The sequence below is a fragment of the Loxodonta africana genome, chromosome 2 (genome assembly GCF_030014295.1).
Source record: "Loxodonta africana isolate mLoxAfr1 chromosome 2, mLoxAfr1.hap2, whole genome shotgun sequence".
NCBI lineage: Eukaryota > Metazoa > Chordata > Mammalia > Proboscidea > Elephantidae > Loxodonta > Loxodonta africana.
The window spans coordinates 78,477,187-78,621,365 of record NC_087343.1 but is presented as its reverse complement, the minus strand read 5'-3'; positions in this window follow the sequence as shown (position 1 = coordinate 78,621,365).

Below are 144,179 nucleotides of genomic sequence, written 5' to 3'. Positions count from 1 at the left end.
GAAGCTATATATATATATATATATATACATCTCTTAGAATAATGCCTTCCAAACTGCAACAATAATAATTATTATTAAATGTCAGCTGCCATCGAGTTGGCTCTCATCCCACGGCACAATGAAATGAAATGTCACCTGGTCCTGTGCCATTTCCATTTTGATTGGACCGTTGTGATCCATTAGGTTTTCAACAGCTGATTGGCAAGCCTTGGTGGAGAAGTGGTTAAGAGCTATAGCTGCTAACTGAAAGGCTGGCAGTTCAAATCCACCAAGTGCTCCTTGGAAACCCTATGGGGCAGTTCTACTCTGTCCTGTAGAGTCACTATGAATTGGAATTAACTTGACAGCAATGGGTTTGGGTTTTTTTTGGTTTGGATTTTCAGAAGTAGACTGCCAGGCCTTTCTTCTTAATCTATCTTAGTCCGGAAGATTTGCTGAAACCTGTTCAGCATCATAGCAAAACGCAAGTCTCCATTTATGGACAGGTAGTGGCTACATATGAGGTGCGTTGGCTGGGAATCAAACCCAAGTCTCCCGAACGAAGGCGATAATTCTGCTACTGAACTACCACTGCCCCATGAATTACTAAATATTAGATGTTTCTGATTATTTTGAATATATTCCATATCACCATTACTCTATCTGGTCAAACTGGTTGGAAAAAAAATAGTAGAGGTGACTAAGAGAGAAAAGTTTCAGAATGTGGCTACTCCCAGAGTAGATGATTTAAAATAATTAGATCTAAGAGCTGGGTGCAATCTTCTAAATTATCTGCTTTAGCCCTCTCTCTCTATGCAGGGAACAGAGTAGTCATGCAGAAATTAAGTAATGTGTGTAAACTCTTACAGCTAATTAGCAATGCTGTTAGTTCTAGCATTCAGTTTAATACATAAACTTCTTAATCTATTCAGTGTTTTCGAATGCAGCATTGTAATATTCACTTAAAGCTTTGTTTCTACTTCCTAACGCTAGGAATTTAGCTGAAGCATATGGTTGATAATGTACCATCACTTAGTATCTTTTTCTATTTCTTCTAAACGCCTTTTTTCCTGAACGCTTTTTAAAAAAAATTGTTGCTCTTCCTGCATAGGTAAAATGAGATGACCTTATTTCCACTAAGTTTTAAAGATACTCAGAAGAGTATTTGAATCTTCTTCCCTCTGTCCCCCATGACTCTACAGCTTTTCCCCCCAAGTCTTCCTTGTTTTGAAGAACTTGCAAGGTTCAAAGCCATTGCAAGCAAATTATCATTCAATTTAAAATTCTGGACTCATTGAAAGTATCTAAATTCCAAGATGGTCAGCAAAAGGTTAATAGAGCATAGAAAAAAATTCCAGCAGCCCACAAATCTAAGCGTAATTATGTATGAACATGAGGCTTTTATTACTGTCAAAATTAATCACTTTTCAACTTCCAGCTGTTAAAACCCTTCTGGCAGCTCTCCAAGCAATTCCCCTACAGTTACTTTTCCTTCAATTAAATTCTGGTGCAGTTCACAGGCTCCTGTTACATAAGCAGCAATTTAAAAATGGACTTTCCTAATTTTTTTTTTTTTTGCTTAAAACTGGAAAATGACAGAATATGAAGTTTGCTTCTCTTACTCTTTCAGTTCAACTTTTACTTAATCTTAAACCCTAAAAAACAAGCAATGTGGGATTAAAGTATTAGTGTTTATTATTTTAAAGTACTTTATATGTGTGAAGTGATTTGTAATAATTTTTATTAGCCGCTTCTCTCAACTGTCTTCTGAGGTACGTGAATGTTGTTACGTTTGCTCTCTACAATCCCACCAACTTTACCCTCAGGAAACTTTGCAGGAGATGTCATTTATAAATCTTCAGCACTGGGTTTAGTCACTAGGTTATGCTACTGCTTATTTCTAGGCCTGGTAGTTACCCACACCACTACTTTAACTGGGTTTACAGGTTGGTCATTGTGGGAATAATCTTGGAAGGAGAAGCCATCTGAGGTGTCTGAAGCTGCCCAGCTGCCTAGAAGTTCCAGTGATGGCCTATACCCACTGATTGCAGAAGCAGCTGTCAAGAGAAGAGTAGAGCTCTGAGGGGCAGAGACCTGTGGCAAAGTCTTGGCTACTGTGTTGCATATACATCCTTTATGAAATTCAGAAATGGTCCAAGTACAGTAATTTGGCTCATGAATGGAAATGAGTGTACATCTTTGCATTCACTTGGCACAGAACTGAATGCTTACACATGGGTATTGTGTTGGATGTACAAGTCTTTACACTTTTCATTCCTGGGCAAAAGAATAGCCCTCATATCCTTTCCCAGTGATGGACATGGGTGAATGAGGGTTGTGCCTTTGTTCTACCAAAAAAAAAAGAAAAAAAAAACAAAACACTGCCGCTGTGTTGATTTGGACGCATAGCGACTCTCTAGGACAGAGTAGAACTGCCTGATAGAGTTTCCAAGGAGCGCCTGGTGGATTCGAACTGCCAATCTCTTCATTAGCAGCTGTAGCACTTAACCACTACGCCACCAGGGTTTCCCTTTGTTCCACAGGGATCGGTAATTCTGATCCCTTCTTACCTCCACTGTGGTCTCGGGGCACTGACTCTACCACATCTGAGTTAGTTTAGCCAGTTTCAATTCCCTGGTTTCTCTCTCCCAATTTCCTCTTCTGCTGCCTGCCCTCTTTGATTCTGGTATAGAAAGCACCTTCCCTGGGCATTCCTGTAGATAGACTCTTTGCTCGTTGCTCCTCACCCACCTTGCTTCGTGCCGTTGCTATGTGTTAAAATGCTATAATGAACAGATGTCTCTGTTTTGCAGTCTCTTTGTAATTTCTGCCATCATACTCTGCTTTCATGCAAAATTAATGTAATTCCAGATGCTGATTCTTTCCTGAGCCTGTCTACCCGATAGTAGTAGCCGGTGAGATCTGAAACTGGCTATGAAAGGCCTTTGTGGCTGGGTTAAAAGAATATAGAAGACTTGTATGTCAAAAGAAAAGTAAGAATGCAGTCATCATTTTATAGTTCCTGTCCATTTTATCATGAATGTGCAGTATAGTGCTACCGTTATGTGGTTGAGAAGAGAGACTATAGATATAGGGGGGCTGTTCATTCCAGTAACATCGTCCGTACTCTAAAGTACTTGTCACTGAAAACGTGGGCTTTGTACTTGACTTTGTACTTTGGCCAGTAATGACTTAGGCTATTGAGCAAGATTCCTTATCCAAACAGAGGCCTTTTGGGCAGTGAGTCAGCCAGCCATTTGTGTGAATCTACTGTAGGATGAGTTCTCTTTGCCTGGTTTCTAGAATGCCTTAGTTAACAATGACTTGCTGTTCAAGTCACATCTATGCTCACATCCAACCCAGGAAATGGCTCAAGGCCTCAGTGCTTTGGCAGGAATATGGAGAAGGTATAGGTTCACCAAGAAGTCATAAGATTTGGTCTCTTTACCAAAGCTTGCATGCCAGTGAAAATTGTGTGTCAAACTCTGCATCCTCCTTATATTAGTTGGTTAGTTTGTTCTCAGTGTGACTGAGCTAATTTGCTTCATTCAGGGCGATTTAGATGAATCTTCCTAAGTCCTGACTTGATGGCCTAGAGATAGGACTAAAACCTGATCAACAATCAACACCCACGGAAGCAGCAGTCGAGAAATCAAAACATATATTGTGTTGAGCAAATTGGCTGTGAAAGACCTCTTTAAAGTTTTAAAAAGCAAAGATGTTGCTTTGACAACTAAGGTGCACCTGACCCAAGAAACCCAAGCCATGGTTATTTTCAGTCACCTAATATGCATGAAAAAGCTGAACAATGAAAGAGGAAGACAGAAGAAGAATAGATGCAATACAGCTGTGGTATTGGAGAAGAATGCTGACTATCCAGTGGACTGCCAGAAGAGAAAACAAATCAGTCAAGAAGAAATAAAACCAGAATGCTCCTTAGAAGTGAGGATGATCAGACTTGGGCTCACTTACTTTGGATACATCATCAGAAAAGAATGTTCGATAGAAAAGGACATCATATTTGGTAAAGTTGAGGGTCAGCGAAACCTCAATGAGATAGATTGACGCAATAACTGTAACGATGGACTCAAACTTATTCATGACGATGGGGATGGCACAGGACAGGACAACATTTTGTTCTGGTAAACATAAAGTTGCCATAAGTTGGAGCCGACTTGATGCCAACTAACAACAGCATGACTCTGAGAACTAGAGGCTAAGACTGTCCCGGTGGGAAGTTGCCAAGATATGTCTATGGCATGAGGGAGGTCACAGTGAGGGGTCCAAGGCCAGGAGGAACTGCTAATGAAGTTTTGCCATTTTGTTCAGTGTTTCTTATACTTCTTATTTATAGGATGTTTCTTAAAAACTACCACATGGCTTATGTAACACATGCACGAATCTGATTTTTCTTTGTAAATATTTGCACGTGTTGTCTGTGCCTGTGTCTTAGTTTGATATTCCATAGGTGGTTTGGCCAGATTTGGTGTTCCCTAGACCTTTAGATCTATGATTCTAGTTCCAAACATCTCACCAAATTCTATCCAGTGTAAATGAAAAACAAATATATATGTAATCAACAAGTTGGGGAGCAGGAGTTCTGTTTGGAGTTAGAGTCACTTTGCTGTTGGCAAAATGCAGCTACACTAATTTATATTGCTCTTATTCCATCTGCTTTCTGGTTTAAAATGTCCTGGATTGCCTCAGACTTTGTACATGCAATATTTTCCATTTACGAAATTTTCCTGCAGAATCCATTTTATTTTTTTCTGAGAACCTTTGAAAAATGATATTGGTTAGGTTAAAATTTCCAGAATCCAGTTTTATGTGATATGATTTGTGATCTTATAAATGGATGATAAACCTAAAGAAATAATCTAGGGAATGTTCTAGAGCTAAAATGTTTGTACCAAGGACTCAGGGAAAATTATGCTAACAAATGGATGTCTTGGGACATCTGGTCTTTGTAGAGGCAGAATCTACATCTTCTAAAGCAAATTCCTTCTGAGGCTGTCACCTTCCTACTACCACCCCTGGTTCCGCATAAATACGTGCTGCCTACATGCCTTCATTGTACTGCTTATTTTTTTTTTGGAACCATGGAAGCATGAGTGTTTATACATTTTTTCTTTACTACTCGATTATAGATTTCTTTACTACTTAATTAAGGATTGTTGTTGTCAGTTGTCTTCGAGTCAGCTCCAACTTGTGGTGACCTTACATATAACAGAACGAAGTGTTGCTTGGTCCTGCACCATCTCCATGATCATTGGTATGTTTCAGTCCATTGTTTCAGCTACTGTGTCAATCTGTCTTATTGAGGGTTTGCCTTGTTTTTGCTGATCCTCTACTTTATCAAACATGGTGTCATTTTCTAGCAATTGGTCTTCCCTGATGACGTGCCCAAAATAAGCAAGATAAAGTCTTGCCATCCTTGCCCAAGGAGCATTCTGGTTGTATTTCTTCTAGGAATGATTTATTTTTTCTTCTGGCAGTCACAGTACATTCGATATTCTTTGCCAACACCACAATTCTCAATTAAAGAATGGGGGTAAAAATGAGTGAAAATGTTGAAGATAACAGGGTAACAGCACTGCATTTTTCAAAACTGTTTGGTATCTTGACATGGCTTCACCGTCCAAGTTACAGAAGTCTATATGATTCTGAGCTTTGGAGTCGGGGGTAAAAGAGTGGGAGTCAAAAACCAGGGTTTGGCACTTCCCCTGTCTGTTCATTTGCTAGGAGTTACACTTATTCACTTCTGTTTACAGAGTTGGGGAGGAAGGTAGGGATGGAAATCACAGGGTATAGAGTTGAGTCAATTCCAGTCATATTGCCTGAGTTTTCAAGTGATAAATAGGATTGTTTTGAAGACAAATTGGCATGCTGTTTTCATGGTAATAAGCACTGTTTAGAAGACTAACAATTTGAAGCTGTTTTCTTAGTCTGGATGCATTAGAAAGGATTTTCTGTTTTACTACTTTGAGCATACCCAAATAGCAAGCCCATTACCATCTAGGTGATTCCAACTCATAGTTACCCTATAGGACAGAGTAGAACTGCCCTATAAAGTGTCCAAGGAGTGCCTGGTGGATTCAAATTGCCGGTGTTTTGGTTAGCAGCCATCCTACGAAACTTTCTGTAGTTAAAATTATAACAATATCACTTAAAATTTGAATTTGAATTCCACTTTCTAGTTTCCACATAATTTTCACAGACATTTTCTTATTTAATTCTTGAATAGTCCTGTAAGCAGACTTAATTGGAGCAGGTAGGAAAGATATGATCATTTTATTGATGTGGGCATGTAGATTAAGAGAAAAGTAATTTATCCAGGATCAGAAAGCAAGTTGTTGACAAAGTGAGGATGAGAGCTGAGGACTCCTGACTCCTAGTACAGTGCTCATTCTACTTGAGAAAACCTGTTGCCTTTGAGTCCATTCTGACTCGAAGTGACCAGTATGTATGGAAACCCTGGTGGCGTAGTGGTTAAGTGCTATGGCTGCTAATCAAAAGGTCGGCGGTTCAAATCCACCAGATGCTCCTTGGAAACTCTATGGAGCAGCTCTACTCTGTCCTGTAGGGTGCCTGCAGCTTGGAATTGACTCAACAGCAAACAGAAAGCAGTGTTTAATGATGATTATTGGTGCTCTTCATGAAAATGGTACTATTTGTGGTCCAGTCAAGAGGTACACTGTGCTTTCCTCAGTAGACACTCACATGTAGGTTGTTCTTCGGTTTGTGACTGAAGACAGCATCTCTTATAATGAGTTATTCCTAACTTGTCTTTTGGATTTTCTGGACTATCTGTAGCCTTTGCTAAAAAAGCCTACTTATATCCTACTTGTAGAGCCCCACCTGTCTGCCAGCTGCACTCAAGTCCCAGAGTTGCCCAGTTACTTCCAGTTGCTTGAAGCTGTGCTTCAGGGTGCTTGCATTGCTGACCTCCCAGTGTTGCACTTGTCCTGGCTGACACTTCATTCAAAACATGCCTGGTTACTGCTGTCTGTTCCTCCTCAGGGAGGTGTTCAGATACTGCTCCTCAATGGTAGGTTGGGTTCCTTATAGGAACTGTTGGTGCTGCTGTCTTATTGACTGACACTCTGAAAACTTGAGAGATGATACAGGTGAAACTAGTCAAGGGTGGCTGAGGAATATCTCAGCCTTACTGGCCTGTACAAACAGGGCGCTGACTCTGCTTTTGACTACAGTGAGGAGCTTGATGCTGGATTGATGCTACAACCATTCATAGGATGTGCTGGCTTCCTTGAAGGTACAAAGAGTTGAGGTTACCATTACTTTGTTTTTAGATAACCTGCAAACTTTATTCTTCCCTCCCGGTCAATTGCCAGAGTTTAATAAGAATGCTCTAGAATAGATACCCTTCTCTTTAAATTTGTGTCTATCACTCATTAATTTGCCATACAAAGCTCTTTAGAAAAAGCTCATCCTCCTGGCTTTGAGAAATGTGACCTGGTTCTTCGCTCAGTTAGAGGGTCACCTTTGTTCCCTCTGTGTATTTCTCTCTGTGTATTTCTTTAATACAAATCAAACCAAACCCCTTGCCCTTGAGTCGATTCTGACTTATAGGGACCCTATGTGTATTTCTTTAGCTCTGTTTAAACTTCTTTCAGAGGCTTTTCATATTTCTAGATACCTCCCCTTTCTCCTTATAGATTCAGAACTCTCCAGTTGCTCACAATTATTTGCTGTGCAGCCCCAGGGTCTCCCTTTGATAGCATCTCTGGGTCATTACTAGGCTTATTTCCCCCTTAAAATCCCCCTGGCTCCTTCTCTTGGCAGCCCTGCCCTTTCTATTTATGATCAACAATAACCCTCCCCTGCCCTTTTTAAAAACATAACCCATAAGCCCATTGCCGTTCTGACTCATAGTGACCCTAGAGACCCTTTAAAAACATAGTCATTAAAATTATCATCGTCACTACCACACCATGACCACTATCTCCTGTCCTGTGTTGAGCACCTACAATTTGCCAAACCCTGAGGGCACACAAAGAGATAAAAAGACTCTCTGCCCTGAGAGAGTTTATAATCTGATTGCAGGGATGTAAATGCTATTGATATGTAATGGATTCCTGCCTTCTAGAATAAAACACTTATGCATCCCTATGCAAGGGAAGATTGAAGGAAGGTGATGCCTTAGCCCAATGGTACTTTTAATAAGCCAGTGGGGAGATATTTGGATGAGGCAGTTACCCTTAAAATCACATCACATCGAGAGGTGTCTGCAAAGGCCTACTCTAAATGGGATTGCTGTTGTCCATGTCTGACTGCTCAGGTTTCATAACTCAGGTGAGGTCACTCAATGGACAGGTGCTTCTTAGCTCTACTGTGACCTTTTTCCCACTATTGACCCTGTACCTGTGATCATCACTAACAGTAAAGCCACGTGGGATCACCTTGAGGGTGGGCTTGTGAATTGCTGGGGAGATTCTCGGGTTGTCGCTGTAGCACACACAAAGTTACTCATGTTGCGCCCAGAGCACAGTGGAAGTGACTTACATGACTGTCAGACCACGGCTTCTGTCAGGCAGAGGCAGGATACAACAAGACACACAAAAGCAGGAGTCTGCCTTCTTCTGTCACATTTCCAGCTGGAAAATGAATTCGAGTCACACATTCCAAGTGTGCCTGGGAAGCACTGAAATATCCAAGCAGTAATCATCTAGGTATGCTAACTGCAGCTCGAAATAATTCTGGGGTTGCCAGTGCCATACGCTTTGTAGGCTTCCAATTAACTTTGCTCTGTTTTTCTTTTCTCCAAGGGACAATTACTGGGGAAATTCAGCGTTTCTAACCAACCCCCCTCCCCAGCTATTCAGGAAAGTTGCTATACACCTTTATAGCAACCTTATGTAATAGTACGACCCTTACAATAAACCACTATGCTCTTCAAAGGTAGATGATAGATGAATTTAGCTCTTGAAAAATGATTAAATACTTACAGATTTATGAATTACAGAATTTTAGTTAGTGCCTAAGGGTTGGAAGATACTGAAGAAGAGAAGGACCCTACATTCTCGGTTAACAAAGATATCCCTTGTCACAGTGTAATTATTGATATTTCCTATTTCATCTTGGTAGCATAGTGGTTAAGTGCTATGGCTGCAAACCAAAAGGTTGGCAGTTCAAATCTACCAGGCGCTCCTTGGAAACTCCATGGGGCAGTTCTACTCTGTCCTATCGGGTTGCTATGAGTCAGAATCCACTCAAAGGCAAGGAGTTTATTTCATCTTAAAAGTACTCCAGTTTGGTCCATGAATTCTATGGTCATCAAGCCTTAAAGATTATCCGGCGCAACTTTCAATTTCGTTCACATTTAATGCAGAAATTACCTCTCTGCTTTCTCTTCCTTCCAAACAGGCCTTTATCCGTTTGCTGTTTAACGCTCCCAATGATGAGGGCTCCCTACTTTGCAAAGAACTTCCAATTGTTAGGAAATTCTTCTTGGTTCTGTGTCAAAATCTTCCTTCCTCTAACCTGAACTCATTGATTCTAGTTTCTCCCTCTGGAACAATACAGAGCAAGCTTCCTCCCTCTTCCACAAAATAGTTTCCATTTTGGTATATCTGTAGTGTATTTTTCAAGCATTACTCATGCTTACTTAGACTTCTTATTTCCAGCATTTGAAACCTCAAGGAACTTGATCAGATTTTGGATTGCTACATCTTAAAGACAAAAGAAGAATTTTGCTAGGGTCTATCACAGAACTTCTAGGTAGAAACCATGCACATTTGTTAGGGGATTGTGGATGAAAGATAATGCAGGAGTTACCAACAAAGTAACAGTGATGATATCCTGCAGTGGTGATTTCATTATAACACTCATATTTTATGAATGCAGGTGAATGACTGATAATAACTCTAGAACTGTACAGGCAAGAAACAAGCATGACGTGAGGGAAAGAAGGCTCTCTTTAAAGACTATTATAAGTGAATGATAGAAGGGTGCACATGTTTTGTTTTTAATATTATTTTTTATGATTGTAAAAGACTTTAAAATTTACAATATCTGAAAAAATAAAAGAAGAAAAGAATTTATTGTAATCCCACCATGAGAGATGATATTCCCATTAATATTTTTGCTGTACATCCTTTCATTCTTTTAGGTGAATATACTTGATAAATAACTAATTTAACAAAATAAAGGTCATATTGATATAGTTTTCTCTACTACTTTTACATTAATATTATATAATAATCATTTTCCTAAGTCATCAAATCAACTTTAAACTTGGTTCTGAGGACATTGATGGTTTAGTGGTACAACTCTCACCTTTCATGTGGGAGACCCAGCTTTGATTCAAGGCCAAGAAACCTCATGTGCAGACAGCACTTGTCTGTCAGTGGAGGTTCACGTGTTGCTGTGATGCTGAACAGGTTTCAATGGAGCTTCTAGACTAAGACAGGCTAGGAAAAAAGGCCTGGAAACCTACTCCTGATAATCAGCCATTGAAAACCCTGTGCGTCACAATGGTCTCATCCACAATGGATTATGGAGATGGGGAAGGACCAGGTAGAAATTCGTTCCATTGTGCATAGGGTCGCCATGAGTTGGAGGCAACTCAATGGCAGCTAACAACCACAACAATAACAACAACAACAGCTTGGTTTTAATGGTTGCAAAGTACACAACAATATGCATTTTTAACTTTTCAATGATTCTTTTATTATTAGACACGTAGGTTGCTTTGAACTACTCCACTGCTGCAGGACATATCTGTAAATCCTTGCCAACCTCACTGATTATTTCCTTGGGATAGAGTCTAGAAATGGAGCTTCTAATTAGAGAATATAAACCTTTTTAATCCTCTTGATTTATAAATAGCAACTATAAGTTTGAACCAATTTATAGCCCCACAGCAATGTGAGAGAGAGTTAGGTTCAGCATCTCCTTCTCAATGCAGCATATTGCCATTATGGAAAGAAAGAGAAAACATAGCTAATATGTTATTAGAAAAGTTGTAGCTCAAAACGCGTGACTCAAAATGAGAAGAAACAGCTGCAAACATCCCTTAATAATCGGAACTTAGAATGTACAAAGTATGAATCTAGGAAAATTGGAAATCATCAAAATTGAAATGGAACGCAGAAACATTGATATACTAGGCATCAGTGAGTTGAAATGGGCTGGTATTGGCCATTTTGAATTGAACAATTATATAGGCTACTATGCTGGGGATGACAACTTGAAGAGGAATGGTGTTGCGTTCATCGTCAAAAAGAACATTTCAAGATCTATCCTGAAGTATAACACTGCCAGTGATAGGATAATATCCATATGCCTACAAGGAAGACCAGTTAATATGACTATTACTCAAATTTATGCACCAACCACTAAAGCCAAAGTTGAAGAAATTGAAGATTTTTTACCAGCTTCAGCAGTCTGAAATTGATTGAACATGCAGTCGGGATGCATTGATAATTACTGGTGATTGGAATGTGAAAGTTGGAAACAAAGAAGGATCGGTAGTTGGAAAATATGGCCTTGGTGATAGAAGCAATGCCGGAGATCGCATGATTGGCTTTTGGAAGACCAATGGGTTCTTCATTGCAAATACCTTTTTTTTTTTTTACCAACATAAACAGTGGCTATACACATAGACCCCACCAGGTGGAATACACAGGAATTGAATCAACTACATCTGTGGAAAGAAACAATGGAAAATTTCAATATCATCAGTCAGAACAAGGCCAGGGGCTGACTGTAGAGCAGACCATCAATTGCTCATATGCAAGTTCAAGTTGAAACTGAAGAAAATCAGAGCAAGTCCACGAGAGCCAAAATACGACCTCAAGTATATCCCCCTGAATTTAGAGACCATCTCAAGAGTAGATTTAATGCATTCAACACTAATGACCGAAGACCAGACGAGTTGTGGAATGACATCAAGGACATCGTACATGAAAAAAGCAAGAGGCCATTGGAAAGACAGCAGCTCGAATGTCGAGCAGCTAAAGCAAAAGGAAAAACTGATGACGTAAAAGAACTGAACAGAAGATTTCAAAGGGTGGTTCGAGAAGACAAAGTATTATAATGACATGTGCAAACAGCTGGAGATAGAAACCCAAAAGGGAAGAACAGACTCAGCGTTTCTCAGGCTGAAAGAACTGAAGAAAAAATTCAAGCCTCAAGTTGCAATAGTGAAGGATTCCATGGGGAAAATATTATATGATGCAGGAAGCGTCAAAAGAAGATGAAAGGAATACACAAAATCATTATACCAAAAAGAATTAGTCGACGTTCAACCATTTCAAAAGGTAGTGTAGGATCAGGAACCGATGGTATTGAAGGAAGAAGTCCAAGCTGCACTGAAGGTATTGGTGAAAAACAAGGCTCTGAGAATTGACAGAATATCAATTGACATGTTTCAACAAACAGATGGCAGCGCCGTAAGTGCTCACTCGTCTGTAACAAGAAATTTGGAAGACAGCTACCTGGCCAGCCGACTGAAAGAGATCCATATTTATGCCTATTCCCAAGAAAGATGATCCAACCGAATACAGAAATTATAGAACAGTATCATTCATACTACACGGAAGCAAAATTTTGCTGAAGATCATTCAAAAGTGGCTGTAGCAGTATATCGACAGAGAACTGCCAGAAATTCAGGCTGGATTCAGAAGAGAATGTGGAACCAGGAATATCACTGCTGATGTCAGATGAACCTGGCTGAAAGTAGAGAATAACAGAAGGATGTTTACCTGTGTTTTATCGACTATGCAAAGGCATTCAACTGTGTGGATCATAAGAAATTATGGATAATATTTCAAAGAATGGGAATTCCAGAACACTTAATTGTGCTCATGAAGAAACTGTACACAGATCAAGAGGCAGTTGTTCAGACAGGTCAAGGAGATACTGAGTGGTTTAAAGTCAGGAAAGGTGTGCATCAGGGTTGTATCCTTTCACCATACCTATTCAATCTGTATGCCAAGCAAATAATCCAAGAAACTGGACTATATGAAGAAGAACAGGGCACCCGGATTGGAGGAAGACTCATTAACAACCTGTGTTATGCAGATGATACCACCTTGCTTGCTGAAAGTGAAGAGAACTTGAAGCACTTACTAATGAAGATCAAAGACCACAGCCTTCAGTATGGATTACACCTCAACATAAAGAAAACAAAAATCCTCACAACTGGACCAATGAGCAACATGATGATAAACAGAGAAGAGATTGAAGTTGTCAAGGATTTAATTTTACTTGGATCCACAATCAACACCCATGGAAGCAGCAGTCAAAAAAATCAAAAGATGCATTGCACTGGGCAAATCTGCTGCAAAAGACCTCTTTAAAGAGTTGAAAAGCAAAGATGTCACCTTGAAGACTAAGGTGTGCCTGACCCAAGCCATGGTATTTTCAATCACATCATATGCATGTGAAAGCTGGACAATGAGTAAGGAAGACTGAAGAAGAATGGATGGCTTTGAATTGTGGTGTTGGCGAGGAATATTGAATATACCATGGACTGCCAAAAGAATAAACAAATCTGTCTTGGAAGAAGTATAACCTGAATGCTCCCTAGAAGCAAGGATGGCGAGACTGTGTCTTACATACTTTGGACATGCTGGTCAGGAAGGATCAGTCCTTGGAGAAGGACATCATGCTTGGTAAAGTAGAGGGTCAGCAAAAAAGAGGAAGACCTTCAATGAGATGGATTGACACAGTGGTTGCAACGGTGGGCTCATGCATAACAAGGATTGTAAGGATGGCACAGTACCGGGCAGTGTTTTGTTCTGTGGTACACAGGGTTGCTATGAGTTGGAACTGATTTGATGGGACCTAACAACAACAACATGAATCAGAATCGACTCGACAGCAATGGGTTTGGATTTTTTGGGTATAGGTATTCTATTGGTCCTATTTCTCTGGAGAACCGTGACTCATACAACCAGTACTGAAGCTAAGCACATTACATTTAGAATCTCCTTTAATATTCATAAAAACTCTCTGCATATCATTTTAAACCCCGTTTAGAGACAAAAAACCTGAGATACAGAGAAATTAAGCAGTTATTCTGTAGGGGAAATTCATAGCTATTGCTGCCAAAGTAGACCTGTGATCATTGCTTCTTTTCCTACTATATCCTGGATCCATCTTTGGCAACACCTATTATGTGTTGATTGAATTTCCTTTCTTTGCCCTCTACTTAGATCATTTTCTCTTTTGTCTTAAAAAACTAACAAACTCTTTGCCATCTCCTCTGTTTTTCTGCATTCTGAAAGAGCTTCTCGAGTTCATTCTACACGTTACCAATTTGATTTCCCAATGTCTCATTTACTGCCCTCAGTGCAGACTTCATTTCTCATATTGTAATTTCAGCCTCCTTATCTCACCCAGCTCCCTTTTCATCTGGGTTTATTGTCTTTGCATTTCATCATGTTGTCTTTTCATCTCATCGTGTTCTTTCAGTTCAGCATTTTGACTTTCTGTTCCTGTTTCAGAGAGGCCATATATTCTTAGATCCTATTGAAGATATGAAAACATTTCATAATATTTTCTTTTTTTACTTGGCTCAATCATTTTCAAAGGTGTGTCCGTCTTCTTGATGTCCAGGATATTGTTCCCTTTCTCTTGGGTTTTGGGACTTTTTCGTAGGCCCCTTGTTTAGTTTATTGTTTACTAATCCTGAAATTAGACAGATTCCCTCTGGATTCCGTTTTTGCCAACAGATTTTGTGGCTCTGTTGTACAGAAACGCAATCATCTCACCCCACAGCTTGATTTGCTGACACTCTGGGGATTCAGGAAATTTATAGCCCCAGCATGCACTGCTGTTGGATATTTATATAGTCTCTTTCCTTGTTTATATAGCTTTCATGTGTAGGCAACATCCAAGAGAATGCAAACCACTATGCTAGACCCTCTTAACTTCCTGCTCATTGTTTTTGAGAGTATCAGTCGATAGATGTCATAGAAAATTTGGGTGGGTTGGGGTATGTGCAAGGGTCTCTGAGTGGCACAAATAGTTTGTACTCAACTACTAACCTAAAGGTTAGAGATTTGAATCCACCCAGTGGTGCTGTGAAAGAAAGGCCTGGTGGTCTGCTTCTGCAAAGATTACAGCCAAGAAAGCCCTATGGGGCAGTTCTACTCTGTAACACATGAGGTTGCCATGAGTCAAAATTTACTTGATGGCAATAGGTTGGGGTGTATAGGTAGAGACTGAGGTTGGGGCAGGTGATTGGTATTTTTTTCTGGAAATATAGGAAGAAGCACTTGCACAACAGAGGGACACTCATCCGGTTCTCTGTTTGGCACTGACCCTGGGCCTTTGAGGAAGCGCAGATATTAGGGAGTGACCAGGTGCCACCTTAGTTTCTCTTGGTGGGTGGGCTTCTCTGTTTCAGAAGTGCAACTACAACTTGGCCACTCATCCTTCTATGCATCCATCTCCAAATTCTTTCTACATTTTGGCAATTGGTGGTCTTTCAGTTCTCTTTTTTTGTGTTATTTTTGAGCTTCATCATTTAGAATGTGTAGTCACATGTATGTTTAGTGAGAAACTGGGAGAAGTTGAGTCAGGCTGCTGGCTAGGTACCCTTTTAAACTGGAAGTTATTCACACTCCTAATTTTTGCTCAACATTATGCTTCCAGACACTGAATCTTGTCTTAATGAGTACTGAAGTTACCACCAGCATCAGAATCTTTCTTGAGCCCTCTTTCTTCACTTATCAATTGTCAGATCCTATACATTTTCCCTTTGCCATGTTTCTTGCCTGCGTCGTCCTCTTTCTGATCCCTCCCCTTCCCCTGTGGTTCAGGCCTTCATTATTTGTTAGTGTTCTGTGATTGCTACCTGCCTGGGCTTCCTGCCACCAGCCTCTCCTCTTTTCTATTCTTCATGTTACTATTAAGTACATTTCCCTTAAGGACTGCTTTGGGAGTATTTTCTGGCTCCCAAAAACTCCACAATGGCTCTTCTTTGTGATTCTGATAAATTCCAGACTTAGACTGACATTCTAGGTCCTCCATGGCCAGTGTCCAAACCTACCTTACCCATCTTAACCTCTTTACCCTTGTACCCTTTGCTTTTACTAAACTGGATTATTCTCTGTTTCCAATCATGTGCTATATTAACCTGCCTCCACACCTTGATTTATGTCATTCCTTCTGCTTGCATCTCCCTCTTTTTCATTTCTGTGTTGCAATCTCACCTGTCCTTTAGAACCCCATTAAAATGCAATCTTCTCAATGATGTCTGAATGCAGCCTCTTCTTTATCTGGGCACTGATAGATGGGTCATCTAATTAATAAATGGTGCTCTGTGTTGGGGTTTGTGCGTGTGTGTGTGTATATGACTTGCTATCTTCGTTTCTAGCTTGTAAACCTCTTGAAGTCCCTCTATCATATTCTGCATTGGTTATTTTATCTTGCTGAGTCTTAGTTTCCTGAATAATAAAATAAATATAATATTAGTGCTTAACTCCTAAATTTGTGGTATTGTTAAATGGGATAATCCATCTAGGGTACTGAGCAGAGAGCTTGACATACATTAGGTACTCAATAAATATTGGTAGAATCAATGAAATGAATGATTCTTCTGATTTTCTATCTGAGCTTATAATTTTACAAAAGTAAGACATTTTCTCACCCTAATATTTGTTAAACTCCTCAGGCTTCAGTGCCAGCTGCATTCTGTTTTTTTTTTTTTTTTTGGTACACTGCCAGAAAGTTTGGGGACAAAGAGGGAATGATCAAATGTAATGGCCATTAGTGAAAACCACAGGCACCGAACAGCTGGATAATGTGAAGCAACAAGTTCAGCTGAATCCCCAGAAATGCATCAATCATAGCATGATGGCAACTTTTGGGGAAAGCTAAGAGATGCTTGAATAGGAGCCAGAGTGTGGAAGAAAAAGATTCTTGGAGTCAGGTTTTCAAAACCAAAGTCTCCATCATGCCCAACACACTGTGGAAAGATGGCAAATGTGTGTGTAAAAAGACCTCTTCATTTGCCTTGGAATCCTTAGGAAATTGGAGAGTTTAGTTTGGTTTTATTTTTTTGCACATTGTAATAATAGAAATTACCTCAGGGATGGGGTCTGCCATTGCTTCATGAATGCAATTCTCTTCTCCCTCTGGGTATTGTACTACAAGACTCCTAGAGTGAATATTGCAAAAGCCACTAATAATGTTCCTTCTCAGGTAACATTTTATGGTATAAAGTATCTTGGCTTAATATCGTCTAAATATATTGAAGTGTAATGTGGTCAACAGGATAGCTTTATGACATACAATACTAGCGTATTTACTTCTGTCTTGGTTTCTGTGGTGTCAGAGGTCCAAAATGAGTCAAGATGACAAATCCTTACCTAACGCAACATAGAAGCCACCATGGCACTGTCCAGGATTTATAGCCTCTTGCTTTTGTCAGGAGAGAGAGCTTGGGGTATTGAAAAGGACGCAAGATGGTGGGTGAGTCAGGGTTCAGTCCTAATACCACTGAAAGCTGGAGTGAACAGGACTTGAGTCTAGCATTTAGCCACTGCAGTCTTATCTCTTAATTGCAGAGGAGTTGGACTACAGAGTCCTTAACGATCTTTTCAAGGATGGACTTTTCGGTCCTAAGATTTTTAGGTTTCTGAAATCAGCAGACTTTGCTTTTCATCTTGACTAAGTCCTTTTGAAGCTGAGAGATCTTAGATCAGTTGCTTAGCCACTCTGGGCTTCATTTTCTTTGTCAGCAAGATGAGGATATTGTATCAGTTTGAGTGTGTACCTGGTGTTAATTAAGCTGATCGACAGACATTTTAGGGACTCAAACTCTTTCTGTCAACTTCACCATCTTTAATCTGCATCTTCATATATGTTGCCTCGTCTTGCAAGATGACTCTGCTATCTCCAGGCATTAAGTCTCTATTCACAGCAGGATGTAGGGGGTAGAAATGGGAGGGGATAGCAAAATTTTAAAAAGGTATATGCATGGGGGAGGGTTCATGTTCCAGGGTTGCTTCCTTCTTTCCTCATAAAAGAAAAAAAAAAATTCCAAAAGCCCAGATGACTTTCTCTTATATTTTATTGGCAAGAACAGGGCCACAAGATGCTCAGTCTGTGAGGGAAACTGGCAACGTCTTTTTCAGCTTCTGAATTAGTGGTTAAGGGAGAGCTTTGGGATCAGCCAACAGTGTTTGCCACACTGTCCCAGAGGGCTGTCACGAGGGAAAAGAAAGTGGTCAATGCTCTTCAAGTGCTTAGGATAGAGCCTGACCCAGAGCAAGTACTTAATGACTGGTGGTTGTTTTTCTCTAAAGAGCCTATTTTTCTTCCCCTTGCATCTAATTAGACTTCACCATAGTAATTTTTTCCCTGATGCATTTGTCAGTTTGTCACACTGTTGGGGCTTCTGTGTTGCTGTGATGCTGGAAACTATGCCACTGGTATTCAAATACCAGCAGTGTTGCCCATGGTGGACAGGTTTCAGCTGAGCTTCCAAACTAAGACAGGCTAGGAAGAAGGACCTGGCAGTCTACTTCTGAAAGGAATTAACCACTGAAAGCCTTATGAATAGCAGCGGAACATTGTTTGATATAGTGATGGAGGATGAGTCCCTCAGGTTAGAAGGTACACAAAACACGACTACGGAAGAGCTGCCTCCTCAAAGTAGAGTCGAGCTTAATGACGTGGATGGAATCAAGCTTTCGGGACCTTCATTTGCTGATGTGGCATGACTCAAAATGAGAAGAAACAGCTGCAAACATCCATTCATAATCGGAACATGGAATGCACGAAGTATGAATCTAGGAATATTGGAAATTGTAAAAAATGAAATGGAATGCATAAACATTGATATTTTAGGCATTAGTGAGCTGAAATGGATTGGTATTTTTCATTGTGAATCAGACAGTCACCTGGTCTACTATGCCTGGAATGACACCTTGAAGAAGAAAGGCGTTGCATTCATCATTAAAAAGAACATTTCAAGATCTATCCTGAAGTACAATGCTGTCAGTGATAGGATAATATCCATATGCCTACAAGGAAGACCAGTTAATACAACTATAATTCAAACCAACCACTAAGGCCAAAGATGAAGAAACTGAAGATTTTTACCAACATCTGCAGCCTGAAATTGATTGAACATGCAATCAGGATGCACTAATAATTACTGGTGATTGAAAAGTGAAAGTTGAAAACTAAGAAGAAGGTTTGGTAGTTAGAAATTGTTGCCTTAGTGATAGGATGCTGGAGACTGCATAATTGAATTTTTTAAGACCAATGATTCTTCATTGCAAATACTTTTTTTCACCAACATAAATGGTGACTATACATACGGACCTCGCCAGATGGAATACACAGGAATAAAATCCACTAAGTTTGTGGAAAAAGACAGTGGAAAATCTCAATATCATCAGTCAGAGCAAGGCTAGGGGCTGACTGCCAATCAGACCATCAATTATTCATATGCAAGTTCAAGCTGAAACTGAAGAAAATTAGAACAAGGCAATGAGAGCCAAAGTACTACCTTGTGTATATCCCATCTGAATTTAGAGACCAATCTGATGTTTGAACACTAATGACCAAAAACCAAATGAGTTATGTAATGGCTTCAAGGACATCATACATGAAGAAAACAAGAGGTCATCAAAAAGACAGAAGAGAAAGAAAAGACCTAAATGGATGTCAGAAGAGACTCTGAAACTTGCTCTTGAATGTCGAGTAGCTAAAGCAAAAGGAAAAAATGATGAAGTAAAAGAGTTGGACAAAAGATTTCAAATGGCAGCTGGAGAAGACAAAGTAAAGTATTATGATGACGCGTGCAAAATATGGAGATAGAAAACCAAAAGGGAAGAACACACTTGGCATTTCTCGAGTTGAAAGAACTGAAGAAAAAATTCAAGTCTCAAGTTGCAATACTGCAGGATTCTTCGGGGGAAAATATTAAATGACGCAGGAAGCAGCAAAAGAAGGTGGAAGGAATACACAGAGTCACTATACCAAAAAGAATTGGTCAATGTTCAACCATTTCAGGGGATAACATATGATCAGGAAGTGATGGTACTGGAGAAAGAAGTCCAAGTTGCACTGAAGGGATTGACAATAAACAAGCCTCTAGGAATTGATGGAATACCAGCTGAGGTGTTTCAACAAATGGATGCACCGCTGGAAGCGCTCAATAGTCTATGCCAAGAAATTGGAAGACAGCTACTTGGCCAACCTACTGGAAGAGATCCATATTTATGCCTATTCCCAAGGAAGGTGATCCAACTGAATGCAGAAATTATTGAACGATATCATTAATATCACATGCAAGCAAAATTTTGCTCAAGATCATTCAAAAGTGGCTGCAGCAGTATATAGACAGGGAATTGACAGAAATTCAACCAGATTTAGAAGAGGACATGGAACAAGGAATATCATTGCTGATGTCAGATCCTGGCTGAAAGCAGAAAATACCAGAAAGACGTTTACCTGTGTTTTATTGACTATGCTAAGGCATTCGACTGTGTAGATTGTAACAAATTATGGATAACATTGCAGAGAATGGGAATTCTGAAACACTTAATTGTGCTCATGAGAAATCTGTATATGGATCAAGAGACAGTCATTTGAACAGAATAAGGGAATACTGCACGGTTTAAAGTCAGGAAAGGTGTGTGTCAGGGTTGTATCCTTTCACCATACCTATTCAATCTGTATGCTGAGCAAATAATCTGAGAAGCTGTACTATATGAAGAAGAAAGGGGCATCAGGATTGGAGGAAGACTCATTAACAACCTGCATTATGCAGATGACACAACCTTGCTTGCAGAAAGTGAAGAAGACTTGAAGCAGTTACTGATGAAGATCAAAGACCACAGCCTTCAGTATGGATTACACCTCAACATAAAGAAAACAAAAATCCTCACAACTGGATCAATAAGCAACATCATGATAAAAGGAGAAAAGATTATTGTTGTCAAGGATTTCATTTTACTTGGATCCACAATCAACACCCATGGAAAGCAGTAGTCAAGAAATCAAAAGACACTTCGCGTTGGGCAAATCTGCTGCAAGAGATCTCTTTAAAGCATTAAAAAGCAAAGATATCACCTTGAGGACTAAGGTGCGCCTGACCCAAGCCACTGTGTTTTCAGTCGCCTTATATGCATGGGAAAGCTAGACAATAGATAAGGAAGACTGAAGAAGAATTAACGCCTTTGAATTTTGGTGTTGGCGAAGAATATTGAATATACCATGGACTGCCAAAAGAAGGAACAAATCTGTCTGCGAAGAAGTACAACCAGAGTGCTCCTTGGAAGCAAAGATGGCGAGACTGTGTCTCACATACTTTGGACATGTTGTCAGGAGGGACCAGACCCTGGAGAAGGACATGTTGCTTGGTAAAGTAGAGGGTCAGTGAAAAAGAGAAAGACCTTCAACAAGATGGATTGACACAGTGGCTGTAACAATGGGCTCAACCATAGGAACAATCGTGAGGATGGTGCAGGACAGGGTAGTGTTTCGTTCTGTCGTGCATAAGATCGCTATGAGTTGGAACTGACTCGACGGCATGTAACAACAGCAAGCAACAACAGTAATCTTCAACAGTTTGTAATACGTAAATCTAGAATCACTGATATTTTGTTTCAAAAAGCTATTTGACCTCTTTCCTTTATAGCAATACATTGTTGTTGTTAGTTGCCATTGAGTCAGCTGTGACTCATGGCTCCCCCATGTACAACAGAACAAAATGCTGCCCATCCTGTGCCATCTTCATGATCACTGGTATGTTTGGGTCCATTGTTGTGGCCATCGTATCAGTCTATCTCACTGAAAGCTTCTGTTGTTTTTGCTGGCCCTCTGTTTTACCAAACATGATGTCCTTCTCCAGTGATCAATCCCTTCTGATGATGTATCCAAAATAAGTGAGTTGAAATCTTGGACAATATTGTGTGATCCATAGAGTTTTCACTGGCTAATTTTTGGAAATAGATTGCCAGGCCTTTCTTCCTAATCTGCTCACCATGGGTGAGTCTGTTGGTATTTGAAATACTGGTGGTATTTCCAGCATCACAGCAATATGCAAACCACCATAGTTCGACAAACTGACAGACAAGTAGTGGGTAGCAATCCATTGCTGTTATTGTGTGCTATCGAGTTGATTCCAACTCTTAGTGACCCTATAGGCTAGAATAGAACTGCCTCATATGGTTTCCTAGGAGGCAGATCACCATGTCTTTTCTTCTATGGGGCCACTGGGTGGGTTCAGACCACTGACCTTTTGGTTAGCAGCCAAGTGCTAAATCTTTGTGCCACCAGGACCCCAGCAGTACATTGCTCTTCTCTTTATGCTTTGCTCCTGCTAGCTTTAATTTATTGTCCAAGAGCATTCACATCTTAAATTTATGAAAGGAAAGCTGAGTACCAGGGAAGGGAGGCCGAGATTGTCCTGGACAAGATGTTTTGCTTGCCTGCAGCCCGCTTCTGAACACGGCCACAGAGAATCCCTTATGCATAGGAAGCTGTGCTTTGTGCAGTGCGCCCCTTCTTCTCTGGCTCTAGCAGTTGAGACCAGAGGATGGTGCCTGCCTTGGAGGCAGCGGGATTTCTGCACTATAAGAAAGCTCCATGCAGGCAATGAACAGAGTAATCAGCCCCTTGGTCTTTGTGTGTTTGAATGCAAGATTCTAGAATTGTACAGAGGCCAAGAGATGCATAGAGAGGAGGAAGTAAGCAGGAACAGAAGCTGAGAGTAGGCAAAAGCCATGAAATAGCTGGACAAGATCATTGCTGAAGCTGTAGAAATAGAACAGAGAGTAGTTGAGTTACCATAATGGGAGCCAGCCCCTGGTGTTGAGGGATAAGTAGACCAGATCCCTGGAGCTGCTGCTTTGCCCAGAGTGTTGCTAGTATTATCCTGTATCCTGAGGCATGTCCCAACTCTCCATGAGCCCCAGCTGGGCTCCACCATTCCTCACTCTTTCACTCCCCCTTTGTCCTTGTATCAGCCTGCCATTCTAGGGTAACTTGTGAAGGTCCCTGATGCTGGTAACTGCAAAGCCTGGCTCACAAAGGAATTCAAACAATTCTGTAGGTATCGGCCTAACCATGTGTTGTTCTGTTCATAACCAGAGTAAGAAAGAGGGGGAGTGCTATCCAGGCCTGTGCCATGGCCTCCCACTAACCAGGTGCCCTTTTGGGAATGCCCAATCTCACGATGGGCTTAAGAATTCCAATAGGAGGGTCTATGTGGGATTTGATTTTGTGCAAAGCATAGCCCCTCAGCAGTCTCCTGGCTTCTCGTTTGCTGGCCTGGGAGCCTCTTCAGGATGGAATTCAGGAGTCTGATTTGCCAACAGACACATTGGTCCATTTACATAATCCTCCCTATGCTGTTGCTTGTGTAATTCAATTATTTGATTGACTTTATATTGTATGATCCTAAAGAGGTGAAGAAACAACAGGTTTTTGGCTGTACCCTCTGGCCTGTTCTGTCTTGTTGGCTTTAAGGATTTCACGAAGCTTTGTATTGCTGCCAACTATCTCCCCGGGTGTTTTTCACAAGCAGCATCCTGCTTCCCACGTGTGTATCTCCAAGGAGGCATAGGAAGTGGGACGATCGTCCTAATCCTTCAGTTGCCGGCACGTGGGTGGGGTGTGCAGGTGGAGGGGGTTTGGGTGAAATATCCCTTCAATGGCTCCACATGCCTCAGAACTTCCTGAACTTTAGTGCGCAGGCTCTGTTATCTTCTCCTGTTTCCCCAGGGAGAGATGGTTGTGTCTGTTTGGTTGCAATGCTTACGTATGTCTGGCAGCTCTGATAAGAATTAACACAGCTTTACAGACCCCTTTCTCTGAAATCTTGGCCTGGCAGATTTCCTAGTACAGAATTGTTAAGCCACATTTCAACTTTCTTTCTAGGCCCGTTTCTTCTCCATTTATTAACTTGAAGGTTCTGCCATTTCTTATAGAACCCCTATCCCTCCGTTGTTTATTGTCGACACTTTTTGTTGTTCTTCCTTTTCTTTCAGCTTTAACCAAACTCATATAAGAGCTCTCTGACTTGTGAACACTCAGGTTATGAAAAGTTTCCCTCTCGGGACTGGGTGGCTTCGCCATGTTGGGAATGGAATGAAGGCCTTCCACTGAGACCCAGGAGGGGAAATCCTACCACACTCTGTTGTCCTGGTTCCTCCCCACTGGTGAGTAAGAGTTAATAGTGCTTGGGACGGTGGCCTATAGGCTGTGGAGGCTGGTTCCTGCCTGCCCAAACCAAACCCATTGCTGCTGAGCTGGTTCCGATTCATAGCGACCCTATAGGACAGAGTAGAACTGCATCATAGGGTTTCCAAGGCTGTAATCTTTACAGAAGCAGATTGTCACATCTTTCTCCCATGGAGCGGCTTGTGGGTTTGAACCATCAACCTTTTGGTTAGCAGCCAAGTGCTTTAACCACCGTACCACCTGGGCTCTTTCCTGCCTGCCTGCCACCTAGAGTTAAACCTAAATGTGTTGTCGCTTTGAAACAATGTTATTCATGATGGACAGAAAGCTGGCTTTAGCCTCCTTCCTCCAGAAGAAACAACTACAGTATCAGTGACATTAACTAGTTTCAGTCAAGTTGATTTTGACTCATGGTGACCCCATGTGTGTCAGAGTAGAACTGTACTCCGTAGGGTTTTCAGTGGTTGTTGTTTTGGAAGTAGGTCACCAGGCCTTTCTTTTGAAGCATCTCTGGATGGACTTGAACCTCCAACCTTTCAGTTATAGGTGAGCGCATTGACTGTTCACGCCACCCAGGGACTCCATAAGTTATATTAGTGAATTTTAACTCTGCCTGTGAATTAAGAGTCACTTGAGGGTGTTTTAAAAACCTTCCTGGGTCCCTCCAAAGGAGCCTGGGTAGTGCAAGTGGTTTGCAAACTGGCTGCTTACTTAAAGGCTGGCAGTTCGAATCCAGCTGCGGCTCTGTGTAAGGAAGACCTGGTGACCAGCTTCTGTAAAGACTGCAGCCAAGAAAACTCCATGGAGCTCAGCTCTACTGTGTAACACATGGGGTCGCCAGGACTCAGAAGCGACTCAACAGCAATGGGTTTGGCTTTGGTTTTGGGTCCCTCCACCAGAGATTCCGATTAGGTTGGCCTGAGCAGGGGCCCAGGCATAGGTATTTTTAAAATGTTTCCCAGGAAATTCTAATGTTCAAATAGGGTTGAGAGCCCTTAGGTTTTCATGGCAGGGTAGGACTAGGGTGAGGACTGGGGTTCCTGGGGTGCAGAATTTAAGGAGGTCCTCACTCTCAAGCTCGTGCAAGAGGGCCTTGTTTTGTGGGTTGTGTTAGGGACTTAGTTGCCATGTGATTCAATGTTTTGGGGAGAGATGAATTCTTGGTTTTAAACTAGCACACTGTAAACAAATTTCTAAGACATGGCCCATTTATCATTTGGGAATTTCTCTCTCCCTTTCTTCCTGCTTTTCTTCAAGTTGCTTTTCTTTTTAACTCCGCTCATCCCAGAATGTTTTCTTGTCTTGTCTGTCGCTTCATTTCTAGCACTTTCATCTTTTTCCTCCTCTCCCCTCTTCTTCTTTTTCTTCTTCTCCCTTTACTCCCTCTTTCCTCCGAGGCCAGGGTGTGTCACTTTTTCTTGTGAACTTTGGCCATTTCTGTTTGCTACATTCCCATCCCATTATTCTAGGCCTTTTCACTTGTTTTGGATCCCTTTCTGTTTTTCTCCTTCCTCCCCCCACTCCTTCCTCCCCAGCACACCCACTATCACCCAGCAGTCAGCCAAGGGGCTCTGGTTTAAAAAATACTCCCAGGATTCTCTTCGTTAACTGAGCGTTGGCTGCATCTGGCCCCTCCAGCTGCTTTTCATGAAGCACTGCTTGGGTCCTCGTCTTTGACACCAGAGTGTGGGGTGGGGGTGGTTAGGGAGGAGGAAATAAAGATTGGTAAGGATAGAAAGATTAAACTGTCATTCACTCTTCCCCCCCCTCCCGCTGAAGCTACTCTTAGGAGTGAAGATCAATGTCTGTGAAAGTTTTTAAAACTTTGATTCACGGCAGTGGCAGGAAGCACTTTTCCATCTTACCATCCCATCCCTGGCAGAAGAGCTGCCCCATCTAATCTTTGACTCTTCCTGCCCTCTGGGTTTTTGTGAAAAATAAACAATTCTATCATCTATTCCCTTACCCCCTCAGCAAAATTGGCAGTTAGGAATAAGCTGCTTTGCATCATACCACCCAAACGGGCCAGGTCCTCAGAGCTGGGCCAGCATCCTCTTTCTTGTGTGGGAGAGATTAGAGTAAGGAGAAAAACCCAGAGACCAGAAACAGTCGTTGGAACCACTGAAAGGTTCCCTTCCTGCCAGGTTTTGTCCAGACAAGCGGAAAATGTACTTGGGGATTTGTCCCAGGAGTACCCCACGAGAGTTTTGTGGGGGAGAAACGAGGGGCTTGTCCACAGCACTGCTCCCTGAACCATAGACGGTTGCTGTCACTCTGGAAGCTTGGCCTGCCCTCATCTGCTCTGTTCCCACCTGCATTCCAGGAGTGCAGGATGCAGGTGGACATGAGGTGGAGAGGCCAACTGCCCTGGTTGATAGGAGGCCCAGCTGCTGGCATCATGGCTCACACAAGTAACACAACTGGGTGTGTTCATGTATGGGACTCCTTGTTGCTAGACTTACCACTTAAACAAAAAACCAAACCCATTACCCTTGAGTCGATTCCAACTCATGGCGATCACATGTGTTACAGTGTAGAACTGCTCCATAGGGCTTTCTTGGCTGTAATACAGGTCACCAGGAGTTTCTTCTATGGTGCTGCTACATGGGTTTGACTTGCCAACTATCCACTTCTAGGTTAGTAGTTGAGCACAAACTGTGCCATGCAGGGACCTACTCCTTAGGTCATCCCATTTTAAGGTGGCATTAGCAGAGTGTCTGCAAAGAACCTGAACCTGCCCACAGCTTGCCTATGGGATGAGGACAGGAAAAGGGAAAGCAAGGCAGCATTAACTGTACCAGTCTCACTCTGTGGTGGTGCAAAAGAGAAAAATGAATTAGTGACCTTCTTGAGCAGGGTGGGAGTCTCTGGGTGGTGCAAATGCTTAAAGCAGTCAGCTGCTAACTGAAAATCTGGGGGTTTGAGTCCACCAAGAGGTGCCTCAGATGAAAGCTCTAATGATCTCTTTCTAAAAAAAAAATCGGCCAATGAAAACCCTATGGAGCATAGTTCTACCCTGACACACAAGTTTTGGAGTGACATACTGGTTTACTGGTTTTGAGCAGGGTGACCAAGAAAGGAATGGGCATATTTTGGCTGAAAGATACCCAGGCTCTGAAGGTAGGAGAAAAGAACACAAATAAAATGCAAATGCAATGTTAGGCAATCATAATAATGATTACATGTTGCATGTTACAGTCTTTTAAGCATTTTCATATATACCTTCTCATTTGAGCCTCAGGATAACCTTGTGAAAGAGGCACAGCAAACACTGATGTCCTCAGATCATAGGAATTCAGAGCGCTAAGTGACTTGCCAAAAGTTACACTGCTAGCACATTGCAGAGCTGAGTCCTGTCTTGGTTCATGCCCTGGCCTGTTCTGCTTAAATACCATGGTATTGAGCAGTCTAGAGATTGACCCAGAAGCTTTGGTGAGATCCACATTGGGTGTCATAAATGGAGTGACATAATGGGTAAAATAAATGGCTCCATGCCAACTTGCAAGGGTTAAGAGAGCCAAGACCCAACAAAAAGACAAATAATCCAATTAAAAAATGGGCAAAGGATATGAACAGATGCTTCACCAAAGAAGATATTCAGGCAGCTAATAGACGCATAAGGAAATGCTCCCGATCATTAGCCATTAGAGATATGCAAATCAAAACCACATTGAGATACCATCTCTCCCTGACGTTACTGGCATGAATCACAAAACAAAACAAAAAAACAGAAAATAACAAATGTTGGAGAGGTTGCAGGGAGATTTGAACTCTTACACACTGCTGGTGGGAATGTAAAATGGTACAACCACTATGGAAAACAATATGGCACTTCCTTAAAAAGCTAGAAATAGAAATACAACACAATCCAGCAATCCCACTCGTAAGAATATATCCTAGAGAAATAAGAGCCATCACATGAATAGACATATACACACCCACATTCATTGCAGCATTATTCACAACAGCAAAAAGATGGAAACAACCCAAATGCCCATTAGCAGATGAATGGATAAACAAATTGTGGTACATATACACAATGGAATAGTAGGCAATGATAAAGAGTAGTGATGAATCCTTGAAACATCTCACAACATGGATGAATCTGGAGGACATTATACTGAATGACATAAGTCAATCACAAAAGGACAAATATTGTATGAGACCACGATTATAACAATTCAAGAAAAGATTTACACACAGAAGGAAATGATCTTTGATGGTTATGAAAGAGGGGAGGGTTGGGGAAGGGAAATCACTAACTAGATAGTAGATAAGTGGTAACTTTGATGAAGGTAAAGACAGTACACAATATAGGGGAAGTCAGCACACCTTGACCCAGACAAAATCATGGAAGCTTCAGAGACACATCCAAACACCCTGAGGGAATGGGTTACCGGGCTGAGGGCTGAGGACCATGATTGCGGGTGTCATCTAGGTCAATTGGCATAACATAGCTCATAAAGAAAATGTTCTACATCCAACTTTGGTGAGTAGCATCTGGGGCCTTAGGAGCTTATGAACGGCCATCTAAGATACATCTACTGGTCCCACCCCATCTGGAGCAAAGGAGAACGAAGAAAACCAAAGACACAGGGAAATATTAGTCCAAAGTACTAATGGACCACAAGTACCACAGCCTCCACCAGCCTGAGCCCAGAACAACTAGATGGTGCCCGGCTACTACTACCAGCCGCTCTGGTAGAGATCACAATAGATGGTCCCAGAACAGAATGGAAGAAAAATATAGAATAAAATTCAAATCCACACACACACAAAAAAGACCAGACTTACTGATCTGACAGAAACCGGAGGAACCCCTGAGACTCTGCCTCTGGACATCCTGCCAACTCAGAACTGAAGCCCCTCCTGAAGTTCACCCTTCAGCCAAAGATTAGACAGGCCTATGAAACAAACAATAACACACATGAGGAACATGCTTCTTAGTTCAATCAAATATATGAGACCGAGTGGACAACACCTGCCCTACAACAAAGACGAGAGGGCAAGAAGGGACAGGAAATGGGAAGCTCAGGGTGGGGAAGGGGAGAGTGCTGACACATCATGGGGATTGCAGTCAATGTCAGAAAACAATTTGTGTATGAATTGTTGAGAAAAATAATTTGCTCTGTAAACTTTCTCCTAAAGCAAAATTAAAAAAAAAAAAAAAATAGAGCGAGCTGAGACCAGTCAAGACTGGAGCTCTGGAAGTAACAACCTAAAGGACTTGGCCTCCTGAGAGGGAGCAGTGACACAAAGTGCCCACTTCAGGGCCATCCAGTAAGCTCAAATTCAGCTTGGGCTGGAATAGATAGTGCAGGAGGGAGTGGCAGGGGTCTCCTCAGCGGTGTTTGTCAGGTAACGATCAGGTTGGCAGGGTGTCTGTTGGGGTCAGTGTGACAGTCACCAGGAATACAATCCAGTTGTGAAGGATCTCCATGGACTAGGGAAGGAAATCTGAATTTCCAAATGCCGATCTAGAATTTCACTGGACACGGAGTTGAGAATGGAAAACCAAAGCCTATGTTGAACAAACTAAGTCTTTCCCATGGAGCAGAATGGGGACATTATGACCAGTTGCCCTTGCAGCCATCCAGGGGCTGAGTCTGCCTTACTTACTAGAGAGCCCTCCTTTTTTGTAGATGTGACAGGTTGTAGTTTTCAAAGATGGCCGCAATAATATCTGCCATCCCACATGCTCTCTTACAATGTAAGCTTACCACTGCTCCCAGACAGAGGTGGAGTCTCTGCTCCCTCCCATTGCATCTCAGCATACTTGTGAATATGGCAGAAGCGATGCTATGTTACTTCCAAGACTAGGCCATAAAAAGGTGCTGCAGCTTCTGTCTTGCCCACTGGAATACTAGTGCTTGAGCCCTGAGCTGCCGCGTAAGCAGTCTATTGCCCTGAGGCCACCATGCTGCTGAGAAAGCCCAATCTAGTCCATGTGGGAGACCACGTGGAAAAGCCTTGAGACTGCATGCAGCCGCCAACTATGTCAGCCCCTGCCTGCTATTCGGGCTTCAGCCACTATCTGACTGCAACGGCATGAGAAAGCACAAGCTAGAACCTCTCAGCTGAGCCCTTCCCAGATTCCTGACCAACCCAAACATGATAAAAACATGATAGACAATAAAAATGATCATCGTGGTTTAAAAGCCACACTGTCTAGGGATGGTTTGTTTTGCAGCAATAATTGAAACAGTGGGGAACCAGGTCTCCTGGATTGGGTGGTGCTGAGCCCAGTGGGGCAGATGTGAGCAGCTGGGCTGCTTGGGGGTGGGTAACCTCTGGGTCAGGTCCTGGTGCTCATGCTGAGAAAGCCCCATCCAGCACAAATAACATATGTCTTGAGAGTAAGTGAAAACTCAGGGTGCAGTTGGTTGACATCAAGAAAGTCCTACATTGGTGGGGGGAGCAAAGCAGTGCAATGGCAAGTGGAATGTATTAGTTTTCAGAAATCGAGGCTTATTCAGCCTGGAGTGCAGGAACAGACTCTAGGTGAGATAATGTCCTCATGGGGTGTGGTAAGTATTAAATGAGGCAATGAGTCTGAGCAATCAGCATAGTGCCTAGACTGGCACATAGGAAATGCTAATGACATTCAAAAACAAAACAAAACAAAAAAAAGAAATCAACCCGTTACCGTAGAGTCAATTCCAAATCATAGCAACCCTATAGGACAGAGTAGAACTGCCCCATAGGGTTTCCAAGAAGCAGGTGGTAGAGTCAAACTGCCGACTTTTTGGTTAGCAACTGAGCTCTTAACCACTATGCCACCAGGCTCCTATTTTAGGCCATTATTATTCTACACCTTTTTTTCCCTCAGGTTATTGTTGTTGTCATTATTGTAGTTGTTACTACTTTGGTCTGCTAGTGTAGGCAAAGCCTTGGTTCTAACAGATCTGTTATTAAATCTTAAACAAAGTCTAAGTTGCTCATACACAAAGCCTGATCTTAAACACTAACAATTCAAAATTTACAGCTTCCCAATGACACTATTGGTTCATGCAACTCCCCAGGGAGGTAAACAAGCAGATATTCTTAATATCTCCAATATCCAGATGAAGCAACTCAATTTCCAGATGAAGGCCAGAAAATTCACTGATTCATCTAAAAATCTTATAACTAGTAAGTAGCTAAATCGGAACTTAATTGCTAGTCCTCTGATTTCAAATTACTCCTGTTTTCTCTGTGTCCTCCTGAGTGCTGAGGTATGAGGCCAAATTTCCTTAATTCCCTCCTGACCAGGACGAGGGATGTTGTCAGAGACCAGAGTGGAGTCTATAGACGGTGGCAGGTCAGGTGATCCCAGCTGTGCAGAAAGGAGCCCAGAGCGGCTGGGAACCTGGCAGGGTGTGACAGTGCTTTTGTACACCTCATTTCTTATAACAGGAAATGAAGGCATTCTAGGGGTGGGGACAATAGCTACTGTTAACCTAGAATGAGTGCTGTGATATAATAGCAATGACCTCTTGACTGTGGGGCCTCAGAGTAGCACCATGCTCTGAGTTGAAGGAAATAGTAAGGTTCATGAAAGTTAGAATACGTTTCTTTGAGTGTGAAACTGGTTCGGACATTCTCTTCCAAAGTCTTTGTGGAGTTTCTCTTAGCAGGGATTTGGTGTCTCTTCCCAGTGTACTGCTGACACATTACATACGTTATTCTTATCACACAATAGAGCCTAGTTTTAAAGCTGCCCATATGTGAACCATACTTTTACCCTTGCCCCTCCTCATATAGTGTTAAAACGTGGATGTGTGAAACACCCCTGCTTAACTGAAAATCCATGTCATATTAGTGCTTTGTGTCCGTTCTTCTGTAACTTGATGTAACTGGATGTCTCTGAATTTTGGCTAAGGCCCCAAAGCTGAGGACAATTGCAATAAGTGTCTCTGTATTCTAAAGAAAGAAGCCAAGGAGCTGCTGAAGAGTCCCTCCAGGGTTTATTAAGAGATAGCCAAACTGGCCCTTTGCCCTTCACCGCTGCCATCCCATGCCATCTATGTAAGCAGGAGCTATAGTCATTCTGAGTAGTCTTATAAGTTGAATTCTATCTGCCAAAAGCATATGTTGAAATCTTAACCTGTGAATGTGACCTCATTTGGAAATAGGGTCTTTGGAGATGTTATTAGTTAACATGAAGTCATACTGGAGTAGGGTGGACCCTAATCCAATATGACTGGTGTCCTTATAAGAAAAAGAGAAGAGACACAGACAGAGAGGGAAGACAGTCATGTGAAGACAAAGGCAGAGATTGCAGTGATGTATCTGTAAGCCAAGGAATGCCAAGGATTGCCAGGAACCACCAGAAGCTAGGAAAAAGCATGGAAGGGCCTTCCCCTAGACTCTTCGGAGAAAGCATGCCTTGCTGGCAGTTTGATCTCAGAGTTCTAGCCTCCAGAACTGTGAGACAATAAATTTCTATTGTTTTGAGCTGCCCAGTTTGTGATGCTTTGATTTGACAGCTCAAGGAAACTAACACAAGTAATGAGTTGCAGGCCTTTGAGGACAGGACTGTGGCATTTGCCCTCCCCATTCCAATGGCACCCCCTCAAGTCAGGTGAGAAGAACCAAGAAAAGCACTCTTCAGAACCGCTCTAAGGCATACCTCTGCCCTGGTCTTCACGTTTTAGGGAGACCCTTTTTGGATTGTCACATTTTATTTAACAGTACTTTTAGCTTGATTTATAACTTTTAAATACTTACAGGTATGGCATGTGGGCCTCCATTTGTACTCTTGTCCTAGGTCCTGCAACATTAGGGCTTGTCTACTACCCATGGGCACTGGGGGTGCCTGCAAGATGCGAGCTACAGGAGAGCAGAGGCACACTCAATGCCTCACAAGTTTACACGTATCCCTGAGAGCTTGGGGGCAAGTGTGAACCTAAAGACTGGAGCCTGCTTGTGACACTCTGAAGTCAGGAGGTTAGCTAGAGTAACCCACGGTAGCAGGGTAAGGAGACATGATGGCTGCAGGCAGCCTGCTTCTTTACTTTGGTGTGTCAAAGATATGAATTTCCCGTGGGCCAAATGGTTGCCTAAGTGCCTTGAAGAGACCCTGGGCAAAGGGGCAAGGGCAAAGGTGGAAGACTAGGACCAGGGACGGAGCTGGGGATGTTTACCACAGGTTTGCTAGAGAGTCCTTCAACCATATCATGGAACGGTGTCTAGAGGAAGTCTCCTGTATGGGATCATCAAAGAACTGAAGACATGAGTAGCATTTGAATGCTTGTGTCACAGAGAACATTCATAGTTGAGAGATTACTTCTAGGAGTACCTTTCAAGCAGAAAGACCTGAGCACCTCTCCTTTGCTCTGATCCAGAAAGACCCAGAAGTGGGGAGGAGGAGGAGCAAACTGTAAGAAAAAAGGAAAGAATGTTCTCACACCCTTGGCTGCTCCTGACCTAAGCTGAGTTAGGCCTCAGCTATGGGAAGAAGGAAGCTTTGAAATGGAGTGAGATGGAAATTTTGACATGGACACTTTTTTTGATACCTGAAAGCCTCTTAATTACCAAATGAGACTTGTTCTTATAAGTAGAAGTTACCCAGAAAACTATAGGGTAAAGACAAGATGTATTGGGGGTCGGCGGCGGTTGGGGAGGATCCAGTAGAGACTGTGATGAGAGAAGGATAAACCGATTTTCTTGTGTAGCCTGACAGGTTCAATAACCTGGTTACAGTCAAAGATTCCATGCTGAAATAGCCTAAAACCAAACTAGTTACCCTTCCCTTGCCCTTAAATCAGACTTGAGCATCCTTTTGCAAGGAAAATGGATGTTGATGTCATAACTGGTATATGATGCTGAACAGGTTTCAGTGGTGCTTCCAGAATAAAATGGACTAGGAAGAAAGGCCTGGCAATCTACTTTCAAAATTCAGCCAATGAAAATGCTAGGGATCAAAATGGTCCAATCTGCAACTGATCATGGAGGTGGCACAGGAATGGCCAGCATTTCATTCCATTGTGCATAGGGTTGCTAAGAATTGGGAGGCAAATTGGACAGCAACTAACAACAAGAACTTGGGTATGAGTCACTTGTCCTCTCTTTGTCCCATCTGTAAGAAGAGAATGATGAAACATACTCACGGAGTTAGGAAGATTATATTCAGTGAGAAGTGCATGTGAGTAGACGGTGAACAAATATTTGCTTTCCTCTCCTCTCTCTACCGGGCAGTGAACGTAATAATATGATTCAAGATGAGAAATGTGAAAACTCCCAGTTTTGCACATGAGTGTTGCCCATTATGCTGTCTCCCAGCCTTTCCTGCCTGGCTCCCTGGTCACTCCTGCACTGTTCTCAGCTTTATCCGAATGGTTGGTCCTGCCTTTTCTGCCAGATCGTCAGTGAAAACCTAGGCTCATACTAAAAAGGACAAAGGTTGCTGGCTCAGCCTCTTCCTTCAGCTCTTACATCTGGAGATGATGATCTCATAATGTTTGGGCAATTAATATGCCATTTCCTAATCAATGTATATTGATGCGTTATTCATTCCAGCAAGATGATTATTGTGCAGGCAAAGATCACCTCTGGCACCGACTCTTCTTCTGTTTTGTACATATTCTCAGTCCAAGCTTGAGAACAATGAGTTCATTGATTCCACCCAAGTTATTGGGAAGAATGGACTTTGCCAGACCATGGCTTGGTAAATGCCAACCTGAAAATTTATGAATCCCCATTTAGGAGTAGGCTGTGCCTTTGGGGCTGACAGTGGTCAGGAAGGGAATGTGTCTCTATTTTCCTCTTGGCATTAAAAGATGCACCTTCTCTGAGCAGAAGGATGGAATCTCGCTAAGGAAGGGCACAAATTAATTAAGTCAGCAACCAATGTGGCCACACCAAATTGCATGACTTAAGTTCCCTTTGCGTACTCTCTTCCTCACCACTCCACCCACCACTTCCCCCTTCTACCTCCCTGTTTTCAGAAGAAGATGGATGCCTCACTTAGGAAAGACACTGAAATGAAGAAAAAATGTAGGGCTCAAGGGAGCTCAGCCCCACAGGGTTGTCACAGGGAGGTGATGATATCAGAGTGGCCCGGGGGACCCAAGAGGAAGACTGAGATGTGAGGACAACTCCAGTGATGCTGTGGCCTTTCCACACCGTTATCTTCCTTGCCCTGTGATGTGAGGGTTACCAAGTGTTTTGGATTGAATTGTGTCCCCCCAAAATATGTTTTGAAATCCTGACCCCTATACCTGTAATGGAGTCCTGGTGGCATAGAGGTTAAGAGCTCAGGCTGCTAAGCAAAAGGTTGACAGTTCAAATCTACCAAACGCTCCTTGGAAAACTCTATGGGGCAGTTCTACTCTATCCTATAGGGTCGATAAGAGTTGGAATTGACTCCGCGGCAACAGGCATACCTGTAAATATGACGTTATTTAGAAATAGGGTTTTCTTTGTTAAGTAGGCCATACCTGAGTAGGGTGGGTTTTAAACCTAATCACTTTTGAGTTATAATAGAGCAGAATGGACACAGAGGCACACATGGGCAGAGTTAGATGCTGTGTAAGGATTGACTATAAGCTAAGGAATGCCAAGTAGCCAAGGAACACCAAACAGCCAAGGAACACCAAACAGCCAAGGAACACCAGGGATACCAAGAAGGAAGGGATCGATATGCCCAAGACCCTGAGTTGGGTTTTTAGCCTCTAGAATGGTGAGAAAATAAATTTCCGTTCTATGAAACCACCCACTCTTGGTATTCATGTTACAACAACACTAGGAAACTAAGACACCATGAATCTCTTAGTGGTATTGCAAGGCCCCTTATGAAGATACCTTAGTATTTTTTGGTCACTGCCAGAGATGAAACCTTAGGTTTTGGGATGTTTCTGACCATCTATTTCTGTTTAGCAATCCCACCTAGGAGATATCATCGAGCAAGTGCTCTTTTTGATGGTTAGAAGCAACAGGCCATGTTATCCTCAGCTCTATTAGCTTCGAAGAGTTGGAGGAAATCAGCTCCCCAGGGTGTTTAAACTGCCCCAATTCGGAAAGGATGTATGTTGGCTGCAGCTCAGTAGGAATCCTCTGGGAGCCAAAAGGCCTGAATGATAGTATTGTTGCCTTTGAATACCTTTGAGGAGCTGTCTGAAAGAAAAGAACAGATAAAGCTGAAATGTTAAATGTTTCCAACAAAAGCTATTACGGAGAATATCCTGACTCAGCACTTGTTGACAATTTTCAAGGCTTTTCACAGACAACATAAGGTTACTCTTTTTTTTTTTTTTAATGTGTGTGTGCGGTTTCTTGTTTAGTTTTTTTTTTTTTTTTTAAAACCTTATTGGTTTTCATTGATGAGATGGTTGTGAAATGCAGGGGTCGAGGCATTGCCAGGGAAAGCCGGATACCAGTCGGTGACCACTTGGTCTTGGTGCCAGAGAAAGCCTGAGGCTGTCTTCATTGTCATGGCCTCTGAAGTCTGACCCACCTTCATTGCAATACACAAGAACTGTTCTCCAGGCAGCTTCGGGTCTCAGGGAAACTTCCTACTGTGATGGAGCTCAGGCTTCGTAACCTGACTTGGCCTTTGTATTAAGTTTGACCCAAAGGGGGTCTCTGTGGGTGTCTTGAATGGTCTGATGTGAGGTGTAGCCTGAGGGAATGAGACTCACACAGGAAGACTGGAAAATAAATAGAATTTAGGACTCGCAGGTCCTGGAGAAGGAACTACAGTACGCCTGGACACATGGCCACGTGGGGGGTCCTACCCAGGTTCAAGACAACCACAAACTAGAACTGCAGGAGTGGGCTTAGGTATGGCAAGCAGGGTGGGGTCTCAGGGTTAGTGTGCACTGAAGTCTTATTGGCCAGTTGAAAAGTTTCCAGTGCATTAGTGCAGGAAAAAGGAGGAATTTTATCACAGGGAATCACATGGGACTTGGCCCAGAGGGGCAAGGAGGGACCAGGTTACAAGGTAGTTCCAGGTTTTTATCACAGGAAACATGGCTGGGAGGGCTAGTTAGAGACTATAACTGTTGATCAACTGTGTGACTAGGTAGGAAGAGCCATGTCAGAAATGGGGTAAAAGGGCAACTTACGAGGAATGAATGGATGCTGAGGAAACAAACTAAGTAGGCCACAAATTAGCCTTATGATATCTTGACTTAGAAACCCATTTTCTCTATCTCCCTGTTCATGGTTTCTCCTTTCTGTAACTTCTCTCCTTAACCTTCCAGTATGAATATTGGATCAGACCAAGCTCAGAAACCAGGCAGTGCTCAACTAAAAGCCTGGCCATTTAGTAGTTCTGTATCCCTAACTTCTTTGTACCCCTATTTCCTCATCTATAAAATAGGAATAATAATAATACCAACCTCAGAGATTAAAAGGAGCCCTGGTGGCAAAATGTTTAAGTGTTTGGCTGCTAACTGAAAGGCTGTCAGTTTGAACCCCGGCAGTGTATCCTTGGGAGAAAAGTCCTGATGATTTGCTCCCATAAAGATTGTTGTTGTTGTTAGGTGTCCTTGAGTTGGTCTGGACTCATAGCATCCCTGGGTACTACAGAATGAAACACTGCCCGGTCCTGCACCATGCTTACAATCATTGTTATGCTTGAGCCCATTGTTGTAGCCACTATGTCAATCCATCCCATTGAGGGTCTTGCTCTTTATCACTGACCCTCTACCTTACCAAGCATGATGTCCATCTCCAGGGACTGATACCTCCTGATAACATGTCCAAAGTATGTGAGATGTAGTCTAGCCATTGTTGTTTCTAAGGAGCATTCTGATCGTACTTTTTCCAAGACAGATTTTTTTGTTCTTTTGGCAGCTCATGGTATATTCAATATTCATCACCAACACCACAATTCAAAGGCATCAATTCTTCAGTCTTCCTTATTCATTATCCAGCTTTCGCATGCATATGAGGCAATAGAAAATACCATGGTTCTGGTCAGGTGCACCTTAGTCTTCAAGGTGACATCTTTGCTTTTCAACACTTTAAAGACGTCTTTTGCAGCAGATTTATCCAATGTGTCTTTCGATTTCTTGACTGCTGCTTCCATGGGTGTTGATTATGGATCCAAGTAAAATGAAATCCTTGACAACCTCAATCTTTTCTCTGTTCATCATGATGTTGCTCATTGGTCCAGTTGTGAAGATTTTTGTTTTCTGTATGTTGAGGTGTAATCCATACAGAAGACTTTAGTCTTTGCTCTTCATTAGTAAGTGTTTCAAGTCCTCTTCACTTTCAGCAAGCAAGGTTGTGTCATCTGCATAATGCAGGTTGTTAATGAGTATTCCTTCAATCCCGATGCCCTGTTCTTCTTCATATAGTCCAGCTTCTCAGATCGTTTGCTCAGCACACAGATTGAATAGGTATGGTGAAAGGATACAGCCCTGACACACACCCTTCCTGACTTTAAACCACGCAGTACCCCCTTGTTCTGTCCGAACAACTGCCTGTTGATCTATGTACAGGTTCCTCATGGCACAGTTAAGTGTTCTGAAATTCCCATTCTTCACAATGTTATCCATAATTTGTTATGATCCACACAGCCGAACGCCTTAGCATAGTCGATAAAACATAGGTAAACATCCTTCTGGTATTCTCTGCTTTCAGCCAGGATCCATCTGACATCAGCAATGATATCCCTGGTTCCACTTCCTCTTCGGAATCCCATCAGAATATCTGGCAGTTTCCTGTCGATTTACTGCTGCAGCTGCTTTTGAATGATCTTCAGCAAAATTTTTCTTGTGTAATATTAATGATATTGTTGGATAATTTCTGCATTTGGTTGGATCACCTTTCTTGGGAATAGGCATAAATATGGATCTCTTCCAGTCACTTGGCCAGGTAGATGTCTTCCAAATTTCTTGGCACAAATGATTGAGCACTTCAAGCACCGCATCCGTTTGTTGGAACATGTCAATTGGTATTACGTCAATTCCTGGAGCCTTGTTTTTCACCAATGCCTTCGGTGCAGCTTGGACTTCTTTCTTCAGTACCATCGGTTCCTGATCATATACTACCTCCTGAAATGGTTGAACATCGACCCACTGTTTTTAGTACAATGACTGTGTATTCCTTCCATCTTCTTTTGATGCTTCCTGCATCGTTTAATATCTTCCCCATGAAATCCTTTACTATTGCAGCTCCAGGCTTGAATTTTTTCTTCAGTACTTTCAGCTTGAGAAATGCTGAACATATTCTTCTCTTTTGGTTTTCTATCAGCAATTTGCACATGTCATTATAATACGTTACTTTGTCTTCTTGAGCTGCCCTTTGAAATCTTCAGTTCAGTTCTTTTATTTCATCATTTCTTCCTTTTGCTTTAGCTACTCGACGTTCAAGAGCAAATTTTAGAGTCTCCTTTGATAACCATTTTGGTCTTTTCTTTCTTTCCTGTCTTTTTAATGATCTCTTGCTTTCTTCGTGGATGATGTCCTTGATGTCATTCCAGAACTTATCTGGTCATAAAGATTAAAAAAAAAAAAGTGCCTAGAAATTCCTATAGTGCAGTTCTACTCTGTATCATGGGGAAGCTATGAGTTGAAATCCACTCTACGGCACCTAACAACGACAACATAGATTAAACGAATGACTAGGTGTAAAGCACCTAGGACAGTGCCTACCTGAAACGTCATAGATTCGAAATAACCATGCATAATCTAAGTATTCAGCCAGCAAGTAAATTGAGTATCTACTCCGGGCATACCCAGTGTGCTAGCACTGAAGGAACGGATTCCAAATTATTCTAAGACATTGTTCCTTTTCAACCTTATCACTCCTAAGAGTTTATAATCTAATTAAGGGCATAAAACATTTGCCTGAAACAGTCCACAGCACAAGGCATTGTGTGATTAAAGGATCATGGGATCATCATGCTGACTCAGTTGAGCAGCTCTCAACCCTGGATTGCACACAGAGTCCAGGACTGCTTTGGAAATATAAGAATGCCTGAGCCCTTGCCCCAGACCAATTCAACAGAATGAACCTTGAGTGAGCTAGCAAGCATCTCTGTCCCTTGATTTCCTCATCTGCAAAATTAGGACAATAATTATATCTACCTCAAAGGGTTATTGTGAGAAGGGAATGTGTTCATGCATGTAAAGCACTTGGAACAGTGCCTGGCACATGGTTAACACTCAATAAATGGGAACGCTTATTGGCGAATAACTAAACATGTATTGTCATGTCCCAATGCCCAGTAGTCTCACTCCAACTTTCAAGCATGTTTGTTGATTTCTGTTCCTTTGAAAAACTCTAGGAATAACTTTCTTCCTGTCCCTCTTGTGCACAGGCCATGGCAGTTCTGGAGTGCTTAGGACCAGCTGGGCAGGGCAGGAAGGTTCCTCGTTGGGCAGGAAGACTCTGTTCCTACATTGTCAACTCCGTGAACAAGATTTGAAGATGCTTCTTAGCAAATTGCAGTCAATAACTCCAAAATAAGTGCTGAGAAAATCAGGTAGGTATTAGTTGGCTGAGCTCATAGAGGGAAAGCACCTGGGTGTGTTTGGCAGATTCAGGAGGAAGAGTGGTCCCAGAGCTAAAACGCTTGAGATAGTAATGACAGCAGCCTCCAGGAAGTGCTGCAATGGGCTGAGCTTTCTTCACTGGGATGGACATGGATTATTTTATTTAATCCTGACAACCACCAGAGTCCCTGGGTGGTACAAGTGGTTAATGTGATGAGCTACTAACTGAAAGGTTGGCAGTTGGAGTCCACCCAGAGGTGCCTCGGAAGAAAGGCCTGGTGATCTACTTCTGAAAAATCAACTGTTAGAAACCCTATGGAGCATAATTTTACTCTGACACACATGGGGTAGCTATGAGTCAGAACTGACTGGGCAGCAACTGGTTTCTGTTCAGAAGCATCACCCTGTGAGATAGTTGCTATTATCATCCCCATGGTATTGATGAAGAACGAAGGCACAGAGAGGTTAAGTAACTTGTCTGAGGTCTCGTGTCTAGAAGGTGGTAGAGAAACTATTTGAATCCAGGTTATCTGTCTCTCGATCTTTCTCTCAACCACGGCGTCACAATCTCTGTACCCATGTGAGTACCCCTGTGGCTGAATCCGTGGACAGGTCACTTCAGGGTCCACCACTTCCCTTCACCCTCTCCCATTTTCTTGTTTTCCCTCTTCTTTTGTCTTTTTCCTTTTTTTCACTTGCTATGCCTCTCTTATCTCTCTGTACCATGTCTGAAGCAGTGGGTTGAGGGGTTCAGACCCATACCTGGGCTCAGAATCTGTTCCTGCCACTCACCAGGTATGCAATGCTTGAGGTTTTCAGCATCTCTCAGCTTCAGCTTCCTTATCCTTATAAATCAGAAAATAGAAACTCCTTTTACATGTGTCTGTTTTGACCCTTAAATGGCAGGCCGAGAAGTACTTTTATCACAGTGGAAGGTGCTCCATAAATGTCAGTTGTGGTCACTTAGGTAGCTTAACTCTGGTGGTCACATTTGGGGCCAAAAGGTGCTCTCGGTGGCAGAGTCTTAGAGCATATCTCAGGGGCAAGGCAGTGTCATCTCTGCCAAGGTGACGGGGAGGGGGCTGAGCCTTTGGAAGCTTGGCCTTGATAGGCTTCTAGCATCTTTTTTTTCTCAAGGACTTCAAAGGCCCTGGCCAGCACAGCCTGTGCACACATGCTCTGAAAAAAAAAAAACACAGCAACAATAGCTATTTGGGCCGACATGTAAGGCCCTTATCTTCCACCACCATTGGCTTGTGCCAATACCATCAATTGTTCCATTGTCTGCTTTGGTAACTTGGAAGCTGTTTGTGCTGAGAATGTATGATAACCATTTTGGTTGGAACTAATGTCCCTTGTGAGGTGAGGAGCGGAAAAAAGGAAAACAACATGACATAGACAAGGGACAGGCCATTCTCTAAACTTTGTCAGAGAGGGACTGTGTTGTTTTTTTTTTAAAGCAAGTAACTAGAAAGAGCACATTGTTTGAGCTCCTTCTTTTTTCTTTTTTCTCTGGGCTCACATTTCCAAGAGCTTGAGTTTTCAAAACTGAAACAAGAAAGCATATTAATCTTAAATGTCTCCCATTAATCACCAAGGGTAGCCTAGTGGCGAGAGACAGATGACTCACTTCCACAGTTTATTTCTTGGTAATGGTGGGTCAAGGTTTGCCCTTACATTTCCCCTCCTGTCTAGCTAATGGGGAAAGCTTCCCCTTAGGAAGTGCCCATCCTGGACCAATTTTTCAAGGGAAAATTGCAGACAGAAATAGCCATTGACATGAACATATTTCTCTTAGGGAAATATGGTGAACAGTATAGCATGGTGGCAATGAGCAGAGATTCTCCCTTTGAGATTTGTTGTAGGATTAAATTAGAGAATTAAATAAAGCGCATAATTCAGTGTGTGACATAGTAAGTAGGTCTGTAGTAGTGAGTAATTTACTGTGCATAAAGCAAAGTGTACTTTACCTTTGCTGCTGTCTTATTCGATCCTGTTTTATGTGATAGGTACTACTACTACCTCTCCACCCCCCATTTACAGATAGAGAAGGCAAGACGCTAAGTGATTTGCCTGAGGTCACACAGCTAGTAAGAGATAGAACCAGGATTTGAACACATGTCATTGGATCCTAGAGCACACGTTTTCAACTTCTAAAACCAGCTGCCATCAAGTTGATTCCGAGCCACGGAGACTCCATGGGTGTGAGAGTAGACTGTGCTCCGTAGAGTTTTTAAGGGCTGATTTTTTGGAAGTAGATCACCAGGCCTTTCTTCCAAGGAGTCTCTGTGTAGACTTGAACCCCCAGCCTTTTGGTTAGGAGCTGCGCATGTTAACTGTTTGTACCACCCAGGAACTCCTCCCAGTCTCAACTGTGGATATTGTCAGTTGCCACTGAGTTGGCTCTGACTCATGGCGACCCCACGTACAGCAGAATAAAATGTTGCCCAATTCTGCGCCATCTGCACAATTGTTGACGTGTTCAAGTCTGTTTTGGGGCCACTGTGTATTTTGAGTGCCTTCCAACCTAGGGGGCTCATCTTCCAGCATTATATCATACAGTATTCTGTTGTGATCCATACAGTTTTCATTGCCTAATTTTTGGAAGTAGATCACCAGGCCTTTCTCCTAGCCTGTTTTAGTCTAGAAGCTCAGCTGAAACCTGTCCACTGTGGGTGACCCTGCTGGTATTTGAAATATTGGTAGCATAACTTCTGTTATCATAGTGACATGTAAGCCACCACAACATGACAAACTGACAAATGAGTGGTGGTATGTACATACTACCCTCTCAATAAATGATAACTATTACTACCAAACAGTCGAAACAAGCTTCCTTATAGGAATAGAGCCCAGAACTTTGTTACAATATGTCATTGTGGAGTGATTGGCCACCTTCTGCTTCAGTGACCGCTGGGATCTCGGCAAGCAAACTGACGGTGATTGAACATGAAGTGATGAGTCCGGTTACTCCATTGCTTTTGCTGACAAATGCCCAAATTCCTCTCTAAAAACTTAGAATTCCACCGCATTACTAGGCAAGAGTACAGGGGTTGCTTTTAGCCCACCAGGCAGCATTCCAGGAATTGAGATGCTCTTTAAAGGATCTTAAAGGGATGCTGTTTCTGGCCCTGGCAAATTTTGTCTCATCAATGCCAGACAGGCCAGTCCACCAGCTGCAGACGGTCTATCCTGGCTGGACTCCCCATCCATCCTGTGTCCTGGCAGAGCCACCTCGGACATCTAGCAGAAGCCAGGAAGATACAGAGGACATGGTGTAGGTTCTGCAGAGGGGCTATTCCAGATGTGGATGCCTTGGAGGTTTGAGGTGGGGGGCTTCAGGAGTCTGTGGAGGGAGCTGGTGCTGAGGGACTGCTTCAAACTCTGGGAATACGTTGAAAAAATTTTAAAGGCAAGTTCATTTTCATAGGGTTGAAGAAAGCCCTGTCACCTAAGAAAATTGCAGAGATGCAAGCCTGCCGTTTCTGTAAAATATCTGCATTCCCAATGGCAGAATCTAGAAAAACCTCATAGGGTTGGAGTGGCCCAACGTGGTGACTCCTAAGCCCGGCTTTGGTCACCCTACAAGCAGTCCTGTCTTCACACAGTTGCATGTGGGTGAGGCCGGAGCAGAGATCATGTTCAGGAACACCTTAATGATGTCAGGATGCTTTTCATTGCTCATTTATCACTTAACAGCTCAGATTTGTAATGTGCTACCCGCATTCTCCCTTTAGCACAGACAATGCGTTCTTTCAACAGTGTACGGCTCAGTGGGAAGAGCTCTGCTGAAAGCTGAGCAGTGATGCCTGCAGCCTGCCCCTTTGGGAAGGGGGGCGGGTGGGGGCAGGTGGGGACCAGATGACTGGCTGCAGCCAGGCTGGGGGATGAGCACATGGAACAGCCGCTTCTGGTTCCACTTACTCATTGCTCTGTGGTGAAAGGTGTCATATAAATGCTAAATAGAACAGAGAGAGATGGGGCCTATCAATTTGCATTTTGTCTAATGTGAGCAGATGCAGATAGAAAAGCAGCTTAGCCACGGCTGTTCACCTGCCCACGAGGCCTGATGGTTCCCTTCTTTTCAATGCAACCCACGTCAGTTCTGCTCCAGCGCAGCAGCAGACGTGCTGGGGGGTACCAAAGGGGCAAATGCCCCCTGTCCTTAGTGGGTTGACAAAACTTGTTGGGAGATGAGTTTAACCGCAGGAACCATCTGAGGACAATACAAGCCAGCATATGGTTAAGTGGTAAATTGAGGTGAACGGAATGCTGGAAGAGGTCATAGAAGAGGGAGCCGTGCTGTCTGGACAGGCAAGGAAGGCTTTTTAGGAGAGATAGGATTGTATTTGACCTATCAATGAGCCCTGGCAGCACAGCGATTAAGAGTTCGGCAGCTAACCAAAAGCTTAGCAGTTCAAATCCACCAGCCACTCCTTGTAAACCCTATGGGGCAGTTCTCTGTCCTATAGGGTCCTATGAGTCAGAATCAGCTTGATGGCAATGGGTTTGTTTGTGTTTGTATGAAAGCTGGCCGGGGGTAGAGAGGTGGAGACGGTGAGAAAGGATAATTGAAGCTCTTTGCAGGACCTTCATACCTGCTGTTCTTCTGCCAACAGTCTCTCCTTCTCCCTTTGGATATCTGGGCCGTCTTCATCTGTATCAGTTTCCTTTTTCTGTTAACAGTTTGCAACACTTAGGGACTGCATTAGTTTCCTAGTGCTGCTGTAACAAAGCACCACAAACTGAGTGGCTTAAAACAACAGAAATTCATTCTTTCACAGATCTGGAGGCCACCTCATGACTCCTATGCTGTCGAGTCACTTCCAACTGGTAGCAATCCCATGTGTTACAGAGTAGAACCCCATGGCGTTACTGAGCCCCATAGGGTTTTCTTGGCTGTAATCTTTTTTGAAGAAGATCACCAGGCCTTTTTTCCTTAGCACCACCGGATGAGTTCATACTGTCAACCTTTCAGTTAGTAGTTGAGCACTAACTGTTTGTGCCACCAAGGGACATTTCTGGAGACTCAAGCTATCAGCAGGGCCTTTCTCCCTCTGAAGCCTCTAGGGGAGAATCCTTTCCTTCCTCTTCTAGCTTCTGGTAACCTCAGGTGTTGCTTGATTTCTGGAAGCATAACTCCAACCTCTGCCTCCATCTTCACATGGCTGTCTTTCCTGTGCCTGGGTCTCCGTGGCTCTTCTCCCTTTCTTATAAGGACATCAGTCCTATAGGATTAAGGTCCCACCCTATTCCAGTATGACCGCATCTTAATTAATTGCATCTGCAACAACCCTATTTCTAAGTAAAGTCATGTTCTGAGGTTCTGGGAAGGACAAGAATTTTGGGGGGACACTATCCAACCCAGTACCTCAACTTTAAGGACTTGACTTAAATGTCATACTTCCAAGAGGTTTTCCATTACTGTGCTGCCTAAGTAGCAGCCTTTTCCACAGCGTTATTCTATATTAGAGTATCTTATTTTTTTTTCCTTAACACAATGAATGGGTAATTAGATATTTGCTTGTTGTTGTCTCCCCATTGGACTATAACCACCACACAAGCAGGGACCCTGTACATCTGCTTCATTCTCTATTCTATCCATAGACAAGCACAATGCCTGGAGCCTAAGAGGTGCTCAGTAAATACTTGTTGAATGAATGAGTGACATTTGAGGACAGCCTGATTTAACAAGTGTTTTTGTTGGCCAATTGACTCTATGCTCTTGTTTTATCTTCTGGGAAGAAAATCTACAGATTCCATAGATGTAGCATGAAGCTGGATGTGTTTCAGGAGGAGGAGCTACAGATTTCATTCAAACAAAAGACCGCAACAAAGCAAGGAAACCAGAGCAATTGCTGTAAGCATGCCAGTCAAGTCAGCATGTTCAGAAATGGAATAAAAAAGAAATAAAAAATTTATGAACAAGTATACTGGGGCCTTACATAAACATGACCAGCTATTGTGCATAATACAATGCAAGGCATTTTAGTTTTGGACCTTGTCCAAGGTGTTTTATTATTGGATGAAGTAGGAGAATCTTGTTAAAACACAGTTCCCCCTAAAACATCATCTTCAGGCATAGACCCAGAGGCCAATGTTACTGGGAGGTCCTAATATGGTTATAAGTAAGGGGGTGAACTTTTCAATTCATCTTCTGTTCAACTTCTTGCTTTGAAAGAAAGAGTAGCCTGGATTAGTCTGCTTTTAAAAACGATTGATGATTGGGTTTGGTACAGACCATAAGACCCGTGTCAGCTCTAATGGAGGAGAAAAAAGATTTGAAAAAACAAGTAAATATCTTCAGTATACAGCTGATTGTCTTTTTATTCAAATTTAATCTTAGAAATACATATTTTAACTACAGAAATTAGAGGCTGAAAATCAGACATACCCTCTAATTGCTTTGAATGAATAAAATTGGTCTCCCATCACCTATGAAGAATGCATTTCATTTAGGAAAAGATGGGGAGGACAAGACAGTACAATATAGAGACTCTGAGTTCCTTATTTTGGCTCTATGCAAATCAGTACCTTGCCATTTCTTATGCAACCTCGCCAGCTGAGCCAGAAAGTCAACATGTATTTAGAAATGGTTCTCCCCTACTCTCCTATGACTCAAAATGAACAGAAACAGCAGCAAACGTCCATTAATAATTGGAACATGGAAAGTGCAAAATATGACTCTAGGAAAATTGGAAGTCATCAAAAATTAAATGGAATGCATAAAGATCAATATCCTAGGCTAATGAGTTGAAATGGACTGGTATTGGTCATTTTGAATCAGACAATCATAGGGTCTCCTATGCTGGGAATGACAAATTAAAGAGGAATGGCATCACACTCATCATCAAAAAGAACATTTCAGATCTATCCTGAAGTACAGCAGTATTAGTGATAGGATAACATCCATACACCTACAAGGAAGATCAGTTAATACGACTATTACTCAAATTTACACAGCAAACACTAACATCAAAGTTGAAAAACCTGAAGATTTTTACCAACTTATGCAATCTGAAATCGATGAAACATGCAGTCAAGATGCATTGATAATTACTGATGATTGGAATGCAAAAGCTGGAAACGAAGAAGAAAGATCAGAAGTTGGATATTACTATTTGGTGATAGAAACAATGCTGGAGATCACATGATAGGATTTTGCAAGACCAATTGCAAATAACTTTTTTCAACAACATAAACAGCAACTATACACGTAGATCTCACCAGGCGGAATACACAGGAATCAAATCAGCTACATCTGTGGAAAGAGATGATGAAGAAGCTCAATATCGTCAGTCAGAACAAGGCTAGGGGCTGACTGCAGAACAGACCATCGATTGCTCATATGCAAGTTCAAGTTAAAGCTGCAGAAAATTAAAACAAGTCCACAGCACCCAGGATACAACCTTGAGTATGTCCCATCTGAATTTAGAGACCATCTCAAGAAAAGATCTGATGCATTGAACACAAATGACTGAAGACCAGATGAGTTGTGGGATGACATTAAGGACATCATACAGGAAGAAATAAAAAGGTCATTAAAAACACAGGAAAGAAAGAAAAGACCAAAATGGATGTTAGAAGAGACTGTGAAACTTGCTCTTGGACATAGAATAGCTAAAGCAAATGGAAGAAATGATAAAGTAAAAGAGACGAATTGAAGATTTCAAAGGGCAGCTTGAGAAGAAAAAATAAAGAATTTTAATGAAATGTGCAAAGACCTGGAGATAGAAAAACAAAAAGGAAGAAAATGCTTGGAATTTCTCAAGTTGAAAGAACTGGAGAAAAAATTCAAGCCTATAGTTGCAATATTGCAGGTTTCAGTGGGCAAAATATTAAACAATGCAGGAAGCATCAAAAGCAGATGGAAGGAATACACAGAGTCACTATAGCAGGAAGAACTGGTCAGTGCTCAACCGTTTCAGGAGGTAGCATACGATTAAGTACTGATGGTATTGAAGGAAGAAGTCAAAGCTGCAGGGAAGGCATTGGTGAAAAACAAGATTCCAGGAATTGTCAAAATACCAATTGAGATATTTCAACAAATGGATACAACATCAGAAGTGCTTACTCATCTCTGCCAAGAAATTTGGGAGACAGCTACCTGACCAACTGACTGGAAGAGATCCATATTTGTGCCCATTCCAAAGAAAGGTGATACAACCGAATGTGGAAATTATCAAACAATATCATTAATGTCATACACAAGTAAAATTTTGCTGAAGATAATTTAAAAACATTGCAGCAGTACATCAAGAGGGAACTGCCAGAAATTCAAGCTGAATTGAGAAGATGTTGTGGAAAGAGGGATATCACTGGTGATACCAGATGTATCTTGGCTAAAAGCAGAGAATACCAGAAAATGTTTACCTGTGTTTTATTGACTATGCAAAGGCATTGGACTGCGGAAATCATAACAAATAATGAATAACATTGCAAAGAATAGGAATTCCGGAACACTTAATTGTGCTCATGAGGAACCTGTACATAGACCGAGAGACAGCAGTTCAAACAGAATAAGGGGATAGATACTACTTGGTTTAAAATCAAGAAAGGTGTGTGTCAGGGCTGTAACCTTTCACCATACTTATTTAATCTGTATGCTGAATATATAATCCAAGAAGCTGGACTTTATGAAGAAGAACATGACATCAGGGTTGGAGGAAGACTCATTGACAACCTGGGATATGCAGATGATATAACCTTGCTTGCAGAAAGTGAAGAGGACTGGAAGCACTTACTGATGAAGATCAAAGATCACAGCCTTCAGTATGGATTAGACCTCAACATAAAGAAAACAAAATCCTCACAACTGTATCAATAAGCAACATTCTGATAAGTGGAGAAAATACTGAAGTTGTCAAGGACTTCATTTTACTTGGGTCCACAATCAACATCCATGGAAGCAGCAGTCAAGAAATCAAATGATGTATTTATTGCATTGGGCAAATCTACTGCAAAAGACCTCTTTAAAGTGTTAAAAAGCTAATATGTCACTTTGAGGACGAAAGTGCAACTGATCCAAGCTATGGCATTTTCAATCACCTCATATGTATGTGAAAGCTAGACAATGAGTAAGGAAGATCAAAGAAGAATTGATGCCTTTGAGTAATGGTGTCAGAGAAGAATATTGAATATAACATGGGATATGAGAAGAACGAACAAATCTGTCTTGAAAAAAGTATAGCCATAATGCTCCTTAGAATCAAGGATGGCAAGACTTTGCCTCATGTACTTTGTACATGTTATCAGGAGGGACCAGTCCCTGGAGAAGGACATCATGTTGGGTAAGGTAGAGAGGGTCAGCAAAAAAGAGGAAGTCCTTCAATGAGACAAATTGACACAGTGGCTGCAACAATGGGCTCAAGCACACCAACGATTATGAGGATGGCGCAGGACTGGGCAATGTTTCATTTTGTTGTACATAAGGTCCTTATGAGTTGGAACCAATTTAACAGCACCTAATAACAACTTTTTTTTTTTTTTTTAATAACAATAACAAATCCCCCAGTCCATGCCAGCTGGTAAAGTCAAATTGTCTGTGGAAAAATACATGCTAATATTGAAATAGTCTTTTGATTGGACTGGGCATAGTCTTGAAGCTGCCATGCAAAAACTTCATCTGCAGTTTTAAAATGTTAGGTACTTTTACGAGTTACAGAATATGAAAAATAAAGCTGGTGGTTTGGGTTTAAAAGTGTGTTTGAGAGGCCTGCCTATGATCTTTTCCTTAACATTGACCGAGAATAATGACTTACATTCCTAACCACCATGGTTGGGCTGGGGTGATGTTCATAAGTAGGGTTTCATGAAATAGCAGTTCCTGGACTGCCACCCCGCCCCCACCGCCGTGTGCTATTTCCTGCCCCCCAGGCTGAATTAGGCTTCTCAGGCAGAGGAGTGATACAGCTCCAGGCAAGCTCTGGATTGCTGTGAGGAACCTTCTTTTCTACCCTTCTCTTTTATTTCAGGGAGTTGTGTGCAGGACACGTACAATCCTTACATTCTCCGCCTACACTGTGTATAATTGTGCTGGAGGGGGGATTACCCCAGAGCCAGGCTCCTGACTATGAGTGCATACTGACAACCAAATTCTGCGAAGGACTGTAAAGTACAGATTTTTATTTAGTTTGGGTACAGTCATTTGCAAAAAAAAGTTATTTTAAAATTTGCTTTGTTCCCTAAGCTTTGGAACAGACTTTCTTTTTCTCCCCAGTCTTCTTTATATACATGTAATATCAAAACTAAGCCACTTGGTCAACCTAATTAAATAAAAATGATGATGATGAATAATGTGCTGTCATTGAGATTTACTCCCAAAGATGCCAGAGAATGGGAATCACCAGTGCGGTGTTTGTACAGATGCAGAATCCAAGACTCATTCCTTCTTACTCACTACCTGTGGAATTTATTCTTTCTTTTACTGCAGAGGAATAGACTTCAAACAGCATGATTCCTCAGTAGCGGAAGTAATATCTCTTCAGCTGAAACCAAAGACACCATGTGCCTTCTACCCTACCTTCCTGAAGAACTGTCAGGCTCTTACCAAACCTTTAGGCTTGTATTTGGCATCAGGACAATGGGAATTACATGAGTAAGTTGAGGATATTTGGCTCAGACATACATTATTTTTTCAAGCTGTAGATTTAAACTGAAAGAGAACTGAGAATGGAGAAATAGATCAGTGAAATAGCATAGAAGACACCAAATGTATCAGTACATATATGGAACTTGGTTACATATGCTAGAAGTAGTATTAGAAATCAGTAGGGAAAAGACAAATTATTCAAATAACGGTGTTGGAAGAATTTCCTTGTAGAAAAAAATTCAGTCAGATTCCTTCCTCATACTACAGACAAAAATAAATTGCTGGTAGCTTAAAAGACTAAATTAAAAAAACAAAATTATACAAGAGAATTTTTTTATTACCTCAAGAATAAGTAGGCTTTCTTTAAAGTAACAATAAGTATTACAGAAAATACTTACAGATTTCACTATATTGTACTTAAAATGTATTGTTATATGTCAAATCATGACAGTGGACATGGGAGACAGGATGTGGGGGTTCAGAATTTGCACTGGATATAATAGGGAAAGAACTGATATCTAAAGTATATTGATGCTTCCCTTCTTCGTCACTAACAGAGCTCTGATTTTATTCTGGGTGGTAATACACCTAGATAAAAAGAGATATTTCCCAACCTCCTATTTAAAAGAAAAACTATTGCCATGGAGGCGATTCCGACTTACAGGGACCCTACAGGACAGAGTAGAACTGCCCCACAGTGTTTCCAAGGAGCAGCTGGTGGATTTAAACTGCTGACCTTTTTGGTTAGCAGCCAAACGCTTAACCACTGTGCCACCAAGGTGCCTATAAGTAGGAATCATTGATTGGGCTTCCAGAAATCTTCAAGAAGTCTACCTCAGCTGAGAAAGGTCTTCTTTTTGCCTTTCCTTTTACCCCCTTTTTCTCTCTTGCAAGCAGAGATGATGATTGGAATTCCAACAGCCATATTGGACCATGAGGTGATCTTGAAGATGGAAGCCATGTGCAAAATGTGGCAGAGAAGAAAGATAAAGAGCCTGGGTCCCTGATGACTGTGGAATTACCATTAAAGCCTTGGGCCATCCACCTCAGGACTTCTTTTATGTGAGGGAAGATAAATCCATATATTAATTATCTAAGTCACTTACTTAGGCTACTGTTACATGCAGCTGAGCCTAATCCAAATCCTAACCCAAAATAACATTTTTTTTTTTCATTCTGCAGATGCTTATTCTGCTCCTATGTGTTTTGAATCGGTAAATTAGTAAAGAGGGAAATAATGGTAACACCACCTGACTCTCCACTTGCTATGGAAGGAACAGAAGCATTCAATTACTCTCCCCTTCCACACTCACCTGTCTTGTTGCTGTACAGGCTCTCCAGGCCATACCTCCAGAGGATACAAAGCTCAGGAAAGGCTCTGCTGTGTCCTAAGCCCACAGCCCTGGGCTGTCCTTCGCTCCCATCATCCAGCCATGCTTGTTGGTGAGTGGGGAGGAGCCCTGCCCCCAGCAGCCTGAGAATGGCCAGTGTTGTGCTTGTGCCTGGCCATATGTGATAGCCAGACAACAAAAGGAGACCTAGTAGCACTTCCCAGAAGTGGAGAGGACAAGAGAGAACAAGATTACCAGTTTGTTTTTGCCAAAACTTGCATTTATTATGTGACCTAAAGCTCTCTGTGGGCTGATTTTGGTAACTGCAATATGTACTCTGTAGGGAAAATACTACACCCATTATAAATGGAGACTAATCAATACTAACCAGTAAGCAAGACCTCAGCCAAACTCTGGCCATATGGAGAGCTGGATTATCATTTTTCAGTGTAGCAGGGAAGAGAAAGAGAGATACAAGATGTTTCCCGCAAGACTTAGTAATAAAGAAGACATAAAAAGAATCCATCAGCCCTTTGGAGCTATGTGTAATATGCACAGTCCCAAATGAGAAATTCTCTGGAACTTAATGTGATAGCTCCAGCAATCTCACCCAAGACACAGATGTTGTTAAAGAAGCAGGTTAAAGAAGGAATTGAAAAAAGAAGAGGATGAGAGAGAGACAGAGAGAGAGGGAGAAACCCAAAAACTCTGTGATGAAAATTTCTCTATCTCCTAGACTCAAATGGAGGCCCTTTTTTGGCATTAGGCTGATGTTCCAAAAGTGAAAGAATTCACGAAAGACCCCAGGAGAGGCGGGCTTGTTTAACTAAGGCAGTGGGACGCTCAGAATGTCCTTGCCGCATTCATATTGTACATAAAATCAGCTACTCCTGAGTTGGTTCCCACTCCTGGTGACACCATATGTGTCAGAGCAGAACTGTACTCTGTGGGGTTTTCAATGACTGATTTTTCAGAAGTAGATCACCGTATATTTCTTCTGAGGCACCTCTGGGTGGACTCGAACTGCCAACCTTTCTGTTAGCAGCTGAGCATATTAACTGTTTACACCATCCAGGGACACCTGTTTTATAGTCAGGGTGTTCTACACCATCTACTATGGCTGCCGCAGAATCTGCTGCGCTCACCTTCGGGCGCTAACTTGAGCTGTGATTCCTGGGTAGCCTCATCTGGGTTTTAACGCAGACTGCCACATATGAGCAGTGAGCCACTGGATAAGTTACAATTTCTTTCAGTCTTCTTTTTCTCATTTCCAAGTATTGGGATGATTATCCTTCTCTTGAAAAGTTATTGGGAAGAATGAAAGAACCAGTGTGAGTGAAAATGCTTGGTGGAGGTCTTGGCATAGAGCAGGGCCTCAATAAATGGGACTTCTGCCAGGCATCTTCCTTCTTTCTTACTTGAATCGGGTATTATTGGAGATTCCCCTGGGCCACCCACTGGGATTATCCCTGGGCCTTGGGTCATAGGTAGAGAATAACAGGCAGAGGGAGTACCAGCAATGTTGTTGTTCGGTAATATCAAGCAGATTTCTACTCATAGCAACCCCATGTGATAGAGTAGAACTGCTTTTTAGAGTTTTCTAGGCTGTAATCTTTATAGGAACAGATTCCCAGGTCTTTCTTTTGCAGAATAAGGGGGTGTAAATCTATAAAGAATGTAAAAACAATTATAAAATCAACTAAAATGTGATCTGCTTTTTATTATCACTAAGTGCCTCCGATTCTAAACAATTGATAAAATACTCTTCCCTGAAAGAAATCTTTAATGGTCTAAATTCTAAACAATAGCTGTGGTTACTATTTAGTTTCAATGTGAAGCTTCAAATTAGCACGTATTTATTATTTACTGTTTAATTAACATTATATTTTATATGGAAGTTAATTCAGTTACCTAGTTGACTGCTCTCACACACGCGGACAACACTATGTGCTTTTATTTCATGAGTAAGTTCATAACTCTGTTTGTGCCTTTAGCCTCTACCTTACTACATAATTTTGTGTTTAAACAGGAGATTTGAAACAGGCAATGATATCAAAAGATAAAGAAACAGAACTTGAATTACCTCATTTCTGTCATTCAATGTGACTAAGCTGAATTTTTATTTGTGTTTAGGTTTTAAAACACTGAAATAAAACTGCAGGGTATAATATTTTTATTAAAAGCAAATTAGTTCATACATAGAATATCTTACTGAATTTGACTTACATCTTTAAAATTGAAATTTATTCTTTTTTAAAAATTATAGTTATTTGTTTTAAAACTAAAGAATTAATCTAGAAAATAAAATATTATCTCACTTGTAGGATTTAATAGTTGCCTGAACTCTACTCTGTACAGACATTTTGGTTTCATTAAAATTTAGTTAGTAGTTGCTGGACAATTCTTTGCATAAAATATTGCATCAGATTGTAAAGAAAGAATTGAAGTTCAAACTGTAAGGTTCAAGCCGTAAGGGTATAAAAGTCTTGGATAAGTAGTTGCGTTTTTTTTCCTTTTATGTACATAAAATAAATTCGTCTTTCTTTTTTTCTTTTTTACTGGCAAGATTATATATACAAACTATAATACAGGAAAATTTTCACTGTCTGTGGAATTTTCACTGACGTTTTTTGGCCATATTATTTCAAGATTATCGCTGGAAGTAATTTTGTTGAGTAAAGGAGGGGTATTAAAAAATGACCTGCACTGGGTGTTAAATATGAGAGATGGGCCACTGATAATATTCTCCCCTCCTGAGCACCCAGTGCCCAAGGTGTGTGTGGGGCCAAAAGCAGCTCCCAGTTGCATGAGAAAACTTTTTTTTTTCTGCCCAGGGCATTGGTTTTTCACAGTCCTGTGGCTTTAATCTTAATAGCAGCACCAGTAGTCAAAACAAATAGCTTCTCCAGGCATCGGGCAGATATTTCCATCATTTTCTCTCCCAAATGGCCCCAACTCAGACTTCCTTCAGTCTAGTTCTGATGATCCAACAGTCCCACCTTCAAATCCACCCACTCCACGAACGGTGCAGGCAGGCGTGGCCATGTCTTGACCCTTTCTCCATGAAGTTCACAGATTTTTCCCTGCTGTACCATGCAGGGCTTTTTCTAATGCCCTTTTGACACCAAATTAAACTTTAATTTTGGCAGAGGAGGTTCCAGTGCCCTTTTGACACCAAATTAAACTTTAATTCTGGCAGAGGAGGCAGCTAGGGTGGGCTGAACAGCTCTACTGCACCATCAATGAGATGGTCTGGGACTTAATTATGCTGTAACTTTTTTGCTGCTTGGAGCTCATTAGTTCCCCTCCCCCCAGTCCCTTCCTTTTAAAGCTGTTTAGTTATTTCCAGCTGAAGCTGCTCATCATCCAGAAGAGTCCCCTAGGACCCAACTGCTTACCAGACAATAACTGGAGCTCATTCTGCTCCTGCTGTAAAAGCTCACCTTGGCTGATATGGTTCTTTTGATGATAGCAGGCTGGATTTGCATACAGACAGGGCAGTGCCTTCTGCCCCAGCCTGGCTGGGCCCAGCCAGGCCAGAGGTAAATGCACAGCTCAGTGAGTCCTGGGCAGGCAGCCCCCAATCTATCTCTCCCGCTGTCACAAATTTACATCAAACCTGGTTTCTTTTTAAAGGACATATTTACAGCCCATTAGTAGAGCGAGTGAGAGCAAGGTGATTGGTGGCAAGGATGCAATCCATCACAGTAATTAAATGGGGGTTAGTACAGTACTAATCTAGAGAGGTGCAAGCGTTCTATTCTGACATCTTAACTTAACGAACAAAGGTAAGGGAAGTGTCTGTCTACTGCCTTCCATTGTCTCCCTCAGTGTCTCCCTCCTTAGCTCTTTCTCCACATCTATTTTTCTCTGTGCTGTCTCTCTTTGTATCTCTTCTTCTCTGTGTATCCCTGTCTCCCTTTGTGTTTCCGGTGAATTTCTTTCTTATTCTACAAAACTCTTCTTCCTCAATTTAATACTACAATATCTAATGTTGGTGGTGGTGGAGTGTGCTGACAAATTGATTCCAACCATGGTGACCCCATATGTTACAGGGTAGAACTGCTCCATAGGGTTTTCTTGGCTGGAATCTTAATGAAAACAGATTGCTAGGCCTATCTTCCACAGTGCCATTGAGTGGATTTGAACCACCAACCTTTAGGTTAACAGTCAAGTGCAAACCGATTGTGCCACCTAGGGACTTTCAACACCTAATAACTTAAGTAAATTCTTCCAGAAATTAAAACAAAAAGCAAAACAAAATAACATAGCCTTCACTCCACTGGCCTTATATTAAGCACTTCGCCCTTTATTTTAGGCATCCTGCCAGCTCCAGAGTACTGCACTGGGCTATGCTGTTAGATTTTTTGTCAAGATCTCAGAGTAGTCCTGGTATTGCCTCCCATCTCTCCTGCTGTCTGCTTTGGTTCAGCTTCTTTGGTTCATGGGAAAAAAGGTAAGCCACTCAGCTGATTAGGTATTTCCCCCTCAAAGAGACCTTGAGCTTTCCCATAAAATGCTGATCTCTGGTATTTTCAAAAGGAGCAGCCAAAAGCAAATACCCAAGCTCTGAGCATGTAATTTTTACCTGTACAATGAAGCATACCATAGACCTTTGAGCTGATGTGCTGAGGCGCCAGGGATATCGGACTCATTTCACACAGCCTCAGGAAGCAGCTGCCCGGGGAGGGGCCAGCAGCTGTGTAAGACACAGAGCAGCAGTGCATACCAGTTTAGGATGGGAAAGAAAGGAGAAGACCATATCCAATTGCAGCCATGGGGTGGGGTGGGGGTGGGGGGACTGAAATAGGCAGGATGTAATTATCCTTGATGCAACTCTCTGCCTCCCAGCTTCAAGGGAATTTATGAGTTCCTCCTTATTTAAAGAAATAAAAAATTGTATACCGTCATAATACCTGCAAATGCTCGCTTCCAGAAACAGCCTTAAAAATTGCCTCTGTGGGAGAGATGATATGAGGAGGGAGAATACAAATACTACAAACCACATTTCTGAGGGCCTGGCTCCAGGCAAGACAAAACAAGAATTTATGGTCATCAAAAAAATATCGGATCATCAATTTATTTTCCATGGACATATATTTTATGCTACAGTAGTCATAGTATACCAAAGGAAGGCTATTTTTTTTTTTTTTCATCTTTCCACCAAAGGAGCAGGTTTTACATTGATGAGTGGAGTTTACAAGATACTATGGAGTCAATTCTGACTCATGACAACCCCATGTGTATCACAGTAGAACTGCACTCCATAGGGTTTTTAATGGTTGATTTTTCAGAAGTAGATCATCAGTCCTTTTTTCTGGGGCCCCTCTGGGTGGACTCAAACTTCCAACCTTTGGTTAACAGCTGAGTGTGTTCACCATTTACACCACCCAGGGACCTACCTAATAAATGACTACATAAAGGATCTTTATGTCCATTGAAACGAACTCTTGAATCAGAAAGATGATGTCTGCATTTTCAATAACTTTCTTAACTATTGGTTTTTATGTTTGGACTATTTCTGTACCTTTTTTTTTTCTTTAAATTATCAGCAATCATTAAAAATCATTACAATCGTTTTTAAAATCCTTTAAAAGTCATTCAATATAGCATACAAATAAAAGAGTACATAAAACATAAAAGTACATAAAACATAAAAACAGTATAACAAATAATGAAAACCAAGTAACCACATTGCATTTCAAGGGACAGAAAAATCTCCGCACCCTAGGATCCCCCATATTACTTTCCCCCAAATGGACGCTCCTCCCCTAGAGAAGACCTCTACTCTGACTTGTTTGATAAGCACTTTCCTTCACCTTGTTATTTCCCTACCTATATATACCTAAAACTTTAGTTTTGCCTGCTTTTGAACCTTATGTAAAGAAAATCGTGTTGTATATACTATTTTGTTTCTTCGCCTCATTCACTCTACGTTATTTAGAAGCCTCATCAATGTTAACTGTATAATGGAAGTTTATTCATTTTCCTTGTCATGCAGTATCTCCTTGTATGAATATACCACAATTTATTTACCCATTCCACTGCTATGAACAATTTTGTCTATGTCTTTGGATGCACACGTCTCTCTAGGGTTTTTACCTACAAATGAAATTGCCGGATCACAAGTGATGTGTATCTTCAGCTTGATTAGATAATGCCAAATTGCTTTTCGAAATGGTTATATTAATACACACTCCCACCAGCGGCGTATCTGTACCTTCCCAGAGATGCTTTTTGAGAAATCAGCATATTTCATTGTATTTTATAATATTGAAATTTAAGTGAATATGGGTAGGTTTTCCTGTTTAGCAGATCTGGGCTGAACGCATTGGGGGGCCATCTTCAACGGCATAGCCATTAGCCTCAGGGTCGCTATGAGCCAGAATGGTCTCGATGGCAACTGGTTTGGTTTCAGGTTTTCTTGGCAGTTGGTCGATCATGCAAGCATCACATATCTAGTTCACTGGGTCTTTAAAAAGAACTTCAAGATTCCCAGAAAGTGGTGATGTTGATTTTGTTTCATGCTAATACAGCACTGGACTTTTAAAGTACTGAGGTATTCTCTGAATTTGCAGATGCTTTAGTTGCCTGTCTGACATCCAGTTCTTCTTCCTCCCTTGCCAACAGAACCCTGATTTTGTTTGGGGTGGAGGAGTTAAATGTGCCCAGCCCTAGTCATGGGTCATGTTTGGCCTAAGTCAGTCAAAATAATTCTGTTCCAGCTCTCCCACCTTCCTTCCCCTTTTGGAGTGAGGCATGTCACCTGGTCTCGTGACTTAGTTTTGGCCAATGAGACACGAGCAGAAGTCTGGGGAGCAGGCAGATGTAGCTGTGACCCTCCCCTTCCCCATCACTTCTTCTTGCCCTGAATGCTGGAATTATGTCTGTTGCTTAGAAACCATCTTGAGGTTGATAATTCAAAAGAAATTTAGAGCCTTTACAATGATGAACGGCTGAACCAACTTCAGTAGCACTTTTCTTCAGACTTCTTAAGTGAGAAAATAAGTGCTTGTTTCTCTAAACTGGTTGGTCAAGTTTTTTGTTTTGTAGCCAAATACATTCTTAACTGATACACTAGAGGAAACTCAGAGTATCTTAGTGTAGAAATTTGTAATTTATTATTTAAAAAAATATTTTTATTGTGTTTTAGGTGAAAGTTTACAGAGCAAATTAGTAAAGTGTTCCATGACGTTGGCTGCGTTCCCCACAATGTGTCAGCACTCTCCCCATTTCTGCCCTGCAGTACCCATTTCTTCTGTTCTCTTTTTTTTTTTTCTACCACTTCCTGTCTTCTCATCTTTGCTTTTGGGCAAATATTGTCTTTTGACTTCATGTAATTGATTGTTTTAAGGAACAGGTTCCTCTTGAGTGTTATGGTTTATTTTACGGGCCTGTCTATTGTTTGGCTGAAAGGTGATCTCCAGGAATGGCTTCAGTTCCAGGTCAGAAGGGTGCCTTAGGACCATAGTCTCGAGGGAGAAATTTGTAATTTAAAGTCAAATAGACTTGGAAATACCGCCTTTGAATGATTCAGGCCTGAACATATGGTGGTGGTGGGGGGAGGGGTAGTGTTTGCCTTTTATTCTGTGTCCATTTTTTTCTTTATATCACTTATTTATTTGAGCATTTACTATGTACTGGGCATTGAATTAGGTGCTAGAGATTGATAAGACAGTGTTCCTGTTTTCAAGGGGTTATAGATTATTGGAGAGATAGACACAAAAGTAATAACAATATCAGTGTGATAAGTGAACAATAGAGCAATGTCCAAAATACACTGGTAGCAGAAGAGGGAATGATTCACTTTGCTTGAGGTTGGCAATGGTTTGGGAGGGGTATAATGACACAGGGAGGAAGTGAGTTATGATTTAATTATAATATTTAATCTCAAACTCTTGAAGTATCAGTAGGAGTGTTGAGGTATCAGTAGGAGTAGTATAGAGAACCTAAAAGGAAAGAACAGTCCAGGCAGAGGGAACAGGGTGTGGAAACACACAGATGTATGAAACCACATGATATGTTGGCAGAGTCACAGTCCAGTGTATTGGAGTATGGCGTTCTAAACGGAGTTCTCAATAATAACGGGCAATAGGTGCCATTGTGCACATTTATAATATGCAGTGATAGATGCATTTTGAATATTACCTTCACAGCACCGACCACAGAGTCCAATCCTAATGGGACCAAGACCAGTCTTAGGCAGTCTTGTTAGGGACCAGCTAAATCATAAATGACAAATAGCTTTCTTCTAGTAGTTAGGGCTGATATATTGGTAAGTATGTGCCTAGACTACTACATTTTGAAGGATTTGAGGCCGTATCTGGTATCAACAAGAAAGTGATGATTGCTAGTGATTTCTGGGTAGGTGTGGTGATAGGGACCCACATGCCGTGGATTTGCCACCATTGATCTTAATGCCTGTCTCTGCAGTAGCTCAGTTCAGCTTGTGCTGTTTCACACGTTCACTTTGTCACATGAACAATGCTGTTGTAATCACCAAAGTTGCCATCATAAACTGCATCTGCCATCTGTGTGCCTGGGAGGAACAGGTACTGGGGCAAACAAAATTTAAACTCCCCTGGCTTTCAAATGACAGAAAGGTGAGGTACTGAATGTCAAGGTCTTATTTGAAGAATGATGAAGCAAGGAGCTTGGTGTGCTATCCTTAGAGCAACCATATTCTTTATAGATAAGAATGAAGAATAATTTATGTTTTGATTCTCTCTCTCTTAAATCAAAATGATCTCAAAATTCTGTCCTATAAGCTGAAATGGTACAATGTGTTTACAGCAGGCTGGTTTGATTTTCAACTCTGAAAGTATCAATTTTCTGGTATTTAAAACAGAAATTAAGTCTTCTATATTAGAGCAAGACTTTGCTCAGGTGGCCTGGGTTGTGGGATGGAGATATATATATATATATACACATATACATATTTTGGAGAGAAATAGGTCTAGGTGCTATATTAATATAATCATCGGATTATCAGGGTGCTTATAGAAGACAAAGTTGTGTGTCCTTGTTAAATGGCCATTTTTTGACTAGTGCTGCAGCAGCCAGACCATATGGGCAGACTATACTCATGGGATGTCACATATTAAACCTAAAGGGCCTTTGACTCAATAAATAGAGATGAGAAACTAGATACTCTCCGACACCATATGATCACATCTAGGAGAAGCTCCTCTGTGTTCATGGTGGAAAAAAGACCACAGGACATTTTAACAGAGATGGAGGTCATAAAGTCCAGGAGAAACATTCTTTGTTGTGTAGACTTGGCTTCTTTTTCCTCCCTGAGCATCAGTTTCCTTATCTTTGAAATGAGAAAAATAATGTACATCACACAGTTGCTAAATGGATCTAAGCAAATGAGATTTTGTGTGAGAAAGTGGTCTTTAAATTATACAGTGCTATATTAAGTATTGGCTTAGTCACTTTGAGGACTAAGGTGCACCTGACCCAAGCTGTGGTATTTTCAATCACCTCATATGCATGTGAAAGCTAGACAATGAATGAGGAAGACCGAAGAAGAATTGATGCCTTTGAATTATGCTTTTGGTGTAGAATATTGAATATACTATGGACTGCTGGAAGAATGAACAAATCTGTCTTGGAAGAAGTACAGACAGAAGGCTCCTTAGAAGGAGGATAATGAGACTTTGTCTTATGTACTCTGGACCTGTTATCAAGGAGGGACCAGTCCTTGGGGAAGGACACCATGCTTGGTAAAGTAGAGGGTCACTGAAAAAGAGGAAGACCCTCAGTGACATGGATTGACACAGTGGCTGCAACAATGGACTCAAACAAAGCGACAACTGTGAGGATGGCTCAGGACCAGGCAGTGTTTGGTTCTGTTGTACGTAGGGTCGCTATGAGTTGGAAATCCACTCAAAGGCAATGGGTTTGGTTTTTTGGGTTTAGAGACAATTCAAATAGTGTGTCAGTACAAAGGCATTGTAGAAATAAAAGACTTAGAGCATTTTCAAAACAAGCAAGTGGTCAATTCAATAAAAATGGGAGATGAACCCTGAGATTTTCCAAAATGGAAGCATCAGTGTCAATGGAGTTGTGAACAGGTTAGCAGTAATAATTCAGCCAATCAGTCCATGTGGCATTTTATATTCAATAGGCATTTTTGATTGTAAGAAAGTGATACTGACTTAGGTTACAATGAAGAAATAGAGATTCATTGAAGGATATATATGTAGGTGAAATCTCTACCACACCTCCTGGGAAATTACGAACAGCTAAATCTCACGGAGAATGGAATGCACAGCAGGAACTGGGAGATTATGTAGATAAAAAGTAACTCTAGGAACTGGATTACCTTGTTGCCCTAGAGCGGCAGTAGTTTTCTAATTTTCTACTGTTCATGCCTCTACACAACCAGGCGTCTCATCTTTTCTTTACGTCACTCAGTTTCTGCTTTCTAGTACTCTGGACTATTCTTAGCTTCTGCCTACCCGTGGGTTCTCCTGTCTTGTGTCTTCTGTTGCTCTAGGTTTCCACTGAATGTTTCTCAGCTTCTGCTTCCCTTCTACCTTCTAACTTATGAAGCTCCCGTTGTGATTCTCATTCAGACTCTTCAAGAGAGAGGATCTGAGTGGTTTCGTTTATTCCCATTGCCCTTGTTGAATGTGGCTTATTTGTCAGGCCAGCTCAGAGACTGGCTGCTCTTAGGTAAGGCTCCCATACCTGGACCTGTGGTCGGGGAGGTAGAGTCAAATGATACGAACACAGTGAGTTATGCTAAGGAATTCTTAGCTTCAGCGTATAGGCTGTAGGTGGCAACCCCTTGGCGGGGTGCCTACTGGTGTACAAATACTCTGAGTCTTCCCTGTCCCGAGAAGGTGTTTGGAGTTCGGTGACATTTGGCTTACTTTCCATTAATTAGGTCAGTAGGAGTAATGGCCTGTATAAGGCACTTCCTGTAAAAGTAAATTACACAAACACCCTAAGTACGCTAATGACAATAATGATGATGGCAAAGAAGGAGAGGAAGAAGACAAATTTAGGCTTTTTGGAACGTCTTTTTATTTTATTGTGCTTTAGGTGAAAGTTTACAGCACAAATTAGTTTCTCATTCAAAAATTTATGCACAGATTGTTTTGTGACATTGGTTGCATTCGCTGGGTTGTGTTGGCACTCTCTCCCTTTGCCTTTGCACCCCGGGTTCGCCTTGTCCATTCATCCTTTTCTGTCTTCTCGTCTTTGCTTTTGGGGAGGTGTTGCCCATTTGGTCTTGTATACTTGATTGAACTAAGAAGCATGTTCCTCATATGTTATTGTTTGTTTTATAGGCCTGTCTAATAGCATGTCTTGTTTTTAAGATACTATGAAAAAAAAATGAAAAGAGACTTATAAATGCACACTATAAAGAGTCAGAAATATTACTCATAGCCAAAACTGAGCACTGTTTTAGGCTCTAGTTATTTTACCTAAAAGTAAACAAAACAGAACAAACCTGTTGCCACCGAGTGACTCCGACTCCTAGCAGCCTCATGTGTATCGGAGTGTAACTGTGCTCCGTAGGGCTTTCAGTGGCTGAGTTTTCAGAAGCAGATCACCAGGACCTTCTTCTGAGGCACCCCTTGGTGGACTTGAATCTCCGACGTTTTAGTTAGCAGCCAAGAACCTTAACCATTTGCCCCACCCAGGGACTCTGTAGCTTCCTCGGCATGATTAAGAAGCTCTGATTTTTGGAATAGAAGGAAAGCTTTAAGTAACCCTCTTTGTTTGGCAACAGCCTTCGTCAAGGAGCCCTGGTTTTGCAATGGTTAAGTGCTCTACTGCTAACAGGAGGGTTGGATATTTAATCCCACCCCACAGCTCAGCAGGAGAAAAGACCTGGCAATCTGCTTCTGTAAAGATTACAGCGTAGAAAACCTATAGGGAAGATCTACTCTGCCATACTGGGTCTGTATGAGTCAAAAATTGACAGCAAGTGGTAACAACCCCTTGATCTTCCAACCAAATACGCAAATCCACTGCCATCGAGTCGATTCCAGCTTTCCTGCAAGATGGCTGAAGGGTTTGAACTGCTGATCTTTTGGTTAGGAGCCAAGCACTTTAACAACTGCACTACCAGGGCTCCTCCCTTCATTTTAGAAAAGTAGAAATGAGGCTTTCTGAGGCCGAGTGGCTTGTGGAAGCCTACAAGGCCTCTGTTCTGCCTGTAGCCTCAGAGTAGTGATTTCAAGTGAGCAGAGTCTGCCACAGAATCTCTTACTCTGTTCTTACTCTGCCTTTCACTTGAGCACTTGTGGAGATGGAAATCTTGAAGTCTTGGAGAATTACCCTTTCCGTTCAGGGTAGCTGGGCTAGAATTCTTGCCAATTTTCCCCTTATAAAACAGAAATTTGCTTTCTCCGTCAAAGGAGGTGTATTTTCTAAGATTTGTCTTCAGCTCTTGGGTGTTCATATGCCATCTCACTGCATCCTATGGTAACCCTGGTGGCATAGTGGTGAAGTGCTACAGCTGCTAACCAAGAGTTCATCAGTTCGAATCTGCCAGGTGCTCCTTGGAAACTGTGGGGCAGTTCTACTCCATCCTATAGGGTCGCTATGAGTTGCAATCGACTCTACGGCAGTGGGTTTGGTTTTGGGTTTTTATGCCCATCTTCAATTTATTCACCTCAGAGTTGTCACACAAAGGGGCTAGAATGAGAAGCCACCTTGGTTTCCAGGCAGTGGCCACTACAGCAAAAACAAACAAACAAAAAAAAAAACAACAAAATATCACCGCCAACTTCATTAACCTTCCAACTTTATCCCACCCTGGGTGAATCTTTCCACAAGTTTTATGTTCCGCCAATAGCCAAAAATACATAGTCACTAGATTTTTCTTTTTAATTCCATGTACTGCGGTGGTTGCTGAAGTTCTCATTGTTCTAAAATAATAAACAAAATAATCACAATATACTTTAGGTACCTACTGTGTTTTAACTGTGTAGCCTGGAGCAAGTTACTTTGTCTCTTTACTTTCTCATCTGAGCACTGGGGTATTTATTTTCTTAGCGCTGTCTTAACAAGAAATGATGAATAAATGTCCCCTATTAAAAAAAATTATTTTTTTAATTAAAAATTAAAAAAAAATTTTTTTAATTAATATTATACACCTTTTTATTTAGTAGTCACAAGAACTTTATGAGGAATGAAGTTCAGAGAAGTCAATGAATTTCCTCAAGTTCTGGAGGGTGTCAAGTGGTGAAGTTATGATTAAAAAAAATCCACAAAAATAGTTGCAGTTGAGTCTATTCAGACTCATTCATAGTGGCCCCGTGTGTATCAGAGTAGAGCTGTGCTCCACAGGGTTTTCGATGGCTGATTTTTTTGGAAGTAGATAGCTGGATGTTTCTTTCAAGGCACCTCTGGGTAGACTCAAACCTCTAACCTTTCTGTTAGCAGCTGAGCACCTTAACCCTTTGCACTACTCAAGGACTTTGAAGTTAGGATGGGGAGCTAATTTTATGACTTCTATTAGGTGGTCCTTTTGCTCCATCAGAGCTACCCACAACAGCCCTAACCCTTGGGAGACAGTTCTGGAGCAGGCCTTAGCTCTGGAAATTTTTTTCCTTGCTTGTCTCTTCTTTCAAAGCGGGGTGGGCACAGTGGGCAGTGGGAACCCCCTGTGTACATTCTGGATCTGAGTCTCCTCACCCTGGATTCAGAAGCCCCAGAGAATGGGGTTCTGCAGTCCTTACCTTAATTCCTCTTTCCTACTAGGCATCTTGTGGGCCTCTTCAATGCCCACCACTGCTCTCTCCTGACAGGCGACAGGACGTTAAGGTCTGGAGGCTTTTGAGGAGAGCTTTGACCCTCTTCCATCCCCCTTGGTGGTTTAGATTGTTTAACACTTCTTGAGGGGCCTTAAGTACTTTATACCACAGAATCTAGACTCCTTATCTTGGCAAATCAACATAATGCTCTCCAAGTTTCGCTTTTCTCACGTTAGGGTGGCTCATGTGCATGGAATTCGTCAGTGAGATTTATCGAGGATCCCAAATAAAACTTGACAGATTGTATTTCTTAGGTGATGAAAAAGATGGCCTTTGGCAGTGAAAGGCCACACTCTTGGCCACCTCTTCTGAAACAGTCTTGTTGACTAAAGTTCTGAGAAGTCCAAAGAATGGCTCGAGCAGGATTTTATTGGCATGCATAAATAGACAAATTGGCTGCTCCTTGTCTTTTTGACAGATGTGGTAGTGGAGCCGGCTCCAAGAGCCTGCCAGAGGCAAATCTAACTGCTCTTGGTACTTCAGGAGAGGGAAATGAAAACTTGAATGAAAAGAAAATTAGAACTCAGCTAAAAGCAGGAGGTCTTTGGAACAGGGTTTTTATGTAGGTCATCAAAAAGTATATACCTTTAGGAGATGTGCATCATAACAGCCTTAAGAGGAGAGTGGAGATGAAGTGGGGAGAGGAGTGTCTGTGTCCAGAAATCTGCCCAAATGCATACACGACCACATGCACACCTCATACAAGTGTGTCTCCCAAGACTTTAGCCTCCAGGTTACTATGCAATCACTGTATTTGTTGGCTTGCTTATCTCACTCAACTAATGATTTATAGTATTTTCTCTATTTTCCCAGAGTCTGTTGTTGAATAACAGGTTGGGAAAAGTTCTACCGATTGACCTAACTATCAGTCAGCTCTTAAGCTTTCTAGACAGTATAGGGTTTGTAGCAAAGAAGCAAAGGCCTCCACCCTTGACCCTGAAAAACAAACCAAACTCATTGCCGTCGAGTCATTTCTGACTCGTGACAACCCCAAATGTCACAGAGTAGAACTGCTTGCTCCATTGGGCTTCCTTGGCTGGAATCTTTCTGGAAGCAGATGCCAGGACTTTCTTCCATGGCATCTGTGGGTGGGTTCAAACAGTAGCAGAGTTCAAACTGTTTGCTCCACCCAGGGACCTCCCTTGACACTAGGCAGTCCCTTATTTATTTATTTCTGCCAGGAAGCCTAGGCTTAATATTCTTTATCCTGGATATCCTTATGAATATTTGTTGAATTCTAATTTATACTGAATACAATTCAGTAGACTGAGGCTTTCCAAGTGACAGGCTTCCTGAGAAAGGTGTGAGTATGTATGTGTGAGTGTGTTACGGAAAACTCAGCTTGTCTCATAGTCAAAAGCCCTCTTGAGATCTCTGAGGTCAATCCAAGGAATAAAATAGATCGGTTACCTCCTATCTGATGGGTTTTATCAAAATGTGATAAAACATGGTAATGAAAAATGGTGGGCTAAGTTCGTTATAGTTCTATCGAGGAGCACTGGACAGGTAAGCCAGGCCATAAGTCATTTGCCCTGTGACAGTTTTTATTACTTTGTTTTAGTGCAGTTTTGAGGAACAAGGGAAATTGCCCTAGACAACAGATGTGGGAGACTTTTTTTCTTTTCTTTCTCCCCGTCTTGTGGACAGGCCTCAGGCTCCAGCCCAGTGACTCATTGTTGTGGTATTATATACCTCAAGATTAAGTGTGTGCTGCAGAAAGTGTGGGGCAGGATTTATCAGTGCAAGTTCTTCCTTTGAAGTAGCAGGGCAGGCTACTTTGCTGATGGTTTCTGGAACTCAGCCAAGTTCCAATATGCTGTGAAAATTGCCGTCTTAGGTTTTCTTGGCACATGAGCACATTTGCACTTGATTCTCAGACCTCCACTGCTTCCTGATGTTTTTGAGGCAGTGTTCTTGGGAAATATGGCCTGGGGCCAAATTGTAACCCTGTAACCCTGTCTGTTTGTGCCCCTTCCAGTGTCCCATCCAACATGGTTTTGATGGCTCCGGATACAGATGAACACCAAATTGAATAAGAATATCCTTGAGTTTGAAAAAGTGCAGGCTTGCTCTGAGTTGCTTTTAAGCATTTATGTATAAACTTCTCTGTAACCCACATCTCCTGCTGCCCTGCCCCCACTAACAAATTGTTGATACTCAAGGCTTTTTACTGCAACGATGATTTCCACAACAAGTCTTTGCATTTCCAGCTTGAAACTAAAGAAATATGTATTGGAGAAAAATCAGGGTGATGCCGTTATAATTCTACCAGTAAATTAAAAATCCATCCTTCTCTAGTGAAAAATCCACCACCTATTTGCCTGTGTCTTCCTCTTCCCACCTCTACTCATCATCATACTGTTATTAATTTTGAGAACCAAGGACATAAAAAGGTAATTATGTTAGATTCCCAGACACCCTTCCAGAGGTTAACATGTCAGCCATGTTTCTCATCACCCAGCTATATGTAATAAATGGCTTCCTTGTAAATGCAGATTTCCCAACAGACTCTCCATTTCAGCTTCCCTCTAGCCTGGGAACCAGGCTCTGTCCTTCCTGATTTGAAACTTGGCAACCTGCTTTGGAGAACCCATACCAAACTTCACTGGGCATCTCTCTCTCTCTCTCTCTCTCTCTCTCGAGTTTTTGAATGGGCAGACCCACTCACCTTGATAAAGGCAACTTGATATGACTGGACCTGAATCTTACAGAGGAATCAGAAAGGCTTCAGATTCATGTTAATGGTCTCCTGGTTGAAAACATGACTGAATGTCATTGTGGGTTGGGTCCCTTGGGCAGCAGTCTCTGTGACGAAGATTATCATGAAGGGAGTGCTGTTGGGATTAACACCCATGAAAGAGAGGAAAGAAGCAGGATTAGGAAGAGGGAGAAGTTGAGTTGTGATACAGTCCCAACAAAGGCCTCAGCTGACCCCATGGGAAGCTCTAGAGCTGAAATGGCCCTTTAGGGTTGGACCATGGAGGTTGAGCCTTTATTCCCCTCCTCTACGTTGATTAGTCAGTGGGTATGGGTTCTGCCTGGGAAGAAGTATGGCCTTGGGTAAGGCAGCTTTCTTCAACCAAGACAATTTCCGAAGAGGGTTGACCATTGGGGGTAATCTTTTGGCAGCAATCCCAGTGACTGGGGGAATAAGACCTTCATTCCTAAGGGAGGATCTGAGTGGCACATCACAGCATCTACCATGAATGCATGCTATAATGGGTTGGTTGACTTAAGGATGGCTTGTCAAATTTCATGGCTTTCAAAATGGAGCTGGGCTTCGTATTCTGTGGTAATCTGTGTGTTCTCTTTTTCTCACTTACTTCTTAGATGAAGCAGATTTCTCCCAGCCTTTTGAGCTTGCCCTGGGTGTGAGGCGAGGTGTTGGAGTTGTGTCAATCGGTAACTAGACAGGAAAACAGAAACCACTCTGGATGTTTTAAATAGAGGGGATTAATAGAGAAAAAAGGTGACAAAGGTACTGGAAGGCCTGGAAGGCCATAGAGAGAGGGAAACATTACCCAGGGATCAGGAAAGTGCAAGACCACATCCTCTGCCCACATCCTCTGTCGAGCTGCTGAAGATGCTGCCACTATCCCTGCTGCTACCACTGCTGCTCTTGGATTTACGCTGTTCTCTCTGAGCAGGAACTCCAGAGACCACACTTTGAAGCTGGTGAAAACAGAGCTCATACTGCTAGCACTTACAGTCACCCAGGATGCTGCTGGAGCTGGTAGTTGCTGGTCCTGGTATTACTGCTATTGGTGGCATGCTGGCACTACCAGTAATAGAAAAAATAAAAAAGCTTCTTCTTCCTCCTACCTTTCAGTCTCCCTTTTGGCAAGAGAATCTGGGGAATGTGGTCTGTAGGCCCCCCAGTGCCCTGCAATATAGAAGAGAGCATGGAAGAATCGTATGGAGGTATGGATCTGAGACCATAGTCTCTCTCAGACTAGCCTCTTGCTGTGCCTCTGGTCAATGGGCCACCCTGAAAAGGAGGTCACATGGCGATGGCCAGGAGGCCCTTCCCAAGTCCATCTGAGGAGCAGTGCACCACTCTGGAATTTGACTGGACTTCCACTGCCGTCTGCTTCCAACTCCACATCCCTCCACTCCGAGGAGAACAGAACCATCCCAAACTGTCTTGTGCCAAGGCCAACCTGGTTAAAAGAAGCTTTGTTTCTAGAGGAGATATTAATTATGATCTTGTTGTAGAAACCAGGTTTACTAGATCTCAGCCAATATTCTCTCAATCACTCTGTGGCACAGCTACAGCCCCTCATCCTGTTTCCTTTCCTTCCAGTACCCCAGAGCAATGCTGGGTCACCACCAAGATGCAATGGACACTGGTCACAAAAGGGCCAACTAGTTCAACTAAACTACCCAGTCACTTCAGTCAAATACCTGGTAAAGCTGATATTTTCAATCGAATTTGTGGTTATTGGATTGAATTGACCAAATAGACAAAATTTATTTATCTTGGACATTGATAAAACAATATCATCTACAAACACCTTGTATTTATAATACCTATTAACTTTTCAAAGTGACGTTACATCATTTTCTTCATTCTTTCAGCAGCCATATGACATGCCTTAAATTGCTCTTCTTCAATTACCCTTTTATTCCTTTGTTGTTGTTTGGTGCTGTCGAGTTGATTCCAACTTATAGCAACCCTACATACAACAGAATGAAACACTGTCCAATCCTGGGCCATCCTCACAATCATTGTCATGCTTGAGCCCATTATTGCAGCCTTTGTGTCAGTTCATCTCGTTGAGGGTCTTCCTCTTTTTTGCTGACCCTCTACTATACTAAGCATGATGTCCTTCTCTAGGGACTGATCCCTCCTGACAATATGTCCAAAGTATGCGAGACAAAGTCTTGCCATCCTTGCTTCTAATGAGCATTCTGACTCATTCCTTTAGTGTTTATTGGTGGGTTTGACCTAGGTGGTATAAACATTTTGCTTTAAACTAGCAACCTAAAGGTTGGTAGTTAGAACTCACCCAGTTGTGCTGTGGAAAAAAGGGCTGGCGATCTGCTTCTGTAAAGATTCCAGCCAAAAAAAAAAAAAACCTCTATGGAGCAGTTCTACTCTGAAACACAATATGGCTGCCACTCGTCAGAATCAACTCGATGGCAATGGGTTTTTGTTGTTGTTTTTTTATGTACAGCGGAGGGAATAAAAAGAAGAGGAAAAAAATTCCCTTACTGGGAAGGATATTTTGTAATCGAATTTTACAAATATAGTAACTGAAGTATAGGAAGGAAATTGGTTAGCAAGGGTCAGCCAAGACTTCTGATTGACAACCCTAAGCCATTCCAATAAACAACCCCTTTGTTACTGAATACTCAGGTGACACTTTCAGAAGGATTCTACTCTAAGATTTAAGTTGATGGCTGTTATTATCCTGAATGTCATCTGATTGTAGGTTGATAGGTGTTTAGTCTAAGAGTATTTTAAAGCATCTTCATTTGTCCTCCAGGAAGGTGACTGAGCAGGCTTGGTCCTTTCCATATTGCTTAGATCGCTAGATACAAAATAAAAGATATTGTATTCCTTCTGCCTAAGCATGTGGTTGGTGTAATTTTTCCACAGACAGCTGGATCCAACAGCCTGTGCGTGGTGATTCAGCATGAGTGCGGACAAAATGACAGGCGATAAAGGCTGTTGGAAAAGGCACCGGGGACTTTACTAGGCACTGCTTCTAGAGCCGGATAATCAGATTATCTGGCCAACCCAAAGGTATTGCCAAGTCTTACAGAACAAATTCTTCTCACCTGGGAATTTTACTCTCTGACCAGATATTCATTTTGCTTCTAAATTTAAGACTTGGTGAAAATTTTATCAAATCAACACTGCAGTTAGGAATTGTAGCCACCTAGCAATTTCTTCAAATCATGGAATATTTCTGATTATTTTCCCCTGATCATACTTTTGATCTCAAACAATAAGCTGAGCCCACCCCTTCTTCCTTTGAGCTATCACAGTACTCAACACAAGCATTAATGTCACCACGGTTTCCTTAGTGATGTGCAGGCTACCAAGAGGAGAGTGTGGTCACAAGAGGTAAAGAATGACAAGGACAAAGGAGCCTTGGTATTCCTTGTGTGTAGGGTGCCACCGCAATCTCCCTGCCTCACACAGGGAAGGTTGGGGTGGTTGCTCTTCAGCAATAAAAGCTTCTTTTGGCTCACTTAAGATTTGTGAACTGTGTCCTATGCATCAGGCATTTTAGCATCTTCACACCTAGAAAAGACAGCTAATTTTTGCTGATGCATCTGGAATGTTCTTCTAAGATATCCAAGAAGGCAAGGCTGTTTTGTGGTGCCACAGTTGTATACGGGCTTAATTTGAAACGATTAGTTTCATTAGCCTTGATATTCTAGTTATATCTCTGCATTTCACCATGAGACACTTTCACTGCTCAAACAAACTGGCTCAGAAAATAACTGTCATGTTCTTGCACAGGGAATATACAGAACAAAGGGCTATTGTGCCAGGGCTGGAAGGATTGTTTTTTGATTGCTTCTCATTCTCCTCTGTGTTTTTGACAGAAGCCAACCCCTAATGTTCAGTAAGGCTCTAAGGAATTGTAAGCTATTTCATACAGCCCTGCCAGTATGTGGGCTCATCTGGGCAGATTTCTGACTAGTAACCTGTTCTGTCAGGACTTAAGGACAATGTCCATTTAGGTTCTTCTTATACTACTAGAGAATCTGTTGCATACTTCTCTGAGGTTCTTTCCTGGATTAAAAAACAAACAAGCGAAAAAAACAACCCATTGTTGTTGAGTCAATTTTGACTCATGGTGACACCATATGTTGCAGAGTAGAACTGCTCCATAGGGCTTTCTCGGCTTTACAGAAACAGAGTGCCAGGCCTTTCTTCTACTGTGCCTCTGGATGGATGCGAACCACCAATTTTTAGGTTAGTGGATGAGTGCAAGCCATTTGAGTAACCCAGAGACCTCTTGAGACCCCTAATTCTTGCCACAAGTTCCATTCCGTGCAGTGAGAGAGCCATCAGGAGATTTGACGTCATAACATTCCCCCTTTATCTCATAAATCAGAGTAACTTGGCAACTATGTAACATTTTATGTTTGCAAGGTGCTGGGGTTTTATAGGATGGTTAATCTTTACATGGCCCTGGGCTGCTAGGGAGCCTCAATTAGCCCCACTTTGAAATAAGGAAAATATGATTTGAAAAAAGGAAGTAATTTCTTGGAATTTCCCTACTCCTGATTGAGTCTTGATACTGAATTTCAGAATGATTGATTGTCTTAAGCTCATGTAAATCATTTTTCAAGACTGAAAAGAGGCTCCTGGGAAAGTATGTGGCAGTGAAGGAGAACTGAGGTGGCTCCTTGGAATGGGCCTAGGTGGGGTCTCCAAGGAGATGCCCATTTCTCTAGGAGGATCAGCATGTTGTATCTCTGTGACCCCCAGGTACTACTCTGATGTTTGGGCTCTGCTTCCAGGTCAGTGATCCATGGTGTTTATTAAACACCTGTGTGCTCAGTAATGTGGTGGAAACAATACACAATGGCAGACATGGCTCTTGGTCTTTAAAAATGTTTATAGTCTTGTTGGAGAGAGAAGATGGACATGAATAAGTAACTAAGGAACAGTGTCAGATAGCATTTAAGCCTGTGCTAAGTGTTGGTGGGTCAGGGTTTCCTTGCTTGACATCAGAGTGGAGAAATGGCAGAGAACACCAAGCATCAGCGTAGTCAGGGAAAGCTTCTAGTAGGAAGAGAAGCTTAAATTACGGAAAAGAGAAAGGAGGTCTAATAGGTCCTTGATATTTGTGAGCACCCAGATACACAAATACCATTTCATTTCTCCCATAAACTACAGTCAAACACAAAGAAAAATTTTGTATCTGCAACAATAAGCAGAGAACTTCAAGACCACACTGAAATGCAGATGTTGGCAGGCTACCCCTAGCTAAGTGACTCACTCCTCTGTCCAGAATCATGAGAGATAGTTCAGGCCATGAACTTTCCAGCTTGCTCTCAAATAGATGAAATCAGAGATCTACTCTATTTCAAGATGGGGAGATTTAGCAGGAAGCACAGACGTGAGATTGAGGGGAGCCTGATCTGGCTAGAGATGAAAGCACAAGTAAGAAAACAACAGAAAGCAAGGTTTGCTGGTAAGAATGGTAGCCTATTTGTAAAGGTTAGACATAATGTAGCAAATAAGAGGGCATTTCTATATTTTATTGGGCAGGCTGGTGACATGGGAGAAGAGGTCTTTCAGAAATACTTGAGTAGAAGTGGCATGCTGAAACGATAGGAGGGGAAGAGAAAATAGAGTCAGGGTGGAGAGAGAGAATGTAGATTGTATAAGATGACAGAGACAGCAAGAGCAAAAAAGAAAAGGCAAACCAGCAAGATTTTGCAAATTATAGGCCTCACTGACAAAGAGTACAGAGACTATGAGGAAGAAGAGGAAGATAAAGGAGGAGGAAAGGAAAAGGTGGCCTTAGTAATATCCTGCAGTTTCTCAAATGTTCCATCTTCTAAAGTGGTTTTTCCACCTGCATACATGATGTTTCATGTGCAACACACTTTCATGGTCCCATGGTTGCATTTTGAGGGTGTGCAATTACATTTATTAGCTGTGATTCTCTCTCTTTATCTGCCATTTAGGAAAACATATCGTGAATATACAGGCTTTTGAATGACTCTGTAATCATGAGAATATTGAGTTGGCTCTAATTTGTCTTTTGTAAAGGAACTCATTCACACACTTTGGTATGCTGAGTAACAATTTATTTGTGACACTCCCCATAAGCTATTGAGGCATTTTAGCCAGTCATGACACCATAGTTGAGAACCACTCCTCATTGAATTGAGTCTTCAATTCCAAATAGATTCTTCATACACACCCAGTGAACACAACACATTTCCCCCGAATCAGTGATGCAAAAAGGAAGGGAAAAAAACAAAAGGACAACAGAGAGTCCACGCTGTAACAAGGTTTCACTCCCTCCAGTATTATTTTTCTAGTGCTGCCGTAAGAAATTACCACAAACAAACTAGGTGGCTTAAAATCACAGAAATTTATTCCCTCGCAGTTCTAGAGGCTATAAGTCTGAAATGAAGGTGCTGGTAGTTTGGTATGGTTGGTTTCTTCTAGAGGCTCTGAGGGAGAATCTGTTCCACGCCTCTTCCCTAGCTTCTGGTGGCTGCCGGCAATCTTAGGTATTCCTTGGTTTGTAGACGCATCACTCCAACCTCTGCCCTCACCTTCTCACCATCTTCTCTTCTGTGTGTCTTTCTTTTCTTCTTCTGTGTCTTATAAGGACATGTGTCATTGGGTTTAGGACCTAGTGGCTATTCCAAGATGATATCACTTTGAAATCCTTAACTTAATTACATCTGCAAAGACTCTTTTTCCAAATAAGGTCACAGTTACAGGATCTGGGTGGACATATATTTTTTATGGGTTGGGGTACCATTCAGCTCAGTATACCTCCCAAGTGGTTTTATCAGAGACACTTAGAAGCAATGTCCTTCTTCATCTACAGAATCTCTGAAGCCCAAGATTTGGGACCCAAGCCAGAAGCAGCATCACTCTTCTCTTATGAGGATATTTAGTGATTTTTTGGGGGGTCCAACTTGGTCGTGCTGCAACATCTGGACAGAAAACGTTATGGCAAGTAGAGGTGTTTTTTTTTTGTCTTTTCACCTGAGGTTTCATTTACTCATCAGGGTTGGTTCAGTTTAAGGAAACTTCATTTTTTAAGCCAGGAGTTTCCATCTCAAAATCTACCAAAAGCTTGAGTGCTTTATCCATAGTCAACGACCCCTTAGGTGATTACAAAGGAGTAGTTTTTGTTGTTCTTGTTTTCCCTCTCCGGCTCTAGTCTGAGGTCTTTTCAATAAAAGACTCGAGAATGCATTTGGAAACTCTAGGATAAGCATTCGAAAGCAGGAGAGGGGCATGAGGTGATGACATTCCTGGGAAGCTCTTCTCCTCTCGTCCAATCTCAGAGGCACCTGCAGAACAGAGGAACATCAGAGATTCTGCTCCAGCCTGCCTCTGAGCCCCCTGTGCTGTCTCCTATGCAGTCTAGCATGGCTAATCCAGCTTTGCAGATGGCCTTCCTGGTAGAGGCCACCTCACTGGCTATCTGACTCACAGCTCTTGTTCAGATTGCTTTTCTGAGGGCTGCTTGAAATTTTTCTCAACACTTTTTCTTTTTCCAACTTCTACCCTTGCTGTCATGAATTGAATTATGTCCCCCGCAAAATGTGTGTATCAGTTTGGCTGGGCCATGATTTCCAGTATTGTGTGATTGTCCTCCATTTTGTGATTGTAATTTTAGGTTATTGAGGATTAGGATGGGGTTGTAACGCCCTTACCCAGGTCACATTCCTGATCCAATGTAATGGGGGTTTCCCTGGGGTGTGGCCTGTACCACCTTTTATCTCTCAGGAGATAAAAAGGAAAGCAAAGCAAGCAGAAAGTTGGGGACTTCATGCCACCAAGAAAGAGCCACCGGAAGGAGACCACGTCCTTTGGACCCAGGGTTCCTGTGCAGAGAAGATCCTAGTCCAGGGGAAGATTGACGAGAAGGACTTTCCTCCAGAGCTGACAGAGAGAGAAAGACTTCTCCTAGAGCTGATGCCCTGAATTTGGACTTCTAGCCTTCTAGACTGTGAGAAAATAAATTTCGCTTTGTTATAGCCATCCACTTTTGGTATTTCTGTTATAGCAGCACTAGATGGTTAAGACAATTGCTTTGGGAAACTGTTGCTGAGAGTAATAGTAAACACACTAAACTATCACTACCCTGGAGAAATAGTATGGAGGAGTGGTCAAAAAGGAGTCCTTGTAGTATAATGGCTAAGCGCTTGGCTGCTAACAGAAAGATTGGTGGTTCAAACCAACCTGTGGCTCTACAGGACAAAAGACCTGGTGCTCTTCTATTTATATTATATATTATATTCAGTCTAGAAAACCCTATGGGGCAGTTCTACTCTGTCCTACAGGATTGCTATCAGTTGAAATCAACTCGACAGCACACAACAAAAATAATGGTTAAAAGGGTGGGTTCTGGGGTCAGATTGCTGGTGTTCAAATCCTGGGTCCCTCCCTTACTAGTTGTGTGACATTGGACAAGCCACTAACCCTCAGGACCATGGGGTTTTGCATCTATAAAATGAGGAAGAGTGATATTGCTCCCTCATAGAGCTGCTGTGAGCATTATGTCAATTAAAACACAGGAAGCACTTGGAAGAGTGCCTGCATATAGCATGTGCTGTGTAAACATTAATTATCATTGCCCTTCTGGGTCTTGACTTCCATTTCCTCTGCCCAAAGCACACAGGGGAAGGTACAAAACTCAACTCTTTAATCTATACTTAACTCACGCTTTGGATCTCTTCAGATTCTGTTGGGGCAAAGTCTTAAGGTTTATTTGCTCTTAAAACACTCAAGTATCGATTGCCTGACTGTGAAATGGCCTCTGGTTCCCAGGCTCTTGAGTTATTTTTTTCCCGTTTTCCCCTCCTCCCCCTTCTTTTTCTTCTTTTGTTCTCATACCAGAAGATGTTGCAACCTTCCCCTGGTCACCCTCCCCATCCTGAGGAAACAGAGGTTTAGCTCCTAGGCATACGCTGAAGCCTGAGTAAAGAAATGGCTTCCACTATGAATGGATAGACGTAACAAATCTGTGTATTCATAAATAATCATAAAGAACAATTGGCTGGGCTAAGTGTCAACTTATTATAAACCAATTAACCTGGAAATGCTTTCCTTTGTTTGAATATTGTAGAAATTATTTTAAATTTATTCTTTTTAAATTCATGTTTTTATTTATTTTTCCTCTCTGACTGCCTTTTTGATTTGCAAGTTGGGCACTTTACATATAATATGCATATGTGAAAAAAGAAATTTAAGTCCTTATACAGACCTAATAACCAAGGTGAATGCTTCAGGGAATCCTTTGAAAGTCCCCAGAGAAATCTTCCTAGAGCAGGGTTTGAAGGCAGCAAGGTGATGGTGTAGCAGATGGTGTGGTTGTGAGGACAGGCATGGAGGGCATGGTGAGTGGGAAGGTACCAGAGACACAAGGGAAAGCACATTGTTCCAGCCCAAGCTGAAGCCAAAGGCAGCCACAGTGTCCTGAGGAGGTCTGGCCAGGGAAGGAGACTGATAGCTCTTTTTGAGGACACTTCAGGAAGCAGCACTACCTCTGACATTACCTTTCAGAACCTCCAGAACTTTTCTTGCCTCTCCCTGCACTGCCTCTCCAACCCCCACCACCGTACCAGGGTCTTTCAGGCACCGGCTTCCTTACTATCACCTTACAGGATTTCTCTGAGGTCCCACTATTCTCTGTGCCCCACATGAGTATCAGCACTGTGAGGAGCTCTACTTGGCCAACAGGTACCTCACTCACTGCCCACAGATCTGGTGCCATGGCAACCATCCTCACAAACATACACAGATGGCCAGATAAGGCCCGGGGACAAGGGCTCTCACAGTGCTGTAACATGACCTCACCACACTGGAGGACACTGTAGGCCACTACTTCCATGCCTTGGTGTCCGGTTCATATGGGGACCCCAATGAGGAGGAGTGTTTGTCCTGTAAAGCCAAGGGCAGGTTAAACATGGTACCAGAGAACAATGGGATGCCACCTCCCCACCTTGCTGCTAAAGAAGAAAAGAGAGATGGGAATGTTCTTTGGGTTTTTCCAGGCTGGGCTAGTCGAAGCTTTCCAGTGAGTCAGCCTTCTGGTTGCAGACCAGGAGTCCTGCCTGGGAAACAAGCCATTCTGTAGTCCTATGAGAATTGTTCCTTTCTACAAAATGGTGGCTGTGTTGCCAGTTTAACTAGGACATAAAGGACACACACATTTGCACAATCTTGTTTAAAGTAGGACAGGCTGGGCTTTGTTCTTATTATTGATTGGCAATAAATTTAATTCTGCTCTGCAGTTGGCCAGAGAGGTTCTCTTCCATTGCTCCTAGCTCCTTCCCTTTGCCTGGGTTTTTAAGAACCCAGGACAAAAGGTCCCGTATTTGTAGCCTCAGAATGCAAGGTGGTACTTGAAGAACAAGATCCATCCAATGTGTCTTCCTGAAGCTTCATTCCTAAGTACATAAATGATATAAAATGTTTTTATATTAAAATATGTAGACTTATTATGGGTAAAAATGAAAGATTTCTATAAGTTTTATGATAAGAAGAAGAAATTCATTTACTAAAGGCCTTTATGCCAACCCTTCAAGTAATGTGCTGAACCCTTCTGTCCTTGAGAGATTTTTTTTTGTCCTTGAGAGATTTTGATGGAAAAGTTTAAGAGGTGCCCCTTGTGACATAGTGATATTTGCTCTTGACTCTATAGCTGCTCTTGTAAGGGCAGTGATTTCCTGTGGACCACATGCCGAGCAGAATTGGGAGACAGGGATTTGGAGAATCAGATTCTAATCTGATAAAATATCACATGCATAGTTTTCTAGCTGTAGCCAGTCCCAGCACAGTGGCCAGTGTTGATCTGCTGCAATAAGAGAAGTACATGTAAGATAGAAATGGTGATGGAGTCAGGCTTCCTTCACTCTGAGAGTCAATATTCTTCAGTATTCCGTATTCCAATTCTTTGTACTAACCAGCATATATAAGTTTACAAATAATAGTCACCCATTATGATTATATCCTCTCCTGAATATAATTATACTATAACTAGCGCCTTCCAAAATGTGGCAAAAAATTATTTTGATCATTTCTCCCAAGAAGGCAAATAGGAACCTATGCACTGTATAACAAATTGCTGGTGACACTGGGTGGTTCCCCATTATGGTTTGAATTGTGTCCTCCAAAAAGATATGTTGAATTCCTAACCCCTGTACCAGTGAATGTGAACTTGCTTGGGGAAATCAGCTTTTTCTTTTATCAGTTAATTCAAAGGAGGCCATACTAGAGTGGGTCCTGTCATAATTCCTTCTGAGTTATATCTTATAAAAAGGAGTCACACACAGGAGGAATATAGACACCATGTGGGAAACATAGAAGCAGATACACCTGTAAGCAGTAAAAGAGTCACAATGATCACTGGCAGCCACCAGAAACTAGGATAGAGACCCACAGAAGGAATCAACATGACCAAGACCCCAATTTGATATTTAGCCTCCAGAATTGTGAGAAAATAAATTTCTGTTCTTTAAAGTCCCCTATTTTGTTTTGGTAGCCCAAGGAAACTAAGACAGCCATCCGTATTAAACAGCGATGATTGAAGTTCAGTTGCTGATTTTCACACACAGAGGACAGCTCATTATAAGACAGTTTGTTATTTCACAGAGTTGACGGTGCCTTCTGAGTCACCTCACACCTCCTGAATCACAAATACACAGGCCTAAAGTGCAGAGACCTCTATTTGCTTTTGTGTAGCTCATGTTTAGCTGACATTATACAAACAATTACCAACGGGCTCCATGCTTTTGTGTTACTTTTTAGGGTGGCCTTTATATCAAATGGCCCACTAATGTCTGAATCTAAAGTATGCTGCAGGCACAAGGCCCAGCCTGGTTGTGAGGAGGAAAGGGAACTCCTGTGTCCTTCGGTTCCCAGTGCCTGGTAGGAGTGGCAGGCACTTTATTCACAAGCTGGGCAAATGCTGACACAGTCATCTTTTCTATGCATGGGAATATTGCAGACATGTTTATGTTGATAGAGATCACATGCACTGTGGCAGCTCCTTCCTTGTTCTGATGGGTTAGCCAAGCTACTGTCCTGGGGAGGTGGCTCTGGGATAGTGGAAAGATTGCAGATTGGGGTTCAAATTTTTGTATCACTTACTAGTTCATTTGACCTTGGGCAAGAAACTTAATTTCTTGGAGTATCGGTTTGTACAATGGGGAGATATACCTACCTCAAAAGGTGATTCTTGGCCTTAAATGAGATGATGTATGTACATGCCTTATGCACAGAGCCTGGCACATGTTGTTGTTGTTAGCTGTCCTCAAGTTGGACCCCAACTCATAGTGACCCCATGTACCATGGAACGCAACACTACCCGGTCCTGCACCATCCCCATGATCTGTTGCAGATTTGACTATTGTGATCTGTAGGGTTTTCACTGGCTGAATTTTGGAAGTAGACCACCAGGTCCTTTTTCCGAGTCTGTCTTAGTCTGAAAACACCTCTGAAACCTGTTAAGCATCATAGCAACACTCAAGCCTCCACTAAGAGACCATGGTGGCTGTACATGAGGTGAATTGGTTGGAAATCAAACTGGGTCTCCCACATGGAGGGTGGAAATGCTACCACTGAACCACTACTATTCTCTGGCACATAGTAGTTGCTCATTGAACAACAGGTGAATCAGAAGCTCTCAAACCTCCATAATAGGTAGTTGCAAAGATGATAACAATACTCTCTCCCTCCCTAGACAGATAAACAAAAAACCCCAAACTGAAAATTCTAGTCAAGCAGAAGGTTAATTCCAGCACATTCTGAAGAGAGGAGAGAGCATCTACACGGACGACACATGACTAGTCACTCCTTTTGTGCTAACCCAATGAGATGCAAGGATGAGCCATTGGCTCTGTGTAATTTAGGCTCCCAGAGAATACAGGCATCTTCAAGTTGGTAAATAAGCTCAAGTGAATTTAATATGCTGTATGAAAAGAGTATAATACCAGTTTATCTTTTAGAGAAGACAAGCTGCTGCCTTGGTAACATCAGTAACGAGGCCATTACCATCTAAGAGCGCTTCCCTCCTGAGTTCTGACAGAGCTATGGGCCACACAGCCGGGATGCATCTGTAAATCATGATCTCCCTGTTTAGCAATCTTGGCTACTCCCTCAGTCATTCATTGCTGTCTTGGTGGAAGGAAGAGGCAGAAAAGAAGAGGACCAAAGGAGGATAATGGGACCCTCGGCTCACTGCTGTATTTTATAAAACCATTATCCTTCTTTATTACCATGATAGTACCCCATTTCTGCACAATATTTTGTACTCAATTACTTCCTGGAGACATCACCAGAGACTAATGTGTTTTGTGTGCATACTGAATAACCTTGGGATGTTTTTTGTGTTGTTATTTGTTTAGATCATATTTTTGTAGGCAGCAATAACACATGAGTTGTTCACTTGGGGCATGGAATAGCTGTACTGAAACCCCTCATTCTTTATTTGATTTGATACATTCTTTCTTATCACAAACTTCATTGACAATGGGGATTGAAAGCTGAGAGTCTTACTCTGACTCTGGCATAGGCACGTTTTTGTGTGTTGGGTGAGTTATTTATTCACCTTCAAGTTTTGAGTTTTTTAGACGATAATAGGGACAGTGAGACTTCAACTTGCTTGCTTTGAACACATCATCAGGAAAGACCAATTGCTGGAAAAAGGTGTAATGTTTGGTAAGGAGTAGATCAGTGAAAACCAGGGAAACCCTCAATGAGATTGATACAATTGCCAAGACAATGGATCCAAATATGTCAATGATCATGAAGATGGCACGGGACCAAGCAACATTTCATTCTGTTATACATAAGGTCTCCATAAGTTGGAGCCAACTGGATGGCAACTAATGACAACAGATGAGAAATGATCATGGGTGAGATGGGAGTCTTTGAGATCCCCTTATGTGAAGTCACAGGGCTGTGTAAAACATGGCAATAAGGACCCAAGTACCAAGGCCCCTGATCAGTTTAGATGACATGTGGTCATTTTAGTCCTTACTTGGTTTCACTGCCTCATAGTATAGGGTTTTATATGTTTGATAAATTCTTGTTAGACAGCTGCCAATTCTGATCCTGAAACCAAAAGCGCATGTGCAAAGAAGAGGACCAGGGCGCAGTTACAGGGCTCGCCTTCTGTCCGGAGGGCAGTGGTACTGACTGTGAAGACAGGGCATTTATCCGTGCCCCTCTGCTACAGTCTTGAGCTGATGGACATCAGAGGTTTGTACAGAGGCCAATAACTACACTGCTAACAATTCTCTGGTAATAAATGGTCTTTTGGTTTTGTTTCTTGTTCGGTTGCTAAAGTCAAGATTTTGATACAGTTCTTGAAGGATTAATCAGTGCCTGAAATTCTCAGCCAGTCCATTCTTCCCAGTCACCCTAATCTTGCTGGTTATGCTTTTCCTCTATATCAGTATGAGTTAGAAAGCAAGCAGACTTTTTTCCCCCTCTGAGATTCTGTCAGTATTGTTCTGTGTTCTATTAAGGTACCGGGTTTGATTTCAGAGGAATTGTTTCATCCTATGAGCAATTAGTACCTTTTTAAAATTCAGACATCTTTCAGACCCTGTCCTGCAGACCCTTCGAAATGCTTGTGTCAGAATGGTTTTATCAGTCCTAGATCGTGTTTTGCCAGCTGCTCAGGCCAGCCACAGAGAGAAAACACTTAGGCATATGGTTCCAATGGCTGAATTTTTATCTGAGAAAAAAATCTATGTGAAAAGTCCTCAGAATTTAAAAAGCAAATCAGTGCATATGATGTCAGAATATTTACTGTTTCTCTCCTGGGGACATTTTTTTTGGCATCGGGTCTGATCTTATAGGTGTGTCTAATTGTTCTAAAGGCACAGCTGTGTGAATTTGATTTGTCTTCAGGAAAAAAAAAAAAAATGCCGTATCTCCTAACTTCAGGGAGCAATCTCGAACTTCTCTCTTGATTCTCACCTTCGAATTTCTATGAAGCCCATGGACTTTAAACTCTTTTGGCGGCTAAGTAGAAAGCATCATTTTCCCTTCGGCCTCAAAGGCAGACTTTTGGTATCTTTGAACTTATCCAGAAGAACAAGGACCTTTCAGAATTGGCCTCATCCTTGGACTTTTAAGCGTGTTCATAACTTAGAGAAAAAAGGGGGAGGGGGGAAAGAGAGTGAAGAAAGGAAATCTTTGCTTTTTTTTTTTCCCTTTGTGGGTACTTGTGTGACCCCTTCCTTCAGGCCTTTGCGGGGGTGTTGTCATGAAAGATAGTTTTGCCTCAGACAGCAATTCTGTTGAGACACAACAGACTTGTTTTCCTGGAGCTGAAATAAGTATTTCAACATTGATGTTTAAGGCGCCCTCTGAGCCTGATCTCGGGGAAGCTGGAAGCTACTATTTTTAGTTGGGAAAAATATCAACAAAAGATGAAGAGAGTCAGTTGTGACCAAGACTCTACTGTTTCTTCAATTCTATACTCAAGGTTAATAACGTCAAAGATACTCACTAGGCAATGGGTATATCCCCCTGGGCAATGTTCTGACATGATCCAGGGCTCAAGTAAATTCAACTCAGCTGCCAAAATCCAGGGAGGGTAGATGCTTCAGTGAAGAACTTTCATACTGAGAACTACCTTTTTAAGTCAGTAGACTATGGCCCCTCTCCATTACCCCGTTATTTTCCCCTGTGGTAAGCGTTCAAGGTGTATGAGACTGTAGTAGTTCTCTGCTTGTTGCAATGGTCTTCTCTGAGGCTGGCAACTTTTTCCACAGCTGCCTGGCCCCGCTGGGCTGCTTCTAGAAAAGGCCTTGCTTCCTGCTTTGGAGATTGTCCCAAAGACACTGCTCTCTCAGGTGCCTCAGCTCCCAAACGTCCTTTAACCGGCTGAGTCTAACTGCTGTTAAAGCACTTGAGAAGCATAACCCATTCTCAGTGATCAGCACTCACAGAAGAGAGCAATGGCATAAAAGAAAAACCAAACCCAGATAGGAGTCAATTTCCCAAACATTGCCTTTGAAAGGCTGTGTTTCACTTTGGCAGGGAATTATCTTTTCTAACATCAGCTGGACTTTCGGTTAGCAGCCCTGGCTCTTAACCACTATGTTGCCAGGGTTTCCCTTTTTTTTCCTAAGCATCAGCATCAATACCAGCTAAGCAGGTCTTTCTTGTACTTTATACTAGATGTTCAAAGCAAACCAAACCCACTGCTGTCGAGTTGATTCTGACTCATAGTGACCCTATAGGACAGGGTAGAACTGCCCCATAGTTTCCAAGGAGACCTGGTGGATTCAAACTGCCAACCTATTGGTTAGCAGCTGAACTCTTAACCACTACTTACTAGATATTATTGTTATTATTTAATTTTTTACAGTTCACAGGCGCCAAAGAAGGCCTTTATAAAGGTTTCTCTCTCGAGGGTACTGTGTGAGTTACGAGAGACAGAAATCTCAACTCAAAAAGGCTTACACAGAAAAGGGAATTTATTTTTTAAAAACAAAATTGATTTTTTATTTTAAATTATTTTGCAATAACTTTAGATTTACAGAAAAGTTGAAAAAATAGAAAAGAGAGTTCCTGTATAGGGAATTTATTGATGGGAGATGGTTAAGGTTTCAAGAATGGCTAGTTTTCAGGGCTCAGATGATGAAATCACAACTGGTGTTGTGTTTGTATTTTGATTTGTCTTCCTTTTGGTTAGCTTAAAAGTCTTAGGCTTCAGATGACTGCAAGATAGCTCTTAGCTTCAAATCCAACAAGAGTGCAAGAATCCAGCAAGAAGAGTGGCTGTCTTCCTCACAAACACTTCAGCAAAAATCTCAGAGTATCTCATTGGCCCTGATAGGGACATATGCCCTTCTGAAGCCAGTTATCAGCAAAAGTAATAGTCTCTTTGACTGTCCTGAAGCGCATGTTACAATGAGTTTGGGGTAGAATTGCCTCCCCTGGAACTATGTGAACTGAAAATAGGAGATAGGTGGATTCCCAAATGGAAGTTGGGGCCCATTTCCACAAGAAGGGGAAGTGGAAGCTCCATGTAACAAAACAAAGAACACACACCTCCACTTAGGCACAAATCCATCTAAGAAACCATACATTCTGAAATAGTGCCAACTTCATGGCAGACACGGGACTAAGCCTGGGGGAAAGGGGAGGAGACGGAGATAGGTTCAAAGATGAATAAGACAGAATCTTTGCCATTGAGAAACTCTGTGTGTTAAGTTTTACTTAGGACCAGAAGAGCAACTCACGGTTCAGGAGCTAACATACCCTTCCTGTGTCCATGGCAACAGCCACCGGTTTAGGAGCACCATCATGATCTCTTCCCAAATACACTGTTGATTTCACCTTTGGGGGTTGCCTTCTGTTCTTGTGTAACTCCCAGGAAACTCCTCGAAGTTGACTGTATTTAGCTGACTGTTAAGAAGACATCAGTAATGGATCTTTCCTGCTGAGCTGGGCATGACTTCAGAGCTCCCCCTATCACTGCACTCCAGGCAGCCACTAAAATTAGCAGATATGGGCACATAAGATGGTACTTATTTTGGAGGTAAGCACTTCCGAACTCATCTGGACAAGAAGTTAACAGAATCCATCCCCATACCTTTGGTCCAGCTTCCACCTTGACCAATACCTGATCAATCTTGTCTTACCTCTCCTCCCCTCACCACTTATTTTCTTTGGTGAAAGGGGGTGTGGTGTGCTGATTGACTTTTGCTGTGTCTCACTGAAGTCAACCCTATTCTTACTAGCACAGAGTATCGTGTTTAATGTAGATTAGGGATGGAATTGATGGCTCTGAGATCGGAAGAAGAAAAGAAAAAAACATTGTTTTTCTTTGGAATTTTTAGGGTACCAGTTGCCTCCTGGGAATCCCTCTGCTGAGGGTGGGCAGACAGCAGCCCAGCCTTCTCCATTAGCCCAGGCAGGAATCCTGTTTGGCATTTTAATTCTGACAGTCACTAAAATCTGAACTGAAGTGTGGAAAATGAGCAGGAAAGAGTCACTCTGGTCTCTGCAGGAGGCAGGAGGCAGAGTTAATTGACCTCTGCTCTTCCTGTTTTCATCTTCCTCCATCAGAGGTGTCCAAAGCCATAAAGAGAGAAATCTGTTCACAGGAGGTCACCAACAGGAACCCATGACAGTGAAATCTTTAGCAGAGCAGCAGAGACCTGGGCCTGTGGCACAAGTAAGTTTTAACTTACACTTCTTGAGACTTTTTGTGCTCCAGAATGATTAAGAGAGAAGAAATTTATTAATAGGTCATCTTCACTTGCAATGTCTCTTTTTTTTACCTTTTACTGAAGCATGATATACATGCAGAAAAGTGGTACATATCAAAAGTGTATAGCTTAATGCATTTCCAAACTGATCACCGTGTGTAATTAGCACCCAGGTCAGGAAACAGAGCAGTACCTGCACCCAGATATGTCCCTTGTGTCTATTCCTTCATTTGGGTAACTATTATCATGTCCTTTTACAGCACGGATTACTTGTTGTTGTTGTTAGATGCTGTTGAGCCAGTGCCAACTCATATCAGCCCTACGTACAACAAAAAGAAACATTGCCCAGTCCTGCACCATCCTCACAATTGTTGCTATGTTTGAATCCATTGTTGCAGCCACTGTGTCAATCCATCTCTTCAAGAGTCTTCCTCTTCTTTGCTGATCCTCTACCTTACCAAACATGATGTCCTTCTTCAGGGAGTGGTCCCTTCTGGTAACATGTTCAAAGTATGTGTAACGAAGTCTCGCCATCCTTGTTTCCAAGGAGACTCTGGCTGTACTCTTCCAAGACAGACTTGTTTGTTCTTCTGGTAGTCCATGACTGGTATATTCAATATGCAATGCTTTTTGCAATAAAATGGCAGTGGAGATAGTTCTTAGAGAAAATTCTTTCTTTTCAGGCCCTTGCCCTTCTTGCCATACTCCAAATATCCTCTGAAAAATAAGTGAACAATTCTAGTGGTGTGGGAAGCTCCCAGGTAAGAAGCAACAACCACTGGTTAGGAGCACCACCATGAACTTTTCCCAAATCCACTGCTGATTTCACCTTTGGCAATTGCCTTCTGTTCTTGTGTAACTCCCAGGAAACTCCTTGAAGTTGACTGCATTTAACTGACTATTAAGAATGTGTTATCAATGCTTTGCAGCAATCTAGCAGGACATTCTAGAATTGAGTTCTCCATGAACATCCATAAATGATGAGAGAGGAGGAGACTGCTGAGGCTAGGGGGGCTTTGCTTCCAAACAGCCCAGGTCCTCCATCAGCTCATGCACAGCCAGCTCCTGTGAAGCTTGGGTTCCTGCTCACAAGAGAAACATGGGCTTTGGACCCAGTTCAGGGTCCCAAGAAATGGTCAGGAAGGAGTAAAGGGGAAGAGCAGGGCTTTGTTGTCAAACAGTCCCTGGCTTTAGTTGTGTCTTGGCCTTGTGTAATTTTTTCTGTGTTTGTGTTTCTGTATCTATAAACTTGAGACAATAGAGTTGTTGTTAGGTGCTGTCCAGCTGGTTGTGACTCATAGTGACCCTCTGTACAACATAACAAAATGCTGCCCGGTCCTGTGACAACCTCACCATCGTTGTTATTCTCGAGCTCATTGTTGCAGCCACTGTGTCAGTTCCTCTCGTTGAGGTTCTTCCTCTTTTTTGCTGGCCCTCCACCTCACAAAACTGATGTCCTTCTCCAGGGACTGATCCCTCCTCATAACATGTCCAAAGTTGTGAGATGTACTCTCACCATCCTTGCCTCTAAGGAGCATTCTGGGTGTACTTCTTCCAAGATAGATTCGTTCGTTCTTTTGGTCGTCCATGGTATATTCAATATTCTTCGGCAGCGTCACAATTCAAAGATGTCAGTTCTTCTTTGATCTTCCTTATTCATTGTCCTGCTTTCACATGCATATGATGTGATTGAAAACACCATGGCTTGGGTTAGATGAACCTTAGTCTTCAAGGTGCTGCCTTTGCTTTTCAACATTTTAAAAAGGTCTTTTGCTGCATATTTGCCCAATGCAATGTGTCATTAGATTTCTTGACTGTTGCTTCCATGGATGTTGATTGTGGACCCAAGTAAAATGAAATCCTTGACAATTTCAATCTTTTCTCCATTTATCAAAATGTTGTTTATTGGTCCAGTTGTGAGAATTTTTATTTTCTTAATCCATACTGAAGACTGTGGGCTTTGACCTTCATCAGTAAGTCCTTTAAGTCCTCTTCACTTTCAGCAAGCAAAGTGGTATCATCTACATATCAAAGGTTTTTAATGAGTCTTTCTCCAATCCTGATGCCCTGTTCTTCTTCGTATAGTCCATCTTCTTAGATTATTTGTTCAGCATACAGATTGTGGTGAAACTCAAAGGTGATGAAGCAGGTGAACTGTCAGACAAAGAACTTGGCCCATGGTAAATGCTTAACAAGTGCATGCTCTTACTATTTTATGGGCTGTGTCTTAGTCATCCAGTGCTGCTGTAACAGAAATACCACAAGTGGATGGCTTTAATAAAAAGAAATGTATTCTCTCACAGTCTAGTAGGCTCCAAATCCAAATTCAGGGCATCAGCTTCAGAGGAAAGCTTTCTTTGTTGGCTCTGAGGCAAGTCCTTGTCATCAGTCTTCCCCTGGTTGAGGAGTTTCTCAACTCAGGGACCCTGGGTCCAAAGATGCACTATTCTCCTAGCTCTCGTTTCTTGGTGCCATGTGGTCTCCATGTCTCTCTGCTCACTTTTCACTTTATATCTCAAAAGAGATTGGCTCACAACACAACCCAATCTTGTAGATTGAATCCTGCCTCATTAGCATAACTGCTGATAATCCCATCTCATCAACATCATAGAAATAGGATTTACAACACATAGGAAAATCACATCAGAAGACCAACTGGTAGACAGTCACACAATACTGGTAATCATGGAACAGCCAAGTTGACAGATATTTTAGGGGGACACAATCCAATCCATGACACGCTGTTTCCCCCCAAAAAGAACAAGGGCATTTTAAGTTGGAGGGATGTGTGGCATTGGCTAGTTTTTGAAAACTTGAAACAACTGACCAGGACTTAGAGAATTTCGATCCATATAAGCCTCTTGGTTATATCTTCAAAGGCAAGCTGGCATTTTATGGCACTGATAGCTTACTCTACAGGGAACTGTAGGACAATGGAAGGCTTCACCCTGCCATGGATCTGCATTTTGTGGGTAGGAGACCCCCCCACCACCCAAGCGTAAAAAGAGTTTTGGCAGAAGTTATGAGGAAGAAAGTAATCATCTTAAAGTTCACCATGAGATAAGTATAAACTGGATTGTTATTCCCCTCACACCATTTTTGATGGAAATGGACCCCTTTCCAATACCTCTTTAACCACAGACTAGTGGAAGCTGAAGTGCCTTTTGGGTACAAAAACTAGATCTACTATGGTTCTCTAATAATTTCTATGGCTGTCATATTGGTGCTTCACCTCATCTTCATCCTGTCACCCTCCTCTTCCTCTTCCCATAGAGACTTCACCAGCTCCTCCTCAACTGCTGAGCTGTGTCTCTGCTCCAACTCGCCACTATGATGCATGAGGCAAACTTGGTCAACGCTCTATTTTACCTTACACTCTGTGTCTATATGAACCATTTTCTAGGATAAGAGCCTTGAGTCCACCATTTACTAGTTGTAAAAAGTTTGGGAGGATTCTTGAAATCTTTAACATCAATTTTCTCCTCTATAAAGTGCAGCTATTAACGGTATCTCACTAACAGGGCCATTGTGAAAAATAAATGAAATAATGCACATAAGAAGCTTTGGACATGTTATAAAAAAAAAATTTTTTTTTTGGACCAATTCCTGGAGAAGGACATCATACTGGGTAAAGGAAAGGGTCAGTGAAAAAGAGGAAGACCTCAATGATATGGATTGACTCAAGATTGACTCAGAGGCTGCAATAATGGGCTCAAACATACCTACTACTGTGAGGATGGCCCAGGACCCAGCAGCATTTCATTCTGTTACATATAGGGTTGCTACAAGTCGGAACGAACTTGACAGCACCTAACCATAACAGCAAAAACATGGGTGGCTTAACGCAGAGCCTGGTACATAGTGAGCACTCAAGAAATACAAGCTGCTGCTCTTGTAATTTTTGTCGTCATCATTGTCATCATCATCAGCAACATCGTCACCAATTTCTGAGGCACAGAAGACATACAAAATCAACAATCTTCCTCACTCATGTCTCCCTGGTGTAGTCTTATCCCCTGACATGCTTTAAATGTGAATTTTTTGATTTAAAATCTTCAAGTCATGCAGCTACCTAATGTTTACAGCTGCCTGGGCCTCCTTTAAGTCTGCCCAACTACCTCGCTATTTTTATAGTCAATCTGCAACTGAACATCCAGATGAAAAATGAAAAGCTCAAATATCCAGATATTTAGTTCATGCAGTACCAAATACTTAAGTAATTGTAAATATCAAAAGCTTTGACTGAAATTTCTAGTCTGCATTTGGATATCTGCTATCAGAAGACACAGCTTTATCCTGGACAAAGGCTGGGAAGAAACAAGTCACTTTGATGTGGTTGGTCACAACAAGCAATTGGCCACAGCTTATTGATATAGCAATGAAGATATATTGTTGAATCAAAACAATTTTTAAAAAATTGCTTTAAGAAAAAAGGGCATAACACACATCCCTATTAGGTGAAGGATGGGATGAAAATTAGGAATGGGGTGAGGATATCTCTTGTACACATTACAGTTTACAGTTTCATGAATTTTTAAAATTAAGGTATAATTAACATTCCAAAAAATTCACCAATTTTTAAGTTTACAATTCAATGAGTTTTCCAGCATATATACCATCACCACATCAAGATACGGAATATTTCCATCCTCCAAGAAAGATCCCTCATGCCACTTTGAGGTCAGTCCCCATCCCTCGCCTTCCAATCCCTTTCAACCACTGATCTGCTTTCTATCACTTTAATTTTACCTTTTCTAGAATTTTATATAAATGGAATCATACAATCTGCAGTCTTTTGTGTCTTTTTTTCACTTAGTATAATTCTTTTGAGATTCCTCCATGTTGTTGCAGGTAGCAGTAGTTCATTCTTTTTTTTTATTATTGAGTAAACAGTATTTCGTAATACCACAATTTGTTTATCCATTCACCAGTTGATGGATATCTGAGTTGTGTCCATTTTTTTGGCTCTTATGAATAATACTGCTATGAGCATTCACTAGTTTTTGCATGGACATATGTACTTATTTCACTTGAATAAGTACTCAGGAGTGGGGTTGCAAGGTTGTATAGTAAGTCTATGTTTAACTTCATAAGAAACTGCCAAACTGTTTTCCTGAGTTGCAGTACCAATCTATATTGCCACCAGCAAAATATGAGAGTTCTAACTTACATTCTCACCAACAATTTTTCTGGTCTATCTTCTTTATTTTAGCTATCCTAATGGGTTTGTCACTGTATCTCACTGTGATTGTAATTTGCATTTCCTCAATGACTAGGTAAGGAGCCCTGATTGCAAAATGGTTAAGTGCTTAGCTGCTAACAGAAAGGTGGGCAGTTCAAACCTACCAGATACTCCAAGGGAGAAAAGACCTGGCGATGTGCTCCGGAAAGATTAAAATCCGTTGATGTCAAGTCGATTCTGATTGGGAAATCCCATCGGGAAGTTCTACTTTGCTCTATAGGGTCGCTGAGAGTCAGAATCGACTGGGCAGCACACAACAACAACTATGTTATTAAGCATCTTTTCATGTTCTTACAGGCCATTTATACATCTTCTTTGATGAAGTGTATTTTCAAATCTTTTGTCCATGTTTAAAAAATTGGATTGTCTTAATTTGTAATGTTTGACTTGCTTACATGCTTGTTATGTGCTTTCTCAGGCATTTGTTTTGCAATTATTTTTCCTAGCCTGTGGCTTGCCTTCTAATGTTCTTAGCTGTCTTTTGAAGAGAAGTTTTTAATTTTAATGAAGTTCATTATCAATTTTCTTGGTGCTTTATGCTTTTCGTACCTTGACTAAGAAATCTGGATACTCCAAGGTCATAAAGATTTTCTTTTATGTGTTCTTGTAGAATTTTATATTGTTTTAGCTCTTGCATTAGATCTGTGATCCACTTTGAGTTAATTATTTTATCGTGAATAAGGTAAAGGTCAAAGTTTTTGCACGTGATTATCCAGTTCTTTCGAGTACCATTTGCTGAAGACTTTTTTTTTTTTATCTTTGAATTATCTGTGACATACTTGGTAATTTTTAAAGAGGTAAAAGTTTCCTTTTTCTCAGTTATATCAAAATGTCTTGCTTAAAAGAACCTATCAAATTGTTGGGGACTGTTTTTAAAAATTAGAAAGCCATTGAAAATTTACTCCAATATCTATATACAAGGATGATTACTACAACATTGTTTACAATAGCAAAAGCTGGAGCAGTCTAAATATCCATCAATAGGAGACAAGTTAAATAATGGTATATGGAGTTCTGGTAGTGCAGTTGTTAAGATCTTGGCTGCTAACCTAAAGGTTAGCAGTTCAAAACCACCAGCCACTCCTTGGAAACCCTATGGGGAAGTTCTACTCTGTCCTGTAGGGTCAATATGAGTCAGAATTGACTCTATGGCAACAGGTTTGGTTTTTGGTTTTATATTCATATAGTATACTTGTTGTTGTTAAGTGCTGTCAGTTGGTTCCGACTCATAGCGACACTATGTACAACAGAATGAAACACTGCCCGGTCCTGCACCATTCTCATGATCCTTGTTTTGCTTGAGTCTAATGTTGCAGCCACTGTGTCAGTTCATCTTGTTGAGAATCTTCCTCTTTTTCACTGACCCTCTGCTTTACCAAGCATGATGTCCTTCTCCAGGAACTAATCCCTCCTGATAACGTGTCCAAAGTATGTCAGACATAGTCTCGCCATTCTTGCTTCCAAGCAAGACTTGGACTGTGTTTCTTCCAAGACAGATTTGTTTGTTCTTTTGGCAGTCCATGGTATATTCAACATTCTTTCCCAACACCACAATTCAAATGTGTCAGTTCCTCTTCAGTCTTCCTTATTCATTGTCCAGTTTTCACATGCATATGAGATGATTAAAAACACCATGGCTTGGATCAGCCTCACTTTGGTCTTCAAGGTAACATCTTTGCTTTTCAACACTTCGAAGAGGTCTTTTGCAGCAGACTTGCCCGATGCAATGTATCTTTTGATTTCTTGACTGCTGCTTCCATGGGTGTTGATTGTGGATCTGAGCAAAATGAAATCCTTGACAACTTCAATCTTTTCTCTGTTTATCATGATGTTGCTTATTGGCCCAGTTGTGAGGATTCTTGTTTCCTTTTTGTTGAGGTGATCCATATTGAAGGCTGTTGTCTTTGATCTTCATCAGTAAGTGCTTCAAATCCCCTTCACTTTCAGGCAAGCAAGGTTATTAATGACTCTTCATCCAATCCTGATGCTGCGTTCTTCTTCACATAGTTCAGCTTCTCAGGTTATCTGCTCAGCATACAGGTTGAATATGTATGGTGAAAGGATACAACCCTGACACACACCTTTCCTAACTTTAAACCTCACAGTGTCCCCTTGTTCATTTCAAACAACTGCCTCTTGATCCATGTGCAAGTTCCTCATGAACATAAACAAGCATTCTGGAATTCCCATTTTTCACAATGTTATCCATAATTTGTTATGATCCACACAGTTGAATGCCTTTGCAAAGTCAATAAAACATAGATAAACATCTTTGTGGTATTCTCTGCTTTCAGCCAGGATCCATCTGACATCAGCAATGGTATCCTTTCTTCCACATCCTCTTCTGAATCCTGCTTAAATTTCTCGAAGGTCCCTGTTGATATACTGCTGCAGCTGCTTTTGAATGATCTTTAGCAAAATTTTACTTATGTGTGATATTTATGAGATTGTTTCATAATTTCTGCATTCGGTTGGATCACCTTTCTTGGAAATAGGCATAAATTGTATCTCTTTCAGTCGGTTGGCCTGGTAGCTGTCTTCCAAATTTCTTGGCATAGATGAGCGAGCACTTCTAGCATGGCATCCATTTGTTGAAACATCTTAATTGATATTCCATCAATCCCTGGAGCCTTGTTTTTCACCAATGCCTTCAGTGCAGCTTGGACTTCTTCCTTCAGTACCATCAGTACTTAATCATATGCTGCTTCCTGAAATGGTTGAGCATCGACCAATTCTTCTTGGTACAGTGACTGTGTATTCCTTCCATCTGCTTTTGATGCTTCCTGCATCGTTTAATATTTTGCCCATTGAATCCTTCAATATTGCAAGTCAGGGCTTGAATATTTTCTTTAGTTCTTTCAACTTGAGAAATGCTGAATGCGTTCTTTCCTTTTGTTTTTCTAACTCCAGGTCTTTGCACATGTCATTACAATATTTTACTTTGTCTTCTGGAGTTGCCCTTTGAAATCTTCTGTTTAGCTCTTTTATTTCATCATTTCTTCTGTTTGCTTTGCTATTTGATGTTCAAGAGCAAGTTTCAGAGTCTCTTCTGATATCCATGTTGGTCTTTTCTTTCTTTCCTGTCTTTTTCATTATCTCTTTCTTTCTTCATGGATGATGTCCTTGATGTCATTCCACAACTGTCTGGTCCTTGGTCATTAGTGTTCAATGTGTCATATGTATTCTTGAGATGGTCTCTAAATTCAGGTGGGATATACTCAAGGTCATACTTTGGCCCTCCTGGACTTGTTCTAGTTTTCTTCAGCTTCAGCTTGAACTTGTGTATGAGCAACTGATGGTCTGTTCTGCAGTTGGCCCCTGGTCTTGTTCTGACTGATGATATTGAGCTTCTTCATCATCTCTTTCCACAGATGTAGTCGATATGATTCCTGTATATTCCATCTGATGAGGTGCATGTGTATAGTTGTCATTTATGTTGGTGAAAAAAGTATTTGCAATGAAGAAGTCATTGGTTTTGCAAAATTCTATCATGTGATCCCCGGCATTGTTTCTATCACCAAGGCCGTATTTTCCAACTACTGATCCTTCTTCTTTGTTTCCAACTTTTGCATCCCAATCACCAGTAATTATCAGTGTATCCTGATTTCCTGTTCGATCAATTTCTAACTGCAGAAGCTGGTAAAAATCTTCAATTTCTTCATCTTTGGCCTTAGTGTTTGGTATGGAAATTTGAATAGCCATATTAACTGATCTTCCTTGTGGGCATATGGAGATTATTCTATCACTGACAGTGTTGTACTTCAGAATAGATCTTGAAATGTTCTTTTTGACAATGAATACAACACCATTCTTCTTTAAGCTGTCGTTCCCAGCATAGTAGACCATATGATTGTCTGTTTCAAAATGGCCAATACCAGTCCATTTCAGCTCAGTAATGCCTCAGATATCAATGTTTATGCTTTCCATTTCTTTTTTGATGTTTTCCAATTTTCTTAGATTCATACTTCATACATTCCACTTTCCAATTATTAAGGTACTGAAAGCTTTACTCCATCCACATCGTTAAGGTCGACTCTACTTTGAGGAGGCAGCTCCTCCCCAGTCGTATTTTGAGTGCCTTCCAACTCGGGGGACTCATCTTCTGACACTGTAGCAGACAGTATTCCGCTGCTATTCATAAGGTTTTCATCGGCTAATTCTTTTCAGAAGTACACCACGGGGTCCTTCTTCCTAGTGTGTCTTAGTCTGGAAGCTCAGCTGAACCTTGTCTGCCATGGGTGACCTTGCTGGTATTTGAATACCAGTGGCATAGCTTCCAGCACCACAGCAACATGCAAGCCCCCACAGTACAACAAACTGACAGACACATAGGGGATAGTGTAGTATAGTATTGAAGCCAATACAAATGTTGATGTTGATCCGTGTATATGAACCTGGAAAAATATTCACAATATGCTTTAGGGGAAAATGTGTAGATCACAAACAGGATATCTGGTACCTATTTTTGCAAAAACAAGAATAAAAATCATAATCATTTATGCATGTGGAGAAAAGAAGGACATGAAAAATAAATGGTTATCTTTAAATGCTGGGATTCTAGACAATCTCTTATTTTTGATATTTCTTTTCAAAGAATACAGATTGCTTTTAAATTTGAGGGAAAAACACATTTCTTTATAAAGAATAATCATATACTTTTGGGACTAGTGTTTAAGGATTTCCCATAGATATGGCTTAACATAGCAATATGTGACATTCCCAACCCTTAAATGCTTTTCGGTGGTATGAATTTACTCAGGAAAGCCCAATGCTAGCTGAAATCTGGCTTGCTCAAGGAAAAGGCTTACTGTCTCAAAAACTCTAAAGAGAATGAGGTATTTGAAGCTTCATTTCCATTAAAATGCAAATTAGAATTAAGGTTATCCATATGGTGATGCATCTAACCCACACTCTTTCTAACCCAAATAATAAACAATTTCTATTTCTGAATCCTTTTAATGATGTAATCCCTCACATTTAGAAGTACATGTGATATGCTCAATTTTTCTATCAATAGCATGTCTAGGTTCATCTGATCACTCAGTATGGCCATATGGTGTGATAAGGCATGGATCTAATTTTGAAAGTCTTGTGTTCCCAGAGTATATTCTGTCTTCAGCTACATGTCTACTGTCACCCAGCTTTTTAGAGGGTGGCTCTCAAAACTTTGATAAAGCCTTTTATAAGTTGAAGGAACTCAGGACATTTGGGACATAAAAATATTAGAGAATTGAGTATATATTACCACACTAAAAGAACAGAGCTAGGATGGAAAGCTCCTTGAGGGCAGTATCTCCAGAACCCTTACTGTGCCAATTCCAGCAGCACCAGCAAAATGCATGCTGAGAAAATAAATTGGAGAAGAACATGGCTGCTCATTTAAGAACCAAGGTCATGTGTATACTTGGATCATCAAAGAAAACAATGTTTTAACTTCAAGGGTCCTTATTTACATCTTATATGATGTGAAAATAATTAGAACTCTTCACATTAGTTTATTTACTGCATGTTGTTGTTGTTGTTAGGTGCAGTTGAGTTGATTCCAACTCATAGCGACCCTAGGTGCAACAGAGCCAAACACTGCCCGGTCCTGTGCCATGCTCACAATCATTGCTATGCTTGAGCCCATTGTTGCAGCCACTGTGTCAATCCATCCTGCTGAGGGTCTTGCTCTTTTTTTCTGACCCTCTTACCAAGCATAATGTCCTTCCTCAGGTACTGATACCTCCTGAGAAGATGTCCAATGTACGTGAAACGAAGTCTCACCATCCTTGCTTCTAAGGAGCATTCTGGCTGTACTTTTTCCGAGACAGATTGGTTTCTTCTTCTGGCAGGCCGTGGTATATTCAATATTCTTTGCCAACACCATAATTCAAATCTTCCAACTCTTTTTCGGTCTTCCATATTCATTTACCACATAACAAGCCTTTCTATTGGCTCTATTTTATGTGAAGAAATTGAAGGTTGGTCAGAAAGTGTCAGAGCCTAGATGCAATCCCAAGTTTTCTGATTCAAGCCCTGTGCCCATGCTTACCTCCTTCTATTAGCCCCTCTAGTCCTCAGCTCTAGATAGTCCTCATTTCCCAACTCTAACTCTGCTCCAAGAAAATAGCCAAGAAGCCACTTAGGGAGTGGGGAGAAACTGTAATTGGGCCAAGGAGAAAGTGTGTAAGACATTTTAGTCTGTAGCACCAGACCCTCTGTAGTTTTGTCCATTGTTTTCATAAAATGTATGTAAAGGCCACAAAACTAAGGAATGTGAGTCTGGCCACTAGGTAACCACGTTGTTGTTAGGTGCAATCAAGTCAGTTCCGATTCATGGTGGCCCTATGTACAGTAGAACCAAACACTGCTGGGTCCTGTGCCATCCTCATAATCATTATTGTGCTTGAGCCCATTGTTGCTGCCACCGTGTCCAAAGTATGTGAGACACAGTCTCACCATCCTTGCTTCTAAGGAGCATTCTGGCTGTACTTCTTCCAAAACAGATTTGTTCGTTCTTTTCGCAGTCAATGCTGTATTCAATATTCTTTGCCAATGCCGTAATTTAAAGGCGTCAATTCTTCTTTGGTCTTCCTTATTCATTGTCCAGCTTTCACATGCATATGAGGCAACTGAAAACACCATGGCACACTTTAGTCTTCAAGGTGACTTCTTTGCTTTTTAAAATTTTAAAGAGGTATTTTGCAGCCTATTCGTCCAATGCAATGCGTCGTTTGATTTCTTGATTGCTGCTTCTGTGGGTATTGATTGTGGATCCAAGTAAAATGAAATCCTTGACAACTTCAGTCTTTTCTCTGTTTATCATAATGTTGTGTATTGGTCCAATTGTGAAGATTTTTGTTTTCTTAATGTTGAGGCATAATCCGTACTGAAGGCTGTGGTCTTTGATCTTCATCAGTAAGTGCTTCAAGTCCTCTTCACTTTCAACACGCAAGGTTGTGTCATCTGCGTAACACAGATTGTTAATGAGTCTTCCTCCAATCCTGATGCCTCATTCTTCTTCATATAGTCCAGTTTCTTGAATTATTTGCTCAGTATACAGACTGAATAGGTATGGTAAAAGGATACAACCCTGACACACACATTTCCTGACTTTAAACCATGTAGTCTCCCCTTGTTCTGTTTGAACGACTGCCTCTTAATCTATGTATGTGTTTCTCATGAGCACAATTAAACATTCTAGAATTCCCATTCTTCAAAATGTTATCCATAATTTGTTATGATCCACACAGTCGAATGTCTTGGCATAGTCAATAAAACATTGGTAAACCTCTTTCTGGTATTCTGTGCTTTCAGTCAGGATACATCTGATATCAGCAAGGATATCCCTGGTTCTACCTCCTCTTCTAAATCCAGCTTGAAGTTCTGACAGTTGCCTGTCAATATGCCGCCGTAGTAGCTTTTGAATGATCTTCAGCAAAATTTTACTTGTGTGTGAAATTAATGATATTGTTTGATAACTTCCACATTTGGTTGGATCATCTTTCTTGGGAATAGGCATAAATATGGATCTCTTCCAGTCAGTTGGCCAGGTAGCTGTCTTCCAAATTCCTTGGTATAGACGAGTGAGCATTTCCAGCCCTGAATCTGTTTCTGAAACATCTCAATTGATATTCCCTCAATTCCTGGAGCCTTTTTTTTTTTTTTCTCCAATGCCTTCAGCACAGCTTAGACCTCTTCATTGGGTCCTGCTTATATGGTACCTCCTGAAATGGTTGAATGTCGACCAATTCTTTTTGGTATAGTGACTCTGTGTATTCCTTCCATCTTCTTTTGATGATTCCTGTATCGTTTAATATTTTCCCTGTAGAATCCTTCACTATTGCAACTCGAGGCTTGAATTTTTTCTTCGGTTCTTTCAGCTTGAAAAATGCTGAGCGTGTTTTTCCCTTTTGGTTTTCTATCTCCAGATCTTTGAACGTGTCATCATAATACTTAACTTTGTTTTCTTGAGCTGCCCTTTGAAATCTTCTGTTCAGTCGTTTTACTTCACCTTTTCTTCTGTTTGCTTTAGCTACTCAAAGTTCAAGAGCAAGTTTCAGAATCTCTTCTGACATCCATTTTGGTCTTTTCTTTCTTTCCTGTCTTTTTCATGACCTTTTGCTTTCTTCATGATGATGTCCTTGATGTCATTCCACAACTCATCTGGTCTTTGGTCATTAGGATGCAACACATGAAATCTATTCTTGAGATGGTCTCTAAATTCAGGTGGGATATACTCAAGCTGGTACTGTGGCTTTTGTGGACTTGTTCTAATTTTCTTCAGCTTCAACCTGAACTTCCATATGAACAACTTATAGTCTGTTCTGAGGTTGGCCCCTGTAACCATAGGTACATCAAAAAAAGCTTTTGTAATATTAATTAATCACCTAACTTAAAGAGTACTTATTGCAAACGTACCAGGTATCAAGCACATGGTAGAATATGACATTCTCATCTTACTTAGTGCACAGAAATTTGGTGGTGGGGGGGAATGGACTAAGATATTGGCAGAAACATATATTGAGTTATTTGGTGGCAGGAAAATTTCATATGTAGATGAGAAAGCTCAGAGTTGTTTATGACATATAAAAATAGGTAAAGTAAGTAATATGTCTGTGAGGTGCTTTTTAATTTTCAAAGCACATGTTGTTGTGATTGGATTCACACAATATCTGGGTGAGAGAAGGAGGTGTTACTCCACTTTGCAGACAAGAAAACTGAGGCTCAGAGGGTGAGGACTTTGTCTAACTACCAAGGATGCAGTCTTACATTTTTCTGCATTGTAGGTGTTCATGCACTTCATTGAAAGGCTTTGTCTGACAAGCTCATTTTCTTGTTTCGAGAGAGGTAAGGCTATATCTCTGTTTGCCAAATAGGCAAATTAATAATTAGCCTGGAGAATCTCCCTTTCCTAGAATGGATGTAGCAAGCTACAACACAGATCATTTGAGGGCCACAGCAGAGTAGCTGCCTTGTGATTACCCCTGACCAGCACTGTGGTGGGAGAGGTGGTCACTGGCATAGCCCATGGGAATACATTCTTTGTCAATTTAAACACCCCCAAGGAGACCTAGTGGCACAGTGTTTGAGTGCTTGGCTGCTAACCGAAAGATTGATGGTTCAAATCCAACAGCTGCTCTGTAGGAAAAAGATGTGGCAGTAAGCATCTTACAGCCTTGGCAACCCTATAGGGCAGTTCTACTGTATCCTGTAGGACCACTAGGAGTCAAAATTAACTCGACGACAACAGGTTTGGTTTTTTTGGTTATGAAATAACCCAAAGAATTGTGTCCACTCTGATCCTTACAAATGCACACTCTGCTGATCGGTAGAAAGAGACCCCAGACACATCAGCCCCATTTGAGACAGCCCCCTTTAAAAAGATCTGTGGGAAAGTCCGAGAGTGCTGTGATGCTTTCAGCCCAGACAGTGGCTGTTGAGAGTGACCAATTGCAGCCGATTCCTTGGTGCTCATCACAGACCTAAGTCCAGGCCACTTGAGTCTTGTAATATGTTCACAGTGGAGGAAAATGAGGGGCAGGGGTCATTTGAGAAGCTCAAAAGTTTAGCTAAGATGGCACCGGTTGGGAAGAGTTTCTTACATGGTTCAACAATTTGAGGTAGATGTGAGGATAACTCTCTAGGAGTCATTAAGAAAGATAAAAATTGTTCCCAGGGAAAAGTTAAGGTTAAGATATGATGACTGCATATTAGTAGCATCACAGCTGGGCCCTCTGCCTCCTTCCACCTTTCTTTTTTTTTTTTTTAATTTACAGTCATTTGTTTTGTCCCTACTGCTTAAATCTCAGGACACAATATAAAGTAGTGATACATTTTGGTTCGTTCAGCACACAGCCGTACTTACTAGAGTGAAATCAGAAAAAGCAGCTCTTTTTTGAGAAAGATTTATTTAGAATATCAAGGTCTATTTTGTCTTCATGGCCTTGCCGCTGATAGCCTTCATTTTTTCATTTTTTAGTCAACACTGCTGAAGAAACATGTGCCGGGCATTGGCTGGGTACCATGGGGGTGTCTTAGTCATCGAGTGCTGCTATAATAGAAATACGAGTGGATGGCTTTAACAAAGAGAAATTTATTTTCTCACAGACTAGGAGGCTAGAAGTCCATATTCAGGGCGTCAGCTTCCGGGGAAGCTTTTCTCTGTTTATTGGCTCTGGAGGAAAGTCCTTCTCATCACTCTTCCCCTGCACTAGGAGCTTCTCTGCTCAAGAACCCCAGGCTCAAAGGACATGCTCTGCTCCAGATGCTTCTTTCCTGGTGGTATGAGGTCCCCACTCTCTGCTTGCTTTCCTTTCCTTTTATCTCTTGTAAGATAAATGGTGATGTAGACCACACCCCAGGGAAACTCCCTTTACATTGCATCAGGGATGTGACCTTGGTAAAGGTATTACAATCCCACCCTAATCCTCTTTAACATAAAATTACAATCACAAAATGGAGGACAACCACACAATACTGGAAATGGTGGCCTAACCAAGTTGACATGTATTTTTGGGGACTCTATTCAATCCATGACAGAGGGGTAAAAGTAGATAAGTTAGCAGTATGCCTTCAGTGGGTTTAGAGATGCTGACATGTGCCCATAACACAGGCCCTTGTGATGTGGCTGTCAAGGGCTAAACCTAATGCAAAGGCCCCCTCCTGTAAGGAACAAGGGAAGGGAGGCTTGGTGCTGCACAGTTTGAGCTGAAACTAAAAGAAGAGAAAAAACATGACACTGAGGAATGGAGGAATGGAGAGGCATTTCAGTTCAGAGTGGTCCAAAGGGTACAGGCCTTTGTCAGGAGCAGCAAGTTTTCCTGTTTAGCTAGAGCAAAGGGTCTATGGCAGGACATAGTAGGACACAGACTGAAGGGTATGCTGGAGCTGATTGTGGAGGGTTTGATGTGTCAGGCTGAGGAACTTTCTCCAGGCAATGGAGGGTTAAGGAAGGACTTCTTGCTGAAGGCAGATGCAAACAAGCCTGTGCTTTAGAATGATTAGTGTAACTGGTACATTGGATGGATTGAAATGGAGAAATGCTGTGGTGAGAGAGACCAATTAAGTGGGAGGCTATTGCAATAGACCAGATGAAAGATCATCAGGACTTGAACTAAGGAAGATGATGCATAAACTGTGAGCTAGTCAGAAACTAAAATCAACAGGCCTTGGAAACTGATTAGATGTTGGTGATGATGGAGAAGTCATTGATGGCAGTGAAGTTTCTGGCTTGGCTACCACATAGATGGGGGGTGCCACAGGCAAGAGAGGGGATAAAGGAAGAGGAGCATGTTTTAGGAAAGACAGAGCAATTTCAGTTTGGGACATGTAGAGTTTGAGGTGCCTGTGGACATTCCTGAGAAGGTGCCTTGTAGATAGTTTGAAGCACGGGTTAGAGCTCAAATGTAGTTATCTAGGGCTGCTATAACAGACATATCACAAGTGGATGACTGTAACAAACAGAAATTTATCTTCTCACAGTTTAGGAGGCTAGAAGTTTGAATCAGACTTCTGATAATGAGATAACCCTGTCTCATTAACATAATAAAGACAGCCTATTCACAAATGGGATTACAACCACTGGTATAAACCACCCCCCCCCAAAAAAAAAAAGCTCTCTGCCATTGAGTGCATTCTGACTCACAGTGAGCCTATAGGACAGAATAGAACTGCCCCATAGGGTTTCCAAGACTGTAAATCTTTACAGAAACAGATTGCCACATATTTCTCCTATAGAGCGGCTCATGGGTTTGAACCACTGACCTTTTGGTTAGCAGCCAAGCACTTTAACCACTGCATTACCAGGGCTCCTTGGTTTTTTAGGATTTACAACACATATTTTGGGGGGACATAATTCAATCCATAACATTCCACCCTTTGGCCCCCCAAAATTCATGTCCTTCGCATATGTAAAACACATTCACCCCATTGCATCATCCCAAAAGTCTTAATTCAACTCCAAGTCCAAAATCTCATCTTCTGAATCATCTAAAGCAAATATGGGTGAGACTCTGGGGCAAAATTCCTCCTTATCTGTGAACCTGTAAAATCTAGAATACGAGTTATCGTTTTCCAGAGTACAGTGGTGGACCAGGTACAAGGTAGACATTTCCATTACAAATAGGAGAGATTGGAGTGAAAGAAGGGATAATGGGCACCAAGCAAGTCCATAACTCAGCAGAACATTAGCTCTCTATGCTTGAAAATAATCCTGTCTTCTCTGAGAGCATCTGAGCAATGGGCCGACCCTCCAGACTCTGTGTGTTGGCCATGCCCTCTAGATTCTGGGTAGAGGTCCCCCAGGGCTGGGCTTCAGCATCCCTTCCAGCCCTCTGGCATGGCAACTCTGCTTCCTTGGTTTTAAGCAGCTCCATTCTCCTAGTCCATCTGAGTGGTGACCCTACCCCTTCAGCCCTGGCAGTTCCCATTCTTCTGCTCTTTGTACATGGCAGTTGTTATGGACTGAATTGTGCTCCCCTAAAATGTGTGTCAACTTGAATAGTCTATGATTCCCAGTATTGTGTGACTGACCACAATTTTGTCATCTGATGTGATTTTCCTATATGTTGTAAATCCTACCTTTCTGATGTTAATGAGTCAGGATTACAGGCGGTTATGTTAATGAGTCAGGACTCAATCTGTAGGATTAGATTGTATCTTCAGTCAATCTCTTTTGAGACATAAAAGAGAGAAGGGAGCAGGGAGACAGGAGGACCTCATACAACCAAGAAAGCAGTGCTGGGAGCAGAGTGTGTCCTTTGGACCTGGGCTTCCTACACCTGAAGAGCTCCTAGACCAGGGGAATATTGATGACAAAGACCCTCCTCAAGAGAAGACAGAGAGATAAAGGCTTCTCCTTGAGCTGGCACTCTGGATTTGGACTTCTAGCTTCCTAGACTGTGAGAGAATAAATTTCTCTTTGTTAAAGCCATTCACTGTGGTATTTCTGTTATAGCAGCACTAGATACCTAAGACAACAGCCCCACCCCCTCATCTTTGGGCAGCAGCCGCATCCCCCTGGCACACCTTAATGGTAGCATTACTTTCTGGAACCAAGTTGATGAGGATCCGACTCTTTGAAACCCAGGAGGCTGTGGCCCCACCCTTTGAGATCCTGGAGACCATGGCCCTACCTTTTGACACTGAGAAGGCCTGCCTCCTATGCTCCTTCCAACAGTTCTGCTGATCTCCAAGCTACTTCAGGGATGGTCCTTTTCTTTTCTTGGAGGACAACAGATGTAGCTCCTTTGGCCTGTTTCCTGCCTGTAGAATTCCAACAGGGAAACAGCGTTCTTTCCTTTTATTCTTTTTCTGTCCCCATCATTCTAAGCTTATGGTTTTTCTGCTGTGGTAGTTGGTTGGATCCATCAGTCACAGGCTTAATTTCTTTAACAAAAGATTGTGTAGTCACATCTTTGGTGAACATTTTAGGACATGTATCCTTTATCCTTAGTTTGTACAACAGAATTTTCCAGATCTTTATAAGTTCTGTTTTCATTTTGCACAGTTCATTTTTAAGTCCATCTCCTTCCTCTTGCATTTTACTATAAGCTACAAGAAGAAGTCACGTGGCTCTTTTAAGATGTTGCTTAGAAATCTCATTAGCCAGATATACAAGTTCATCACATACAAGTTCTACCTTCCACCAAACATTTGAACATAATTCAGACAAGCTCTTTGCCACTGCATAAAAAGTATAGCCCTTCCTCCATTGTTCCATTACTTGTTCATCATTTTCTTTTAAAGCCTTACCAGGACAACATTTAACATCCACATTTCTAGCAACATTCTGTTGTCTGTGCTGTATGTATTTTCTAAGACAATAGAGACTTACTCTATAGCTCTCCTCACCCTCATTTCCTTTGAGCCCTCACAGGAATGGCCTTTGACGTCAATATTTCTACGAACAGTCTCTTCAAGGCAATCTAGGCTTTTACTATTAGGTTCCTCAAAACTCTTTCAGCCTCTACCTATTACCCACTTCCAAAACCACTTTCACATTTTAGGTATCTGTTAGAGCAGCACTCCACTCTTCTGGTACCAAATTCTGCCTTAGTTATCTAGTGCTGCTATGACAGAAATACAAGTGGATGACTTTAACAAACAGAAATTTATCTTCTCACAGTTTGGGAGACTAGAAGTTTGAATTCAGACTTCTGATAAAGAGATAATCCTCCCTCATTAAAATAACAAAGACTACCCATTTCCAAATGGGTTTATAAGCACAGGCATGATTGTTAGGATTTACAACACATATTTTTTGGGGACATAATTCATTCTATAACAGAGGACAAGGCTGAGGATGTAGAGGTGAGTGTCATGAACCAAGCTTGTTAGCTGAGATCAGGGGAGAAGATTAGAAGATGAGATCACTGCAGGGGTCACGATGATAAAAACAATAATAAAATAGTAATAGCTGCCATGTAGTTGAGTTTTCTGTATATCAGCACTGGGATGAAAGAGAGATTATTATTGTTGTTATTATTTTTACCTTTATTTCATAGAAGAGAAAGCTGAGGCTTAGAAAGGTTAAGTGATTTTCTAACGTCTGATAGCTCAGCTCATAAGTAGCAGAACCAGACTATAAAATTCAAGTCTGCCTGACTTTGAAGGTTTGTGCCTAAGTACCATATTGTATCGTCTCTAGGGAGGACAAGTAGAAGAAGAAGAGAAGAAAGTCAGGGGAAAAATCAACATTTGAGAAGGAGGCAGAGGAGTGAGAGCCAGGAGGGGGAATAAGAAAAGATGATCAGAAGACAGAAAACCCAGGAAGAGATGGTGTGCCAAGAGCCTAAGGTGTTGAAGAGAGGTGTCCTACAATGCCAAAGATAGCTGCAAGATGAGAGCAAAAGATATGCCAGTGGGCTGGGTGATAGGGAGCCTACTGGTAACATTTTGAGAGCTTGTTTCTGGATAATGGGAGGCAGATGACAGATGGCAGTGTGTTGAGGAGAGAATGGGAAGCAAGACGAGGAGGTGGCAATCCTCTTCCTCATAGGAAAGAGAAGGAGAGAGAACTGTGATAAAGGGCAAGAAGAATCAAGGGAAATTTACTTTTTGAAAGAAGCAGAAAAATTTTAAATTGTTGATAGAGAGGAGGGAACACAAATTTTGAAGACGCGAGCAAGGTCTTGGCAGAGGTGAGGGTGAGGGTGACGGGGGGACCTAAAATTGAGGATGGACTTCAAATGGAGTAGGAATCTTTATCCTGAGATAAGAGGGAATGAATTAAGTGTGGGTGATGCTGTGGATTGAATTGTGTCCCCCCAAAATATCTGTCACCTTGGCTAGGTCATGATTCCTTTGTATGATTGTGTGATTGTCTACAATTTTATCATCTAATGTGATTTCCCTGTGTGTTGTAAATCCCATCACTATGACATAATAAGATGGATTAGTGGCAGTTATATTGATGAGATCTACAAGATGAGAGTGTCTTAAACTAATCTCTTTTGAGATATAAAAGAAGGGAATAGAGAGACATGGGGACCTCATACCATTCAGAAAGAAGCACCAGGAGCAGTGTGTGTCCTTTAGACCCACAGAGAAGCTCCTAGTCCAGGGGATGGTTGACTAGATGGACCTTTCCCCAGGGTCGGCAGACAAAGAAAGCCTTTGCCTGGAGCCGATGCCCTGAATTTGGACTTTAAGCCTACCTTACTGTGAGAAAATAAATTTCTCTTTGTTAAAGACATTCACTTGTGGTATTTCTGTTATAGCAGCACTAGATGACTAAGACAGGTGATGACATGGAGTTTGGGAGGAGGAAACTGACTGGCTTGGAACAAGAGTAGAATGACAATAAATAGAAGTTTCTGAAGAGGATTAGCAGCAAAAATGACTAATTCATGAACCACAAGCTGTATCAAACCAGAGACACTTCTTTTTTCTGTCTAAGTCTTGGGCTAGTCCCAAAACCTAGGGCAAAGCTGAACCTGAGAGTGGCCCCAAATGATTTCAATTGAAGTGCTTGCTGCATTGTCTATGATCAATGAAGGTACATGGCCACAGCAAGAAACGTATCAAATCAGCTAATGTTCATGGAATGACCTCTATGTGCAAAGTGTTACAAATTCTTGGGAAACTGGTTTTGCAAAGGCTTCCCAGCTTGCCTTCCTGTATAAATATAATCCTATCCTTAGTGGATAACATAAGCAAAAATGAATATAGAGACTGGGTTAGTAATGGTTAAGTGCTGGTCTCTGGTCTTCTCAACATTGTCTTTATAGATGTTTATAATTTGTTAGAATTGGCCTGGGTAGTAAGCAAATCATATGATAAAGGGGCTCAGCCTCTAGCAATCTGGCTTGGTAACACCAAGAGCCAATTAATTAGAAGGTAATTTAATAACACTGCTTTTAAATGATCCATGGGATATAACAAAGGATTCTGGGCTTTTTGAAGTGTTAGGCATTGTATGGGGAAAAGCACAGGTATGAGAGTATTTAACAGTGTAGGAGTGAGAAGGACACAGATATTTACCTGTTCCATAAACTTCTCTTCCAGGCTCCCCATGAGAGCAGACCCCAGTGATCAAAATATTATTCTGGCTGTGTTTGGAGGCCTTCTTTGTGGGCACTGAGAATCGCCGAGTTCTTATCAGGAAGTCTTCTCCTGATATGAAGAGAGCTTGGCTTAAGTGCTAGGATCTAGTATGAAGTAGACGTTGAGGTGCAAGAAAACAGAGGAAGGTTTACACAAACCCTGCAAAGGCGTATCCAGTTCCAGTTGCTGTTTAGTGGACTCTGACTCCTGGCAACCCCATGTATGCCAGAATAGAACTATGCTACATAGTGTTTGCAACAGCTGATTTTTTGAAAGTAGATTCCCAGGATTTTTTTCCGGGCACCCCCGGGTGGACTCTAACCTCTTACCTTTCCTCTTACCTTTTGGTTGCAGCTGTGTGTGATAACCGTTTGCACTACCCAGGGACTCTGCAAAGCCACGTGGACCACATGAAAAATCGAAAGGTGAATGTGGGTAGAGGTTATTATCATTTTCTTCTGGAACTGGCCAAAGCTTAACAAAGCTCCCTTATATTTGCCTCTTTGAGGGCATCTGGGAGTTGGCTTTTTGAGTGTTTAGAAGCAAATTAGTGCTGTGGAACTTGTCTAGAGGATTCTTGGGTCTGGTCTTCCAGCATGGACCATGATTTATATGTGGAAGCATCACAGCCAAAAACTGAGTGTGCGGAGGCAGCAGCCAAAACGTATTTTCTGAATTCTTCAGTCTCCACATACCTTTAGGCATTTTAAAGTAGGCATTTGTTTTAAAATGACAAATGACGCACCATGAATTTCAGCAGAATTCGTCACGTAGCTAATAAAAATTCAACATGATCCTCTGGGAGGTAGAATGGGAAATTCAGGTGCCTGGGGAAAGTGCTCCAAAATTAGATCCTTCCAGCAATTGAAAGATATAGGATAGGTAGTTGAAGGTAAAGCTCTAGTTTGTTGTTGTTGCTTATTTTTAAGGGAAAGAGAATAAAAATACTAAAAGATAATTTACAGGGCACTTAGCTTATTGCCAAGGAAAAGGAAGAAGAAACTTACCAGTGCACATTCCTTTTACCCCACATTCCAGACTAAGCCAAGGCCTGGACAGAGGAGCCACTCAGTCCAGGTTTGCTGAATGAAGGAATGAACATCTCTATTTTCTCTTCCACACACACAAGTCAGGGAGTTGCATGCATCAACTACTTAGCGTTTTTGAAATGACTTACATTAAGAAATACTTAGTCAATACATCTGAAAGACACTCACATGAAAGTTAAAACTCTAAAGTCTGTTAAAATAGGATGGGCCAGGGTGGTGGCATTGGTGGGATAATTATACCAGAAAACCTAGACCAAGCAATGCTATTAATATTGAGTGCAGAACCTAACTCTAAGTTTCCTCTGACTCAAAGCAAAAAAAAAAAAAAAGTGGATTCATGCATTCTTATTTTTTAAAAGCATCCATTTCACAAAGAGAGAAATTCCCCGTGTGCTAAGAGGAATTTGTTTTGTGAGTCATTGCATAATGGGCATGTAAATAACAACTAGCTATATATGGCTGTTTCTTACATTGATTCCTAATAAAAACTCTAGAACTCTGGACATGGTCATACTGATGTGAAAAAATTCTACAGAGAACTTAATAGTATAGTCTGACTGTGTGAGCCTTTGACTTGAAACACTGACTGGCTGCCACTGGTTTGCAGGAACTTCGATGCCAGGGAAGACTTAAAGCCACATAATAAACAGGGAGCATAGTTGAAGATATACATTTCACTCAAATTTGGAGTGGGGAGTAGAGAAAGTTGAGCAGTTTAACTAGTATTTAAAATACTACACGTTAAGACAAACATGGATAGATTATGATGCATGGTATATAACCAAAAAAAAAAAAAAAACCCACAAGAAAAAATTTATGATGAAATCCCTGTGAAGGAATTTCTTTTCTTAGTAGGCCATTTCAGGCTACAACCCAAGACCTTGCGGCAAATACATTTATTTTATGTTGACTCTGGGAATGAGTCAATGAAAAAGTCTGAAAGTATTCTAAAATATGTTATTTTTTCTGAGCTTTAATAGGGTTTATATAGCTACATAGACAGATGCTGTCTGTCAGTTTGTCTTACTGTGGTGGTTTATGTGTTGCTGTGATGCTGGAAACTATGCCTTTGGTATTTCAAATATCACCAGGGCCACCCATGGTGAACAGGTTTCAGCAAAGCTTCCACACTAAGATAAGCTAGGATGAAAGGTCTGAATACCTCCTTCTGAAAATTAGCCAATTGAAAGTCTTATAGATCACAAGAGAACACAGTTCAACTCGCTTGCTTTGGACCCATCATCAGGAGGGAATCAATCTCTGAAGGGAAACATCATGTTTGGTAAAGTAGAGGACCAACAAGGGCAAGGGGGACCCTCAGTGAGAAAGCTGCAACGATGGACTCGAACATGCTGGCGATCATAAAACTGAAGCAGAACCGTGCAATGTTTTGTTTTGTTGTACCTAAGGTCTCCATGAGTTGGAGTCAACTCCTTGGTAGCTATCTATTTATCCATCTACACAGTTGACAATGCAAAGTTGGAATCCCCGATAAGTATTTTAAGGGCAGACAGTGTAGACTGAGAGAAGAACTCCATGCCTTGTCCAGGAAGACAGGCAGGCAGGCAGGAAGAGGGAGATTTTGTTGTTAAATGGATACATCTGTTCCTCTTCTTCTGAGTGAAGATTTATTCCTCCTAACATGCAAATGTTAGCGTACCTAGACCTGCCTAGACTGAGAAATAAAGAAACTGTGAGCTATGGATGCTCTTCTAGTTTGAAAATCTATGTGAATCTAGTGAAGGGTTTTGTATCTACCTGTAATACTCTTAGCTGTTATTTTACTCTTCACATTCAAAATGGGCCTTCACTTTCAATTACTTGGAGTTATTGCTTGGGTTAAAGAGCAACAAACAGTATGGCTTCAAGTAGGTAGAGACTGCCTGTTTAGTGTAGGGAACAAATTCTATTTATAAATCCAGGAATATGAAGATGGCAGATTCTGCTGCTTTTTATTGCACTGCAGCCCCAAGTTTTCAAGACAGTTTAGTTCTGAATCTTCCTGGTGTCCCTGCCCTAGGATTGCTGTTAGTAAAATGTTTGAAAAATGTCCCTTCTTTGCTCAAAATTATCCAACAGCCTCCCATCACACACTTGGAATAAAATCCACTGTCCTGACTGTGACCCACAAAGGACTACAGTGTCTGCCCCTTTCTCCAGCCACTTTTGGTCTAGTTGGCTGTTCTCTAGTCACAGTGACCAGCACTTCCTCATGCTGCCACGTTCCTGCTCACCTCTGGCTCCACTCTCCACTGGGGGCACTCTTCCCAGATAGCCACAGGTCTCAATCCCTTACCCCCAAGTATCTGCTCATTTTTCACCTCCTTCCTTTAGCCTTTCCTGATGCTTTATCTTTATCCTTACCAAGTCCTTTTTTTTTTTTCTTTTTCAAGTCACTCATCATTAACATATTATATAACTGTTTGATTATTTGCTTTTTTATCTTCCTTCCATTAGAACGTAGGTTTCATGAAGGCAGGTTATTTTTTCTGTTTTGTTCACTGCTGTGGATCACAATGGTCAAATTCTGTTGTGTATGGGGTTGCCATGAGTGGGAGGCCAACTTGACAGCAGCTAACAACAAGCAATGTTCCCAATATCTAGAACAGAGTAAATTTTTTGAAAGATTAAATTAATATTTAATATACATGTTCATCTATGGAAGATCAAAGACTTGAAAGAGGCCACAGTATAAAGATGAGAGGCCTGTGGTTGGTATCATGTGGCTAGAAACAACATTTTGTTGGTGAGGAGAGTCTGGGGAAAGTGAATTAAAGTTCTTTTTACTCTCCTCCTATAAAGGAAAATTCTAGAGAATCAGTGTCTTTAAGCAGAACACTAGAAATATAATATGGTAGAGCCAAAACGTACCTTAGAAAACAGTTTCTAGACTTTTCATCATCTCTTTTAAATTTTTGCCATATATTTTGTCAGACCTGTTTTACCAATAACGTTCACTTTTAAAATAATAATTCATTAGTTTTCTAAATTTTCTTAATTAAATTTATATGTACTAGCCAACTAGAACTTCAGGTCAAAGTAAAATAACCAGAGTTATAATGCAATGTTGATATAATTTCTTCTGCAAACAAAGGCATAGAGCTCCTGCAACCTCACCTCCAATGATGAGATGGTCTCTGTGAGACTCTACAAAATTTTGAAAATAGCTAAAGGGCCTCCATTAGCACCTAAAATGCTGAGACCTCCCCAGGCTCACATAGCAAGTCATTGGGATTGTTAGACCAAAATCCTGGTCTTATTACTCCCATGTTGGTGCTCTGGAGAATTAGATGAACAATTTTCCATGGGGTCTACTTATGAGTTAGCTCTGCTCAAGTTATGTGCTTACAGGCCAATACCAACCATCCAAAAACCAAACCCATTGCCTTAAGTCAATTCTGACTCCTAGCAACCCTATATAGGACAGAGTAGAACTACCCCATAGGGTTTCCAAGGAGCAGCTGGTAGATTTGAACTGCTGACCTTTTGGTTAGCAGCCACGCTCTTAACCACTGCTCCACCAGGGCTTTATTAAAGATATACTACCTCTGTTCTAGGTAATTTTCTTGAATTTAATCTGATTCTCAAAACAACCTTTATAATAGATATCATTATCTTCATTTTACAGAAGAGGCACAGAGAGGTTGAATAACTTGCCCCAAGGCTTACACCTAGTAAATGGCAGAGTTTGGATTTGAACCTAGGTTTCTCTCCCTTTTGATGTCCATGTATTATCTGTAACGTGATGCTGCAACTATACGAAATGCCAGGTTCTTGTAGCTAATCATTTATTGAGGGATTGTATCATGGAGAGGTAATTATTTTTACTTATTTCTATAATGGCAGCATTTTCTCAAGTTGAGAAGTTACAAAACAAAAAAACACTGCTGCTTTAATTCACTGCTTTCTGAACCCCAGGGAGAGGAGGATACACTTACAGGAAAAATTCTGGGTTGATAGGCAGACGGGACTTCAGAGCAAGATGACCTCTTAAACTCAAGTTATTTCCATATTTACCCAAATCCCCTTAATTTTCCGTGGCTTTTCTTCCTCCCTCCCTACTTCATCCTCATATTATAAACACACAATATATTATTTGTGCCACCATGACCTGGGAGACTTTCTACTGGACAGTCATGTTCCCTGACTGCTTTTAAGGACTCTAACATCTTCCCTTTCATATAGGTTCCCTTTCTGAGCTTTGGCAGATGGACAGCATCCCAGGCAGTGTTCACAAATGTTTAGAGGGTATAAAGGCCATGTCTGTTGCCTAGTGAATATTTGCTTTCTGATAATGGACTTGTGACAAACACCCATCATTTGAATACTAATTATTACGACTTATATTTAATTCTTATCGGCTGCCTTATGAATTGATATTCCAGTAAGTCCCTGGTGGGTGGAAAGACATAGAATCATGTCTGGCATTGAGATGTTAAAAGGAAAACAGTACACTTTGTTCTTTTGGCGAGCTCCCATTTAACTGACAAATCTGTTGAGCTGGAGAAGCTTTGTTTAAGTAAGGAATACGGAATGATTTAATTCATGTGACAGGCTAAATACGATATTTCCAAGATGGGCTGGGAGATATCTGACCTGTTTTCTCCAAAGAAGGGAAGTGTAGCTTGGTAGAAAAAGCATGAATTGTATAAGCAGAAAGAATTCGATTTTTAATTCCAGTCTCGTCATTCACTATTGTTGTAGTTAGTTATAAATAATAAAAAATAATGGTATAATTTATTTTGCACGTATTGGCAGTGTACTAAATGTTTTACCTGAATTACCTTATTTAAACATTACAAAAATCCTAAGATGTAGGTAATATTAGCCACCCCTACTTTATAGGTGAGAGGACTGCAACTTAGAGAATGTATCCATCAGAATCCCGGCAGGAGACAGAATTCAATTCTGATGGTCAAAGTAAGAAGACTTTAATTAAAGGACTCCTAACAGGGAGGGCAAAGATAAGGGAACCAATGAAGGATGTTGAGGCATCCAGAGACTACAGGGGGAGGAGATAATGAGTGCTGGCACATGGACGAGGGTATGACTGGTGGGAGCTGGTATCATAGAGGGATGATGCAGCAGCCCGATATGTGGGTCCAAATCAAGGAGGAGGTGGGAAAGAAATATCCCAGACTCTCTCTCTCTTCCCTTAATTTCCTGTCAGTGCCTCTTGTTGACCTCACTTAATGAGAAGCCAGAGTGCAAGAGGGACTGGTGGTGCTTTGCAGATGAGGCTTCCAGGGCACCAGCAGATTAGAGAATGAAGAAAATGAATTGGGAGTAAGCTGCGGACGTGCTGTGCCACCCAAAATTTGGTTCAGAAGTTGAGACTGATAATGTTTCTCTCTCTCTTTCACACACACACACACACACACACACACACACACACACACACACACACACCAAGGGAGTATGAAAAGGTTTATTACTCACATAATGAGGATTTCTGGGGATAGCTGGCAGCTCCCAAGCAGATATAAAGTAGCCTGACAGGGCAAGGAAAGGAGACTGGCTTGGATTTTTATGATGGTTGGGAGCGAGGCCGAGGTGGCTTGAGCTTCATGTCTGCACCAAAGGAAGGAGCATTCAGGCTTTCTTATCCGTTTGTCCAGACGTGAGGCAGAAAGAGCAGACGAGAGGTGAGGGTTAAAATCTGTCAGCAGTGAAGCATGAAAAATAGAGTCAGGCTCCTTATTGTTTTTATTGTGGTTGTTGTTAGGTGGCGTCGAGTTGGTTCCAACTCATAGTGACCCTAGGTACCACAGAGGGAAACACTGCCTGGGCCTGAGACATCCTCACAATTGTTGTTATGCTTGAGCCCATTGTTGCAGCCACTGTGTCAGTCCATCGCATTGAAGGTCTTCCTCTGTTCCACTGACCCTGTACTTTACCAAGCATGATGTCCTTCTCCAGGGAATAATCCCTCCTAACAACATGTCCAAAGTGTGTAAGTCGCAGTCTTGCCATCCTTGCTTCTAAGGAGGATTCTGGCTGTACTTCGTCCAAGACAGATTTGTTTGTTCTTTTGGCAGTCCATTGTATATCCAACATTCTTCACCAACACCAAAATTGAAAGGTGTCCAATTCTTCTTCAGTCTTCCTTATTCATTGTCCAGCTTTCACGTGCATATGATGCAACTGAAAATATCATGGCTTGGGTAAGGCGCACCTTAGTCTTCGAGGTGACATCTTTGCTTCTCAACTCCTTAAAGAGGTCTTTTGCAGCTGATTTGCCCAATGCAATGCGTCTTTTGGTTTCTTTACTGCTGCTTCCATGGGTATTGATTGTGGATCCAAGTAATATGAAATCCTTGACAACTTCAATCGTTTCTCCGTTTATCATGATGTTGCTTATTGATCCTGTTGTAAGGAATTTTGTTTTCTTTCTGTGGAGGTGTAATCCGTACTGAAGGCCATGGTCTTTGATCTTTATCAGTAAATGCTTCAAGTACTCTTCACTTTCAGCAAGTAAGAGTGTGTCATCTGCATAATGCAGGCTGTTAATGAGTCATCCTCCAATCCTGGTGTCCTGTTCTTCATATAGTCCAGCTTCTCGTATTATTTGCTCAGCATACAGATTGAGTAGGTGTGGTGAAAGGATACAACCCTGATGCGCACCTTTCCTGACTTTAAACCACGCAGTATGTCCTTGTTCTGTCCGAAGCTCTGACTCTTGATCTATGGACAGGCTCCTCATGAGCACAATTAAGTGTTCTGGAATTCCCTTCTTTGCAATATTATCCATAGTTTGTTATGATCCACACAGTCGAATGTCTTTGCGTAGTCCATAAAACACAGGTCAACATCTTTCTGGTATTCTCTGCTTTCAGCCAGGATCCATCCAGCATCAGCAATGATATCCCTGGTTCCATGTCCTCTTCTGAATCCAGCCTGAATTTCTGGCAGTTCCCTGTTGATAGGCTGCTGCAGCCGCTTTTGAATGATCTTCAGCAAATTTTGCTTGCATGTGATATTAATGATACTGTTCGATAATTTCCGAATTCAGTTGAATCAACCTTCTAGGGAATAGGCATAAATATGAATCTCTTTCAGTCAGTTGGCCAAGTAGCTGTCTTCTAAATCTCCTGGCATTGATGAGTGAGCACTTCCAGCAATGTATCCATTTACTGAAACGCCTCAATTGGTATTCCGTCAGTTCCTGGAGCTTTGTTTTTCGCCAATGCCTTCAGTGCAGCTTGGACTTCTTCCTTTAGTACCATCAGTTCCTGACCATATGCTACCTCTTGAAATGGTTGAATGTTTACTAATTCTTTTTGGTATAATGACTGTGTGTATTCCTTCCAACTTCTTTTGATGCTTCCTGCGTCATTTAATATTTTCTCCATGGAATCCTTCACTATTGCAACTCGAGACTTGAGTTTTTTCTTCAGTTCTTTCAGCTTGAGAAATGCCGAGTGCATTCTTCCCTTTTGGTTTTCTATCTCCAGGTCTTTGCACATGTCATTATAATACGTTATTTGTCTTCTCAAGCTGCCCATTGAAATATTCTGTTCAGTTCTTTTACTTCATCATTTCTTCCTTTTGCTTTAGCTGCTTGACGTTCAAGAGCAAGTTTCAGAGTCACTTCTGACATCTGTGTTGGTCTTTTCATTCTTTCCTGTCTTTTTAATGACCTCTGGCTTTCTTCATGTATGATGTCCTTGATGTCTTTCCACAACTCATCTGGTTTTCGGTCATTAGTGTTTGATGCCTCAAATCTATTCTTGAGATGGTCTCTAAACTCAAGGGATATACTCAAGGTCATACTTTGGCTCTGGTCTAATTGTTCTAGTTTTCTTCAGTTTCAACTTGAACTTGCATATGACCAGTTGATGGTCTGTCCACAGTCAGCCATTGGCCTTGTTCTGACCGATGGCATTGAGCTTTTCCATCTTCTCTTTCCACATATGTAGTTGATTTGATTCCTGCATACTCCATCTGGTGAGATCCGTGTGTGTAGTTGCCGTTTATGTTGGTGAAAAAAAAGTATTTCCAAAGAAGAAGCTGTTGGTCTTGCAAAATTCTATCGTGTGATCTCCGGCATCGTTTCTATCACCAAGGCCATATTTTCCAACTACTGATCTTTCTTCTTCTTCATTTCTAACTTTTGCATTCCAATCACCAGTAATTATCAATGCATCCTGATTCCATGTTTGATCAATTTCAGACTGCAGAAATTGGTAAAAGTCTTCAATTTCCTCATATTTGGCATTAGTGATTGGTGAATATATTTGAATAACAGTCACATTAACTTATTTTCCTTGTAGGTGTATGGATATTATCCTTTCACTGACAGCATACACTGTTATATGGCAAACTTTTTATTTGTAAGTAGGGAAAGTTCACATTAAAACAATGGTAGAAGGTACAGTACAATATATTCGTAAGCTAGTATCATAGGCGTTTATTATGACTAGGCAATGAATAAGAAAGACCGAAGAAAAACTGACACCTTTGGATTATGATGTTGGCGAAGAATGTTGAATATACCATGGACTGCTAGAAGAAAGAACAAATCTGTCTTGGAAGCCAGAGTGCTCCTTAGAAGCAAGGATGGCAAGACTTTGTGTCATGTACTCTAGACATGTTATCATGGAGGTACCAGTCCCTGGAAAAGGACATCATGCTTGGTAAAATATAGGGTTAGTGAAAAAGAGGAAGACCCTCAGCGAGAAGGATTGATACAGTGGCTACAGCAGTAGGCTCTAGCATAACAACAATCATGAGGATGGCACAGGACTGGGCAGTGTTTCATTCTGTTGGACTTAGGGGTGTTATGAGTTGGAACTGACTCGATAGCACCTAACAACAACAACAATATTATCATTAATCATTTTCTTCTGTTGCAGTTGTTATTGTTGGTGTTATTTGCTGCTCCCATCTTGCCTATCTCCACTGGGGCTTCTGCTTACCCTGGGGTTCCAGTGTTTCTCTGAGAAAATATGGCACAGATTTTACTCCCATTTCCCCAAGGAGCATATCCTTGGACACCAAGCTATTACCTCTTTCTCAAGACAAGATTGAGAAGATGTATCTTGCCAAGTGAATTAACAGATAACTCTAACATTCCTTTCCCTGATGGGTTCCAGAAAGGAAGGTGCAAAACCTCAATCATTCAGAGGCTCCAGTGATATGACAGGGGAGCTATAAAGTGAAAGAGTGCTGTCTTACTCCATCCCTGGGTATCAACTTTAGAATATTGCCCAAGATGCTAGGTAAGAAGAGCTATGAGTTACGCAAAATTTTCCAGTGATCCTTTGTCTCTTTTTTTGATTGTGCTTTAAATGAAAACTTACAAATCAAGTCAGTGTCTCATACAAAAACTTATATATACCTTGCTATGTACCGCTAGTTGCTCTTCCTCTAATGAGACAGCATATTCCTTCTCTCCACCCTGTATTCTCTATGTCCATTCAGCCAGCTCCTGTCTCCCTCTGCCTTCTCATTTCACCTACAGACAGGAGTTGCCCACACAGTCTCGTGTGTCTACTTGAGCCAAGAAACTCACTCCCACCATTATCATTTTCTGTCTTATAGTCCAGTCCAATCCCTGTCTGAGGAGTTGGCTTTGGGAATGGTTTCAGCCTTGGTTAACAGAAAGTCCAGGGACCATGACCTCGGGTGTCCCTCCAGTCTCAGTCAGACCATTAAGTCTAGTCTTTTTAGGAGAATTTGAGGTCTGCATCCCACTGTTCTCTTGCTCTATCAGGGATTCTCTGTTGTGTTCCCTGTCAGGACAGTCATTGGTTGTAGCTGGGCACCATCTAGTTCTTCTGGTCTCAGACTGATGTAGTGTCTGGTTTATGTGGCCCTTTCTGTCTCTTGGGCTCCTAATTACCTTGTGTCTTTGGTGTTCTTCATTCTCCTTTGCTCCAGGTGGGTTGAGACCAATTGATGCATTTTAGATGGCTGTTTGCTAGCATTTCTGGGAATTCCAGAACACTTAATTGTGCTCATGAGGAGCCTTTACATAGATCAAGAGGCAGTTGTTTGGACAGAACAAGGGAATATCGATTGGTTTAAAGTCAGGAAAGGTGTGCATCAGGGTTGTATTCTTTCACCATACCTATTCAATCTGTATGCTGAGCAAATAATACGAGAAGCTGGACTATATGAAGAAGAACAAGACATCAGGATTGGAGGAAGACTTATTAGCGACCTGCGTTATGCAGATGACACAACCTTGCTTGCTGAAAGTGAAGAGGACTTGAAGCACTTACTAATGAAGATCAAAGACCACAGCCTTCAGTATGGATTACCCCTCAACATAAAGAAAACAAAAATCCTCACAACTGGACCAATAAGCCACATGATGATAAACAGAGAAGAGATTGAAGTTGTCAAGGGTTTCATTTTACTTGGATCCAAAATCAACAGCCATGGAAGTAGCAGTCAAGAAATCAAAGATGCATTGCATTGGGTAAATCTGCTGCAAAGGACCTCTTTAAAGCGTTGAAGAGCAAAGATATCACCTTGAAGACTAAGGTGGGCCTGACCCAAGCCATGGTATTTTCAATTGCATCATATGCATGTAAAAGCTGGACAATGAATAAAGAGGACCAAAGAAGAATTGACTCCTTTGAATTGTGGTGTTGGCAAGGAATATTGAATATACCACGAACTGCCAAAAGAACGAACAAATCTGTCTTAGAAGAAGTACAACCAGAATGCTCCTTAGAAGCAAGGATGGCGAGGTTGTGTCTTACATACTTTGGACATGTTGTCAGGAGGGATCAGTCTCTGGAGAAGGACATCATGTTTGGCAGAGTACAGGGCCAGCGGAAAAGAGGAAGACCCTCGAAGAGGTGGATTGACACAGTGGCTGCAACAATGAGCTCAAGCATAACAACTATTGTGAGGATGGCTCAGGACCGGGCAGTGTTTCATTCTGTTGTGCATAGGGTTGCTATGAGTTGGAACTGACTTGACGGCACCTAACAAGAAGAACAACAACTTGCTAACGTTTGAGACCCCAGACACCACTCACCAAAGTGGGGTGTGGAATGTTTTCTTTATACATTTGCTTATGCCAATTGACCTAGATGTCCCCTGAAACCATGGTCCCCAGACCACCACCCCTGCTACCCTGGCCTTCGAAGTGTTTGGTTTATTCAGGAAACTTCTTTGCTTTTGGTTTAGTCCAGTGGTGCTGTCCTTTCCTGTATTGTGTGTTGTCTTTCCCTTCACCTAAAATAGTTCTTGTCTACTATATAATTAGTGAATACCCCTCTCCCCCCGTCCCCAACCTGTAACCATCGAGGATATTTTCTTCTGTGTTTAACTGTTTCTTGAGTTCTTGTAATAGTAGTCTCATACAGTATTTGTCCTTTTGCAACTGACTAATTTTCCAATGACCCCTTAATGTCTTCTGATTCTGGAATCTCCTATTTCTCCAACTCACCCACCACAGGAGTTGGGAGGTGTTTTGCACATAGACTTGCTGTAATTCATGTTTATTGAATTAAAACAAACACATTAAAGATTGTTCTTGTTAGTCACTAGCACACTAAACTAAGCTGCCTATGACTTATGTGCTTCTCTTTAAAAAGTGAGGACAAGAAAATTAATTACAGTCATGCATTGCCTAATTTCCATGATACATTCTGTGAAATAGGACTTTATGTGATTTGGACATTGTGCTAACACCGTATTATGTACTTTGCAAAGCTGTGTGGTGTATACCTTTTGTTTCACTTCCAAATCGGTGCTTCTCTTGCTGTTGCTATCACTAGCATTGGTTTTGCTGCATTTGGGAGCCATGATGCACTTCACGGTAAGATTTTGGAAAGAAAATTAAGCAGAGAGATAATGCTACAACACTCAGGAGATACACAATACACGACATTGGATGCTACTGCCCATGAGTTGAAGCATTCGCTGTTATATGGTAAACTTTTTTATTTGTAAGTAGGGAAAATTCACATTAAAACAATGGTAGAAAGTACAGTACAATGTATACAAAGCTAGTGACATAGGCATTTATTATGACTATCAAGACATATGTGTTATAGGTTATGTATGTACTGTCCCATTAGATGCCTGACTGCGCAATCACTCGGTATACAAGAGACATGAGATACACGTGTAGTGGGTGGCGTTCGCTATGTCTGGCTACATTTGGTATGTACCGTTCTCCAATCAGGATTTCTGAACTCTGTTATAACCTTATGGGACCTTGGACATGTATGCATTTGAATGTTGCCGAAACGGACATTATGCTGCCAATGACTGTATGATAATAAAGAGTATTTCAGATATAACTTGTTGGCAGCAACGTTTTCACATGTGGGAACTGAAATCACTTCTGAAAATTTTCAGGTCCCCAGACTGCATGTGATTAGTTGATCAACCAGTTGATGACACCAACCCACAGCCTGGGGCTAGGTAGGTAGCAGGGCTGCGAATGCCAATTCGTCCAACTCTTAGGCAAAGATGCCTGTCAAAAAGCTGTGATGAGAACTTTTCTAGGACTTGCAAAATCATTATTGAAACAAACAAATAAAAAAGATCTTGGCATATGTCCTTCAGTCAGCAGTCCTGTTATAGACAAGAACAGATGCTACCCTGGCTAAGTAAAAAGCACAACATGAGTCTTTTTCTTCCTGCTTTTTTAAAACCAGAAAATACCATCCATGGCAGGCCAAAATGGGACAGGTGGCATCTATTGGAATTGGAAATGAGGTTCTGAGATAATAGACTGTGGGATCCACCATGGCCAGCCTCGAGGGAGTGACTTCCAGTCAGAGGGCTCATTGTTCTCCTCTTTTAATGAGCAGGCTCAATAAAGTATACAGCTCCTGATGCCACTTTGATTCCCTAAATTTTATTACTTGTTCTTTTGTGTGCTCTCCTCGGCACAATTTGCTTTTGATGAACCACAAGTGTTCATTATGACTAGACAGGGCCGCCTCTAACACAGACCCTGAGCTTTCTGCCAAAGAACTAGTGTGGGATGATTCTCCAAGAGTTTGTGTAACTCATTGGCATAGCCCCTCAGTATATAGGAAACTTTAGAGCTGGGGGGAGCAGACTTAGAGTTTATGGATAATGAAAGCCATTTCTTGGTTGGAAAAGGCAAAATTGTATGGTAGCCTTTATGCATCAGAGTTCACATTTTCCTTCCTCTCTTATGTCATAGGACTTTACCCTCAGCATCCCCTTGCTCCTCGTGCTCACAGCCCCTTATTATGTACAAAGTAGGGTGGGAAGAGTTGAGATCCATGTTTCAGATCCTCTTCCTTCCACAATGTGTCTCATCTTCATACACCCACACCTCACAAAAACAATGAAACTCAAACATACTGGCACTCAGGACTTGGTGAGGAACTCCTAAGTTGAAGGAAAGCTCTGAGCTAACACATTAATATGCCCGAATGGAGCAATACGTTTTCTAACCTGTGATATTTGTATTTTCATGGCATTTTCTGTGCCTTAACCAAAACAAGATGTTGCTGGGATTTCAGGCATCTTGAAAGAGCTGGTTTGGGAATTATTTGGGGGCAAGGGATATCTTCTGATTTTTCAGAGCCCTTCAAATTAAGCCACAAGGATCCAGTGTTAGGCAGTATGGCCCAGTGGAAACAGAATGGGAGATGATAGCTATTAAGAGTCCCAAAGTTTTCACACCTTTTGGTCGAATAGCTGTAGTTCTAGGAATCTATCCTAAAGAAATACTCGGAAATGCCAACAAAGCTTTACATATAAAAATCTTCATAAAAATGTTTACTCCATCAGAGTTTTTCTAGCTGAGAAAATAATTATTCTAAGAACTGGTCACATAATTTCTTTAAGGGAAAAAACTGCCTTAGATTAGGATCGCAACTTCTAGGTTAGTTGTAGGTATTAAGAAGAAGGTTTCTGGTGAGGGTCAGGAGCTGGACAAAGAGATGACTCAATTGCTCTGCCTATGACACTTAAAGGAATCTGGGGGTTAGGAAGAGCTGAGGATAGGACAGAGGGAGGGAGAATGGGGGACCGAGCATCTGGCAGAAGGGGCGGGGAGAGACTGTTGGAGTTGAAGGAATAGGTGGCCTGCAGACATCTATCTATGTAAGTTTATTTGAATGAGAGAAAGAGAGAGGAAAAAGGAGATGGGAATGATAGAGTGGTACCCACCTGGTCCGTGGGCAGAGAGGTCTAAGGGCTAAGGAGAGAGGTCGTTTTCACAAAGGAACTCTAGGCCTTGTTACTCAAAGTGTGGTGCTTGGGCCAGCAGCTTCAGAAGCTTCTGGGAGCATTTAGACCCCAGACAGAGTGAATCAGAATCTGCACTTTAACAAAATGCCGGGACATTTGTATGCACATTGAAGTTTGGGAGCTACTGCCCTGGGATACCCAGGTTATCCAAGTACATCTCAAAGAGTGAGAAAGAGCAATATCTCCCCCTGTTTGCATAGACAATTGCCTTGTGTTGGGACACCGAGTATGGAAGGGAACCAAATGGGGCCTTGGATTTTCCTAGAGGGAGAAGTGGTGGTTAGAACGAAGCCCTCAAGAGATTTTTCAGATTGTGGAAATCAATTAAAAAAGCTGAGAGAGAAATGTCTGTGAGGATTATTTGATAGCAAACATGAGACGTGTTGGGAGGTATCAAAATAATTGGCTGAAGTTTGGAGGAAGGTAGAGATCTTTTGTTATGTCCATCCCCTCCTTGGGTTATTATCATCAATAAGCTCACTTTATACCCATTGGCTGGAAGGGCCTTGGGGAGCCTGGATGGCGTGTGCAGTTGGTGTGATCTTTACTATATGCAAAGTCTATAGACAAAGAAATATTATATAGTCAATACCACTTTTTTATAGTCTTAGAAAAAATGATTGGAAGGAAATGCACTTCACTTTATCTCTCTGTGATTTCAGGTTTTACCTCCATACGTACTTTGCAAATTTTCTACAATGAGCATGGCAAAACATAAGGAGAAAAAAATGCAGCAAAATATGAATAGTGCCTGCTTCTGAGTGGTAATAGTGTGGATTTCATCCTTCTTTATGTTTTTCTGTACTTTCCAAAGTTCCTCAGGGAACTGATAATATTTTGGTAATCTGGAGAAAAATCAAAAGAAGATGTGGAATCAGAAGAGCCGTTTTTGAGATTGACCCCCTGCCCCTTGGTGGCTGTGTGTTGTACAGCCATGTCACCTCTTTCAACCTCTCCTTGGTCCTTTGTAAACAGGATGCTGTCAAGACCCTTGGGACTGTGAAGATAACGAATGTGGAAGACGTAGTAAATTGGCAAGTCACAAATGTGTGTCACAAGGCTGGCCTGATGGAGGTCATGTGGAGTCCCTTCCCCAGAGCTCTTCTTCCAGCTCCTACCTGCAGCCCACCCAGTGGGAGGTCAGTGGAGGGATTCTGCCTCGGCTTGATTCCAAGAAAGCCTCTGAGCCTCAAAAAGGGCTTTCCTTTCCACAAAGGAGTGGAATCAGTGGGCTAAAGTTCCTCTTCCCCTTTGGGCCAATTTGACTAAGATAGAATTCCTGAACTTCTCTTAACAATATGCCACCTGTCATCTGCCAAGTAAGAGTAACATCTCCCATTAACACCATTAGAATTGGGCCATGATGTTTTCTATTGAGTCTCCTGTCCTGGCATAAGAGCGGCATTTTTGAGGCCAGTTCTTTGGGTTTCTATATGAAGAATATAATCAAAATATCAGGCAAGAGCAACAATAACAACAAAACCAACAAAAGTATATCTTGGAACCTTGAACAAGTCTTTGAAATAATACTAGGTGTAACAAACAGATGAAGAGAATAATCTATAAGAAGGATTCAGCAAATATGAAAGAGCCTTCTTCCTACACAGACTAAAATGTTGTGCTAGAGATCACACATAAAGGCACCTTGGTCCTGCAAACCAAATGTATGAGCCATGTAGGGTTGCCCAGTCCAGAAGCATTTTTGACTTGCAGTCTGATATGCTGCAATTTAGGGCAATCAGTAGGCTAGGCTGGTAAGAGATCCGGCATGCCCCCTGCTTTCTCTTATTATCAGCGCAGATGTGATGTGGAAACTTGAACAGCACTGCCTAAGATGGGGGCTCAGACTTAGGTCATCACATGGCAGTGCAATGCCTGATGACAACTTAAGAAACCTCATGAGACTAAAGTTTCAGCTGAAGCGTCTTTTAAATTTTACCCAACGAAGAGCAACTAGTGCTCAGATCTACCTCCCAGTTTTAGGAAGAGTTCTTACTCTGCATATGTGGGATGTCAAGCTTTTGTTAAGATACTGCTATAGCCAGATTTAACTTAGTTCCTGATGACCTTGATCCTCATCAAATACAAACTAGGCCATTTCTTGACTATTGCCCTTTTGGTGTCATCAGCTGTGACAGATGGTAGTCAATGTGGCAGTCAACAAATATTTACTGCGTTAGTTCTCTCTGGTGTCTGGCCAGACGAGCTCTCTTCCCCGATTCTGTCTTTGTAGCTGTTTCATGGACCTCAGCTGGGCAGAGACTCAAAGAGGCAGCTGGGGAGAAGGGGCCTGCCAGGTGGTGGTAAAAAGACCAGAGGCCCTTGCTGGCATACAAATAGCCATTAACTGCCAGTGTCAGCATGGTGAGGAGGCCAAGATAGTTTTTTCTTCCTTTCCCACTCCCTTGCCCTTCAGGCTGCATGCTGCCTGGCCACAACTTGTTTTCCCCCTCCAGACTGTATTTGATGTTAATTTTTACCAGTTTTCATACAGTATATTTTGCCATGGGTTGGTAAGTTCCATGGTGGGATCACCTTAAAGACTAGCCTTTTACAAGTTGGGGGGAAAAGTCCAATGCAAAAGAAAAGAGCATAAAAAATGATACTAGCTGTTTTTTATTGACTCTCATTATTTCCCAGGCATTAAAATGGATGGGTGCTTTATATGCAAATTGTTGAGAATGCAATGTAGCAGAATATGCAAATATAACCACATTATTTATTCCTGATTCTGGGAAGAAACAAGTTCTTCATTCCTGAGGGGTGAGAGGCTGTTTCTGCTTTTCTAAAGACTGAGCCTTCTTTCCCTTTGGAAAGGTAAACTGGCTCTTTTGTGGTGATGGGACCACTGGCTTCATAATTATCCAGCATTTCTCTCCAAGAGCCACTAAACTGTCTTGTGAAACCAAAGGGTAGGAAAACACGTTTGTTTGTTTCCTAAGGGTTGGGGAAGAAGGGCTCAAGGCAGAAAAGTAGAGTTCCCCCAAGAAGTCAGGATAAGGAAAGAGGAGTGGTTGGTAGGTTCCAAGAGTGTTAAAATTTGAGCCATATGTACCCAGCGTTCTAGTGGGTACTGCATCTTGAAAGAATATGGCTCAGGTTTGCATGTGGGAGCTGGGCAACAAAAGCAGCAAGTCCCCAAGGCCAGCTGAGCATGGGGGGAGTGCAGCTACCTGGAGGGCCACCTACCCTTGAGAAAGCTGTGTGAGTCTGGCAAGAAGCATCTTTGGAGGTGATCTCAGTCGACTGTTAATCTGAGGCTTCTCCTCCATATTTCCCTGATTGGGTTCCTGAATTTACCAGGTCAAGTGTCGGGGACCATAAAAAAGTCACATTCAACTGCTTACTGACATTGGTGAGTGGAGAGTTGGACCTTTGTACGGTATGGTTTAGACAAAAAGTAAAAAACAAAACCAGATGGGCAAAACAGACAAAACTAGACTCTTACATAAGAAAAGCAGAGAGGACTAATTATCATAAAAGTCAGGTGGGAGGAAAGGGGATGTAAGGGGGAGCAGCTTTCTAGGTAGGGTTTTCAGACAAAATACAGGACACCCAGTTAAATTTGGATTTTAGGTAAACAGTAAATTTTTTTTAGCATATGTATTTCCAAATATTGCATGGGACAAATTTATATGAAAAAAAAAATCATTCATTATCTGAAATTTAAATTCTGTATTTTTATTTGCTAAATCTGGCAACTCTACTTCTAGGGTACTGTCAGTGTTCTATTTCTTGACCCTGGCTGTTCACTTTATTGTTTGAACTGTACCTCTAGGCTTTATATGCCCTTCTGTGTATATACTATCTCTAATAATACTATCTTTTTTTTTTTTTTAGAAATTTCTCTCTCCTCAAATATTGTGGAACAATTTATCAATTACAAAACCATCGTCTTTTTTACTCCTGCTTCTCCCCACCCCCAAATGCCGTAAGAGACATAGTCATATCCCATTACAGATGAGGCAACTGAGTCTCAGAAGCAGGGGCAGATTATCCAATAAGCAATATAAGCACAGGCTTACTTGTGCTTACTTACTAACTTACAATGAACAATTTCACATGTGTTTCGCTTTGATGTTGTGTGGTGAAACCCAAGTGAAATTGTTTACTACAGATCAGTAAGTTAGCACAAGTAAGCCTATGCTTACCATGCTTCTGGGTTATCTGTCCCTGTTGGGAGCTGTAAACTTGAAAAGAGGCTTTGATTCTGTAGGAAAGTGCTGTAGGGTTGGGAGAGAGACAGATATCAGCCATACCTAGAGGCAGAGTCTTTGATGTGGTGAAAAAATGTGAAATTGTTCACTACAGATCAGTAAGTAAGCACAAGTAAGTCCATACCTTGCTAATTGGATAATGTGCTACTGCTCAGAAGTTAAATAAATTGTCTAAGGCTACAGAGCTGGTAAGCGGTAGAATCAGGTTTGGACCTTAGTCTGCCAGATCCCAAGTTGACGCTCCTAAAAAATGCCTGTTGCATAACAAAAAATAGAGCAAACTCTCCTGAAGCCTACAGGAAAATTGCAAGCTTGCTTTCCTCAGACACAGGAGAGCTAATGTCCCTCGAACAAGGGATGGTCAAATCTCTCTGACAATGAGGCGAAGATTAAAAGGTTTTATAAAAGAGAACAGATGGAATCAACAGGCACCAACACTAAGATGACATATACATTGGAATTATCCAAGAATTTTAAAGCAGCCAAAATAAAAATATTTCAACAAATGATTAGGAACAAGCTTGAAGCAAATAAAAAAAAAATGGTAAGTTTCAGCAAAGAAACAGAAGCTATCAAGAAGAACCAAGTAAAAATCTTAGAATTGAAAAATACAATAATGAAATTTAAAAACTCAGTGAATATGCTCAACAGCAGAATAGAGAAGACACAGGAAATAATCAATGAACCTGAAGATAAAACAATAGAAATTATCCAATCTGAACAATAGAGAAAGATAAACTGGGGGGGAAATAAAAAAGAACAGGAGCTTTCAGAAACTTATGAGACTATAACTAAAGATTGTGTCATCAAAGTCCCAGAAAGAACGGAGAAAGATGTTGGGGATAAAAAAAGTACTTGAAGATATAATACCAAATTTGGCAAAAAAACCCAAAAACCTACAGATTCAAGAAGCTGAGAGAATACCAGGCAGGATAAACCTAAAGATATCCACACCAAGATGCATTTTAATCAAACTTCAGAAAACTAAAGACAAAAAACCAAAATGTTTTTGAAAGCACCAGGAGAGAAATGACAATTTGAATGACAGTGGATTTCTCATCAGAAACCCTGGAGGCCAGAAGGAAGTGTCACATTTTTCAAGAGTTGAAAGAAAAGAACTTTCAACCCCAAATTCTATATCTCATGAAACTATCCTTCAGGAATAAAAGGGAAATAAAGGCATTCTCAGACAAAGGAAAATGTGTTGCCAGTGGATTTACCCTAAAGGACGCCTAGAGGAAGTTCTCAAAACAGAAAGAAAATGATAAAAGAAGGAATCTTGGAACATCAGGAAGGAAGAAAGCACAATGGAAAGAGCAAAAATATATTTTAATACAGTAGACTTTTCTGCTCCTTTTTGAGTTTTCTAAATTATGTTTGATGGTCAAAGAAGAAAAGCATATTGCCTGATGTGGAGCTCAAAGTATGCAGAGAAAATATTTGAGACAATTACAAACAGAGAAAAGGGACTTAATGTTTCCACACCTCACTCAAGCTGTTAAAATGTTGATACCAGTAGATCTTTGTAGTGATGGAACAGTTTTACATCTTGATTTAAATGGTGGTTACCAAAAGCCAAACCAATTATTTTCGAGTCAGTTCTAACTTACGGTGACCCTATATGTGTCAGAGTATAACTGTGCTCCATAGGGTTTTCAATGACTGATTACTAGGCCTTTCCTCCAAGGCCCCTCTCAGTGGACTCAAACCTCTAACTTTTGGTTAGCTGTCAAGGGCTTCAGTGGTTTGCACCAATCAGGGACTCCACAGGAATCTATGTGATAAAATGCAGTAGAACTATACTTATACATTGTACCAATGTCAGTTTCCTGGTTTGGATATTGCATTTTAGTTATGCAAAATGTAACTATTGGAAGGCTTTGGTGAAGGGTACAGAGAACCTCTATATTCTGTCTTTGCAATTTCCTGTAATTGTATAATTTCGATGTAAAATTTTAAAGAGAGATAGAGGGAACAAAAGAGATTACAGTTCTTATACTTTTCCTGTTGTAGTTGTTTGACTTTAGGGTGTCCAAGAAAATCCCAAGTGGCTTTAAGATGTCTGAGTAATGTCCTGGCTACAGAGAAACTACACTAGTTGAATTGAGGCATCTGTGGGTCAGCCTGAAACAAGACAATCTTGTGTCTGCAACACATATTGGTTTCCTCTGCCCTTTCACAGGAATCACGTATTGATTTCCATTTACCTAGCCATATGTGGTCAGGGCATGGTTTATTTAGAGACATCCCCTCTCCTTCTGCATCAGGACATGGAGGGGGCTAATTGAGAGGTCCACAAACACAGTTTTCCAAGGAAGGAATAGGTCACAAAATAAAAAGCTTCCTTCTTTGGAATTTTCTCCTCTTCCTTCTGTTCTGACAGTCTGTGGCCACAGCCTCATCTATCCTGGTAACAGGCACACCATGCATACCTAGTCCGTACACCCTACTACCAAACTGTATTTCAAATCTTCCTACTTCTTGTCCTGTCCATTGCCATCTTCTTTGTGGGTTAATTCAATATTCTCTTCTTGGTCTTCTTTCATTCCACTTGCCCCCTTAAAATCCATTCTCTATACCATAGCCAGAATGATATTCTAACAATGTACATCAGATCAGTTCACACCCCTACTTAGTATCTCTAACAGCGCCCTTTTGCCCTTGGGATAAAGTTTGCCTGTAGGATATTGCAGACCTGGCCCCTGTCTACTTCTCTGACCTCATCTCAGTGACTCACTTTGCCTGGGGTACACTAGCCTCTTTTCTGACCCCTCACCATCAAAGCTCTTTCAACTTCAAGATTCACCCCTTTCCTTGGAATGGTCTTTTTGCTACTCTTTGGGTAGCTCGCTGTTTCTTATCTTTTGTGTCCTAGTTGAAATGCTCCACATCCAAGTGGTCTTCTTTGTCTAAACAGCTTCCACTTCATTTACTTCCCATTATATCAACCTATTTATTTTCTCCATGACTTTTATTATACTCTAATTATCCCTATTTGTTCAGTTGTTTACTGTGAGCTCAGTGAGGGCAGGGACTTTGCCTTCCTATTTACTGTAGTAGCCCCTGCTCAATAAATATTTGTTGAATAAATGAATGAAAAATATTGTAGACTGTCAGAACTGGCAGGGACCTTCTTGCCTCAATAGTTTGGCTTGGGGACATTCACAGTGGGGTCCTGAGGAATATAATAATAATAACATGACATGTGTATGCAGTGCCTTACGCTTCACAGAGCGTTCTCAACTATAATATCTATAGCTATATGAAGTTGATTTATTATTGTGTGCTGTCAAGTTGATTCTGACACATAGTGACCCTATATGACAGAGTAGAACTGCCCCATAGGGTTTCCTAGGCTGTAATCTTTACCGGAGCAGATCGCCAGGTCTTCACTTCTGTGGAGCTGCTGGGTGGGTTCAAACTGCCAAGCTTTCTGTTAGCAGCCTAGTGCCTAACCATTGTACCACCAGGACCCCTTAGGAAGTAGATAAACTCAAAACCAAACCTGTAGCCTTCGAGTTGATTCCAACTCATAGAGGCCTTATAGGACAGGGTAGAACTGCCCATAGTGTTTCCAGGACTGTAAATCTTTACGGAAGCAGACTGGCCACATCTTTCTCCCATGGAGCAGCTGGTGGGCTTAAACTGCTGAACTTTTGGTTAGCAGTCAAGTGCTAAACCACTGTGCCACCAGACCCTTAAGTGGCTTTAAGGAACCTCTTTATCTTTTACCTGTTGAACGGAATCATGAAGTAGGTAGAGCATCCTTATTTTCATTCAGCAGATAAGAGGTAAGCGGTTCCTTAAGGTCACACAGATAGTTGCAGACAGGAAGCCTGGAATCTAGATAAGACAATTCAGCTTCTCAGCACACAGGGTCTGGAATAGTGCTTTGGAACAAGATGCCAGTCCCTCCCAGCAGCTGTGCAACCTTCACTGTTTACCCAGCAGCAGGGGCTTCTGTTGGTATGTGTCAGGCCCATCACTTGGATATACAACAAAGCTAAGAAAAAGAATTCCCCAGGGAGGGAGAAGGCTTCAAGAGGCAATAGAGACATGCTGGTATAGTACAGAGGGAAGACAGAAGCAAGAAGATAGATGGTCAGTGAATAAATAGAAGATTTTAAAAATGAGCTAATGGTCTGGAAGCTTCAGTTTGTCAAACATTAACCACCTTCCAGAGAACGTGAGAGCAGGGCCTAGTCTGTTTCTTTGGGAGCCTCATGGTGCCTCTGTGGTCTCAGTCAGCACCGTGGACACTGAGGAGAGATGTTAGAGCTGAGATATGGACTGCCCTGCTTCTGGATTGTGGTCTTCCTTACTGATCCTGTGTTTCCTTTGCCTTTTTGAAAAGGTAAGGTAAAGATGAAAGAATTTTAGAAATGACTCTTTGTTGTTCTCCTTCTCGTTTCAAAAACCAAAAAACCAAAACCCATTGCCATTGAGTCGATTCCGACTCATAGCGACCCTATAGTTGTTTCAAAAGAGTCATAGTATTTAAGTGCCTAACGACACAGGTTTCCAAAGAACATCCATTTGAGCGAGAATGTTACCACAGAAATTCTACTTGCACATACCTTTAATCATTTGGCAAATTACCTTATTAACCACCAGGGAGTCTAGTCTTATTACTTAATTAAACCACTTCTTTCTTTTCTTCTTATTAAAATCACATGGACTTTAACTTCTGTGTGGTTTTAGATTCTTTTCCCCTTCTTTGAATGTCTGTGCAAGAATAGCTGCATAAAAGAATTTCTGTTATTTTGTGTTGATGACTAAAGGGCTAGCAACATTAAATAAAAGGGGTGGGGGGAGGGATTGTCTGGATAGGCTCACGCTGGGCAGTTACATCACAGCCACTTGGGTGGTAGGAGGCCTGAGATGTGTACGGACGCTTACTGCATTCTCTCGCCAAAACATCTGGAATACAAAATCCTGTCATTAGACAGCCCACATGTTAGAAAAACAAAAGGACAGGAAAAAAAAAAAAAGGGAAATCCAGTCCCCCAAAATGGCTGGATAGAGTCTCATTATTGCTGGTAGGAAATTAGACATTTAAGGTTACACTTCAAAGCAACTATTTTTATTACCACAGGCTTAGCATTTTGATTTATTAGCCAGCAGAACGAGATTGTGACAAATATTTCCACCTCAAAGAAAAGACAAATCAGGCCTCTAAGAAGTCATATATTAAGTCGTTTAAAAACAAAGCAAAACAAAGTCAAATGGGTTGCAACAATACTTGTAATGATGAAAATGGTAAACTTCTACTCAGAGCCCCCAAATTGATGACTGCTTTAGCAAACATGCCTGTAGGAAGAAGAAATTTGATCATGTGGGAATTCCTTCTAATCAAAGGAAAGTGTTAAATTTTTTGTAAAATGAAAGCTAAGAATGTTAGTAAATCTGATCTTTTCTACAAAGATCAGCACTAAGAGGGCCTGTGTACAGTCTTCCATTTCAGCGTGAACCATACTATTCAAGAGGGAGGCTAAGAATGCAGACTGGGTTCTCAGAAATCCATAGAGATAATTAAAGAATAAAACAGGGTTTTGAAACAAAGCTGAAGGAATTCAGAATATTCAGCCTTTTTTTTTTTTTTTTTGAAATTGGGGAGGGTTAGGTTATTAACCATTTTTGGTAGAAGTAGCAGCACATTGCATTAAGTGGTGCTCACGTTGACCCATCTTCATTCTGGATATGACCTTTTTTTCTATAACATGGACAATTCTGACCAGATTAAATCAGAAGGGGGCTTCAGTGAGTGTGCATTAGTAAACCTGAAAATCAGTTTCTCAGGCAGGCAGTCAAGTTTCTTTCTCTGATGGTCTTTGAGAAAAGAAGTACTTCTTACTTTTCCCAGAAAATTATGGGAATAGAATTTAGTGGAAAGCAATCTATGCGGTGAGACTCAAAACTTTGGTTCTAGTCCCAGCTCAGCCATTACCCAACTCTGTGACCTCAGCCAAGACTCTTAACTTTTCTCGGCTTCAGTTCTCATCCACAGAATGAGATTGGACTAAAAAAACCCCATTGTCATGGAGTCGATTCCAACTCATAGTGATCCTATGGGACAGAGTAGAACTGCCCCATAGAGTTTCCAAGGAGTACCTGGTGGATTCAAGCTGCTGACCTTTTGGTTAGCAGCCATAGCTCTAACCACTACGGGACTGCACTAGGTGATCGCAAAGACCTAATGCAGTAACAACATATTTTGATTCCAGAAGGAAGGCAGGATGATCACAGAAGAGAAAAGAGATCCTTGTATGGGGAACCTTTTTTTCATCTCATTCTTATGACTGTATTGCTTGGAGGAGCAACTCACCAGACAAGCTAGAATATACATGCTTAGGGGTGTATATGTGAATGTGTGGGTGGGTAAATGGATTGGAGGAAAAGAAAGGGCACTGTATATGCACCGTAAGTATGTTCATAAAACCACAGGTGTAATTTGAAATTATGTAGATTACCTCAGTCTGTAAATGCCTTATAAAGGAATTTTAAAGGTGAGTGCTTTGTAAATTGAAAAATTACTGCCACGTGTTATGTTTGGTAAGTACGCACTTTTATTTGTTGGGGGTCTGCTGCAATTTTGAATGCCACTTTGAGCTCCATAATTGTGTATACAGGTTAACTTTTAGGGTAATCCAGTATAGAGTGCTTCTGCAGTCCTTACCAAGAACAGGAATAACAGAACTTCAACACAAGAAACTTGAAATGCTGCAAGATCCCGATGTACTTTTCAAAACACCGAAAGATAAGTAAATTTTGCCCAGTATACTTTTTATTTTTTTAAGATAGTTTACTGAGCACTAACTCTTTGAACCACCACTTATCTGTCAGTTCGTCATACTGTGGTGACTTGCATGTTGCTGTAATATTGGAAGCTTTGCAACTAGTATTTCCAATACCAGCAGGGTACCCATGGTGGCTAGGCTTCAGTGGGGCTTCCAGCCTAAGACAGACTAGGAAGAAAGTCTGGAGATCTACTTCTGAAAATTAGCCAATAAAAACCTTATGGATCATAACAGAACATTATCCAATATAGTATGGAAAATGAGCCTTCTAGGTTGGAAGGCACTACACAATAACTGTAACAATGGACTCAAACATACCAAAGATCATGAAGATGGTGTAGGACTGGGCAACGCTCCTTTCTGTCATAAATAAGGTCACCATGAGTCAGAGCCGACTCAATGGCAACCAACAACAAGTCTTTGAACAATTAGGAAACCCTCAATAGATTTTTGATTATTGATTGGACAGTATGTGAGATAAATTTCTATTAGCTAGAAAATTTGACTTACTAGAACATCCTAGTTCTTTAGAGCCTTGTGCCAATGGCCCACTCTCATTTTTTGTGGGAAGCAAGGAGATAGCAAGTGTGAAAGCACTCTGGAAACTACTGGGCTGATGGCCATGCAAACAGTTCATTTGAAAACTTTGCCTTGGGAGAGCTTCATAAATCAAAGCAGGTCTCCATAATAGCCAAGCACCACAACATCACTGAGAGTCTGCGAAAGACATGGTCCCAGTGAGTGAGTGAGGGGAGGGGAGGGGAGGGGAGGAGAGGAGAGCCAGCCTGGCAGTAATATGCCCTCCAATGGTTCCTCAAACTCATCAACTGACAATTGCTGGACTTCAAAACATTTGGAAAATGTTCATAATCATGCTCAGAATCCCATGGTGTAAGTAAAACATTTTTATAAGATTATAAAATGAGAAAACTGGAATACGTTTGTTTAAACAAGTGTGCTGGTGATTTCTTTCTTGTCCTAAGGTGAGGAACCCTTAACCAAATTTTAGTAATTGCTCTTAGGGAATGTTGCCTCTTAATTTTTGAAAACCTAATAAAATGCACACAAATCTCTAAACTTTGCAGATGAAAGCCCCTACACTTCCGAAATATGTGGAGAGGATTTGAATGAAAGATGACTCTACTCATGCTTCGGTGTGAGAAACACAATTAAAAAGAAGACAATGAGATTCTTACTTTGATCTATGCCAGATTCTGCAGGGTTTCTTCAGCTGAAGAACCCCCACAGTCTGCTCTAGGAGGCAAAGGCCTAGCTATTAACAAACTAATTGCTTCTAGAACAATGAAGCACAAAATGTCATTGTTGTGGCCAATTTGTACTAATTACCATTATTAACAGTTAAAAGTTTAACATGAAAGAAATGGTGGGAGACAAAATTTTTTTGTGACTAGATGCCTTGGAAATTGTACATAATTTCCTGTTTCTTTTGCTTCTCTTCCCTTTCTTCTTCTCTCTTTTTTTTTTTAGGAATTTCCTAAAGCCACAGGAAACCCCATCACTGTTGGGATTTGAGGATGGGTTGCGCAAGACAGGAGAGAATTATTGCTTGAGGTAGTGGCCAGGTGACCCTCATTTTCCTTCTCTGAACTAATTTCAAAGGCATTCCTTTTAGTGAGGGCATCTGCTGAAGTAGACAGTCTTGAAAATGAGAAGTTGGAGCTTCACTCAGGGGAGTTGGGAGGATTGGTGCTCTTTCTTCTAGCAGAAGGAGAACAATAGGAGATTCATTTAAGGAATGATAAGAGGCTGCCGTGGAGCTGGGCTTCCATGTTTCTAGTTAAAGACCGAGCATGGGGAGGGGCAACAAGATCAAAGTTGCCTTAGGGCAAAATTGCTGACATTTCTCAAATAGCCCCAGATTCTTCCAATCCCAATAAGCAAGAATCAAGTTCACTCACTTGTAAAGAGGACCCACTGCAGCCTTCAGCTCTTTTGTTACCTTGACTTTTAGCTCATTGTCCTGTCTGACCTCCTCTTAAACCAGAGTAATGTCTGCTGATTGGACCATTGTTCTCTGCAAGTAAAGATGTCAGAGGTCACGATCTGTAGCTGCAAAGAATCCAACTCTCAAGAAAAACTAAAAGGAAGACTCCAGTCACGTGGTTAAATATTTAGACATGTAAAGACAGTCTGCAAATGAAAGTAATCTGAAAGGAAGTGAGACTCATAAGTGTCTTATTAAGGTTTTGAGGGGTTCCAGAGATGACAACACATATAAGAAATCTGAAAACCTAGAACCTTCTCAGGGTACTGGTGTCAGGATATTTACATAGTAATAATATGCATCAATTTAGAAGCTTTTTAAATAGAAATTGATTAACTAATTAAAAATTTTATATGCAAAGACAAGGGACCTTGAGTAGCCCAAACAACTGTGGGAGGAAAAAAAAAAAAATTGGAGGTCTTATATTACCTGAGTTCAATACTTACTATAAAGCAGACAGTGTAAAACAGATGGGGTGGTATTAGCATAAATATAGACATTTAGAAAAATGGAACAGAATAGAATCCAGAAATAGCTTCATACACTAATGATTACTTGGTTTCTTTTTTGTTTTTTAAATACTTAAAAACCATTTTGATTTATTATTTTCTGCAGCTACAAATGAAATCACAATGACATCAATCATCCCACATTTCTTCCTCCCACTTGCTCATGAAGAGTCTCATTTTCCGTCTTGCTCAGTCCCCCTAGGGTATTTTCTAGTGCTCCTAAAGAGAATCTCCCATTTGCTTAGAAACAGCATGTGACCCATAGTTCCTTCCTCAAGACCTGCCATAAACTCCCTTTCTGCTTCAGCCATGCCTTCAGCCCACTGTCCTAGCTGGGTCCTGCTGGTGCCATGTGAAAATGCCCACATTCATCGGGATCACTATCTTCCTATCTCCCAATGTTGCTGGCAATTTTTGAGGTGTTGAAGTGGGCCAGGTGACCTCCCAGGCCTCCAAGCAGCACTGTCTTTGCCCAGAGTCTCACAAAGCCTCTAAGAAAGTCAGTTTCCTCAACTGCTGTTCTAACCCCACTCCCCAGTGAGCTTCAAGAGCAGCAAAGGAGGTGGGGTGAGGAACAGATGAAGGACTATCTTAGTAGTTCTTATTAAGTACTGTTGAGTCAGTTCCAACTCATAGCCAGGCTATGTAACCCTATGTACAACAGAATAAAGCACTGCCAGGTCCTGCCCCACCCTCACAATCACTGTTTTGCTTGAGCCCATTGTTGCAGCCACTGTATCAATCCATTTTGTTGAGGGTCTTCCTCTTTTTCCATGACCCTCTACTTTACCAAGCATGATGTCCTTCTCCAGGGACTGATTCCTCCTGATAACATGTCCAAAATAAGTGAGATGTGTTTTCTCCATCCTTGCTTCCAAGGAGTGTTCTGGTTAAGAGCATCTTCTGGCACTGTATCAGACAATGTCCTGCTGCTATTCATAAGGTTTTCACTGGCTAATTCATTTCAGAAGTAGACTGCCAGGTCGGTCCTTCTTCCTAGTCTGTCTTAGTCTGGAAGCTCAGCTGAAACCTGTCCACCAGGGGTGACCCTGCCGGTATCTGAGTACCGGTGGCATAGCTCCCAGCATTGCAGCAACATGCAAGCCCCCACAGTACACAAACTGACAGATGCGTAGGGGAGTCTTAGTTAGCTAGCGCTATTGTAACACAATGGTGCAGGACTGGGCAATGTATTGTTATGTTATACATAAGCTTGCCTTAAATTGGAGCCAGCTCAATGGCAACTAACAACAGCAACAATTGTAACACAAATATCACACAAGTGGGTGGCTTTAAAGAAAAGAAATTTATTTTCTCACAATTTTGGAGTCTCACAAATCAGGGCTCAAACTGTGTGGATTCCTTCTTTGTCAGTAGCCCCAGGCATTCCTTGGTTCTGGGAGATTATCCTGTAACATCTGTCTTCAGCAGTAGGTGCTTGCACCTCTGTGTCTGTTCAGCTCTTACATAAGTCATGTATGACCTCAACTGATTGATTATATTACATTAAATTGCATTATGGAAGGTGATTATATTACATTAGATTAGATTACATCCACAAGTGCAGGGATTAGGATTCCAACACGTACTTTGCGGGGGACACAATTCAGTCCATAATGCGATCTCTCTCCTCCACAAACCTGTCTCCATACTCTTTGAGCAATGGGGGTATTGAAAAAGTTTAACAAATGTACAAATAAAAAAAGTCAGATAAATGTACAAATAGAAAAAGTCAAATAAATGATTTACATAAGTTTCCTCCTTAGTGAGGCTTACATACAACCCCACTTTTTTCTCCTCCTTCGGCCCTGAAACAAAATATTCTACACCTATCCCCTAAAGGCAAATGGATACTAGAAGTAATAATAATTATTATTAACACTTATTGAGTGTTTCTTCAGTTATCCCAGCCCACTAGTTAAAAATATTGATTGGACTCTTTAGGGCTTAAATGGAACTCTCTGCTTATCATTTTACAGCCGTTAAAACTGAGGCAGGAAGTGGTTTTATCTGTAGTCACATAATGAGGAAGTGGTTGTTGGACTCAGATTCCGTGACCCTGAGGTTGTAACTGTGCAAGCTCGAATGATTTGCTGATTCTGTTTTCATTCGTTTAGCCAAAGGAGAAATCACTTTAGAGAGGCATATATCAAGCATCTGAAGAAAGCAAATAATGAGTCCCATCAAAATGGCCACACCTATGGGCTTCAACAGACTGTATTTAGAGGCGTTTCAAGGTTTCCAAAGTGTATTCATTTATTTATTTATTGTGGTAAATACAGTAAATCCCCAGAAAGTTGGAACCTGTGTAAGAGAAACCTGTCAGTGAAGGAAAAGTAAAATATTTTCCACTAAAGTGGATGATAGAAAAGTGATACGACTAGACCCTATCAAAGGCAGAAAACTTGCAAGATCCAAAAAAAAACAAGGCAGGCTTTTTGAGTTCTGGCTATCACAGGTTTCATGGTATATATGTATGATGGTTAAGGTTGTGTGTCAGCTTGGCTGGGCCATGATTCTTAGTGCTTTGGCAGTTATGCAGTGATGTAATTTGGCAGTTATCTGATGTGACCAGCCAATCAGTTTTAAGGGGTGTTTCCTCAGGAGGTGTGGCCTGCATCCAATATATATATATATATATATATGTGAACATTCTGGCAAAGCTTGGATGCTTGCTCTGCATCCTGCATCCAGCTCTCCATCATCTGACCTCTGGTTCTTGGGACTTCAGCCTGCTCTCTTACCTGCCGATTTTGAGATCATCAGCCATTGCAACTACAATGAGTCAGGAGAAGCCTGATCCACGAACTTGGGACTTGCCAACCTCTACAATCACATGAGCCTTTTTTTTTCAAGATAAATCTGTGTGTGTGCATGGAAACCCTGGTGGCATATTGGTTAAGTGCTACAGTTGCTAACCAAAATGTCAGCAGTTCAAATCCACCAGGGGCTCCTTGGAAACTCTATGGGGCAGTTCTACTCTGTCCTATAGGGTTGCTATGACTTGGAATTGACTCAATCGCAACAGGTTTGTTTTTGTTTTATATATATATATGTATATGTATATAAATACATATATATGTATATGTATATAAATACATATACATATATATATGCTGAGCAAATAATTGGAGAAGCTGGACTATATGAAAAAGAACGGGGCATCAGGATTGGAGGAAGACTCATTAACAACCTTTGATACGCAGATGACACAACCTTACTTGCTGAAAGTGAAGAGGGCTTGAAGCACTTACTGATGAAGAACAAACACCACAGCCTTCAGTATGGATCACACCTCAACATAAAGAAAACAAAAATCTTCACAACTGGACCAATAAGCAACATTATGATAAATGGAGAAAAGATTGAAGTTGTCAAGGATTTCATTTTACTTGGATCCAGAATCAACACTCAGGGAAGCAGCAGCCAAGAAATCAAAAGACTCATTGCATTAGGCAAATCTGCTGCAAAAGACCTCTTTAAAGTGTTGGAAAGCAAGGACGTTCCATTTAAGACTGAGGTGTACCTGACCCAAGCCAAGGTGTTTTCAATTGCCTCATATGTTTGCGAAATCTGGACTATGAATAAGGAAGACTGAAGAAGAATCGATGCCTTTGCACTGTGGCATTGGTGAAGAATATTAAATATACCATGGACTGCCAGAAAAACAAACGAATCTGTCTTGGAAGAAGTACAACCATAATGTTTCTTAGAAGTAAGAATGGCAAGGCTAAGTCTCACATACTTTGGACATGTTATTAGGAGGAATCAGTCCCTGGAGAAGGATACATCATGCTTGGTAAAGTGGAGGGTCAGTGAAAAAGAGGAAGGCTCTCAACAAGATGGATTGACACAAATGAGTGCGACAATGGGCTTAAGCATAGCAACGATTGTGAGGATGACACAGGACCAGGCAGTGTTTTGCTCTGTTGTTCATAGGGTCATTATGAGTCAGAACCAACTCGATGGCACCTAACAACAACAACACATATGCTTCACTGGTTTTGCTTTTCTAGAGAACCCACCCTAGAACATTTGGTACCAGGAGTGGTTCTGGAGAAACAAAATCATAAGGATGAGTTTTCTAAATCATTTTGTTTTATTAATTAGTTTTCTAAAAACTAATGACTAGTTTTGAACGATGAATAAGGAAGACCAAAGAAGAACTGACACCTTTGACTTGTGGTGTTGGAAAAAAATATTGAATATACCATGGACTGCCAAAAGAGTGAACAAATCTGTTACGGAAGAAGTATAACCAGAATGCTTCTTAGAAGCAAGGATGGCGAGACTAGGTCTTACATTCTTTGGACAGTTGTCAAGAGGGAACAGTCCCTAGGGAAGGACATCATGGTTGGTAAAGTACAAGGTCAGTGGAAAAGAGGAAGACCCTTAACCAGATGAACTGACACAGAGGCTGCAACAATGGGCTCAGGAATAGCAATGATTGTAAGAATGGCGCAGGACTGGGCAGTGTTTCATCCCGTGGTACATAGGGTCGCTATGAGTCGGAATCGACTCAATGGTACCTAACAACAACAACAACAACAACAACAACAACAACAATGACTAGTTTTAAAGGTGCTAATGACTCTGCCTCCAGGAGTAAAGAGTGTGCTGCTAATCCATGGTGTGAAGTGGCAATACTAATGTGCAAAATATCACCACCAATAGATCAAGTATCGGTGAAAAACAAGGCTCTGGGTGATCGCATATTTGATACTTTTCTACAATTTCGTCACAATGAGAAATATAAGGAAGCTAGTTGGTTGGTTGGTCCTACTTTCTCTAGACAAAGGGGTGAAAGAAATTACCTCAGGGCTTTAGAGTCACAGCTCAAGCACCGCATGAAAGACCTCAAAATTGCCACTTGTGCCCTGAAAGAAAGCCTTTTAACTTATAGTAACAAAGCTGATATTGCCACAAACCAATCACAGACTCTTAGTGTAAGAGTGGCTGAATTACAATGCCGACAGAATTCCCAAACTTGAAAGGTGTCTGAAGTTAAAATGAGGGCATTGATTGGGAAGAAATGGGATCCTGAAACTTGGGATGGGATCGTACGGGCAGGTAATTAAGAAGCGTTGTACTTCAGGATAGATCTTGAAATGTTCTTTTTGACGATGAATACGACACCATTGCTCTTCAAGATGTCATTCCCAGCATAGTAGATTATGTGATTGTCTGATTCAAAATGGCCGATACCAGTCCATTTCAGCTCACTAAAGCCTAGGATATTGATGTTAGTGGATTCCATTCTTTTTTGATGATTTCCAGTTTTCCTAGATTCATACTTTTTACATTCCAGATTCTGATTATTAATGGATATTTGCAGCTGTTTCTTCTCATTGACTCGTGCCACATCAGCAAACGAAGGTCCTGAAAGCTTTACTCCATCCACATCATTAAGGTCATCTCAACTTTGAGGAGGCAGCTCTTCCCCAGTCGTCTTTTGAGTGCCTTCCAACCTGGGGGGCCCTTTTTCCAGCACAATATCAGACAATGTTCTACTGCTATTCATAAGGTTTTCACTGGCTAGTGCTTTTCAGAAGTAGACTGCTGGGTCCTTCTTCCTAGTATGTCTTAGTCTGGAAGCTCAGCTGAAACCTGTCCTCCACGGGTGACCCTGCTGGTATCTAAATACCGGTGGCATAGCTTCTAGCATCACAGCAACACGCAAGCCCCCACAGTATGACAAACTGACAGACACGTGATCAAGAGGCAGTTGTTTGGACAGAACAAGAGGATAATGATTGGTTTAAAGTCAAGAAAGTTGTGCATCAAGGTTGTATCTTTCACCATACCTATTCAATCTATATGCTGAGCAAATAATCCAAGAAGCTGGACTATATGAAGAAGAATGGGGCATCAGGATTGGAGGAAGACTCATTAACAACCTGCGTTATGCAGATGACACAACCTTGCTTGCTGAAAGTGAAGAGGACTTGAAGCACGTACTAATGAAGATCAGACACCACAGCCTTCAGTATGGATTACACCTCAACATAAAGAAAACAAAAATTCTCACAACTGGACCAATAAGCAACATCATGATAAATGGAGAAAAGACTGAAGTTGTCAAGGACTTCATTCTACTTGGATCCACAATCAACACTCATGGAAGCAGCAGTCAAGAAATCAAACGACACACTGAATTGAGTAAATTGGCTGCAAAAGACCTCTTTAAAGTGTCGAAAAGCAAAGATGTCACCTTGAAGACTAAGGTGTGCCTGACCCAAGCCATGGCATTTTCAGTTGCATCATACACATGTGAAAGTGGACAATGAATAAGCAAGACCAAAGAAAAACTGACGCCTTCAAATTGTGGTATCAGTGAAGAATATTGAATATACCGTGGACTGCAAAAGAGCGAACAAATCTGTCTTGGAAGAAGTGAAACCAGGATGCTCCTTAGAAGCAAGGATGTTGGGTGAGACT